The 140053-nt window shown below is 44.7% G+C and overlaps 2 protein-coding genes across 2 annotated transcripts; both read right to left on the bottom strand.

The window, feature by feature from the left end:
• Window positions 1-28494: 28494 nt before the first annotated feature.
• LOC142078811 (BTB/POZ domain-containing protein KCTD1) lies at window positions 28495-132314 on the bottom strand. The gene is made up of 5 exons (XM_075141934.1): window positions 132144-132314; window positions 62965-63143; window positions 35123-35267; window positions 32527-32832; window positions 28495-28704 (listed from the first exon to the last, which is right to left on the bottom strand). Exons 1-5 carry the CDS (start codon window positions 132150-132152, stop codon window positions 28546-28548), a joined length of 798 nt encoding a protein of 265 aa, XP_074998035.1. The 5' UTR covers window positions 132153-132314; the 3' UTR covers window positions 28495-28545.
• LOC142079761 (uncharacterized) lies at window positions 95891-98423 on the bottom strand. The gene is made up of 2 exons (XM_075144508.1): window positions 98412-98423; window positions 95891-97459 (listed from the first exon to the last, which is right to left on the bottom strand). The coding sequence occupies exons 1-2, from the start codon at window positions 98421-98423 to the stop codon at window positions 96038-96040; spliced, it is 1434 nt and encodes a 477-aa protein (XP_075000609.1). The 3' UTR covers window positions 95891-96037.
• Window positions 132315-140053: the final 7739 nt, after the last annotated feature.

Below are 140053 nucleotides of genomic sequence, written 5' to 3'. Positions count from 1 at the left end.
AAGCCATTGCACTCTCTTGGACACTTTGACATGAGTAGCTTAAGGCTACTGTTTGCATCAAGTTGTTCTAGGCCCGCTCTCTTGTAGGCACCTGTGTCCTGCCATGTGAGTGCACTGCTCGGCAAAAAATGCCGTCAGCTGTTCTGCAGGTTCATCTCTTTGCTCTGTTCTTTGCTTTCCTCTTCATTTGTGATCACTGGGGTGAAGAAGGAAAGACTAAGGCAAACGAGGATGTCCTGAAGGGGCAGACAGTCCAAGAGATTGGGCTTGATGAAATGGGCCTGCTCCCAGCAACTTTTCAAATGAGGGCTGCTGGGTTTCTGAGGCCACGTGCTGCATACGCTCCCTCTGCACGTAGCACACGTGATGTCTGCACGTCCTCTGAGAGCTGGATCCAGCTCTTGTTATCCAAAGTCCCATAGCTGGAGCCTGCAGCTCTGGAGATGACTGCAATCTGCAGTGAAGGCTTTACTCCTTTGATGAGTGCAAAATTGAGTACCAAAACTGAAGAACGTAGCACACCGGACCTCTCTGTTGTGCCACTTTTGGCACTGGCCTTGTTGCTGCCTGTCAGTGGTTTGTCCTGCCCTCATCTAGTAGGAAGGCTACCTGTCTGCAGGCCACCATGCCAGCGTTTCACTTGGTACAGGCCTTTTGGCTTTGTAACACTTTGAAGGAATAGGCAAGAAACCTGGTCTTTTCCTTCCAGATACATCAGTCCTTGTTCCTACCACCTCTTCTTTCCTCTTCTACTATAGGCATGAGATGGTCACTCCTTGCCCGCTCTCTGTAGCTCTTCTGGCGTGTTAGCTGCTAACTTTGCTACCCAGTCTCTTCACAGTTCACAGGTTGCCTCCAGGCAGCCTGCTTTTGAAAGGGTTTTTGCTGTGAAGGAGGGAGGAAAGGAGGATCTCCATCCTGGACTTGAAAGTTGAATGGCTATTCTGGAGTGGAAGGAGGTGGTGGTGCAGGTCAGCTCACGTCAGCCCTGAGGCTGCTACTTTCTGTGCAGGGAGCAGATTCTCGCAGGAAGTTTGTATTTCATGGTGGCCAAGAATTCTACCATTAAGTCCTGCTTCGGTGAAGGGTTTTCTACAAGGTCCTTCCAGCAGTCGGTACTTTCTGCCTTCCAAGGGATATTTCCCTGGCAGGATTGTTTCTTCAGAGCCACCTAAGGTTCCTGCCAGAGACCCCATCAGAGCCGGTCGTCCATTCTCTTCCCCAACCCCTATCTTGCAGTCCCACAGCTCTTCCAGGTGTCTCCTCTTCAGGCTCTTTCTGTCTCAGAAGTAGGAAAGGGCATAGCTATGTCTTGCGTGATTCAGCTGGACGTTGGGTGGTATCAGGACCTGCGCTGAGGCACCAGGAGGTGACAGTACGTGTTTGTCCAGAGCTCTGCCCATCAGTAGTGTCACTGAAAGACCTCTTCCCCTGGGGCTCTGCCCTGGCAGGAGGGAGCAAAGGTGTGGGGGTCTTCTGCGTGGGTATTGCTAAGGCAAAAAAGTCGTCTTCATCTCACCAGCTTGGCATGCATGCTCCTGCTCCGCAGGCTTTCCCTGAAGAGCTGCAGTTATCGGTAAGCAGTTACTCTTTCTACCAGATCACAGGGAATATTATTTTTAAATGTATTTGGAATGAAAAATTATCTGACAGATCATCTGTATCTGTTTTTAAGAGCTAATTCATAATTATATGTAGTTCCCCAAGCTTCTTGAGATATTTGCACTTGCACTTTGAAGTGTTTAGCGTGACGGGTTTTATTATTTACAGTTATTTGAAGGTGTTTCTTAATTCTGTCCTTAGAAGCTGGAAGGAAGGAGGGGGAGTATTTTTTTCAAGTAATTATGTGTGAATATACATGTACTCTCTGTGTATAAGGATGGCTAAGTAACTTTTAAAAAGAAATACCCTACTTCTTGTAAGGGCTAAGTTATAACAGCTCCCAGGTGTGAAACTCCAGCAACAAGGCGAGAGGGAGGAAGGAGACAAATTCTTGAAGAGGTTGCAAGTTTTAATATGTTAAAATCCTTTGATACCTTTGTGCAAAATTGGGCAGAGAATAAAGACTCCCTTGAAGAGCTGATCAGAAGGACTTCTCAAGAAGGGAGCGTAGGAAAAGGAGAAGGCACTCCGAGGATCGAAAACAGAGCTCGCTCCTCTCTCCAGGAGCTTCAGTGATACCTTTATGTGCGTTCTGGCAGAGGCTTGCATTTACAGAAATGACAGAAAAGCGCCTTTCTAGAAAAAAACAACTCCATCAAAGTAGGAAGGTATGTGTATGCAGGCTATGTATTTAATGAAGCAGTTTTTGAATAATTTCTATTTGGGAAGAAATCCTTAAATCATTGCTTCCCGTTCAAGGCAGTTTTCATTCTTAACTTCATGTTTCCTAAAATTTGGAGAAACCCTCTGTAATCATCTCGCCTCTCTTTGAAGGAGTGGCAAGAAGGATTATCGCCAGCTGCAGCCCGGTGCTGCGGTCCAGCCACATTGCTGAAGCCCTGCGGGATGCGGGACGGGGGGACATGTGCTGTCCGCAGGAGTCAGTGGCCTGACTGATGCTGAAAGAGAGAAGCTTGGAATGAGCAGAAGCTGCGTAGATACAGCACGGGCTATTCAACATCTCAGAGCCGAAGCGATTTTCCTCTACTGATGTGAATAAACCACGGATGGAGACTTACAGCCCGTGTGAGCATCTGTCTTGCGTCGAGCTGACATGGTAATCGGGGTTGCGCTACCTCTTGTCAAGGCCGGGGCTGTAATTTTCTGCACCCTGCCTTTCACCAGCCGATTCATTAGCCCTTTGCAGCACGGCTGACGGGTGGTGCGAACTCAAACAGGCCTCATCTCACACAGCTCTCAGAGCCTTTGCTTCTAATTTGAAAGCTTTAGCCTTCTTTATTACAGGGGAAAAAAATTGAAAGTGACCCAAACTTCAGGTACAGAGGGCAAATATTAAAAGTAAGGTTGGTTTTTGCCTTTGAAATTCCTCGCTTCTTAGAGACTGTTGGTGAGCGATGCCCCAGAGCTGGGGAGGATGGCTCCAGAAAGAGATCCCCTCGAGTGGGTAATCAGCCCTTCACAGCAGTCTGCTGGGGATGCTGAAACAGAAATCGGTGTTTCGAGTTTTTTTTCCCATGCCATAAAGAAGAACCTGTGGGAAGGTTCTGCCTGTGTCCTTTCACAAAACCAGGATATCCAGTAATTAGTGAGAGATACCTCCAGGGCAAGCTCAGATTTTGCAACACTTCCCAAGGCAGGGAAAATGCCCTGGGCTAGGGCAGTCTTGGGAAGAGAGTGAGTCAGGAGGCTTTTTTTTTGCTCTTTTTTTTTTCTCTATACTCTTGATCATGTCAAAACTTAAGAAAACTGCAGGGACCCGACTCTTCCAGACATCCCTATGTGAGGCTCCTCCACCTCCTGGGGTAGATGGCTGCCTTTTCGGGCTTTTTCTCTGTAACAGGCTAAACTTTTTGCAGTCCCGAGCCGCAGCTGAGTTTCCGATGATGACTGGGGGTGGGAAGCCGAGGTGATCCCAGAGGCAGTATCCCCCAAAGGAGAAAGCCAGGGAGGCGCAGCCCAGCCCTTGCAGGGTGGCAGGGGCAGGGTGCTGCCTCTTTCGGTGATTTTTTTCCCTCCAGAAACACAGGTTTCTGCTCGAGAAGGGATTTAAAACCCTGTATAGCTGTCACCTGCCTTGGGCGGCGCTTTGGCACGTAGAAGCAGTGGAAGCAGCGTAGGGTTCGGGCAGGGTGGGTGGCACAGGGGCAATGGGTGGCGGGGGCCAGCGGCGACTCGCCCGCAGCTCCTGCGCGGGGACCCAGCGCCGGGAGGGGTGGTGGGGCTGCGCTGGCGAAGGCGCCCTTGGGAAAGCCGCCCGCTTGGCGGAGGGCCCGGAGGAGCCAGCACCACCCCGCCGCCCCGGGGCCGCTGGGCATGCCCGGCCCGGCCCAGCCTGCCGGGGGCCCGCGGAGCTGCCGCGGGACTGCCCTGCCGCTTAGCTGCGCCGGGCTGGGGTCCGGTGGCTCTCGGCCAGAGGATGAGCTTAGGTAGGTGGGTGGGTGGGAGGCCTGGCTGTGGGGGCTTTGAGCCTGTGTTGGGCCAACCGATCCCCCTGGGCGCTCCTTGATCCGTCACAGCACCGTATGCTCAGCCTCCTCAGACATGTCCCACATTGAGGAGGTCTCCTTGCCAAGCCAGTCTCCATCATGGGCAGTAAGCCATACGTAAGGGGCTTGAGCTCCTGACATCGGGATGCAGCACAAATACTCCCTGGCTCTTTGAACGAAAACCCCCAGACGCGCCTGGCTGAGATGCAGGTGCAGTGGCCCAGCTCGTCTTTCCCAGTCTTGCCTTTCATCCCCTCCATCTGGTTTCTGTGGTGTTGGATGTCTTTCTCACCTCCCCTCTCCCCCCGCAGCTGCCTTAGTTTTGCGTTTTGCCCCCATGCTCGTGCCTTGCAGCACAAACACGCTGTAGCCCTGCCTGCCTTCCCTTGCTGGTCACCCTGGCCGCTGCCCTTTCTCAGTGTTTTAAGCCCTAGGAATGAGTTGTAAACATGGAGTGAACTGGCTGCTTCATCCAGGCACCCTCCGGCACGGCTTTGACTTCTGTGCTCAAGTGAAATCTGAGTGAAATTCTCACAGCAAAGCAACGTCCAGACCAGGTGCTCCCACCCTCATCTTGCACAGCTTGTTGGGCGCTTCTGCTCTTCGCAAAAGCTTGCCTTCCTCTTCAGCTTCCATGGTTGCTCTGGTTCTCCTCCCCATCCCTCAGATAATCTGCTTCCCTTGGATGACTACCGTCCCTTCCCAGCCTTTTTCAGGCTCACTGCTTTGATTGCCTTCCATAGGAGACACCTCCTGCACAAACAGCTCCTCAGCTGCCACTTGTCTGGACTAACGGGTCACAGATCTTGATCGCAAACCTGTTGTCCTCTGCACAGGCAGAAATTGTGAGACCTGGAGACCCTCTGGGCATGCTGAGACATTAAATCATATTCAACAGGGCTGAAATAGGGCTCAGTTACTTTCTCTTCCCATGATCTTTGTTAATGACTAGGCAATGTCGCTCCCATTGCACTTGCCCTCTCAAGAGCTTCCAAATCTTGGACGTGACTTCTGGAGAGCCTTGAGGAGTGCTGGGTTCCAAAGGTCTCCACCGTCATGTCCAGCCTCCAGGTGTTGGGGATGCAGGTTCCCTTTTCCCCAGGGGAGGACAGCTGGTGTGGAGCAGTTTTCCTTTCCTAGACCCCTGTGTGTGCCTACTGCAGAAAGGAGGCGGGCTGTCCCAGGCAGCTGCAGTGCTTTTAGGCTATTAAACTGTTCTCTCTCAGATGTCTCCTTCAAGTTGTGCTTTGCTGCGATGCCAACAAAAACTTGCTGTTGTTAGGCTTCTGCGGCATCGTAGCGAATACGAGAAGGAAGCGCTCGCCTCTCGGCAGCTAAAGCCCTGCATTGGGCCTTTCCCTCCATCTACTTTTGGTAGCTCCCCTTCCCAATGTGCCATCCTCTGAGGATCTCTGCGGCATGTTCCTTGAGGCAGTGGGGTCCCAGGGTGGCAGGGGCGATTTATACCTCCCTAATATTTACCACGATGAAGCCCTTTCTGGAATTAGCTGCAAGTCCCAAACCCACCAACAAGGCCACATCTCATAGCACCTCCCGAGCCTTGCCCCACGTGCTCAGAGCCTGCTGCCGCCCAATTCGGGGCTGGCACCCCGCAAACCCTCTCCCTCGCAGCGGGGCTCCCTTTTGCTCCCTGACTGCTGCTTTGCCTTCAAGCGGGCAGGGATCCCTCACAGGGAATGGAAAACAGTCTCCACTCCCATGGGTGTGGGGTTTTGCCTGCTATCGTGCCAGCAGCAGGCTCTCTACGGGAGTACAAATGGTGCTCAGCACAGGCTTCAGATAATTAATACTGTTTCTTTGAGCTAAGGTAGCATTTATGCCCCTGATTGATATCTTCAGTGATAAAGACACAGTCCCTGCCATGACTGGATAAAAAAAATATTTGAAAGGAAAAAACAGGATTTTTTGCTATCTGACTGAATACAGGGCCAAAATTCTCACACTTAATGTCCCAAAACAAAAGCATCCTCTTTTCGTGACCCCAGGAGAGGCCCTTAGATGCTCTCCTAGGGGCTTACATACCTGTGTGCACCCCAGACCTCCCTCCCCAGAGCAGCTGATGGGGGCAGGAGCTCAGCTTTCCCACAGAAACACATGGGGACAGACAGGTCACGTCCACCACGGTGGTCCAGGGCTTGTCCGCCACCCTCAGCATGGCTGTGGTGGGGGGACAGCATTTTCCTGGTGCTCCCTGAGGAGAGAAGCCCTCGCCCGGTCTATCCCATCCCAAGGCAAAGCAAGAGCGGGGAGGAGTCGCTCCAACCCACCGTGGTTATTTTAGACTATAAAGTTGTGGGGGATTTTTTTGTTGTTGTTGTTTAGTAGCGCACTGTGAATTTAATGGATGAGTTTTGCTATCGGTAACAACTCCCCTAACCCCCAAGGAGTTTATTTCATGTATACAAGAGTAAAAAAGGGAAAAGTAAGAACACCTCTGGGGAAAATAAGGGGTTGGGAAATGGCTGTAAGTGCAAGCACAGGATTGCCAAACCCACACGTTCAAAAAGCATGAATCAGATCTCCAGGAATCACAAGACTGGTGGTCTGAATTTCAAATACGAAATCTGGGCAGTTTCTGAAGGGTATTTCCCTCCATGTGTGCAATGCTCTAGGGGAAGCTGCATGCCCTCTGTTTGGGAGAGAGCGCTGACGGGCTGGAGTCAAGGCTTACACACACCTATAGGAACCCATCCTCCCTATGCTGGAGCCCGAGACGGTCACCCCACCCTCCCAGCCCCCTAAGCTTGCCTCGTTGCTCTACTCTCCCCTGCCGTGGGGCATCGCTGCTGCTCCCTTGCATCCCTGCTGAGCTGCCTGGAGGGACGGCCGAGCCCCGGCACCCATCTTGCCACGGTGGGGAACAACCGCTGCTTTCACCAGGTCTTCACCCCATGGATAGGTGGTGAGGAAGCGGCATTTCTATTTTTGTCCCACGGGCTTTAATGAGCGAGAGCCACCGCTTTGAATAGTTCAAATATGTAGTTCAAAATACATAGTTCAAAAATGTACGCAGCCTGGGCCATAAACCCAAAGCGGCACTGCCTGAGGTAGGCACTGCCTGTGACGCCTGTTTTGGGGGGACATGTTTGCTGTACACATTATGCAACAGCTTGTTATTAAGACAGAGCTGAAGATATTTTATCTGAGGGTACAAATTAATATCTCCTCCCCCAAAGTCACCCAAAACCCCGCAAAACCTGAGAAGGAGAGCACTGTGGCAAACTTCCCCAGTGCTAGACTAAGTCGCCCAATTTGTTGGCGCCTGAGCCCCTAGGCAGTGAGCAGCTTTCACCCACAGCTCCAAATATGGATGTTCTGGCAGGAGAGGGAAGCTTCTTCCGTCTCCCGCCTCACTTGAGGGCCTCTAGATCTATAGCTGATCTAAACTGCTGTTGCCCAACTCAGCCTTGCAAAGTCAGCTTTGCTGCATGTCTGTTCTTGTCTATCCTTCTGGAGTCCCTCAGCCACTGCCAGCGCCACGATGTTGGTCCTTGCAAGCTCTTCGGTCGTGCTACAGCGGCTCAGCTACAGCTGTCCACACCGGAGGACCAGCGGGGTGACCTCCGTGGGAGAGGACTCCCAAGGATGATTGCCTACACAGCACAATGAGGTGGTCTTCCCATGCCCACGCATGTTAGCGTTGCCTCCCTGTGCTGGGCCAACATCTCTCCTGCTTCAGCAGAAGCCACTCTCATCCTTGTGCATTGCCTTCTTGTCATTCTTATGTCCCAGCTCACAGTTACAGGAACGTACCCATCAGGACTCACTGGTGTGAAACGTGGGGAAATCCCAGGCTGCATGGCTCTTCCCGAGCTCCTGTCAGGTAGGCAAATTACCTGTCGCAGGGAGAGGATTCAGGAGTTAGAGGGAATTGCATGCAAATGGGAAGAGCAACCAAAGTGCCCCAGTTCTCCCAGGCCTGCTGAGGCTGAAGCCTGCAGTTGGCAGTGCACCTGCTTCAGTGAAGGGTGGAGCTGCAGCCGTGCAATGGGTAAAAGGCTGTCATCTTCAAAGCTGAGCACGGTGTTTTGCTCCGAAGCACTTGTACCACCCACCCGTGGCAGAGGAATCCAGATGACTTCCAGCCCGGTGGGCAGGAACAGCAACCAGCAGGCAGTCGAACCACTCATGTCTAACAGGAGCAGTAGCTCTTGCAACGGTAGCTCATGAGCAGGAGCTGGTCGGATTCCAGGGCAGGAATGACTCACAGCCAGTTTATGGTTACCTGTGAGCCGTCATGCCCAGCTCCAGGCTCCCCAGGGCCTGGTGCAGCAATGTCTGCTGCCTGAGTTTGGTGGAAGGGAAAAGGTGCCTTGCTCCCTATTGATGAGTCTGAATTAATCCGCTCTTGCCCTAGGTTGGAGGTAATACCAATAGCACCACGCGCTCCCTCCTGCTGCATAACAAGCAAGTGTGGGAGTATCCTGGCCTGAAGGACCAGGCCTATTAGCCTGACCCGTAAGTGAAGTGTCTACATCAAAGAAGAGGTGCGAATAACGCGTACATGCACAGCCAGCGGCATCGGCACCTCGTAAACGTGCCTGCTTGCCTCGTTAGAGGCTCTTTATCTGGTAGATGGTCTCATTTGCCAATATAAATACACACTTGCTTGTGGGAGACAAACATGGCGCGTAGTGCAGGAGAAGCTGAAGGAGCAAAGTGAGCCCAGCACATGGGGATATCCCAAGAAAAGAGCACCGTCAGAGCCCAGCAGGACGGATCCAGCCATACCCCAGTGTAGTTCTTGTTTCGATTCCTCTTCTCCCAATCTCTCTTCAACCACAGCTGCCCGAGGGAGAGAGAGAAGACCCTCAATGTTCACTGGGGTTACACACGGTACATCACCCTACGCTGTTGGTTGGAGCAAGGTGATGAGACCTTTGGCTGCTCCCAGGCCGATTCTCTGCGGTGTAGTGTCTCCAGAGGAGGAAAGTTAGCTCTCTCTTCACTCTCAATCCACAGTTGGCCCTCACAACCCTCTCTTGCTTGCAACAACAGACCAGCCCATGTGGACCATGCTTCCTAGGAGATCTGCCAATGCAACATGTGGGCCTCCTGATCTCACAGCGCTGGCTCCAGGGATAGAGGACGTGGAGCTCCACAGCAAAGCCCTCTCCAGCTGCTCCCTGCCAGCAAGAGCTGTGATACAGCTGGGTTTCCATCTGAATGCTGCTCTAGGTCAACACAGTGAGCACCCTCCAGATCTGTATGGGGTTCCCACTCTTCCTCAGGACCGGGAGTGCACAGTGCAGGGTGCAAGGCTTAGCCTCCCAAGCCTCTTGTCCACCTTGCAAGCCTGATGAGTGAATCCTACTTGCTCAGTTTCTTGATAGGACTTTCCATGCCAAGATGCTGCCTGCACCCCAGTTGGTGAGCTGCTCCCCACAGCCCCCTTGCACACTTCTGCCAGCTGCCTCTCCCCTGAGAGACTCATGCAGTGGTTATTTTGGGACTCGGAACATCAGCCCACGAGCGGCAAGTGAGCGCTTTTACTCATCCCATCAAGTTCTTCAACGTGTGCAGGCTCTGGAAGAGCTCTCAGGCTGTTTCTATGAAGCAATACCTGTCTGGTTTTAGCTACGTGTGCCATCGGCCTGCTGAACTCTCCTTCCCCTTGGAAGGGGAGGGATTTCCCACCCTTTGCTGTGAACTTTCACTGCTCACAAGGGTACTTTGGTCCGGGCAAGATGGCCTCGAAGGGGATGGCTCCGTTCTTGATTTCTGAATACCGCTGACTCGTCGAAAGACTGGGTTTGCTGCTGGGTCTTTGCCCTCGGAGCAGCAGCCCTTACCCAGCTAAATTCAGCTGGGGGAATTCCACCTGTAAGACGTGCAAGTAAGGGCAAAGACATCCTTTGCCTTGTCCCTGTTAAGTTTCTGCTCCCCAAGGCCTTGCTTTCTCTGTTGGTAGTTCCTGCATGCAGCAGCAAGTCTGCTCCCCATGTGTTTCACTAAAACCGAGATGCCCACACATTTTTTCCATTGTGAACCTGGCTACATCCCTGCCAGCTCACACAACCAGCTATTGTTAAGTAATTGTTTGAGTCATCCACTGAGCCCACGCCCAAGCAGGCTTTTCAGATTTGACACATGGGAGATTCACTACTGTTGGCGTGGCTTTGGGGTACTCTGCCTCCTGCCTCCGCCCGGGAGGGTGACAGCAGCAGAGACACTCCAGATGGGCTGAATGTGGCCATTTTCATGCCCATCCTTGTGTTCCCGGCTCCCAGCCACCGTTGACCCTTTTCTCCCTGTAACAGAAACTTAACGCGAATCAGAAGGTCCACCAGCTTGCCCCCATGCAGGAGTTTGCGTTTGCCTCCTGATGCTGCTAGAGATCAGAGGTCTCTGTTTCTCTCCCTATCCCCACTGTCATTACCAGGCAATGCAGAGCAAATATCAGAGCTGCTTCCCCCACTGGTGATGATGCCTCCTCCTGATCCCTACTTGACATGTGGGATTTATAGTTCAATTTAAGTTTGGCACGGTTGCTACTCTCCAACTCCAGCAATTAGAGGATTTGAGAAATGCATTATGGGGCCCTGATTTTTCATATGGTCATTCTGGCTGACACCACCCTTTATACCGCCTTTTTACATACACAGCCAAAATGCTCGGCACATTTTCAGAAGAGGGAAGATTAAAAACCCAACCAAAAAAGCCCAGAAAAAAACCCAAAGTGAATTACTGAAGTTTATAAGGCTAATACTTTATAGGGCTAGTATGCACAGGCCTGGGGCCTTCAAGATAATATAATCTAATACTCGGAGATCCCCTGATGAAAGGCACTATATATGCAAAGTGCTTTATAAACATTAATTAGTTAATGTTGAAAATTTTGCCCAGGGCAAAAAAAAAGAAAAAAAACTACCAAAAAATCCCCCTTCCCTCCCTCCCTCTAGTCCCTAACTATACAAAGTTAATGACTCTGTGTGTGCAAACTTAGAGCGTATTTTAATTTCTGTTTACTTCTAGGGAGATGGAAGCACTGGAAATACTTTCATATACATTATGCTTCTGCAAGCATTGGTAACATGGCTGCTTCTCCTGTTGTGTGATTTAAGCTTCAACACACCTCAACACCTTGGCCACATAATCTTGGCCACAGTATTTGCAATAAAACTGCCCAAGCTCTACTAGCTCATCCTTCCATACTCTGTAATCACCAACCAACCCACCCATGTGTGAAGGTCTTTGCAACGATAGCTTTCATTCCAGGTCGCCTTTCCAAACCTTGGGGAATCTTGAGCACAGGGCAGCTGGTTTCACTGTCATCACCACACCGTATGTCACCATGTAACGTATGCACAGAGAGCAATGGACAAAAACTAACACTTGTTAGTTATCGCAAAAGGAGGGAAACTGGGCAGTCTGAAGGATAAAGTAAACCTTGCTTTTGTAGCTGGTTGCATGCAGGATGAGGTTGTGTTTCAAAGTAGCTGGTGTGAAAGGCAACAAGTTGTGCATTCAATGATATTTCCAGCAAGAAACGTATTTCATCTCTCCTTCGTGATCCTTGATGGGGAAGCATTCAGCTTCTAGATAACACTACAGGGGCTGCTTTCCCTTGAAGCCCACATCTGCTGGATGCTGTGCAGACCCCCTGGCAGAGTGAGCAGAGCCCACTTTCAGAGCTGCTTTCAGAGCACCGTGCTCACCTCCACTCTTTGCAAAGCTTAGGGGCCCTCGTAGGCAATATTTTCCCCCAAAAAAACCCTTTACATCCCCAATAAGGCCCTTTCAGACTCTACTCAGTCCAAACAAGTCTACACCACACGTACTCCTACTATGCCACGAACCACCACACTGGCTTGCCTGGCTCTGACTTCTCCATACCATCAGCAGAAGACCAGCAGGCCCCTTGATCCACGGCCAGGATGGGTCACCACCTCCCACCGCTATCCTCTCCAGCTGCGAGGGTAGCAGACACCCTGAGGTAAGCAGAGGCGCAGGCAAACCGCCTCCCTGAAAAGCTGGTGGTGTCTTTGGGAGCCCCTTTCCCCCATCCATCCTATTTAAACCCCAAACTCAAACTCATGACTGTCAGCCTGGACACTGGAGTAACTGTGTTTGATGGGGCAGGAGAAACTTGAATGATGGAGTGGCAGAATGCAACCTGCTTGCAGCAGCATGGGCTGGCCCAGCAGTGTTTTTCAGGGCTGGGTCACCTGGGCCCCGTGGCAGTGCCTGGACTTGGGGAGCCCCTTTGCTCTGCATCTGCTATCTTCCCTGCCATTGGGTTTCTGCATGTGCCGGCTCCTTCCCCCAGCACCCAAAGCAGCCAGTGGCGTCTCCTCAACAGTGAACCTTTGGTGCGGGACGCTTTCCCTTCCCTATCCTGGGTCCTGTGTGCTTCCAGGGCTGCTCTCAGCATTTTGGCTCCCCACGGTGCCACCCTGTGAGATGTCACTGTGCACCGACAGCAGGACACCCAGCTAGACATTTTCCGTCTGCCTGGACTGTCTCTGGTAGGGATGAGACCACCAAGGGATGAGACCACTGTAAGGTACCACCATTGCCCTTAGCCTGAGACTTGGCAACTGCTATGAGCAAAGTCTTAATACGAAGTAGAGTCAGCCCAAATGACCGCTGGCCATGCTGCCAATGGCTGCCTTGTGCCTCCATCACAACCTTCCCCGGCCCTCCCTTGCTTCCCCATGTTGCCATGCAAAATCTGCACCTGCTGAAGCGCCGTCCCTGGCTCAGCACACCTCTGACGGGTCTTTGAATGCAAACCCCACTCGCTGCCAACACATGAAGTTTTGCTTCGGTGCTCCTACAACTTAAAAACCCCCACCGTGCCGCAGTCGCTCATGGAGGTGCCTCTCGCCTGGCCAGACTCCTTCAGCTCTGGTGTCCCCGGGACCTCTCGCACCACTGGAGAGCAGTGCTCAGTGGCCAGGCAGGTGCGTGACCCGAGAACGCATCTCCTTTTCACCAACTCGAGAGGAGGTGAGTTATCGAGCTTTGATGCTTGTTGGCGCAGCACTGTGCTCAGCAGGTGAAATGACGGGGCCACGGATCTGATGCATTCCCAAGGACCTCAGCCTTAATGACTGCCCCCCTTAGTATCGATGACAGCTATTGGTGGGGTCTTCAGAGAATCAAAGGCTGCAAAGGTTTGCCCTGGCCTAGTCCAATCGCTGCCACCTCCGGGCATAGTTACGGTTCATCTGAACATCAGACTCGGGCGAGCCGTCGCGGGGGAGTTTTGCCTGTACACGAATGCAAGATCAAGGTAGCGGAGAGCAATCGCTTACACACGTATCTAATACAGATGTACCTGAATGAACTAAGCTATACTTTCATCTCGCGCAGTCAAGGATGTTTAATTTTAATCCTGTGTCAATGGGGAGAAAAAAAAAATGGTATGAAGTTCTAATAAATAAATCATGCTGCCGAGTGCTCAGATCAGCACATCCTTGCTAGAAGCAGTACAGAAAAAGCCGCCTTCCAGCACTGCAGACTGCTTTAAAACATCCCTTCAAATAGATGCTGTTGCAAGCCACTGATACACCAGTGCTGTTGTGTTGGCTTCAGATCACGAAGCATTTGCCATTCTGAGGGCGTGCAACACTGAGGAAGAAGAAAAATGTGAAATATTTAGTAGTTTTTGATGGTCGACTTGAGAACTCCTGAAGACCTTGGATTTTCTGAAACCATTGTACATCCGCTCTCAGCCAGCCTGGCTGCTCTCAGGTGCATCACGCTGGGCACCTGCCAAGGCAGCCGCTGAAATCACGAGTCTGCTCGGAACATCTAGATGGGAGATTGCGATGGAGGAAACTGTCTACACTGCTATTGCTGAAGATACTGATTTTTACTTCCTCTGTTTTTAAATTACTTTGCGGCATTGTTTGCTCTCAAGGAGACAACTGGAAATTTAAAACGCAAGAGACGTCTTTTGTAGTGCAACAGGCAATAGACTTGATTTCCCTGGGATTTCTTGAGTGCTCAGACCCTGGTTAGGCTCCCACGATAGCAACTAGCACGGGGAACTGTTGCGTCTCAGTCAGATGCTACCAATTTCACCAAAGCCGTCAGTCTGTGCCGCAGCAGAATATTTGCAATATGTATTAGGACGAAAGCTGTTTACCACCCACTGATGAGCTTTTATGTGTAAAACGTCCCTTTCACTCTGTGCTGAAGCAGACACTTGCTTTGATAGTTATATGAAAAAAACCTTAACTTTGCTTCGGGATATTTATAACCAAAACATGCAGAATTATTGCAACATAAAGTCTGCCTCACTGGGTCTTGCTGATATAAAAAGGAAGAAAAAGAAGGTTAATATAATAAAGAAAAAAAGACAGACGACTACACGGAACACGGTTCAGATCTACAGCACTATATTGTCCCAGCAATGCCACCAATTTAATTTAAATCCTAAGGAAAAAGCTAATGCTATTGAAGCACTGCAAATTAACAACAGCCCTGGCCTTGTACATCACCCCTCCACGACAACCGGCACATCAAACACCTTCGCTGCTCTGCGCGGAGACAGAGCGGAGGAAAAGTAGTATGAAAGCGAAATGGTTTCTCGTCCTCTGCCCTGCCAGAGGCAAATGCCAGCTCTCACTGTTGTAAACTGTAAGGCAAGGCAATCTGCAGTGTTATGGAAAGAAAACGAATACCACACTAGCAGGCAGGCAGGCAGGAAGGCAGAGACAGAGATATTTTTAATTGATGCTAGACGAACATAAATAGATGAAGCTGGCATTAAGCAGCACAGCCCTTTTTCTCTCTCTGCCAGGTACCCATTTACCCGGGCTCATAACCAAAGGCCAACATGACATCAGAAGCCCTATGGTGTTTTGCCTTTGGGCAACAGCCGGTAAAACTGGTTTCATCTGGCAGATGAGCGTGTGAGCTGAGGTAATTGGTGTGTTCTTTTCTGCCTCAGATTCCTTATCTCATCCTGAATATTCCCATAACCTCCCTTTTTCCAGCCCTTTTGTTTCTCAACAAAAAAAATATTTACATTGAAATAAACAGTGGGAGCCTCTAGATCGCATCGCGGGGAGACACAGGTGCCGGTAACTTCACGAACAATGAGCAGCGCAATGACAGCTGCAGAAAAGCTAAGCTGGAAATGGGGGACGTTTTTTAGTGGGACGTTTCCTACTGAATGGTTTGAAGAGACACCATTTGATAAAGGAGCCTCACTCAAAAACAGCTGCCGCTCCATTTTTCTTTCACTCCTGAGATCCGTTTGGATTGTTTTTCTGCTGTGTTTTGTAACTGAAGAATAAAAAACATCTGAATGTGATGGGAGCACAATGTGGGAGTCTTTCTTTCTACACACCAAGTCTGGAAACAACCAGGGCTGCCTATTTCCAGGGCTGCGTTAGCAGTGCTCTGCCAGCGCAGCCATCCCAGGTTATGCAGAGGTTGAGCGGGCTTCCTGCGGGCAACCCTCGCATCAGTCCCTGCTTTGCTGGCTGAGGGGAGCAGGGTCACGGAATAAATCCTGCCAGCAAAAAACATATTTTCTAGCCTATCACTGAATGTACATTATGGGTTTTTTTTTTGTTAGATTAGCTATGTGGATGAGTGGCTTCACCCATCATAGCTGTTTGTTTGGGATGGCCACAGCCTGTCTACAGGATACGCATGCTCAGAAAACTACCGTGGGGCAGCACCACGGTCAGGTAAGGAGTGAGTGTGCAAGCTGCCAGACATTTCTGGCTTGTCTGAAACATGTGAACCTCTACGATCTGCCCCTGGAAAGAAGTTGGAAGGCAAAAAAGATTTTCTCCTTCCTTCCAAATGTACTACTGATAAATGTAAATGTAGCAGAAGGACTGGGCATGACGCCTAGCAGAGACTCGCTGGAGATAAGATCCCTGCTCTGACACGTTGGATCAAACCAAGTTAGGATGCTGCCTCCATCATCTGTAACCTAAGGAAACATGGCCTGCTTTTCAGAAATGTTGTTCTTTCTACTTACAGGTCCTTCTGGAGCTGGGGGTGCTGGAATTGTGGAGTAACTTGAGAAATCTGGCCATAGACAAACCCAGATACTTAGTTTTAGCTTCTCACACTGGAGCATTTTGAATGTTTCCCCCTGCTTCCAGAAAAATGACTGGTGAAGCTTCTCACTGAAGTTGAGCTGGATCCCAAGTCTGTCAACCCTGGCCTATATTAAGAGGGAGAAGAAAATGCAGAACTTAACTTAAGATATAGAAAAAGGAGCCTTCAACCTGCCGAACAAGGCTAAAACACAAATCTAGTGGTTATGTTAAACAGTCCAAATGAAAATCATCCAAATGTACAGGATTATAGGAGAAGAAAGAAAACAGACGACTGGAAAGAGACACTGAAAAATGGGCTAAGGGAGGAGGAAGATATAAAAGGTGGGAAAATGAATGAGAAAATCCACTCTGGGATGAGGGAGAGGCCAAAGAGGAGTGAAAGCAGGCAACAAGTGGAGGAACGTCAGTGTGAAACACAGGAGGTGCTGGGTGCAGGGACAGACACAGAGGCTTTGACATCAGGGTCTGAGCCCCATTAGTGACATGAAGAGACTCCCCCGAGGAGTACTGACACCTCCAGAGAGGCTGGAAAATGTCTGAGCTGTTTGTGGTCTCTATGGAAAAAGACATAGGCGTAATGGGGCAGGGAAGGAACGGAGCAGGGTCCCCTTGTCGTGCCCACCCTGCCCCAGGGACTGAGCCTGGGAAGGTGCTGCAGGAGCCCCTGCTTTTTCCTGAGGGTCTTCAGGGCTTCCTGCAGGACCGAGGAGCACAGGGCAGGGCTGTGCGGCACGACGGGCAGGGCAGACGCAGGTCTCTCCTCCACCATGTCCCCCCTGCCCCTCCACACATGTGCACCCCTCTTTGCAGCACCCTGCTGCTCCCAGCAGCGGGGGGGTACTTATGGCCCACTGGGGATACCTCAAGCACCAGGGGGTACAGCGGGTGGCCGAGGGGCTGCTGTGGTGTGCCACTGCTACACCCCTACGTGGCACATACATAGATATTTGGGAGCCAGGGGGCTTGAGAGCCTGCAGAGCTGACCTGGGAGGGCGGCTCTCCCCACAGACCCAGCCCCGTAACTGCTGACAGCTCAGTGAGGGCAGGCAATGCTCCTTGGCCACCAGGTTTTAAATCAGATCCATGAATATGAAGTTGGGAGCGCAGTTTTGACCTCTTCTCCTATTCCTGTCCTCTCTCCTGCGCTCAGAAATTTCTGGCCACAATTTGGCCAGGGTCCTGGCAGCAAAGCAACATGCTCCCCCCCTGCTTCCCCCTCCCTTCGGTGAAATACTCGCCAGCACACCGCTTCGGCAAGGAGACAAATACCTCAGGTTCAGAAAACACATTTTGGACTTTTAAGAACAACGAAATGAGGCAGCTGCCCATTGTGGGCAATTTAGCTTAATGTGATACTGAATTCAGCTGTTTAATACACCCAGATGCTCCAGCAGTGAGTGTATTAAAAAAATTCTTCAACAAATAATGGAGATGTGAATGGGGTTTTTTTGTTTGTTTCCTTTTTTTAATGAAAATGGTAAAACCAGTAATTTGCTACCGTACATCTGCATCAGTTATTTAACGTGACATCTTTCTGCAGTAATAATCCATCAACATTCAGTATTACATATGGATTCATGAAAAGGTTTATGTTTGTGCTGGTGCATTTGCTGTCTGCCACACCAATTATGTACATTTTACAATAAATTATACATACTGAACTGAGAACCTGCTGTGTTAATTGCTCACATTTTTACAGGGGAAAAACGTGGTCATGGAGTGATTTTTCTTTTTAAGCATATTGAGAACATGGCAGCAGAAGATGCTATGTCGTCAGTTTTTTAGAGCTGAAAAATCAATATTTAGCCCTACAATCAGTAAAACAAACAAAAAAATCAGGACGAGCGAACTTTGGGGAAACTTTCTCTGGTGTTTTCTCACCCCTCTTTCCTTTAGGCATCTGTGTCTTAGCTTGGTGAGGTATGGAAATACACGCACAATTTCAGTACTGTGAGTGTCCCATTAAAATGAAGACTAAACTTCTACCGTACTGATGGCTAAGGACACCCTGAAATGCCTTCCCAAATCAGGGCCCCACAGGGGGAGGAGCCCTGGGTCTACCTTTCTTGAAGCTCTGCTGTTCGTTTGTTCGTTCTTCAGCAACAATGTCATGTAATTATGAGCTGCAGCTTCACTGTTCACAGACTTTCTATGAGTAATACTTTAAATATAGTTTATTACATCAAGCTCAGCACTGGCACCCGATGGCTTTCAACCCCCATTAGGACTGAATCCCCATTCCATTCCCTACTGAAAAAAATGTTGTAAAAGATCTCTCTCGACTGAAAAAACGAGAGGACAGAATTAAGACCCTAGATAATATGACAAGGGGAGGAAAGCAGAAGAAGCGATGTCTTACTTTTAAGAAGATGCAAGACAGTTGTGATGCTCCAGAAATAAACAGCGTAACTTAAGAGAGACACATGGAGGAAGAAATGCATTTGTGGCCTCTTTGGATCTCTGAGAAGTGCAAGGAAGCATGAAAGCCCTTTCCCTGCTGTTCTTTATTTTTGAGGCAACACATGCAGAGTATTCTGTTGCCGACGCTGCTCGAAAGGCTCTGTTTTTATTTATGCTTGTTTCATGAGAGTTCCTAGTTGTCACTTGGGAGAAGAGCTCTTCCTGCAAGCGAGTATCAACTTTATCCTGCCGCGTGGAGCGGAATAGTTCTCCTTCCCTGCGCTTCCCAAAGCGAAGCTTTACTCAGGCTCTGCCCTACCCAGGTTCTCTCAAAACACAGTTAAAGGCCAAGGTGGGGGAACAGACAGACACAGATCGCATATTCATTATTAAGAAAAACAGTCATGTGTTAGTGTAAATAATGATTGTTTCTGAAAAAAATCTCTGTATTGTTGCTATTTCTTTTGATGAACTTTCTTACAGTCCATAGCACATGTTGAGCAAGACAGAATGAAGTGATGGCCAGCAGAAGATTGACTTTGTAATTAACGTACAGATGGTGGCAGGAGAAAGTAATAAGAACATCATCTGTAACAAAACGGGCTTTTGCAGGATGTCTCTTCTTTTTTGCCCAGCATAAAATGGCTGGCCTGTTACAGGTGTGTAACAGTTAAGTTTTTCTTCTTTAAAGAATGAAAGTAATCAAGATAATTTTCTCCTCCACGTGCTTTCACTCAAATTACTGTCCTTCTCTCACTCTGGCATGCTAAGGAAAAAGTATATGCTCATCACTTCCTCGCATGCATGTTTTACTTGCCTTAATCGTTTATCATTCCCACATTTTGCCATGGCTAACCTAAATTGACAAGTGGCATACAAAATACAGACCTAATACCAGAGTTGCCAGTGATCCTAAATGCTTCACCTGTGACGTTGCTGTTAACCATTTTCGATGACCTATAGCTTCGTTTTCCCACATGAAGACCCTTTCTTGTTTACACAGTGTTCCTCCTTACGTACGCTACTTCCACCCCTGCAGAGCTGAGCTTGCACCGCAGAGCGGCAGGACTGGGACCCAGGGCGCTGAGCCCTCCATCCAGCTAACTCCTCAAGCATGCACTAATTGTCACTCGGGGATACAGCCAGCCCCATCCCAGTAATGCCCTGCTCACACCCCTACGTGCTTCGCCAGCACCCTCGGCCCGTGGGAGGCCCCAGTGCCTTTCCACCGCAGACTTGGATGCCCTTCTCCAGCCTGCTTTCCCCGGTGTAATTTTTTTTAAACAAGTCTTGCTGGTTTATTCAAGGTGCTGGGAGCTGTAACGCTGCTTCACGCAGATAGTGCTTTTCCTGGCCTGGCCACACACTTCTGTAGCCAGCACTATTGCCTCTCTGGAAACTTTTTGCACTACTGGTGCATCGTTCTGCAGAAAGAAGAGGACCTGGACAGCAACAAGTAGGGGAGTAGGGCCACATTTCTCTCCCTGGCAAACCTTTCACTTCTCGATCAGTCCAATCCTCCTGGGAAATACAGAGAGCTTGAGGTTGGAAGGGACCTCTGGAGATCATCTTGTCCATCCCCCCTGCTCAAGCAGGGCCACCTCGAGCCGGTTGCCCAGGACTGTGTCCAGAGGGCTTTTGAGTATTTCCAGGGGATCCGGAGGATTTGCCTGCGGGTGGAGCAGGGACCTGGGCATCCGGGACACTCTGCTGCCAGCAGCACCCCTCCCACCCCTGCAGCCTGGGCAGTTCCCGACAGCGGGTACAGGAGCTGCCCTGGCCTGCAGCCCTTCCTCGCTGATGGACGGTTACAGCCACGGCAACTTTTGGGTGGTTTCTCCTCTCTTGCAGCACTTGCTCATGCAGCAAGGCCCAGCGAGCTGGGGAGGGCACTGTTACAAGGGGGCCCTTGGTCACCCATGCCAATCGGCCACCACACCTGCTGCACGGAGGGCCAGATGAGACTGGACCAGCTGAGACTGCTGCAACAAAAATAAAGCCAAGCCAAATACTGAGGACAAGTAAATGCCCTAATTTTTAGTGACATGCATCGAAAGAGGAGGTTCATCTTGTATTGCAGCTGTTATCAGGCCAGTGAGAAAGACAACAAAAAAAGCAACATCCAAGGATGTGGTAATCTCTCAAGTTAAAAAATAGATGATGTTTTAAATGAAGGCATACTAGCTGAAAGATGCTAGAAAAAGACTAAAATAAAGAGTAACATTTACTACCAATATATGCAGAAACATCTTGCTTCTCAGCTCCTCATCACAATACAGCCCCATATCGTGTCTTTGATAGCACTCATGGAAGAGATTAGAAAAAGAAAGACCCATACTATACACAAGAGGAAACAGGAAAGAAGCATTTCCTAAACACTTTGAGAAATGCACTTTTTTCCCCTACCAAAACAAACTATATCCTACTCTGACTGATTTATTATCTCAGCAGTGGCCTTTGGGCTCAGTGGATATATTAACATTAAGCAGGTAAAGACTTAAGAATAATTTAAAATAGAGCTTACAGCAGAGTTGCAGATCAGACTGATTTCTGCTGTTGTGTGGTGAAAAAAACAGAAATACTCTACTAAATTAGGGAAAAAGACAGTTGTGTTTAAAGGTGTCAATGAGAAGGTGGTGAGACTACATGTGGCAGCAAATTCACTGCCAAACTGGTGCATGAACAACGTGGTGCCATCGGTTCGGTCTCACAGAGAAGGTCCTCCTCCGAGCCTGACATTCATTCACCCTCCAAAGAGCAACTGGAGGATTTTTCCCTTCCAGAAAGTGACAGATGAATCAGGAATGAACTTGAATGCATGAAACATGTTAAACCACCAAGTTACATGCACCGTATTTGATTTTTCTTAAACATTGTTTCTTTGTACTTCCTCGCTAGCCTTCAAAGTACTCCAAGTACTCTGCTCATGCAATATCTGGTTTCAGGCAAACAGCATGGCAGTTTGCCTGAGCTGAGAAAATATGCTTGAAGTCTGCATTCACAGGCGGCTTCAACATCCTAAGGAAAATGCTTTGTTTTTGTAGCCTGAAAGTATGTCACAAACATGAATAGAATTATACGCTCGTTCTCCCTCGCCCTCAATCCTCTTTACCTTAGGAAAAAATTATACACTTCCAATTACAGGGCCAGTTAAAATCAATACAAAGGTGGGAGAAAACAGATCATTTTTCTTATGGAAGTAACTGTTTTCATTAATTTTTCATTAGTCCTGCTTTTGTTGTGCTATCCATCACTGAAGGAGCTGGTATGCAGTAGATTACATTTAGGTTATCTTACATGCTTCCAGGATTTAGTAGATATTGCCTGATAAAGCTGCGAGCTTTATGGCTTTAACTTACATCTATCAATAATGCATCAGAAGAGAATTTTTCTGCAGAACAGCTGTCCCTGAGCCAAGCAGCTTTCTCCTGGAATAGCTGCACTGGTTACAGCTGAGACGATAGCACAGCTTTTAAACTACTCATCTAAAGGCTACAACTGTGAGAAAGAGGAGCAGATGCTTAAGGAAGAAGATAATCCATGAGGGTTTGAGCCCTAGTTTCCCATTATTGTCATTTTTATTTTGGAGCATTTGAAGCCGGCAGCCAGCCATGCCTTGCCCCACCTCAGCAACCACACCTGAAAAACGTTCCTGCCATCAACCATCCCGGCATGTGTCAGGATTTTGTTGTGACCACTATATGAAAGACCAAGGCTCTTTCCCAAATTGCACTGGAGCTTTTTGTTGCTATTCCCCCCTCCCCCTGTAATGCCTGACTTCTGGGGTAAGGAACTGAAACATCATAAAACAGAAAATTATAGTCACTACTCAAGAGCTGAGCCAGAGGAAGGAGATGAAGACGTCAATAGACCCTACTTAAAACATGAAAGGTGAAGGAAATTTTATTTCATTTTTTCCTCTCACTTGGGAAAGAATTAGAAAAAAATCCTGAAGCCTAACATGGCTGTAGTGTTACTTTTTAAGCTTATTCAGATATCTCAGGGTCTGAAGTATTTGCTTGAATAGCCTGCAGCTCTCAGCTTTAAAAACCATGTGTCATAGCACCTCACTGATTCCAGCCTCTTTCTGTACTGCAAGGGGGGTTGTGAAAGAGGGTGGCAGCTGAGCGTGGCTCTTGAAGTTCGGCTTGCCACCCCGCTGGTTGGAAGTCAAGCCTCTTCAGCCTCCCCAGCTGCAAGATGAGCTTATTGCTACCTTCTTCCCTTACAGGTAGAGAGATCTTAATTGAAGGTTTGTACAATGCTTTGAAGAGACCAAGCACTGCATTAAGGCCAAAACTATTACTCTTGAGCTGCCCAGGCACAGCCCTAAGCAGAAGGAAAACAAGCCTCCTGAACTGGAGAGAGCGAGGGAAAGAAATGTTATTTATCTGGTAATAAATGTTTTTAATGTGAGCCACCCAGAGCTGAAGTATTTATTCAGCAGCGGCAGTGATTAGTGAAATCACAGCTACAGATCTTCAGAACTTGTGTTCATACTCTGGTTGTTTTGTCTTTTGTTTTTGCATTGAGTGTAATTGCTTGGAAGTTAATCAAATGAAGTATCAACCAGTCAATGGTGATCCCCGCTAAGCCTCCTGGTTTGAACTAAAGCCAGAATGAGTGCACTACATGAGTTTTGGGGACTTTGGCGTGTGTCGTTTTTGTTTTAAGTCAATGCCGAAAGCGAGGTGCACCCTTGACAGGTCGCTGCCCTGCCCTGTAGACTGCATCCTAATGGTGAGCAGGCAAGGCCAGGCACCCCACGCTACACGCTTTCCTCGGGAAAAATAATAACACCACTGACAAGCTACAGAAGCTAAATTGGAGTTGTAGATGAGATAGATAATTTATCAGTCTAAACTCTGGATTGCAGAGAAAAATCTCTCCCCGGACCAGCAAGCCAGAGCTGTGCTCCGAGGACCAGGGGACAGGGCTCGCCGGGCTGGGCAAGGGCACCAACGTCCCACGCTCCCCAAAGGGCACAAACCCAGCCTCTTCACACCAGCGACAGCCTCTCTGGAGAGAAGAGCCCATGGACATACAGTTTCAATGGGGCTGGGAGGGAAAAGTCTGATTGAACCACGCTTCCTCTGACCTGCAGTGGAAAATACTGTATTTTTTAGAAGCAACATGTAACAGAGACGACGTACAATTGCTGTCGATGCAACAGTACCAACAGCCGATCACCACGCCATGCCTCTTCTCATAATCCCTAAATTACATTAATCTGTAATTCAGGTCGTAACTTGGGTGTGGGCAAGTTCACAATGAATATGGAGGGCAGAAGATGGGATCTGGCCCATAATATCTGACATCAGTTGAAAAATTATATACTCTTCCTTATTTTAGGTGCACAGGACTCAATAATGTATTAAGTCCCTAGTAAATAGACATGTGAAAAAAATCACAGACTCGAAGACTTGAGACTTTTCCCCATCTGTCATAGGACACCTGCATTTCTGGAGCTCACACCCTTGTACGAACAGAGGATGCTTCAGCAGGTTGGCACTAGGGTTTCCCCCCAGCACGGACATCAGCATCCTGGTTACCAGGATGCTTCCAAGGGGATGAATCTTTCTTTGGAAGAGGGGTAGGTATACAATTTTAGCAGTTACAATCTCAAATAGAGGATCCCAAATGCTAAGTCAGTTTTGGGGTCTTCAATAACCAGATCAATGAGGTAGCAGCCAAAGCCAACACAGGGACCTGATGCAATGTATTGATTTTTGGTGGTGGCGATCCCTCCAGACCTTCAAGAAATAATAAACCACTCAAACTGAAGTCTGAGAAAAAGCAACTGGTCTACAGGCCCTGAGGATGTCTTGGTTTCATTTCCACTGTAAATAAACCTCAGGCAGCAGGAATGCCTACATACAAATACCAGTTGTCCCTAGAAATAATTTATAATATAGAATCCCATAGTGAAGAAATGACAGATGGAAGTAAATGTTTTTATTTCTCTGAAAAACTGACCATTGGTCAATAAAAATTCTTTTCTCAGCCCCAAAATCAAACCCCTCCAAAAATCAAATCCTTCCCCAAAAATGTAAACATTAAAGAAAAACACACTTGACAAATCATTTGGGTGACAGGAAAAGCCCTGTAATTAGTATAGCAATCAATTTTTAAAGGTTGCTGCAAAAAGTTATGCTCATGAACAAAATGTTTCTCTTCAAATTGAAATCAGTGCCTGTTTAGCATAAAGAAAAATAATTGAATGGGTGGCTCAACTTTCATGTTTTCAGAGGGTAGTAGGTTGTCCCCACTGGATTTTGTTATGGATTCTATTGGGCATCAAAAAACAATGCGTCAACTATACCTGCTTGTGCCAATCAAGCACTGAAATGATCACCTTGCTTCTAGACGCGTGGCAATGGAGAGGAAAAATATTCGCCGGGCCAGACTACCTGGCCAATAAATACCTGGAGATAGAAGGACTTAGCAGCACCTGTTTACAAGTAGTGCTTCTGGAAAGAGAGATTAACCTAGTGACTAAGTGGGACTTCACTTTCTCTGGAGCAGGGTAAATTAACTCAGTCTTCAATGGGACACTCACAGTTTAAATGTTCATCCAAGCATGCCAGGATCCATACTTACGTTACGTAGCTGTTTGGTACATTAAGGAGGCAATAGGGGAAGAATTAAACCCTGGGTCAATGGTTATTGCAGAAATCCAGCGTTCATGTTACCAAAACCAAGGGTGAAGACCCAGTTCCTTTGCCTGTGTCTCATTGTGGGAAGGGGTGGTAGGTGGCATCTGCAATCTCTGCGTGTCCGCAGCAGTTCTCCTGGCAGCTGCTTAACCGAGTTGCTGAAGTACAATGTGGGCAGCTACTGTTCACTGCAGCTCTTCCTCTTGTTATTAAATACAGCACCACTGATAGCATAAAATGGAGTCATACTTTTTAATAAAAAATTAGATAAATTTAAACTATTGTACATGTCAAAATTACTGACCTCCAGAAAAGAGCTGACCATAATCTGGTTGTCCTTGGTTCCCCCCACTCCCCTCTTCCTGGATATATTGCTCATTTGTCTGTTGATCAGTTTTTCTAAAGAACATTTTAAAAACACATGGTTACACGCCTCAATTGCTCTCATCTGCTCTCTAAAATCTACATCTAGTTTATATTCCTGCATACATTTTTCATCAGCCACCGCCTGCTTTATTCATGACCTCTTACTCCATGACCACACCGTAATTGCAGCGACATTTACATTCAGGGTCTCAGAGTGATTTCTGACTCCACCAACAACGAACGCGGGCCCGGTGGGAGGGCGACCAGCCAGTTGGGGATTTGGGAGGGGTATCCTCGGTGTCATCGAGTCGGACGGGTACGCGCTGAGCACACAAAACCGCCGACTGAGCACAACCTGCCGGCTTTGGGAGCAACGCAACGAAAAGCATTAGTGGCAGAGCTCCTCACCCTCCAAACCCAGCCTGTGCAAAGGCTGCGGGCGGTGTGGGTGCTGCCAGCACCAGGGCAGGCGCCGCGGAGCCAACTTCGGGGCCGCTGATGCTCCTGGCCAGGCAGGCTTGGGGTACCTGCTGGCCAAGCGGTGGGGAGCAGGGAAAGGAGCCGCAGCCCTCTTGGCTCCAGCCCGCACGGGAGCACATGCCCGTACGTAAACATGGCGGCTACCAGGGCAGGTCTGGATTTGAGAGTACCTTTGGGCTGAACAGCCAGTGTAAACATATCCCCGGGTACACTGCGGGGGCCCCAGCAAGTGAGGCCCCACCTGGAAAGGCAGGGAGGGTTTCTGCAGCAAAGAGCCTCCGAAACATCACGTCGCCTTGCACTGGTAACCCCTGTACTCTCAACCCATGGGGATCGGCATTTTTTTCAACATCACAAATTTCATACCACTTCCAACAGCTTGAAGATCTGCTAAAAATATTTATTTCCCAGGATTTTAGTTTTCTGACTTCTATGCAAACTAACAACCAAATTGTGGGCAGTAAGAGCAAGCATTTGTTTATTTTGTAAGAGGACTACTTGCTGCTAATTGAAAACAAGCATTTTCAATGAGGCAGCTGTTTCAGTACTGTGAACAGACAGATCAGCATCACATTGAAGATCTAATAACCCGCTAATGAACCTCAGTTTTTGGAGCCCCCTCCCTCACCCATCTCCACGTTTCAGTAATTTCAAAACCGTTGATATGTGCTGCCAGAGAGTTAAGTATGCCCCCTGACATCTTTTAATAAAAACCAGAAAAATGGTAGCTTTTTTTTTGAGTTATCAGACTATATTAAAAACCTTGTTACATGTATTTAACAATTTCTTTTTTTTCTTTTCTTAAATAAATAGCAAAGTGTCACCAAAATTAATGGAACGCCGGCACCATTGCGTCGATAGAAACTTCCATACTAGGGATGAATACACAGTCATATTCTGGAATATTGCATAAAAAGATACTTTGGAGGAAAGGTGATGGTTGCTGGTGCATCTTAGGTGGTGAAAGCATCAACCCGTGAACGGTCCGTGCAGCGGTATCGTGACGTGGCGCCTTTGCAAAATCTCACCGGCCCGAAGCAGGCAGCTGCAGAGGTGGCCTCGGTGAGACTCTGCAAGAGAACAACTCGCAGGACATCTACGCAGGACATCGACTTACCGCCTGCTACCAAGAGCAACGCAGCCGATGGCGTAACACGAGGGGCTGACCGTCTCACTCTCTAGGCAGGAGAACACTAGCTTTAAACGAGGAAAATGAACAACATTAAAAACAGACGGGCTGGCTAACACTCAGCAGGGCAAGGGCTTGGAGAGTTGAAGCTGCCAACTCCTTAGTCAAGAGGGAAGGATGCAACTATTCACGGTTACATTGAAGGTTACAGAACCAGGCGTCAGTTTTGACGGGTTTCCCCGGGCTGAGCTGGTGTTATTTTTAAGCCTGACCAACTGCCTCTCTTCAAACCGGGATAAAGCTTAAAAAGGACAGCGCCGAAGGAAGACCAGCAACGTGCGGCACGCCAGACAGATCCCGCAACGGCGTCTGCTGCCTTTAACTCACTCCAGGGTGCGCGGGCAGCGCTGCCCGCCCGCCGCCGGCCGGAGCGGCCGCCCCTCCACGCGCTGGAGTGCAGAGAGCTAAATCCCACCTCTCTGCTTCTGTTGGCTTAAATCAGACCCTCGTTATTTTAAACAGAGTTTATTGTATTTAATACATTATAAAATTTGAAAAAATTGTAGGAAAGCAGCAGATTCAAACCAGAGCATCTCTACCAAATATTAATTATTCTGGCCCCCTTTGAAAAAACACAAACAAAACAAAAACAACAAAAAACTCATTCAAAAGAAAAGTTAACCTTTCACATCTGTGAGGGCAGACAAAAAGTGTGCGACTTCTGTACAAACTACATTTAAAATTTCAGTTGACTAGCTTTCCAATGCAATGGATGGTCATCTCCTGAACACCTGCCCATCCACCTCTAAAAAAGACAGACATAAACCTCCATATGCAAATAAAGTTGAGTCAAGGTGTGCACACGTTAAAAAGTGGATGGCTGTTTGGCAATGGAAAATGGGTGAAGAGTAGTCTATGTATCCCCCAATGGTAATGGCTTGTACACCGTTAAGTGGGCCCGAGTAAGGCCTAGGACACTTAATGGCCATCACAGCACCAACCTCCTCTACCACTTTTCTGTTGGTTGCATTTCCTACCCTTTGACATATACATACATATATATATGTACATACATACATATACATACATATTTTTTTTATATGTGTGTGTGTGTGTGTGTGTTTTCTTTTACACCTTGAGGTTATTATTATTATTACTACTATTCCAAATGTTCCCATATGAATTCAGGTGTGGTCTCTATATTTGATATAAATGTGTCTTTTATTCAATTTTAGTTCCAGGACTTGTTTGGAGTCCAAACTGCACATGAAACGTCCCCCTTTTTTTTCCTCTCTCTTTTCTTTTTTTTTTTTTTTTTTTTTTTTTTTGCATAAAGAAACATGTCCATTTTAGTCCAGAGGCTCTTGCTTTATTCGAATGACGGAGGGTGCACGAGATGTCCTTCTGAGTTCTCGTCTCAGTACGTATTCACTGAATTGGGAAGAGTCCACCCCACCTCCACATGAGCCAACAATCTCAAACCCTCTTTGCTGTAACCTCTCAAGTACCTGCAAAAAAGAGGAAACAAACACCGATGTATAAGAAAATAAACAGACTATTTGCTGTCCTAGGATGATAACTGCTGTTTTCAAATGGATCCAGCTAGGAAACAAAAGTGGTTACACAGATACACTAACTGGTTCCCTCAGCTTCATTGTATTGGACTGATTTCTGCTGACTTTGGCCACTGAGAAATAAGAAGAAAAATGAAGAAAAATATTTTTTTTTTTAGTACTGTCAACAAATCCAGCATTCTTCTAGCCACAGAAACATGCTTGGAAAAACGCATTCTCTGCTTCACAAAATTTGCAATACAAAAGCGCAAATACAGGATTGCGCAGCAGGTACCGGAGGATGCTGAGCAAACACCTCAACTAAATGGTGACAATGCAGATACTGCAGTCATAATTTCAGAAAAGTTACCATCATACTTTCTAGAGACTTAAAAACCAACCGTGACTACGAAGGTTTGTGGCTACAGTTACCTGTGGTAAAACCTGGGACCTTTTAACTCTAATTATGGGACGAACGAGTTCTGCCCTATTCACCTTTTTTCCTCCCTTTTCACAACTTAAGCATTGCTTCCACGGGAAATACAATGGCAAAAAGAAAAAAAAGAAGAAAAAAAAACACAAGGAAAAAAAAGGCAGGGCAGGCCTCTCGGAGAGGCAGAGGGATGTGCCCAACAAACGATGGTGCAAAGACTTCAGCTCCCAGCACCAGCTCCAGGCTGCTAAGAACATGGTCTCTTTCCACACCACTATTCCACTTTTTTCTTTTTTTTCGCAATTACCCATGTTCATGCTGGTCTACTGTAACTGCCGGGCTGAGGTATTCTTTCCCTGGTTTATACTCTTTGCTACTTGTATCATCGCCTTCATCTGTTCTGCTGCCTGGGCTTCCTTCGCCTCACCTGTGAAGGAAACTCTTCCAGGGCTTCACCAGGGTCAGCTGTGATGGCCACCAGCCCCAAGGGGAGGCTGATGCTCCCGCACCCCTCAGGACACGGGACCCTCGCATGACCAGACCTCACTGGGGCTGTGCTGGGAGCGGGTGGCTACCAAGCCCTTCCCAGCTATTTCACCAAATTGGCTTGCATGTGTGCTGGGACAGCAAGGGCAAGCAGAGCGGCAGAAGGCTGCAGAGGATTGGGGTGAGGAGAGAAGCGAGCTGTGGTTTAAAAACGCTTAAAACATGACATGTCACGTCTTTACATGCATTGCTTCAGGTCGGCAAATGTCTTTCCAAAATACCTGAGCATGGCTAATTGCACAGCAGACAAATCTGAAAAAGGAGGAGTGGGAAAAGAGCAACCATCAAACCATCTGTACAATTTTTGTTTACCTGGATCTCTAGCTTTTAACAATATAAGCCAAAATCCCCCCAAAATGTCTCAGTGCAAGCCACTGAAAAATAAAGCAGGAGGACTTAGGTCCTGAGAAAAAATGCGGTGGAAGCAACTGGTCAGGAAACTAGCCAGCCTTGGACAAACCATTTGGTCTGTACCTAACTCTCCAGGTCTATGGTAGTACCTGTCCCACCCCACATTGTTATTAGGACTGGGAGATGCTTACGTCCCCCAAAAACGGAAGACGCAGCATTATCAACGTGGGATCATCATCCCTTGTGAAGCCTGTGCATATTTTGCCACTCTGACTTGGGTTTTTCACATCAGTAAATGTGCTTGGCAATTCTTATTTGTGTGACAAAAATGTAAGCATCAGAGTAAGTGATAAACAGCTAAAGGATACAACTGCTTTGAGAACTATCACATGACATGTGGCTAAATAACCCTCCTTGAAAGTCCTATCCCTTTTCAGTCGTAATCTTACATCTAAGGCTGTTCTAAATTTGCATTAGTCACTACGACAAAACAACTTTGATGTTTCAGCATGACAGTAAAGGCCACTGTCCAAACATAACATGGGTTAACCATATCTCGATGATAGGTCTATCCAGACGCCTGTGTTAAGTGCTTGCACAGATGCAGTGCCTGGCGAGCCTTCAGCGCGTACTGCTGGGGAGGGAGCAGAGCAGACCTTCTCTACCTGGACAGCAGGACCTGGCAGATGGAAAGACGCCAAGCTCAGCTTGCAAGTCTCTTCTGTGTAAGAACTCCCTCATGAGTCCGCAGCATTTAGGAGGTGTATCTAAACCAAACAGCATCAACAGCGCTAGTGACAATTCCAGATGTGAAGAAGTGTTCTCACTCCAAAGTGCTGGCTGTGCAGGATGTGCTAACTCAGTGGAGACAGGTGTGTAGGTTGGTTGTTTTTAACCAACAAAGGATAAAACAGATGAACTTAAAAGTTTATTATAATTATTCCAGAAATTACCTGCATTTGTCTCCCAGATTTTTTCTTATCCATTTCATACCAGCTACTGATTTTAGATATACATAGAATCATAGAATAGTTTAGGTTGGAAGTGACTTTAAAGGTCATCTAGTCCAACCCCCCCTGCAATGAGCAGGGACATCTCCAAATAGACCAGGTTGCTCAGAGCCTGATGATCCAACCTGACCTTGAATGTTTCCAGGGATGGGGCATCTACTGCCTCTCTGGGCAACCTGTGCCAGTGTTTCACCACCCTCATTGTAAAAAATTTCTTCCTTCTACCTAGTCTAAATCTACCCTCTTTTAGTTTAAAACCATTCCCCCTTGTCCTATTGCAACAGACCTCTACTATGCCATAAAAAATTAGGAGAAACTGCTGAAAGTGAAAGAGGAGGGTCTTCCCCGAGACCACAGAAATGGATGGGTCCCTATTTGCAATAAGCAGACGTGCCTTTATTTTTGTTACCACAGCAAGGAGGAAGACTGAACATGTTTTCTTCGTCCAAAGTAAAAAGTATATGGTGATTTATTCAAGAAGTATTAGAGAGGTCTTTATCAAATGCAAAAGACCTGGGTAACAATGGAAAAAGGACACACTAGTTTTTAACCACAGTTGTGGTAACTTCCCCCTGCTGTACCCTTCACATTACACGCCTTGCCTGACAGTCTTATTGAAGGGTCAAAGTCCTCCTAGGACATCCCAGTTGGAAATATAGCCAAGGGGGCTGAGGCAAAGTCCCCTCTACGAGGGTAAGACTCAACAGATGCCGCCTTCTGTGGCTGCAGGCTGCTCCCTTCTCCAGAAACACTGGGTCCTGTTTCAGGAGGAAGGAGGAGGAGGGAGGAGGATGCTGGTTGTGTTCTCCCTCTGTGGAAGTGTGGCTCTCCTTTCAGTAGCTGGCCAACACTACTGTCCCGACATCTCTTTCTCACATTAATTCCCCTTTCCCCTCACTTCTTTCTTGTTACACCCAGAATAAGAGACTTTTTTGCTCCTCTGTTCTTCCTATTTGGTTTCAGAGCATCTCCACTACCTTTCTCAGGTGAAGGGACAGCTCCCGATGCCCTCACAACAGGCTCTGTGGGGACGTGGCATCTTCCCTCCCTGGCTTGAGATGTTCCTGTGCCCTCTATCAAGCCAGAAAACAATTTATAACAAGCAGAGCAAGGGACTGGAAGCAGGCTTGAATGGTCGCCCTATATTCAAATGTCAAAAAACTGTTTCTCCAAATATGCAATGTCTTTATATTGAGGCAAAGGTGTATCTCCTAAAGCAGGTTTTTAACACTACCGTAGTTTGCTTGTAAAAAGATTTGGTGACGATATGTGTGAATTAAGTCGAGAAAGCAGCCCTGACCCATAGAAGTAAATAACTAGCTCAAAGCCTCCAGCTGATGTTGTTCACCAAAACACTCCAGCGACAGGGACGAGGGTCAACCCACTGGTACCTGGCCAGCAGGCTCCCTTCCAAAAAGTGCATGCGTGACTTCCTACCTGAACTGAGTTGAGGTGACAGTATCCGTTCAGTGGAAATCGGATGACGTGCGTTGAGTCGTGATTCCAGCCGGCGTTGACAGAATTACACATCACATCACCGATTTCTGGAAACACTTCTTCTATCAATGACTTATCGCCACTCAGTGTAATCCTCTCTCCAAGATCTGGGGCAACTCGCACCACCAGGCACTCACAAGACTTTGAGAAGCGACCACTCTCCCGGTCCTGTTTCCACCTTTCCATCTCTCCTAGCATGGGCTGAAGCTGGAAATACTTTGCTTCTTCATATAACAAACTGTAGTCCTGAAAGACACATATATTACTCTGCACAGTTAAGAAAGAGGCATTGCTAATGTACCGCTTAATGTATATGGTTATTCAGGCTAACGCCGCTCTAGATCTGGAAGCCTTCAGACATAGTTCATAATTACTGTGTAGAAAGGTGTAATAAAATAACAGTGCAAGCAAAAAAAACCATCAGCCACTTGAAACAGACTGGGCATAATAGCACTCGTGAGGGGAGGGGGAGGCTATGCTTGCTCAACTCCCTCTTGCTATGGAATAATCCAGGCAAAAATGCCACTTTTCCCCGTATTTTAGCCCCATAGTGATGTCATAGAATAATGACCTCATTGAACAGATGGAACAGAATTCAGTCAGGATTCAGAAAATTCATCACTAGGATCCATCGTGTCTTACAGCAATACCAGCAGGCATTGTAACAGGTATAAGAATGTAAATGAGGGAGCCTGCAATGGTTCTTAGTATAAAATGATTCAGATATTTGCATAATGGATTGCACATATTACTGCATTTTAAAAATTAAGTATTTTTTAATACCTCCCCATTTTGCCAACAGTATTGTTTACTACATCGTCTCAAACGCCAGAGCAGAGAGAACACATTTCTAAGCATAGCCAGTACAGAAGTAATTTAGAACTGATGATCTGGAGTCTGTCTACTGCCATTTTTTAAATAAAAAAACCCCAAACTTGTTTTTCTAGGTTTAAGAGCATAAGACCATGTGGAAAATATTTATACAGAGAAAAGCAATACATGAGAATTAGGGAAGACAGAGGAACAGGATGACAACAAGAGAAGACTGCTAACAGTCAATACGGCCCTGAATTTGAGCTAGAAACCAAACACTTGATGAGAATGGGACACCTAAATCATGCTCAAAATACTGCTTACATTTAATGTGTAACAAAAAAGTCACCTAATCTATATATTTCTAAGAAACAAGGACCGCTGTTCATTTTAAGCACCGATCTTTTGGACACCTTAAAGCATATCTGGGAAGGGCACCCCTTTGAACATCATGTTGGCTGGATGAACTTGCCAGAAGTTACATTTTTAATTTCAGCACAGCTACAGTATGTTTATGTGTCTAAAAGGCTCTGCATATACAACTTCTTAATATTGCATGGAAGGTGGCTTTTCCTTTTTCTGTATTTCTGATTATCTTCAGGACAAATGCCGAGAGCAGCACAAAGCCATGCTAAGGCTTCAAAAGAGGAATATGATGCTTATCGGTTAGTTCCAAACTCCCACATTTTTCAGGTAGGTCTACCCTTGTCACGCTTGGGAGAAGTATTGCCGTTGCTGCAATACGGCTCTTGAACTCAACCTCACACCTATTATGCCCCAAACACCTGAAAATCTGTCTCAGATGTGAGGGATAAAAGACTGCACACCAGTGTGAACTGCTCTAACCCTTCCCCATCACCTCTCCTGTTCAATCTGAATTGCTATATTTCCTACGGTGAACTAATGGCACAGCCAGCTATGCTGATATGCATTAATTAAGTAATGATAAAGATCTGTTCTGATTGCAACCGCGGTCTCCAGCACTCTCTTCGCTGACACCACACATACACCCACATACCTACAAGCAGATAAACACAGAACATCACATGGAGTCTGAAACTCTACCTCTGTAGGCTAATGTCTAATGTGGTGAACTACCACAAATTTAATTTGTTATTAAAAAGAAAAAAAGCAGGCTCTTCAATAAAGTTCAAATAATAAACGTGGAACTGTTCACCCCTGACTTCTCTAAAACTCCAAAATTAAACTTGCAGTATGCATTCAAGAGTCTGAGGGAGAAAACATTCTATGACTTAATGCTCAAATATTACCATGTGTGCAGTTTATTTTGTCAATACTGTGATTCCTACACCATTCTCTGAATTTCAGCGTGGGAGTGGAAGCTGGAGCTGCTGCAATCAGAAGGGAAGCATAAAAGCGGATGAGAGGACAAGTAATCAGCAAAGCTCACGAGCAGTCGGTTCCAGATTGTAACATCCTTTCTGTCTCCATCAGCATCCTACGATATTTAATTTCCCCAGGTCAAACATGGCAAGGTTGCTCCATTACGCTATAGCCAGGAGGGGAAAATTTAATATTGATGCCACTCTAGGAAAGGCTGACAGATGCCACTTTAGCAACCCCACGCTTACTTTTGCCACGTACCTGAAATCAAACACCATACCCTACAAGTCCCCCCCGTCTAGGGCTCTGTTTTGACTACACGCCAGATACTTGCTTTACCAAGGTACATGCAAAACACCCAAGTCCCTTGAAATCTCACCTTGAAATCATCAGGAATGAGGAGTTTCGATGTCCTTAAAAAATTCAAGATATATCTGAACATCTGCCCATCTCTGTCGATGAAATAATGCTGCTTGAGACTGTCGAGGACAATGGGCTCCGTGCCATCGAAAAGCCGGCCGATTCTGGAGAGGAAACAAGAGGCGAGCGGCAGGGTCAGACCAAGCTCGGCTCAGCCGCCGCTCAAACAGCCCGATGCTGCAAAACCCCCTTGCGCCGACTTCACCGAAGCAGCTCTGCGGCTCCGCTTTGTAGGAAAAGGGTTGGTTTCAAACCATGATTTAAGCTGGGTGTTTTCCAGCGTGGTCTCAGAAACTTTTAAGCAGCACAGCTCTGCTGGGGAGGCAGAGGGGGAAGCAGCTGGGGCAGGAGCCTCTCGCACCAGCCCCGTTGCCCAAATGCGTGTCTCATGATATGACACCCCTCGGATGATTTTGGATATCTCTCTCAATAGCCCCCATCAGCAGACCCTGTCCTCCCAGGTGGCACCAACCCCCTTGATTGACTTCATTCTGCTTTCCAGGAGACTGCACGGTGAACCTGATTTAGTTTGGAAATTGCACTTGGGAAATGGGTATTTTTGGGTCGTTTGCTTGGGTTTTGTTTGGTTCTAAATCCAGCTCATTTTTTGGATGCCATTTACTGCAACCAACACTTGGACAGGCACAACTGAGGGGGCAGCACATTGTGGGAATAAGAAGCTGGGGATACAAAGGTTATAACATTTCAATGTGAGGTAACGATTTCACAGTGAAAATTAACTGTTTGTGGCAGGTATCAATTAGCACACACTAAAATAATCAGGAAAAACCCCTCAGTTTTGACAGAGGCCACCCACCGACCACCAGGACCACACAGCCACCTAGAGAGCCTTCATCTGCCAACAGTTCTTGCAGCATCAACCGCTGGGCGCACACACGTTTTCTAGACGCGTGCCCCACAAACCTGCTTTTGCTAGAGCAGCAGGAAGGGCTGAAAACTCTGAAGAACCCCTTTCCCAAAGTAACATGAAATACATGTTGTGTTTCTGCACCAGGGCGTTTGCAAAACGCTCCTGAGTCACTCGCAGTTTCCCAGTGAAATCGGCAGAAGTAACTGGTAGGTTTGATTTTGTGCACCTGTTTATACATCTGCATGTGCAATGTGGAAGTACTTTTTGACTCTTTCCAACACCAGAACTGTAAACAAAACGGTCTCGAAATAGCTCCCTTGCGATACGTCACACGGACACTCTGCGTGAAATACTGCCGACAATCCGGGATGTGATTTCAGAGCCTTGTCACAACCTGTTACATTCTGCAATATTCTGCAGATTCTGCGTTTTCATTATTTTAATGAAAAGGCTCATTTGTATGTGGTTTTTGTACCAATATAACCAGTCTGTTTCAGGAACCAGCACAGTAAAAATCTCTGCAGGTTACTAAAGAGCATACCACAGCATCACGGTACACCAGCATGGAGCTAGGGAACCAACAGGCACTTCTGTTCCCTGATCGCACTCAGTTTGTGGCGTAGGTAAGGTACAAAACTGTCTTCTCACGAAAAGGGTACCGCAAGCAAAACGAACAGTCATGGCACACTATTTTTGTTATAAAAGAACTGAAGAAACAACCGTTCCCCACCACCAGTAGAAAAAAAACCTGCCAAAACCTCAAGAGGTGATCAGCCCTCCTGGCTGCACGAAGTGTCCCAGGCCGAGAGACACCTCCATCCATCAGCCAGCAGAAGGGGATCTCCAGGAAAAGTTCAAGAGGCAAAAGACAGAAGCGGTTCCCAAAGAGGGGGAGACGGCAGGGCTTGCAGCGGGGTCTCGGGGGACTGCAGAGGGATGGGGCTCCACACGCCACTTCACACCCACAGCCATACACCTTCCCTTTGAAAATGGCACAGCCAACCCAAACGGAGTCTGAAGCGATGTCTGTGCCCGCAGCAGGGCCCTCGGTAGCACACCCGGTAACAAGCTGTGAACAGAATACAAGTCACATCTATTCTTTCTCACCAGCTGGGAGAGATGAAGACCAGGAAAGAAATAAAACCTCATTAACCTCAACTGGCCACTTACAATTCTGTAGGAAATGCCTGAATCAATTCAAGTCGCATGAAACCTGTAACATATAAGGAATTAAATATTTTGCAGAATGATCAGGTACAAAATATTTTTTTCAAAGTCATCCCTTCGAACAATTCAAGCTTTCTTCCTCGGGTACTTGTTACTGCCTGCCTTACTGCTCAAAATTTAAGCTGCGACAGGCCATATAATACAGGTTCCTGCTCACTAGGTGGATGAGCAACATTTATGTCTAATATGGATGCACTCGGCATTTAGAATTCATTTTCCCCTATACTCATGCATATTGTCTTGGAATCTATCATGGAATTCACACACCAAACATATATATTTGGCTAAGTCAGTCATTACTGAAATGTATAATGGTAATTGGTTTCTACAGCATTTCCCTAGTTCTAAATTACTACTATAATTACATATTTACCGCATTCAGCTCTGGGGCCCCCAACGTAAGAAGGACATGGACCTGTTGGAGCAGGTCCAGAGGAGGGCCACGAAAATGATCAGGGAAATGGAACACCTCTCCTATGAGGAAAGCCCGTGAGAGTTGGGGTTGTTCAGCCCAGAGAAGAGAAGGCTCTGGGGAGACCTTATAGCAGCCTTCCAGTACTTGGAGGGGGCCTACGGGAAAGCTGGAGAGGGACTTTTTACAAGGGCATGTAGTGATAGCCCAAGGGGTAATGGCTTTAAACTGAAAGAAGGTAGATTTAGATTAGAAATAAGGAAGAAATTCTTCACTATGAGAGTGGTGAGACAGATTGTCCAGAGAAGTTGTGGATGCCCCATCCCTGGAACTGTTCAAGGCCAGGTTGGATGGGACTTTGAGCAACCTGGTCTAGTGGAAAGTGTCCTGGCCCATGGCAGGGGGGTTGGAACGAGATGATCTTTAAGATCCCTTCCAACCCAAACCATTCTATGATTTTAAACCTCTAGGCTTTTTGTCTTCATTTTATTAATTGTTTAGGAGAAGAACAAGATAGTATCAGAGGATGGAGCCTTCTGACAAAATCATAATGCTGACAAGAGCGCGCAACCATCAGGAGAGCTACCTGGGATCTGAAAGCCATTGGGTCTGGGCTGGAGGAGTTGACAGAAAGCACTGCCTTAGTGCACTGCTGCTTTGCAGCAGCAGCAAAGCCCAAGGAATTGCAAAGTTCCAATTCCCCTCACATCCCCCCCAGGATCACTTTGCAATACACAACTGCACTTTCACATGTTAAAACAGCTTTGGAAGGGTAGATCCCCAGCAGAGAGACTTCTGTAAACAAAATAAAAGCCTTTTTCCTTTTCAGATGGAAAAATGTAGATTCCAGCTTCCTACACATGGCCTCCAGGGAGAGACTTGAGATAACACAAGACCCAAATCTGGTGGCATGGTCCTTCTCCTAAGCTGCATTTGCTACACCCATCAGGAGAGGAGGCTGCGCTATGCCAGGATCTGGGGAATGACCAACGCCTTCACCCTCCAGCCTCCCCCTGTACTCTTGGGTTCCCAGAAGCACAGCACAGCGGCAAGCTCTCTGCTGTGCCTCGCTTGGCAACTTTTCTATACAATAATATTTGAGTAACCATCCTCCCTGTCACCCATAGCTCTGCTGTTTACCCTGCTTGGTCTCACACTGCAGTTATAAATGCTTAAGAGATATCAATCCGCTGGCACGAGAAGGGACTGTTAAGTTACGTTTATTATAATTTCATTTCCCAAGAAAACCTGAAAGATGTTTTTCCCCACCTCCTTCCTGACAACATTGGCCAATGATTGGCAAAGATAACTTTTTTTTTTTAAAAAATAACAAATATGTAACAGCCGAATGGATTTCCAAACAGGAAAGTGCTTTGAAGGAGGCTTGCAAAATACGCTGATAATTATATGCAGAATTAGCCAAATATCATGGGTAAAGGATAAAAAAACCTGTAGTCCATTTACAAGAAAATGTACTTCTGAAATATTTAATTAAAACTAACAGGCTCGAATTTTCTGTATATCAGGAAAATTAATGTCCCATGGGTTGAAAGTGCAGCCTCCAATGGGTAATAATTAATGTCTGTGGCTTTAAGTATCATATTCCACTGCCAGAAATCAAATGCTTCAAGGGTTGAAAATAACCAGTGGAAACTCTGCTTCCGTCAGAGAATTTGGTTTTACTTTAAGGACACAAAACAGGTACAGCCGCAAGCCTAGTTTTAGTGGGGAGAAAACAACAGGGCACAGAAGAGATCAGTGTTTTAATTCCAAAAAATACTACAGGGATGGACTCATCTCCCCACAGACCAGCACTTCCATAGCAGCATTTCTAGACCAAAGAGCTAGCACGGGAAGATGACGTTGCTTACAGGGTTTCTCAAATTCTTCAGAAAGAAGTCCTGTTTGTCAAGTATAAAAATACACTCAGTCTGCAGCAAAACTGTGTAAGTGTTCATAACCTTGCTCTCTCAGTGTATAAATATTTATATATATTATTATATACATAAAGAGAAAGACTTCCCTTTAGTATATTCTGCCTCAGCTGAGAATTTGGGAAAGCAGCAATAATTAGGAACAAGATGCCCAAGATTAATTAAACAAGTCAACTATTGCACAACTTTCTTAACACTAAGAAAAATGAGACAGTTCTGCAGATTGTTTTAGTGGCTTCAGTGGACAGAGCTAAAATTCATCCCTTTTGTAATCAAGGGGATACAAGAAACATGGAAAAGATGCAAACTTTGATGTCTGCAAGCATGCAGAATATTGCATTACTTTTAATCTAAGGTAGAAATAAACCGTTTTTTTTTTTTTCTCTGAGAAAACACAGATTCCTTATTATTGAATATATTCAGCATATTATTTTTAACACTCTTGTCGTTATCAGAGGACACGACGAACCCGAAACTAACTGAAAATCTTTTGCAATAAACTATTTTCAAGAGTTCTAAGCCATCAACTTTCCCTGCTCTCTGTGTCTTTCGCAGAACAACAAAAAAGGGAGGAAAACTCCTGGTGTGAAGCCCTTTCAATAACCCGGCAGAGGGAACTGTGCAGCAGCAGGAGCACGGGCGATGCCCTGGCGCCCGCAACCCCGTGCTAGCAGCAGGGTGAGGCTGGGACTCCGCCGAGGTCGGATGATCAGTAGCTGGCAAAGGGCGAAGTACTCGTGAAACACGTCTCTCTCCCTCCAATAATGAATGACACGGCAAAGAAAAAGCATTTTAGTTGAAATCTTACTCACCTGGTTGGAGCCACTGTGGCAAAGTGAGTAGGGGTTTGGCCCTTACAAGGATAAGTGAATGCAAGTTTTATTATCACATCATTATATTTATGTGGCTAATGGGAATGCTTATTTAACACTCTGGGGTGTGCGGAGAGCGAGCTGGAATAGGCTTTGACTTTTTTTTCTCTGAGACTTTTTAGTCCACGTTGTCCTTATTAATTTCTTTTCATTTTCTTTTACTGAGTGCTCAAAGGCAATTTGCATAAGAGCCCATTATAAATTAGATCTGTTTAATGGTATGCTCATCTCATGGCTATTTAATTTTACTTCCTCGTATGTCTAAATTATATAATTTTGCACTGTCCCCTAGAAGCTAGTACATTTGAAGAGGTATCCACGCCAGGGACAAATGCTGTTCTACCCAAATAGAGAATGACAAGGTTTCTATTCTTTTTTCAGAGGACCACTATGACAGTAACAACCCGCTCTCCTTTGTTGAATACCTCACATCATTTGGATCCACAGTAACTGAATACCTAGCAATCTTTATAACTCTGCATAACAAAAGTTGGCTCATAAACATGATATAACAGAATACATTTGCAATTTTCAGGAACATCTATTATGAAAACCGCATTTTAACCAAATACCCTGTTGTAATCTCTTGCTCTCAGTGCTATTATAATTTGTTCTTATCTCTTCCTCCTTACATTTAATTTAAGGTTTCATGTCCATGAGTCTCAGGAATTCTTTGGCACAGACAGTTCCCACATTATCAGAAGAGGCATGAATACAATGATTATAAAGCAAAGGTAACAGGGGAAAAATGTATTAAAACCTAAAATCTCATTAAACCTTCTATAGAAAAGATATTTATATAGGAGCCAAAATGACAGAGCAAGAAGGATGTACGGAAGAAGGTATTAAAACACCAGTTCTTACGAGATTTAAAAGAAAATGTTACATGGCATTTTAAAGAACAGATAAATCCCAAATACTGAGTAGAAGGATGTTAAACCTTTGTGGAAATATTTGCTAAAGATTAAAGAACTGAATCATTTACATGGAGATCATTTCAAACATCTTAAGATCGTTACTCGAGCATGGAAGCAAAAGAAAAGGTAAGGGCAAGCTCAAGAGGGCTAATAAAACATTTCGAAGAAATTGAGACAGACAAGAAGTTGTGAATAGTCTTAAATGCAGAGTAAAGCACGTGAGGAGCAGGTGGGAAGGATCTGAAATGATGAGTGAGGTGGTATCGTCAGGGAACGCATCAGAGACCAGAAAGAAAAAAAAAAACGAAACATGGGATTTGCTACAACCTGCCTGATCAGAGGCAGCACCAGGAGCAGAGATGAAAGCAAATCAGACATATTACAAAATGAACTAATAGTCATTGGATCTAACCCACATGGACAAACTGACACATTAACTGAAAAAGAATAAATTGCACAACACCCTGTAGTCATGTTGCAGGAATGCTACTTACACGAGAGCAAACGACGGCTTTCTACGCCGCAGATGAGCGTAGAGATGATGAGACGTGTAACTAAATGACAGCCGAACAAAAGAGGATATGTGGGTCACAGGAAATATTGGGGTGAACTAAAAAATGGATGGCTAAGGCTCCAGAAGTCAATAGCAACGCCCTAATCTGTTTGCCTGAAAAGGAAGTTTTTCCAAGAAAAATTAGAACCTGTATTTTCCCTGCTAAATAGGTGATCTAGCTACCTAGGAGATTCACCAGAAGTAATAATTACACTATGAAATACAGCTAATACAGGAACTCCCCCAAGGTACATAACATACTGGTTGACAGCCTTATGGTGGGTACAGCGTGCCCAAATGTCCAACAGGGTAGGCCAAAAAACGTAGGCTCTGTCACAGACTTCTCCCGGGATGCTCAAACCCGCATTCCCAAACTCAGGACCGTCATCCACCCAGACCCAAATGGCACTTGTAGAAACGCTGACATTTTAGAAAAGAAAGGAATAAATAGTTGAGATGGGATGTCAAGAGCTGGTGAGTCATGGCCAGAAAAGTATATATGTGGGCAGATGGAAACCATCTCCCACATCGCACGATGGCAGCAGGGGTGAGGCCAGGAGAGCACTATCCCCAGACTGTGGATGATGGGCCAGGGAGTTTCTGTTTACCATATACCTTCTCTCTCTGCGCTGGTATACCAGAGAGATACAGACAGATAAGAGGAACAGGCTGCAACCCAAATCTGCATCTTTTCACACAAGGCTGGGCAGATAAGTGTTTTAAAAGCAATTTCAATACCGTGGCAGCCAAACCTCCTGAACCTCTAAGTTGCATTATAGGCTTCAGATGTGGCTGAGAGGGGTCTGTCCTCTGCCCTCCAGGGCAAACCAGGATCCCCATCCCCACAATCCCCATCACACTTGACAAAGCGAGGTTCCTCCATCTGACAGACACTGAAGTTGCTGACACTTCCCAAGACATCCCGTCTATCCCTGATCCTCAGTTTTGCTTGTCTCAGATACCAAGCACTCCCTCAAGCCCTTTTGCCACCATACAGACCTGTCTCCAGAAAACTTAAGTCTTGCAATCCCAAAATAGGCTGATCCTTCTGCCAAAGCACTACCTACAGAGTGGTACCACAGCCCCTCTCTTCCTCTAGGACCCTGAGACACCTCTCCGACCGGTCGGCTCTCCGATCGACCCACCCCGCATGCCAAGACAAGGAGACTCGGAGCAGGGGAGGAAGCTGCAGTACCTGCTGCCATCCCTCTCATCACGAGAGGCGTTTTGCTTCAGCCATTTGTGAGGACATCAGGCAATGAGCAGCTACACACAACGGCTCACCTGCAGCCCGCTGCTCCATAGCCGCGGCTTGATCTCCGGTATTTTATGCTTTACGACGCCATCTCTCCTTGCTCTTTTTTCAGGCTCGCTCACACACTGGATATTCTGAAGAGCGGACTGCAAGCCTTAAAGCCCCACATCTCCTACAGTGTTTGGTATCTTGCAAATAAGCCCTTTAAAACTTCTTAGTTTTCCAGAGCATATCAAAACCACTTTTCCTAAAATCATTTAAACCAATGAAATGTTAAATTAATTATTCATGCAAATACTTTTTCCATCTCTGTTTTTTGTAACCAAGTTTTCTTGGCAATGATAACATTTCACAGAAAAATTAAGAAATATTCTCTTTCCTTGCCAAGATAATTTTACTAAGCTTGAATCCGATTTCATTGAGGTATGTTATTTATGTTTTATCTTGAGGGAAGCTGCCTATTAAGTTAGTAGCAACCGTGTCCTTTTGCTTATGATACGGTTATTACCAAGTTATCAGGAGTACCTTTAAGTTATTAGGGTGCAATGGCAAATTAAGTACTTTGCGTCATAATTAGCTAATAACTTTTGAATTATATTTTAATCATGTTTAAGATGGTCAGGTTTGCTGTGAGTACAGATAATGGAGGACAGGAGCAGAACCAGAGTGTTTATCGTTCAATACCAAAAGCCAGAAAGTAGCTAAACCGGTGGATGCACAACATCCCAAAGGCCATGATAATCTATTATTCAGAACACTGAACCCCTTCGTAGGCAGCAATGTAAAAAAGTACAACTTGTGTCTCGGGATCACATTTAAGTAAAAACCAAAAATATATTAGCTTCAACCCACTCTCCTTTGAGCCTGTCAATTTTTCTTAAGAGAGACAATAGCAATAGTCATCTTCAAATCCCTAACGATAAACCTGTAAATGCAGATTCCACAAAGAGAGAACACTGTTAAAGCAACTTAGAAAAAGCTACCAGAGCCCTTTCCCTTTCAAAAATCTGGATGTTGAAAAAACCCCAACCAACCAACAAAAAAACCTTCTCAGAATGGGGGAAATTCTTTGATGTATTCCTTCGTACATCAAGTTTGCCCCTCAGCTTTCATGAATTTTATTCAAACCACTATTAGCTCTCAGTATTTCCTCTGTACCCTCGAGAAGACTCAGCATCAAAATTCCACGTACAAATCACTGGAAATTGGGAAACACTCAGATTCTCCATGAAATCCCTTAGAAAAGTAGCAGCAAAATGAATTCTGGATCCAAAACCAACAGATACCCCAGTTAAGCACGTATATGCCACGCAAGAAGCGCTATGATATCGCTAACTCTGCCCCTTTCCAGGATGTCACTTTGGGAACCAGGCATCACACTTCATATATCTGGAGCCTGTGCCCCTGTAAGCGACAATCATTGCAATGAAACCATAACAAATCAAGCTTTCCAAGATCTTCAGAACTCTGACTACTTAGCCAGAAATCCTGTCTATGTTGTTTTGTTAACTGCTGCCTCCTCTAAGAGAAAGGACAACACGTTTCCTTAGACAGGACAAGAATACACTTGCCCTTCCCTTTGCAGGAGTTGCACAAACTCCTCCCGCATTGCAGCCCATAAAGGCAAGAGATTGTACAACTAACCTCTGCGTGCTGTACGGGGGATCCTACGGGGACTGCTTTTCAAGAGAGAAAGGGGCCACTTCTACATTAAAGCCTAAGAGCTTCTCATTAACGAATAAAATTCAGAGAGAGAAAGTATTTCTAAAACCTTTAGCTGTTAACTATGGCCAGCCTGTATGCCCAGAAAACACCCTCCTCCAGAGCCTAGAATGGACTAAAGTATTCCCAAACATCCTTGCTCCTCTGCTCTCAATAAATACCCGTGAAAGTCACTTGCAAAGGTCCTAACATCCTTCTCAAGTGCAGTTCACGCAGAGGACAACAATTTGCTACTGCTAGCTTGTGCAGCAGAAGCCTGTAAAACAGATTAACAGGTTTCAGCCCTGCTGCTGAACTCGGGCTCAGACTGTCACAAGACAAATTTGTGGAAAGGATGTTCAGCCTGTTTTTTTAAAGCCCTACAAGAATAGACTAAGGAAAAAAATACACATATAAAGAACGTTATTAAGGTAGTCAAAACAAGCTTCACAAGTTAAGATACGTCAGATACTAGAGATGCTCTGCAACTTTCGTTTGCAAACTTCCCTCTGCACTTTAGACTTGGTCTTTAATGACCTACTGTTTTCCCTCAGCACCCTCAATCCAGGCAGCACGCAATCTGCTGGGAGCAGCCAGGGTTGTAGAGCATAGCAGACTGTTGCCCATGAGACCCCTGCTTCATCTGTTGGAGGAGTAGGAGAAGGTCTAACGGATGAAAAAGGAGTTTCAGGAAGGGAACGCAGGTAAGGCAGGTGGGGGCTGCCCTGCAGAAATGAACTCTGTCCAAGCGTGTGTCAGATTTCCTGCGTGATATTACCACTAAGCATGCCTGCCTTATTTTTTTGAGCTCCTTTGAGTTAAGCAAGCAGGTACTAGACTAAAGAATTCTGCAAAGAAGGCATGCAAGAATGAATCTTCAGAACAGGACTCAAATAATATGCAGAAAATACAGCCCAAGGACACATGCTGAACTGTAAGGAGGAACAGGAGCTGCTGATGACCTGTTTATTAAGCACCACATTTCTCTGTGCACAGCAGCAGGTAATCACGTATTGGAGATGGTATTACTACACGTACACCATGAAGACAACAAACTAAGGTCGTCCTGGCTGCCCTAATAACGTTTTCCTATAAAGCTGACTTTAATTGCAACGAGAAAAGCTGCAAGGCCAGCTACACAATAACGCATTTATTATACTTCTCTCAGACATTTGTGTTTTTCTTTACTATTTAGCTCACCTGCTCACAGATTCCTCCACCTAGACTGAAAATGGTACTTCCAGGCTAACATCCTAGATTATAAATTCTTTGAGAAAGGCAATCCAGATAGCATGAGAGCATACACCACAGAGGCAACGAAGATGTGGGTGTTATGAGCACAGAATTTAGTATGAGAAACACAGGACCGTGCACTGCTCTTGTTTTGAATAACTCTAACTTATATACATTACAATTACATTGCTGTGATTCCTAGTGTGGACACACACATGTGCCTACACAGAAAGACGTGTTTATACCCGTATAACTCATTCCCATACATTTACATGTTTAACTGCTTCCATGCTAGAGGTTGACATTTCAGTAACTAGGAAAATCACACCATTAACCAAATCAGTTAATAAAAAACCTGTGTGCTAATCAGTTAAGAGGACAGGAAAGTCCACCTAAAACAGCTTAGACAGTGGCTCTGAGCAATAAATAATTCTTAATGCATAGGTTAGAAATGCCAGAGCCACACCTGCACATTCTGCTGGTGGTGGGGGTGATAAAAAGCACACAGATAACATTATTTCCATTGACAAACTTTACATATACAAAACAGCGGCTTTATTGTTTATTAAATTAGATGCTGTCACGGTGTAATCATCCCTGCAGCCATACCAAACCCAACAGTACGTCAGATGTATTTCTGTGGAGGAGGTAAAGAAAGAAGAAACGAAGACACCCGAGTTACAGTACAGAAGCAATATAGCAAAACAGTGGCATAAGGAATAATTAATCCACGTATGTGAAAAAAAACATTATAATTGCAGCCAGTGAAATCCTCAAAAATACCACATGACAAAACTAAATGTTACATCATGATGCCTTTAATACATGACAGCCAGGATGTCATTCAGCTGCCTAAACACAGGTGTCTGGTGCCCCTCGAGATGCTCTAGGGCATCTCCGGGACTCCCCAAGGGCTGGGGGATGGCACAGGGACACTACTGCAGACTCATGCCCTCCTGGAGCAGCCACAGGAGTCCAGGCAGGAACCGTGCACGGGCGCTAGCTGCCATGTTAAGGCAAGCATATCCCACTCACAAAATGACCAGAAACTAACTGTACTGAAATCCGTATATTAAACACAGTCTAACACTATTCTTCCTAGATACTAATTTCAATAGAAAACCAGGCTTTATTAAATAAAAAAAACCAAATTTATATGATGTGAAGTTGTGAGCAATAGTTTGCACCGCTCCTAAAATGTGTAGGAATTTGTAATGTTTTTAACCTAAGTGCTATTCTACCCTGCAGTTCAGGTTACCCTCACACAGAGGAGCTGACTGTTCTTAGCTGCTTCCCGAGATGCAGCTTTACAGTAGAAAATACAGAGGAGGGCCATCCGAAGTCGTATTATACTGCAAGTGTATTAGGATCTCTATCTCCTAAATGTAGGCGGTTGGCCTCAAGTATTTTAGCAGGGTGTTGAAGTGAACTGACTCTGGGATTGAGCTACAGCCAATGGACAAGACACAGCCAGCTATGGAGGGCCGCCCAGCCCAGCCCACCCCACCCCACCTCCACGGGGCTGGATCTCATTCCACATACGCCTCGTGCGCCGCTGCACTGGTGATCACCCAGCTGAAAAATTACGACAACTCTAATGTAATAACTAATAAATTCTGAATACAGGCACGATCTGTGGAGAAACAGTCAAAGAAGCATAACTCCATCAGTCTGGAGGATTTACAGTCGAGAGGATACAGATCTTACATCTGTTGCGATCTTCCTGGTAGAAACCAGCACAACCCAACAAGCCAAAATTTCCCTGTGGCAATTCCAGGCTGCTAATAAACAAGAAGTTGCCTACCAAGCTAAGCACTGCTTTTAAGTTAGCAAAAAGATGTTGATCACGGAGCAGCCTACTGCTTGAATTTGTACGTTTTCATTATTGCATTCACTTAACTTTGAAGCCTTTCTCTAAAAAGACAGAACCAAATTTAACTACACTTGCATTAAAAAAAGGAAAAAAAAAAGGCATTGCGTCAGGGTCTTTCTATACTGCATCTGCCCTTGACCCCAGATATTGGTACCACTGCACAACTCTCATATCGCTAGATTAAGTTGCAGCTTGCACTAATGACTGACTAAAATAACTGATCAACAACCAACACAGGTACGTATGCCAAAAGGCTATGACTCCCTTACCAACAGGAAGAAAAAAAGCTAAATACTTCGGTGAGAAAAATCCTGAATTCCAAAACTACAGTACTTTAGAATAATGCAACTTCCAATACAGGCATTTTCAGGGACAGAAAACTGTTTCAAAAAGTTCTCTTCCTCTCTGGGCTTGCTGAAAATAAAATGTTACAACAATCTTGCGTTACCCCCTCCACTTGTATAGACACTTCATACCAATACTTTTTGCCCTATATCTGAATGTAATAAAATTTTAATTTAGCAGAAATCCAGGTGTTTTGGTAGATTTCTGAATTTTTTTCTCTTGCATCACCACAAGGTACAGGTATAATTGTTTTCTACTATCTTTACAGAAGATCTATAGAACCACATTATCAAGAGGTGCAGAAGCCTGAAAATAGTTTGGGGTAATCATGAGCTGCACTGTTTCATCAAAGCTCTCCACCCCCACTTCTCCAGAAGCCGCTAGTGCTACAATAAACAGTTTGGGGATGATGCTGATTATTTTCCATTACCTTCCTAAAAACCTACTTTTTTTTAGTGTTTAGAGGCAGGCAGAAGCCAGTTAGCACAATGAAAGGAAGGGATCTGGGGAAAGATAATATCTTAAAACAACCAACTTTGACTATGAAGCCAGACCATCAAACTATATGCTCTTGCTAACCATTGCATGCACAAAAGTCTGTATTTATTTGCATTAACCAAGCAGTCCCCTGTGAGGGAAACCTACGGTGCAGTCCTTAGCCATTCACTTTTGCACAGCTTTTCTTCCCTCAGAAGGGAAGATTGCAAGATGCCTACCAAGAAAAATCACAAGAGGCGACATGGACCCGGGTGCCCAGTTGTGAAGCAGAAGGCAGATCCTGCTGCTGAGCACCAGCTTTGCAGAGGGTTTTAACAGGAGGGAGAAGGCACCTGAGGTCAGATCGGGCTCTGTGACATTACCACTGATATTGCAGCAATACAGTCAATAGAAAAGCAGCAAAAGGACCAAGCAGCTGCCCCTGTCAGATCCTTGCCCCAAGCCCTACTGGGCCGATAAGCCCCACTCCATCCCTGCACCCAGCAGCCCACCCAGAGCTCCGGCCGCAGTGGCCAGCAGCAGCGCAAGCACACAAGTGATCTCTGCCACCTCTAACTGCCACCAGCCGATACCTACCCTGCTTTGGTGTTAAAAGACCTCTGGCAGGGATATGCCCCGGGGATTTACACCGCTGTAAGGACGGAAGGAGTCTGCCACATCTACGCCGGTGGTACGAAGGCAGTTAGTGACGGCTTTGCAGGGATCAGTGAGAAGTGTTGACTAAGACTTGAGCCGCGTAACAGACTGTCAAAAGGAAGGGGTATTTCTCCACTACGCTTCAAGGGCTGGTTGATCTTCATGGAAAATCCTCTGCTAAACAATACTGAGGGGTAGGGAAACAGCCACTGTATGATGGCAGAGAGCAGGATCAAAGTCAGACAAGACATTGCTGGCTTATTATTTATTATCATCGGACGCTTAGACGAGACAAAGAAGGGGTTTCACCTCAGTCTCTGAAGCAGGGAAAGCTGACAGGAACGCATCCCTGCTGGCTGAACCGAGCGGAGCCACTTCTTACCGCGGGGACCGGCTCTCCCCTGCACCACCCGCCCTCCCAGCCCGCTCCCTCACCGCCCTGCCATGCGGCCACAAGTGTTTTGTTACTACAGCAGAATAGCATTAGGACAGCGATGAGGAAAATAAACTCTCTCTGCTATGATGGATGTGCCCTCATTTCAGACTCATTTCAGTCAGCAATGTGCTACAACAAACTTGACCTTTATCGGGACTAGATTTCACTGACCCTGTTTTTTTTGGGACCTCACCCCATTTATTTTGTTCTGTCTGCAGCCTCTGCAATTTCCAGCTGACAAAGCTTTCATCACCGCTCACCCTTCCCAGCGGAAGCACGCTGCAAAGAAAAACATTCAGGCATGCAAGGCCAAGACACAGAGTCCTTCCCGCAGTTCTTCACAGCAATAGAAAGGGCCCTTGGAAGAAATGCTCCCGGAGGAGCCGCGGCCAAGCTGTCCCAATCGGGAACAGCCCGGCACGCCCCGGCAGAGCTTCTGCAGGCTCGAGGACAGGTCTGGAGAACAACATGACTAATTTTTCTTCTTTGAATAACAACTGTGCTACCAGCTTTATGCTTTTTGCATGGTACAGGAGCCTGTTACATGTTCTTCATCACTCCTAGGGCCCTTCATATTTGTTATGTTTTCAGGACTTCATGAATAAAGAGAATGACGAAGGACTCACACCTCTGATTTAACTACTTAGAATTTTAATAGGAAATAAAGGCACCCACATGGAAGCTAAACGCAACTGAAAGTCGCAGCCATACCAGCTGTTTCTATTTTCAAACCAATAGTTTGTGCCTTGTAATCATACCAGACAAGCAGTGACTTCCAAGAGCATCCTTTTCACCCTTCCTTTTGTTGAGCCTACCGACGAGAGAAGCATGAAACATAGCTGATTAGGGCTTTTATTTCTACTTCCCAAGCAGGGAATTAAACACTCACCCAGAACCAGACCTCTGCGGTCCAGAGAGCAGCATCCATTCAGTTTCGGAGAGCTACACCATTAATCCAAAGCGGAAGCGGGAAAGTGCAATTGTAGCTCTGCTGATGAGTTTATCGGGGTTAGCTACTAAGCAGGAAAGAGCTGGTATGAAAGGCATGGCCCAAGGCCCAGCTTTATGAGACAATATTAGAAGCTGGGAAAATGAGAATGCCTGATAAAAAGCGGAGCCTCCAAATACGCTTTAGCTACAGAAAAGCAGCAGTTTTTCCTCCTATTACTTTCCTGTGAGTTAGGTCTTCCACGGGGGAAATACAAGCAGGGAGGCAACTTTCCTGCCACTGTTCCCCCAGCTTACATGTTCCTAGAATTGCATTTATCACCACTTCCCTACTCGTGCACCTCAGTCACACCAAAAAGATGGACATTGTCACAGGGTTTTCCTCCATGGCAGCATGCTGGAGCCAGCGTGACTCCCTACAGCATTACTGCAGCGGGGCTGGAAACTGCCATGAGCAGGGGTATGGCACAACACCTTCGTCAGATTTCGGAAGGCCAGAGGGAAGATTAACATTCAGGGGAGCTTATTCACAGGAGAAGCTAGTAAAGTAAAATTAAACCTTAATATTCTGCAAAGGATGAGGACATTGTTTTTGATAACGTTAGCAAGACACGAGAAAAATCCATGTAGAAGTCAGACACTAGCATATCAGGAGACAATCATGGTGGGCAGCAAAATGTTTTGAAAAATTAGCAGAGGAAAATAAATACAGTCTACATGTTTGAAAAGTATACATGCTAACGGTCTGCTTTTCATATGCTTGATTGTGACTTCCGTCATATGCAGCTGTATCCACAGCACTTGGAGAACAAGCAAATCATCTTACTGTTTCAAACAGAACATGAGCAGTTTCACGTGACAAGCTCCAAGTACAAAATTAAAAAAAAAAAAATTTCTAAAAGTCTGAAATGATACTGCTAGTAAACTAGAATTTAATAGCAAAAGTGCATAAACAATAGCTTTTGAGGCTGGAGAAATTACCATCATGGTGTTATCTAATCTCTCCCCAGAAGTCAAGAATTATGACTAAACCCTTCCAACACAGATATAGCCTGAAATTCTATGTCAGAAGTATGTCCAATTGCATTTGGCAACCCTTAGTCAAGAGAGAGGCTGACTGTAATTGGATGAACATTTGAAGTGCTTCATTATTCATGTAGGAAGGCTAGGTAAAAAGTGTTTTGTAGTCCCAAGACACTGGAGGGTGTGCGTTATTGGGTAATAACCAATTAGGAATGTTGACAGCGCTCTGCCTTTAGGATCACCCTGGCCAACAAAGCACCTGGGTGTATGTTGTTGTGCAAAGGCACACACCCACTGCCTACTGCTCAGTTTATTTAAGCAAACCTTTCACCAGAGGAAATGGAGGACACCCCAAAGGATGCGTGTTTGACAACTCAGCTGCATTCAAAAATACTGCTTCTTCATTCTTCCCTTTGCCCTCCAAAAACACATTTTTTCAATAGCGCTTCTGAATTATTGATATTACTGGTTATTGGAAACAATCTTCTCTGCTTTACTGCATATAACCAAAGAGCAACATCCTTATTATTTGCAGTAAGGAAACACCAACAGCAAAAGATCAGCTCCTAACCACATAATCCAGTAAAAACCACCACTATGCCATTAAGTAAATAGTGCAAACTCAGAACAACAGAAATTAAAGACCTTCCTTTCATGCTAGTCTAAGGAAAACATACGAATCATTAGTCCAGGCATGCAAAGGATTTAAAAAACTTCAGTGTTTAAAAACTAACAGTTCTGACACTTGCTCACAAGAACCAGAAATTCAACACCAATTCAGCTCATGATAGAGCAGTCCAATACTTTCACTACCTCCCAAAACAAGGCTAGAATGCATTGATGGTACAAACACTGATTTTTCTTTCCTCCTTTATTTTCTTTATCATTGTAATGCAAAAAAAAAAAATCTGAAAGCCTGTAGTCCGATCGAAAGCAAAGCAATTTTGTATGAGATGCCCAACAGGGCTTTCATACCTACAAAAGAAACATCCAAAACTTTCCTGAATGATTTGCTTATTTCAAACATGTAAAATATGAATTCAATTTGTAATAAGGAGGAACACATCAGTATTTCTGCAGCTCTCATTTTCTGGCTTGTATCGTATTTAGCCTGTCCTGTGGCACTGAGAGTACTTGCAGCATTTTCTCTGAATTCCCCCGACTGCCACCTCACCCTCTCCCCCATGTATCACAGACGATGATGTTTTGATGAAGCATCATGCACAAGCCCTCAAGATAATGGATTCAATGGGATACACTTAAAAGTTCATTTTTCTCTTTTGTATTGACTGCTTGCGCTGCTCTGAGACAGGAAGGGCTTTCATTTTTTATGTAAGCTGTAAGACCCTGAGGGCCCTCTAAACTGTTTAAGAGGGATCAATTTTCAGATGGGTAGAAGGGGCCCGGCAGACCTTCACGGTTTGGAACGCCTTCTTCCCCTCGGATCGCCGACAAGTTTGGGCGAACCTAAAACCAGCTCCCAGCGGAGCCGCTCTCTGGCAGGGCAGCGCTTCCTACTGTTTAGGATTTGTGGTTAGCATTCGCACAGAACTGTAATTTATAGTATGCATACAGGGAACAAAATAAGAAAAAAAAGTTTCACAGGAGCAAAATAATCACTACTGCTGATGGAGAAACAGCAAGAGAGCTGCTAAGCAAAGCAGTCCTTGGCACTGATGTAGCGGCAGGAAACCATTACCCCGTGACAAGGGTTTAATACACTGACATTGTTGCAATTACATCCAGGCAACCTAACAAAACAAATTCATTGTACGGCAGAAAATATTTCCAATTTAACATTGCAACATTTATTTTTTAATTACAGCACAAAGACGACTTTTGGGGTGTGGAAGGACATAATCCATCATATGCTCTGAAGTGACACACTTATGGCAAATGCTGTGTATTATAACTTTCTATGCCACAATAAGTAACTACAAGCAACTTCTTAGGCAAGGAATGCAAAGGGTTTGGGTGTGGTCCTGGGAGATGCTGCTTATCCCTCCATCTCCCCCCGTGTCAGCGGGAGCCGAAGGCAAGCCACATGTTGCTGCACTGGGACTTCAATCGCTCCTGTTTCACGCGTGTGTCACACAGATCATGACAGCTCTCTACCTGCAACGCGCCTCATTTGAAAAGAGTTTTTACTGTTCAAATATAGCCTGTGCGAGAACACAAATACAATTTTTAATTAAAAGGAATGATATTTTAATAGGTCACTTAAAGAACAATTATGTCTACCATTTGACTGACAGGCACGTCACATTTTAACATGAAAACCCCACTGGGGTTTAAGAGGTAGAATTAATCTTTATAAATTGATGAACTACTGAGGTATACCCCATCGCGTTTAATACTGCTATGCTCAACCACCTCATCTTATGAGCAAAACCCCCGTAATCTTTCCATTACTTTCCCCTTCCACCTTTTTAATCCGTCACAAACAGAAAGTTAATTCATGGAAACTGAATTGCCAGTGTTGCTCTCCTTCACCGAGTGCCTGTTCTGCAAAATGCAGCGGTGTGTAGAAATATAAAAGATAGGTCTTCAGTAATTAGCTTGGGTACCAGACGCGGCACAGCTGACTTAGCTGGAAGCAGGATAAACGAGTCCAGGTGGAGCATTGCGCTATATTGCTTTGAGCATCTGAGCTAGCCCAAGTGTCTACGCTCACGGCACTGCACAGTGGAAGGGCTGGGTGGGAAGGTGACCGTGAGACCACTGCTTTCCTAAAGGTGTGCCCCTACAAAGCATGCCAGAAGAAGTAGTTACAAACTCAGCTTGATTGCTTTCAAACTGTTGCAGGAGCCCCTCGGTTCTCTGAAGCAGGCAGAAAGTGCCTTGAAAGTGCCAAGAAAATTGTCCAAATGAGGTGTAGAGACAACTGTGCTGGAAGAGTCCTACAGATCCAAGCTAACGTACACATCACAGTTGGAAATAGTTTATTTTTATTACCGATTCAAAGACTCAATGAAAGAGATCAATATCAATGAGTCTCAGAGCATCCTTCCAACTGATGTCACTAAGTGTGAAAGCATCATCTGCAATATCTATAAAATACGCTGGCTGCTCAACTACTCAAAGAAAGTTCACCATTAACAGGAGCCAGAAAACCAAGGGTATGTGGGGAGAAAGGGACAAGCAAGCAAGCAATGTGCCTTGATGTGGTCAGGTCAGCCTTTGTGAGCTCCGACTGCTTCCAACAGAGATAGAAAAGTGTAGATGAAAAAGAAATTAAGACAAAGCAATGAGGGAATTCAGATGACAGAAGTAGGGTCAATGCTCAGAGCAGAATGGGGACAGAAAAAAAGATATTGAAGGGCAGGAGTCAGAGACAGCAATATCCTGAGAGCTGTAGACTAAGGAGAAAGAAAGATTGAGAACAAATGACAAAGAAGAAATAAAACTTGCCAGATGACAGTTGTCTGGTTAAGACATGACGACATTTGAATAAACAGCAAACCAGTTAAGTTAGAGGACACGTCCACATAACAGGAACGTTCTCCTGGCCAACATAGCATTTATGCGTTATTTGCATTAAAACAAGTGCAGATAACCATTGGGTCCTAAGCAGTTTTCACCATTCCCTGTGCAACCTTTGCAAATACATCCCCAAATGGCAAACAGACTTGTATACGTGAAACCCAGCCAGAAGGTTGATCATTACCAGAAAGAAGTAAGCCAGAAATTGGAATCTATATCCTAAAGCTCCAAACACACCCAAGAGGTGGCCGGGTGTTGACGGTAAAACTGGAAGCCAAATGTTTACTTCTGCAATTATGTACGTACTAGATGCCAATTTGCTTAGCAACTACATTGCAATTTATGAAAGACCAATGAAGTACAAACAGTTCATGTGGGAGCAGGATGAGAACCTAGTGCTAACATACAGAGGTTCCTGAGTGCAAGGACTGAGTACAGCAAAACGCAAACCAAACCACTAAACCTGAAGACTACGGTTCAAACCTGGACCCTATCAGAAATGACCGATAAGCAGAATACTTCAGTGCCACCTCAGTTTCTAATGGGCTTTTCCTTATCAGACCAGCAAGACCTATAGACTCAGCACTCCTTTTTTCCTTCCTGAGTATCTTCTTGATCAGTCAGAATGAGAAATACTGCTTGGGTGCCTGCAGCCTGGTTTATGAAGCCATGCTACAGGGTAGAAAAGTGCAAATACTACAACAACAAACTCTTCCTCACTGACAAATTTCCATCTACGGAGCTGATATCAAGCAGCCTTTGCAATGGAAGGATTCCTTAGAGCACAGACCCTTCAAACTAGTTATTGACAACCTCCCCTCTCCCTGACTTACAGGTTGATCCAACCCATACAACCTCACACAAGCCTATTGGGAAAGGGATCTATGAGCCATAGTGACAACACGGATACAGATTTTCTTCCTTCCCCTCAAGAAAAATGTTTGTTACTTCAGAGGACTACTAGCCTCAGAAATAAGGAGCTGAAGCCTTTAGCTTTATAACACTCCCGAGTGTACAGATTTATTCCCCTGAATATTTCCATCCACACTGTCATAGCCATGCCGCCATAGTTAACCATGGCATGAACCCCTGCGATACAAAGCCTGCACATCTACTTTCTCTGGATCTGTGTATGTGCAAAGAGTACTCTAACAATCCACTATCACGATTTTGCTGTCATTTTACACATTTGAGTGCAAAAGCATTGAACAAGTAGAAAACACTTCTTTTCATCCTCCAAATAAATAACAGACAAAACCACTTTTACCGACACTTAGAACAGGAAGACATCAGCTCCGAGGCCCCTTTCAGTGATGACTCACCGCCAGTTGCTGACCACACGATGCGAGAACCTGCTAATCTGATCGTGCTATTTCTTTCACCTAGTCACCAGCCACAAGCAACAGCAACGATTTGCTGATCTTGCAAGTTAAACATATTACAGGACTAAGCTTCGGAAAATATTCACTTCTACTGAGGCGACAGTGATGACTGACCTGTGGTGATCATTAATTGAGGCAAAATGAGGTCAATATATACCCTGAGTTCAATATACACACCTAGAAATAAAATTAATCTTGGTTCAGCCGGCACCAGAAAATACCCCTCTGAGCTCTTTATTGACAGATGTGTGTTACAAAAGATTTCTCTTTACAATATCAGTTGTGTAAATTCTCTGAATTTCTTGAAATAGGCATAAAGTATACTATCATTCACAGTTTTGTTTCTATTTTTCCCCCAAGTTTGTATATGTGGTTACACCAACAAAAACAACTGTACTGCCTAACTGTATTGAGTCTGGTCCTCACGAATCAACATTTCATTTTTTACTAATACATGTTACAGAGGATACCAACACCATCAACTGTTTCTATCTCAGTTACTGGCATCTATAAATATTTATGCTTAGAGATAGTAATCTTTTACACTTTCAATCATCATCCCAAAGCATTTTACAAATTGTTTTTTTGTTAACCTTGGTAGGAAGCAACCAAAGCTCAAAGTTAAATCAGTTATCTTGGGTCACAGAACGGGTCAGTGAAGGAGCCAATGTATTTCCCTATCCCAAGCCCTCCCTTTCCCTTGCCACAAGACCATGCTGCAATCAAATGATGAAATATAAAAGGTGAATAACTAGATGAGCAAGCCAGGATAGGTAATGAAGATTAAACTGAGCCTCTGCCAACTTCTTCTGCCTATTCCCCCCTGCCAGGAATGTTACAAAATACTAAAACTCTGCGACCTGGCCCATTCACGCTAACACAGCTGAGCTAGTATATAGCAATATTGAAAACTCTCAAGGAAGCTTACTCTTTACAACTTGCAACACAATGTTTGTTCTCAAAAAGCACAAGCCTACTGTAGTCTTTAGCTACTGTAGTGTGATTTAAGAACTACCACCTCATCGGGCGATCACCAAATACCTCCACAGATAGGGATGTGCCTTTCAGGAAGACGAATCCAAATAAGGAGAGTGGAAATAAAGATGTAATAACACCCATTCTGTTAGTATTTCCTTAAAAAAAAACCAAACCCAAATTCTCATTAGTTAGAAAACTTTGGATTTCTTTCTTTAGCCAATTAGCATCACATGACAGCAGTTTGAGAGGTACTATCCGAGGTGAGTAGGAAACGTGCAACAGGGCTGCTCTCGTGGAGACATTGCAGAGGGAGTCCTACGCAAAGTAGAGAACACCCCCACCACAACAGACCTCCTACCGAACCACAAGTCTCCAGCATGATGTTGCAACCTGCAGAAGTTTGAACTAAGGGCCACGTTGGTGTCTTATTTTGGAATGGGGGACAGTCTACAGACAACAGAAACTGCCAAAGCTCTGAAACAGGTAAACAGTGCTAACATGCCTAATTCATAGCATGTCCTTGGAGGTCCACCTACGTAACCTATGAAGGGTAAGTCTTGCTCGCAAACTGTCAAAAAAGGCCAAGGACAGTTTGGGCATTCTCCTAAGTAATTCTGTGCTCCTGATGCAAAAGAAACCCTTAGCAACAAAAAAAAAATGCCAGTGTCCTAACTGTATCCAAGTGTGTGAAATTTAATTTCCCTGAGGGCTGAGAGTGAAGATTGGGTAAGAAAACTGGGACACGAATGGATTGGTTCACATGAAAACCTGAAACAGCCCTGGGCAGAAATTTGGAAGTATTGTGAAATACCATTTAAGAAGAATCCATCTTCATATGCAGGGAGTAACTCAAGATGGGAGATGTAGCAATGCAAACAGATACTCCGAAAGGTTCTACAAAGAAATATAGACATGGTTTTTAATGAAATCTTCCCATTCTGTGCTGGGAATACAGGATGTGGCAATCCAATGCCATGGTGTTATGGAAATATTTGTACCAGATGACTTGGACAGAACTAATTAAAAGTCCAGATGCTTTGAACCTATGAGATAGACAACTCTGCTGATATTGCTGATATCAGAGATATCAGACAGCTGGCGCTCATATGATCGAAGTTAAACATCTTCCCATTTAGTTCTGATAGTCAGTTGAGGTTGTCTTAGCCTGGTGCACAATAGTTTTTGGTAGATACCATACAGACAGCATTAAGGCTAAGAGATGTAGGAATGCCAACTCCAAGCAAAAGTTTGATCCTACTGAAGGATGATAATGCACTGGAAGAAGGAGAGTAGGCTGCTCAGGTTCAAATATCAGAACTAACAGGCCTGTGCTTCCTCTACTCATAATCATAAATCCTAAAACCTCAACCCATTTTCCTCAGACTCTCTGGTGACCATAGGGAACAATGGGACAGCATGCATGTGCCTCAGCTCTCAGGGGAGAAAGGCTCCTTTAGCAGACCTTCATCTTGTATCCATCTTCCCTGGAATAAAAAATTTTAGTTTTTTTCTGGGCAGTGGAAAGCAGACCTATTTTTTAAAATCTTCACTTGCAAAACCAAAATAATAAAAAAATTTAGTGCACCCAGATCTTTAACAGATAACTTTGGGTTGCCAAATATCATCCTGCAGATCTGGTAACTTCGAATAAACCAAAGGTTGTTGAGAAGAAGACGGCATGATCTAGTTCAAAACAGAACAAAGTCCAAAACCGTAAGACTCCTCACAGAATAGAAACAATGTCTTTGGTCCATTCACATGGACATATGAATAACCATCAGTTGACAACTCAAAAAAAACGAGGAACAATCTGTATACAGGTGAATGCATCAAGGTCTACAGTCTTGGTGGAGAGAGCTGCACAAAAGGACACCTGCCCCCTCCTCAGGCATTTAAAGAAAATTACTATTTCTTTCAGCAGACTAACCTTACGTTAGGTCATCTTGGTAGATAGCTTCAAGAAGAGGCAATTTGAATCAGTGTAAGTCTGGCAAATTGTATTATTCAGCTGCATGAGATCATGTCTGAGGCATGGTCTCACTGGTGGCTTGGGAGAACCTGAAGCCTGTTGATGAGATAAAATAATCATATGGGATCTTCCTTGTGAAAACAGCAGGTTCTCCCTGGTCTGGAATATAACTGGGCTCCTTTGAATTCTATGCTACTGGATTTTTAAATGAATTTTGGTTTTGTTTTTGGTTTTTTTTTTTTTTAGCATTATTTCAGCGTCAGGATTTAAAATTCTAGGATTACTCAATTCAAACCATCTGTTAGATAAGCTGCTTGTCTGTTGGATTGCTTCACTGTGTCAGTCTTTGGCCAAAACACAGATAGGCTCCGATTCCTTGGGTTCTTCAATCACAAAAGCATTTGAGAGAAGCCCTCAATGGTCTTTCCACAGCAAAGGGCAGGGACCCAGCATCAGCAGCAAGGTGTTTTTATAGTCTCACCTGGGTTTCTTTGGAGGAATTAATGGATACCTGTCAGTAAGCTTTTTACATATCAAGTCACAGACCAGTTTGGGGGATCTAACAAAAGAATTACGGAAAATGAGCCCTGCGAGCTACAAGTCTTTACCTGTATCATTTAAGGAACCCTTTTTAAAGTACTCTTTCCAGTTCTTACTCTATTGTCCAAGAAGGAGAAAATAGAGAGGCACACGATGAGATGCTACTGAACCCAAAAGGAGAAGGAAGAGTACACTTGCTCCAAAGCAGAGACTGCTCTATCAGGATAGGTCTCCTTCACACCAGCAAGTCACAGTGACTCCAAAGCTGCTGGTTTGGATATCACCCTTTCAATCTCTCAAAGAAAGATGACTCTGGTACCTGGCCCACAGATGAAAGGTTCATTTTAGGCTTCTGGCCCTTAGACTACATGTAATACGAGTCAGAAGCCTAATGACTTTCATGTCTCAACCTGTTAGATGCTGGAGCCTGCAACCTATGCCTTGACTCATCCCTGGAGCAGTGCTCTTTCAGGCAAGATAATCAAGACCTTATTTTTCATAGACAATACTTCATATGACAGTAAGCCTCGCAAGGCTTCAACTGGCCCAAAGATATCTGTGAGGTCTGCCTTAGTTTTGATCTCGTTCACACATGTGATATTGGTAGAAAAAGAAAACATACAAGCAATGTTGGCCAAAACCTTGGATTAACTAACACTAACAAAGTTAGACTGTAGATATAGACTGACCAGGTCAGGCTCCAATGAACATTTGTATTAAGGTCCAAATATTACTGGATAATTCGTACCCAGCACTCACCATATCCATATATATATGTGTAGAGAGAGATACATAATCACACACACACCCCCATTGACAAAAAACATTAAGGTAAAATCTCACAGACAAAACCCAAACGACTATATCGTGATTGCCAGCTTATTGCTTCATGCCATTGTCTTGATATCCAAACGAGTTTAGTAATTGCTCTTTTGAAGCTGCTAATGTTAAAGAAAAATCTCAAGTTCTGGAAGTGGCTGGGAATTCCGGGTTCTAACAGCTACACTGGAAATATTCACTCGTCAAGGGGTTCAAAAGACACTTACTGTCAAAAATTAAACACAAAAGCATGTCAGAACGACCTGAAACAGAATGACTATAACTCAGAGTTTGGGTTTTCTTTAAATTATGCTTGAAGAGCTTTAAAAAATGTTTAATTTATTATACCGGCTTTGATACTACAGTTATAGCTTCCACTTTCAAGTGCTACAATGGCTCAATTGAACACAGAATACATTAAGCTTAAATTCCACTGCCACCATACACACTTATGAAAGACATTTTAGTGTTTCTTCACTTAAAGTGCTGTCCTGGTGAATTTGACATGGAAACAGAAGCTGCATGTATTAATAGCAGCAGCTTCTCATACTGCACACACAACAGTTTCAGACACCATCACTACTCCCACTACTGAAAAAACGTTAAGTAATCACAACTCCTAGTAGTTGAGCACAAGCAGGTCCTAAAAAAAGTTCCCCAAAACGATAGATTTGGTTTTCGAAGAACAGTTCAAGTTTTTCCAGACATTGCTTCAATCTCTCCTGGCAGGCCTGTGCTTTGGCATGGCTTCTATTACTTCCCTCTGCCCGGCTTTCCTTGAGGAGGTTGTCATAAGACAGGCCATGTGCCCAGCTGTTTCTCTTTCATACGCCTTTATTTACTGTTCTCTTCCTCTAGCGCTGTCAGCTCTTAGTGTTAGAAGCACTACTCCAGTCCCACCTAAACCTATGCAGGCAAGGCTGCAGAGGCAGTAGCACCTCGCTTAGAACAAAATCACATCCCATGAAGTGTGCCTTGTGCCCTTTGGAAAGGCAAGTCAGAGTTGCGGGATTGAGAAACTCAGAAACTTCCCCCTGAAATGCTGGAAAGACCACGAAGGTAACGCCGCCTTCCTCCCTCGAGAGCAGGACCGGGCAGTGAAGGGCAAGGTATAGACTAATACTGTGGACACAATCAATGCCTGCTAACCGATAACCAACTCTTAGAATTACAGTATCACTACAGTGTTTATCTGCCATCACCACCATGTAATATCCACTGTTGCGCTGTTGTTTTCTTAAAGCTGCACTCTTATTTCATCTACTCTACATACACCACTTGCTCATGCATGCAGAAGTTTTCTAACTGCTTAATACCAGTAAGCTACCAGAGTCACAAATGTTTCATTTAGAAGTTACGTGAGAGTTAAGAGTCTAATTATTTGAAAAGTCCTAAGATTCTATAAAAAGTATTCAGTTAATGCTGTCCTATATTTTGTTACATACAACCTTGCCTTTACCTCAAGTGACACATCTGAGATTACATGTTGATACTACAGGAGAGTGGTTACTGCTCCAAAAGAAACAAAACAAATACCCCAGCACCCCCACCTTTGGACTTAAATGCAGTATCGCTACTGTTTTGAATGTAATAAACCACAGAACGGGTGCCCTGGCATAAAACCAGAATTCTAGGAGGTAGAAAGCAAGTGCTTTTTACCATTGACTTCGTTTTAGTACGTACACACAGGGATTTGCAGTAGTGCCATTTGCCTGAAACATAGTGGAGCAGGGAAAGAAAAGTCAGTCTCAAATCTCCTACGAACAAAGAAACCTAATTTAATTTTGAAAGAAAAGCAGCTAAATTTGTCATTCTAAGACAGCCCCAGGACGTCCAAGCATGAAATGGAAGAAAAGGAGTTGCCAAAGACATGCAGAACAAGCTTTTTAAAGTTACCTGGAATCGGGATATTTTGTAAGCGTGGCCAAGCTGCTGGTATACATGTGCCCACCCACATCAATGTGAACTGGTGCGTTGGATTTTGTGAGCTGTGCTGGAGTGGGAATGCCTTGATTGTTCAATGGAGATGCAGGGGATCTAGTGATCAGAGGTCTTGACATATTGGGCCGACTGTCCTGTGAAGAGATAGACCTGGGTTAATGATCTCCTTAAAAATCTCACAGAAACCCACAGTCTCTAGCCAATACCACTGTCTCATAGTCTCAGCTTATGATTTTAATCTTATTAAAGCACAGACAAATATTTGGCAGTTTTTAAAATCAAGCCAGCTCTAAGAGTCTTAACTGGCTATGCTTTAAATAGGTAAAGTGGGGCAAAATGCAGCAATAAAACCCACAAAGTAGAAATCATGTTCAATAAAACAAGTTCTTCCTGAACACTGCTCGTGACAGACAACCCATACAAAAAAAAAAAGCTCGTTCTCGTATTTAGGAGCTGCTAAAGGCTCTGAAAGAAAGAGCTGCGGACAGAAAGACCAAGAACAAGTACTATTTTCCTTAATCAAGATGACCCCAGGTAGACTTTCTGCTCCTTCCCAAGCCCTCCGTCACTGCCGTACAGTCAGAACAGAAATACAAACCCTCAACTCCTCCATCCTGCACACTCTTCTCTCGAATTCCCAATTCACATAGCACGGAAACAGAAGCAGAAACACCTGGACTAGTCAACTGCTCATGGACTGCAGACCACTGGACATCGACAGCCTTTGAGAAAGACATTTTCCATTTAAAAGTTATACGTATGGCGACAGATGCCCCCGCGTGCCCCGCATAGGCTGCAGGTCTGAGCGACTTCCCGAGGCAGGCGAGCTCCGAGAGCGGAGCGGGAGCCGATGCTTTGCTGATGAAACCAACTTTTAGTCACAAAGGAAGAGATGTAACGCCAGCAAACAGCAGACACAGCCTGCGCGCGCGGCGGGTGGGGCAGGGCAGGGCGATTTGCTGGAGCCAGTAAGGCAGGCTGCATTCAAAGTTGGGGATTAAAATAGAAATGCATTCGAGAGCGGTTTTGAGACAACCCCGCTTGCGACTGAAGGAAAGCTCCATACGGGGTGGAATCTTACAGGGATGCCTTGAGAACTAAAAGCCCTTGCAAATTACCAAGTTTTACATTTAAAAGGTAAGCAAAGCAGCGAGAAGTCAGATACACTTCATCACAAAACTCTCTTTGTTCTTTCGACACGTCTTTCAGCCGGGAAAGGTAATGGATTCCTTGTAAACATCTCTGCAGAGCCGGGCAGCAAACCTCGCAGAAGCAGAGCACAGCCGTGAGAGAGAGTTACGGGGTATTCGGACTAGCAAAGCCCTTCGCCGCCGAAAACATCATTTCTCCATTTTTCATGGCTGTTAAAAGATTCAAACCATAAAGGCAACACGAGCCAGGTAAATGTCTAACTGAAATGATTTACAGGCCAGTGTTGCACAATAAATCCAAGTAATATGTAACAAAAGGCATCTATAAACCACAAGGTACTTAACTAATTTTCTTTCATACGCAAAAGCAAGCTTAGGTCAAGTACTGATAAAAACGAAGGGGATGAAGAAAAACATCTAGTTTAGATGTTGGGGGGGAGGGTTGGGTTTTCTTCTGTTTCTTTATAAGCAGAAGTTAATATAAATCTGCAGAAATACCACGCTTAATCACTACAATTGCTTGAGGAGGTGCCTGCAGCACAATGAAGACAAGTCCAGACAAAATAAGGTACACACGCTATGCAAAACTAATGTCTGCTATAAATGCCATGTGGTACAACCACCACCCAAGATGCTACTGATCTGCAGTATGATATTCAGTAAAATAATGAAGAAAAAATTAAAAACAACTGGAAAGGTGAAAGTAAGAAGGCAAGGAGTGATACCAACCAGGGAGGAAAAAAACCAAAAGCACACATTGGACGATTAGCAGGAGGAAAGCAGCAGGTGTGAAGAAGGGAACACATTTCAGTACTTAAAATCAGACAAACAGTTTAAAAAAAAAAAAAAGTCATCAACGAAGGCCGAGACTAAAACGAAAACCAAATTCTGTAACTTGTATGAGACAGACATCACCACCTCCCTTAGCAGGATCCTCTTTGGCAGAAAAACACAGCCCTGTTGCAATTTAGCACACTGCAGCACCACCGAGTCTGTAATAGTTTTTCAATTGGACACATTCTCCTGTATACCCTGCCTGGGGCTGCTCGGGAGAAAATGAACAGATTTGCAGGGTTAATATTGTAGTTAGGCTGGGACCTCATTCAGCATAGCTGCGATAGCACCGGCTGCATGAAACGGTAGAAGAATGTGTAGTATAAACATTACTGCCAGGATAGGAGATAGGTCAAAGGATTGTGGGCATTTTACAAGGAGAAAGAAAAAAAAAACCAAAAAAAAAACCCCCAACAAACCATAAGAAAAGGGAATCGGGTTCCAAAAACAAAAGGTAACCAAGCAGCCATTTACACAGTTCACCTACTAAAACTCCCAAGAAATAAAAACACTTTATAATAAAACCTTTGCTGTCTTATTTCACCCTCCTCCTTTTCAACATTCCCCCTTCAAGTTACCTGCATTTATTGTGCCCCAAGAAACAACGCCCATCTGCTCAGTGGTTAGATATTAAATACAATAATGCTAGCCTTTCTCCAGCCTTAGTTCATGAAGCACATTTCCCTAGATAAAACCAGTTCACTACTGTTTTGGCGACCACTTTGAAATTAGGCAATGGTATTTCTACTGCAGTTGCCCCAGAGAAATTAAAGCAGAAACGGTATTCAGAGAACCGGGTGCTTAAAAAACAGTTTCTTTTATGTAGCAGAACCCACTAGTGCAGCCACCGCACAGATGATCACCATCTAATGGGTATTAAGATGCCATCCAATACAGCATTAAGACCGTTGACATTTGTTGAACAGATCAGTTTAAAGTTTAGTTAAATCACTGTATTGGTTCAGCTATGGAAAGGATAACACGGGGCAAACAGTCTCTGAAGAAACACACTGCTTGCATTGGATTATTGCAAACAAGGAAGTCAACAAGCTTAAGTAAGAAGTGGTTAGAACAAGGCACTGCTGGTAAATTAAGCTTCTACTATCTAAAGTGATTACAAATATAATTCCTTAGAAACAATTACAGGAGGAGAGACGCTGGTGAAGGGTTTAAAGCAAAGTCTTATAAGGAGCAGCTGAGGGAACTGGGACTGTTTAGTCTGGAGAAGAGGAGGCTGAGGGGAGACCTCATTGCGCTCTACAACTACCTGAAAGGAGGTTGTAGTGAGGTGGGTGTTGGTCTCTTCTGCCAAGTAACTAGTGATAGGACAAGAGGAAATGGCCTCAAGTTGCACCAAGGGAGGTTTAGATTGGACATTAGGAAAAATTTCTTCACCGAAAGGGTTGTCAAGCCTTGGATCAGGCTGCCCAGCAAAGTGGTTGAGTCACCATCCCTGGAGGTATTTAAAAGATGTGTAGATGTGGCACTTAGGGACATGGTTTAGTGGTGGACTTGGCAGTGCTAGGTTAACAGTTGGACTTGATGGTCTTAAAGGTTTTTTCCAACCTAAATGATTCTATGATTCTATAAGGGAGTTGTAGAAACTAAACTCAATGGGATCCAGCAAGCTATCTAGAAAGCTGACAACAAAAAGGATCAAAAAGCTCTTCAGAAGTCTTCCATGGTATGCTTGATGTCAGGCAGGTGAGACCTGCACCCAGGAAGGGTTTATAGCTCAGCCATGGCTGTTCCCACATGGGAGATCACAGAGGTTGTCATCTGCCTCGGGAACCGCACCAACGTTATTTACGAGTGGGACACAAAGCAGAGCTAGAGCCTGCGCGGGCTGGATGGGCAGCAACCTTCTTGATCTGACAACAGCCCGTTTTTCACTTGGTACCTTTTCTTCTCAAACATTTTAATGTTTACCCTACCAAAAAATTAAATAAGAACAGGAAATCCCAGGTTTTACAATGCTTCCTGTGCACCAAAACACTTGAAATACCCTGTAAAACATTTATCATTGTTAGTACTCAAAGACTTTTTTCCAACAACTTTTCAAAATAATGAGTTTGGATTTCCAATCAGAATGAATTTATTACTGCAACTACATACTCAAAAGTGCTAAAAGCTATGTGCTAGGGAGGTTAAAAGCATTTAGGTCATATAAAACTTTTCAGTTTTGGCTGAGCATACAAAACCTCTGCTCTATGAGAGCAGTCTGGGGCTCCTCCACTTTCTTGCTGATATTTGAAGGAGTCTTTCAACAACAAGCAGTTGGTAGGCCCAGGTCTTTTGAGTATATCTGAACCTGCTTCTCATTTTCTGCCCTAGGCAAGCCCTCCCGTAGGCTCAACAGAAGCAAAAGCAGCCCTGCCTGAACTCCTCCTCCCTGGGATTTACAAAAATCCTCAGGATTTAGAAGTCTTTCTACCAAAGGGGATTGAGGATCATGAGGAGAGCTTTCAGATCTCTTCTCCTTCCTGCCTTTTACTTCTATACCACCTTGTCCCCAACTCCATTCAAGAATATAGTTAAAGAATAAGCCTTTACATATGGGGTGAAAAAACACAGTAGCTGTAGGGCTGAGATGTGCACCCATGCAACTGGTCTACCAAAGAACAACACAGGAACCATGTCAATCTTCTGGTAGCAAGTGGAAGAAATAAGAGATAATTGAAGAACGTGAGTTATTACAACATGCTGCTAAATGTACAAAAATCAAAGAGGCAGGAGGCTTCCTCCTCCCCTCAAAATACTCGCTCACGTTAGACTGCTACGATTAGCAGTAGTTTCAGAAGTGTTATTTACACTCTGTGGTCTTGAGTAAAGTCATTCCAGTCCCCTTCTTAAGCCAGAAACGTTGACAAAAACCATGCTACTACAAGACAACCCGAGCTCACTCACAGGAGGACCAACAACATTCAAGTACAAAACATCTACTTGACTCACCAGACTGTGGGGATCATTTTAGGTTGCAGGTCAAGGCGTTGCTGGCTAGGGTTATTATAGCCAACATCTCCCCCATGAGCCAGCCCAGCTCAAGCAGGAGTGTATATATGCTACTCAATATACTGTAGCTTTAGCCTTTGTATCAAATTCTAAAATTATCGGATGCTCCCTGTCACAGCCCAAGCAATTCTCACTGCTGAAAAACTCAAAGTTACGTATTTAAAACTCTCTTGGATTTTTTGGGGAGAGGTGAGGACAAGCTTGTCTCATCTAGTCTGGACATTAGAAATGATAATCATGCAGTAGTTTATTCTAAAGCATCAAGTCTGCCTGTATTCACTGTCTTTTTTTCACAACAGAAAGCCAGGAGACAGATGTTTCTTCTCACAAAAGCTTGGTGCCCAGGAACAGCTGGCGACACCAGTCAGCACACCTACATCAGCCACCTCCAGCAGAAAAGTCTCCCTTGAACACATACATCCCATGTATGGATACATACATCACATACATGTATGGAGAATCAATCCAAACAGTGAACAAACTTCAGAAGTTGGAGACAAATCCCTTTTCCTTCAGTACAAAGCAGAAATCACTCAAGTGTCACGGACAGCTATGCACCCAACTCTGAAATAAACAGCAGGCTGATGCTTAGGGATGCTTGTGGGATGCGGGAAAGCCCAGTCCAAGTCCCTCATCCAAACCAGGAACATTAGGACTACTCTCAGATTCAGCTCCCACACAAGTGTCCCCATTTTGAGGATGCACTTTTTCAAAACAAACATTTCATTAAAGATTAAAAAAAAAAAATAATCATGATCATGTCTCACCACAATGCTTAAACAAGTACCCCCCACTTTTTTTCAATTCAGCAAAAACAGTCACCACAACAAAGAGGCTGGAGAAAGCATTTATTCAATGTAAACAATATCAGTACAGTACAAACAGCACTTCTGGAAGGTGTAGCAAGCAGGCAGAGATACAGAGCTATGTGTCCGGGAAGCCCAGGTGCTTGTCCTGCTGGAAGGGGAAAGCCCCACCCTGGGCACCTCTGTGGGCTGGCGATGTCCTCACATTGAATTCTCTGGCTATGGCCATGGTACGCTGCCTCCACAGATGACACCAGGTTGTGCTGGTTCCTCAGACAGAGCCCTGCAAGGTGGTCAAAGAGGACCACGTGCACAGCGTGCAGCACGCAAGCTGCATTTCGGTCTCTTAAGGCACGCGTGCCATTGCGGTGCCTTCTCTTCACCTTCACTCTGAAGAGTGCAGAAGCACAAAGAATTTGCCCAGATCTTTGGCAAAAAGTCTTTACACGTGAGAACATCCAAGCCCTTTCTGCTTCTTCACCCTTACACTGATGGCCGGTAGCTCTCTGAGGAGGTGGTTGGGCTGTACTGGTGTCACCGGGTCTGCAAAACAAAGAAACAGTGCATCATTTCCCCCAGCAAAAATATGCCGATTACACTGTCATGTTTTGCCTTTCATCAATATAATCTGACTGCTCTTTCCCTCACAGCTGCGAGCTTTAGGATTGCCGACTCTGAACATTACAAATTATGTTTATAAAGCAAAACTCCAAAACAATTGTGTTTGAGTGCTGCGTGAGAAACAGGCCCAGAACACTATCAGTTGCAATTTAGAGCCACGGTAAGCAGAGATATCAGGTCCCCTTGAGACTCAGCGGTAATACCAGAATTATTATTTTAGACCTCTGGAGGAAAAACCTCACTTTAAATCCTGAATGTCTGTCAACATGTATAGGATAATTTGACCCTCTGTCACAAGACAGTCAAATACAATGGAGAGCTTGAGAAGTTAGGAAGGTTTTCTTGAGATCCTGAAGCACCCAAACGCAGCAGAAGACCTACTATGATACCAAGCAGCTGCTCACTTCTCCCACCGCCAGTGCCATGTTTGCAGCACTCGGTACTATTTGCAGAAATACATGCAGCAATGCATTTTAGGAAGATGGAGGATGCTACAAGGCTGCCTGACAGAGAGGACAGAGATACCCAGAGGGGTCCATCAGAGCCCAGGTGTGGGGTCCATCAGAGCCCGGGTGTAAGATACAGGCCATCATGAAACAAAGCCTTGGCTGAAACCCTTTCCTGGAGGTGGCAGGAACTGTGTTAGGCTGTCTTCTGTATCCTGCAATAGCCCAAATGCAGATCAAGCCTATAAAGGCAATGATAGACCTCTTGTCACACCAGAATGGCTATAGCAGTGGTGACTGGAACACTTACCTGACAGGGCAATTTTAACTGCTACATCCTCCTTGTCCCAGAGGCACTGGCCCCAGGGTGGAGCACCGATCCGGCCCCTCGAGACGGGAGTCCCTTGCTCCACATCCCGCACGCTGGCTGCTCACAGCCTCCTCCTCCTCCTCGAGATGCAGGCGCTGCAGAGCACGTACACCCGCTCAGTGCTGCGAGTGCTGGAGAGATTGTGGTTGCATTTCCTTGGTAAAACGAGCCTCGCTGGGATTTCATCAGAGCTGATCAGGACCTAGAATAAATGCCACAGGTGCAGAAAACCAAATGCAAGGCAAGGGGCTGAGGGAAGCGAGGTATTTGTGCTGGATGGAGAGAGCTGCCTACCTGGAGAGGCAGGACAGTTAAAAATGCCCTTGGACAAGAGCTTGAAGGCACTCTGAGAATCCCAGCGCCCAATAGCCGAGTCTGCAGCACGCAACTAACTTCAGCAGAACAGCTCCAACCACACCTTCCTCAGAAACTGGCCACGGAGAGTTTAAGAAAAAAATCTCTAACTGGAGAAAAGGGATTTAGGGATAAGAGCAGGAATCAAACAAGGATCTGTGCTTATACCAGTACAGCAGTAAAGGCGAGGCTAAAATCCGGAAAAGGTCACGTTTGCAGAGACAAGATGTATCTTCTCAAGTGCTTATAAACTTCTCTGAAGATTCCGCTAAGCCTTGAAACTGCAGACAAAAGTTTAATACCTTCCTCAAGATATTCTATAAGTTTGTACTCTTTATGGAAGATTAACTCAGCCCCTTGCTTGTTTGGGTAAGCAGCGCTAAGGCCAGCCCAAATGTTTTCATTACATTCAGGCCCCGCAAGTAAAGCTCTGTTCTTCTGACGTTTCTTGCTGTGCACACCCTCTATGCTTTGGTCAAGCAAGTGGTAGATGTGGCTGACAGGACTCGACTTAAGCCCATAATAGAAGCAGGATCTTTGGCATATATCCAAACCTATTAAAAAAAAAAATCCACATATAACTTGGGGGTCCAGCCCAGATTCACTACTCCCAAAACACACACACTTCCACTAGCCACTTTGGCTTTCATAATGGAAGTAGATGACTTCTACGGTCTTTAGACGTGCTGCTGATTCGATTCTCTCTCAGTAAAAGCGGCCATTTAATTTACAAGCAAAACCGGATTTGAAAGCTGCTCTCAATTACTGCACAGCACAGCACTGCCCACCCGACACCGTATAATCACAGGGTGTTTACCCCAGGATGCAGCAGGCAAAAACATCCCCTAACCATGCTGGAAGACGCAGTGTTTAGACGCAGGAGGACATCAGACCAAAGGTCAACAGACCTGCTGTGCTGCTTCTAATGGCATCCTATGATAGCGGCGGACTGGATACCTGGCATTTCAGGCCACTTGCTCCACCAGGAGCTTGTCTGTTTTGCACCGGCTTCTACTCAAACTAGCAATAAAATTGATTTAGGAGCGACCCAAAGGAAGCGTAATTCCCCAGCCTGAGCCTTCTCTAACTAGATGTGCCCAGCTCAAAATATTTCATGAGGCGCATAGCGAGGCACCTCAGTGACCTTCACTCAGCCTTCTTTATTCTCACAGGCAAAAGGGGGATCCTGCCAGGTACTGCAGAAACGATTACAAGCCAGAAAGTGCAAACAGATCCCTCAGTCTCAGCGGAGAAAGGCTACAGTCATTGTGGACACTTTTTGGAAAAAAAAAAAAAAAAAAAAAGGAAACGCTATTAAAAAGATGAGCAGTCCCTGGGAAAGAGGCTGCCAAGTCTGAAGAGCCTTTAGCAGCCTGGCAGCCCTGCCCACAACACTACAGCAAAGACAAAAGTCTTTGCTTCTGCTGCCCCGAGGACAGTTTCATTTACTTTCCTTTAAACCTGGAAAATAGGTCGCTTTTCTTCTCTTACCTCTATCAAACCTCAGGTAGCAGAGACAACGTGAATTTACCTGTACCTCACAGGAAAGCAAGCACGCAAAGGGAGTTTCACCTTTTGGCAAAGGACAGAGACGACAGACCAGTTCTCCTCCGTACAAGTCTTCATGCGTTCTGGCGAGCAGCGGCATCGATCCAAACCCCTTGGACCACTTCATCCCGGCTGCAGGAGCCGCGGCCTGCCAGCGCCTTTGCAGATAACATACCTCCGTTCTCCGGGGCTCCATCCAGAGTCCACACCTCCTCCCTGAAAGAGGCAGCCGCTCGGGCAGCCCTCCCCAGCCGCTGGGAATAGCCCAGCGCAGAGCAGCCAACAGCTCCTGCTGCCTCCGTGAGGGATGGAGGGTCTCCCAGCCCATCTCCTGCACCTGACTGGCATTCGACGCATGTATGTGGGATTCGGAGCAGGAACGGACACGGGAAGGGACAGGGGAGCTCTGAACACTGGAATCCATCTTCCAACTGTTCCCAGGTGGACGCCTCACAGGTTGAGATATATTAATAATGTAACTTTTGGTCAGACTTCTCACTCAAGTGTTGCCTTTTATCCACTTCTAGCAGGCACTCTGCGCATATTTTGTAAGAGTCTTTACATAAGAAAAGGACAAGAAAAAAAAAAAACCAACACTCCCTCCTGGGTTTAAAAGGAAAAGACTTCTGTTTGCCAGAATCACGCTGGTACATTTGAATACAAAGTTAAACAAATCCTTAAAGATGGTGTCAAAATTTGAGTGGGAAAGAAACCAACTGGTTACATTCTTCTCGGACTGAGTTTGCAATTTGTCCGATAATCTTCTGGTGAGAAGCAACACTAAAACACAAGCATTGCTAAAATCTGTCTGTTTTGTTTGCGAGTTAAGATCCTATCAGTAGTACATGAATAAAGATTAACATCTTGAATTGCAGACCTATCTGAAGATTTTAAAGACCCATAAAAATGCAGACTGCAGTGGGATAACTGGAAGATCGTCATAAACTGTCAGAATTTGAGAAATGGGTTTTTCTTCTTTAAATTTGACTCTCAAACTGAACAAAAATAGGCCCGTACTGCCTTATTTGAAGTTAATTTACACTCCAGTTTGAATAGCACCTGCCCTTGGGTATGTTCCAGAAGAACGTCTACCTTTCCACAAAGGGAGGCTAACACCCATTGTAAAACTTCCAGAGGCACATTAGATGTCTGTTCCCCCCCCAGCAATTTCACCCTTAGAAGTAGAAGGAACGCTGCCAGTTACAGCCTGTGCTGAGGAAACATGAGTTATAATTTTACCCTGGGAAAATTGCTGAACTGGGAGCTTCTGGTGTGGCATAGGTCTTGCCTTCGCAATCCAATGGTTCTTTTGATTCAGAGAGGCTTTGAAAGGGTGGTGATGAAAAACATAGCCTCTCCCTTTGAATCAGCCAGCCGCCTGCTTTCCTTTGCACTTTTTAAATTTGGCTTATTAATTTGCCTAGGAGCAGAAAGAGATAATACTGACCCATCTAGAGAAGATGCGTTTTTGGACATATCAACAGAACATTATCTACTTCAGATTGAACACGCAAACAACAAAATAATCCACCTTCAGACTATGTGAAGAATTTTATATCTGGAGTCACCTCACTGGACTTAAAAACACAAGAAAGCCTCTATTAGCTCTTCTTGCCATATGAAGAGGAAAAAGGAAAGGGACAAATTATAAAGATGCAATAAAACTGTGCCTCTGAAATGCTGTAACACAAGAGCTCTAGGCACTCTCCAGATGTTTCTTGCAGCAACCAATAATAAAATATTCTCAGACTGAATCGTAATTTTGAAGACATTGCGTCCACTTAGTAATTACGAGACTAGACAATAAACCAGATAGCTTCATCTATAACCTAACTGCAGAAAAAAAGGCACAAAAGGGCTAGAAAGCCATACATTCATAATTATCTAATTTATGACGAAGATGTAAACAGAACTGCAATTTTGACACTTACAGTTCAGGCTGGTAGAGAATTAGAAATACGGTGTGAAATTGTAATCCTAAATTATACATCCCTCACTCTAGTATTGATGCAATGCAACATTATGGGCAAAAAAGACTGACTTTTAGGAGCCCTGGATCATTGCTGGGTTCTCCTCCTCCCTCCCATCCACCTCCCCTCCCTGCAGGTCTCTGAAGCTGAACTTAGTAAAGCAACGACCCTATCTCTCGAAAATGATAATCTACCGAAACCCCACCAGAGACTGCCAAGAGGGAGGACAGTGCGAGGAAAGGATAAAAGCTGAACTTACTGAAACGACAGGCTTTTTGGAAGTCCTTGTTAAGACGGACTGCAAGAGGGAGTGTTTACTCGGCTCTACCACGATCCCATGCATTTCCAGGGCTGGCTAGGACTTTCTCCTCTCCTCTTGTAACTCCCATTAAAATTATCAGCCTACAGATTTCATAACAAGCAGGAGAATGAAAAGAGTCCGAACACGAGAGAAATTGTATTATCATTAGCTATTTCAAAACGCACGTGGGTTACTTAACACCTGGGGACAGGCGGCATGACACCACACAGGTGCTCCCAGTGCGGGGACAGGAAACAGGCTCCTGCTAAAAATAGGTGTACGAGGCAGCACGCAACAACCGGGGCCTCCCCAGAGCTCCCAAAATGGGCTATGCATGCAGTACGTGGGACCCGAACCCAAAACCGTCAGTGACCCAGATACCTCCCTACCCCCCTCTCCCCCCCATACTAAAATCGGACCATCTTTGGATTTTAAATCCCTTGGAGGAGTAGGTAGGCTTTTTGGTGGCTGGTAGGAAGGGGCTAAAGTCCTGAATTAAGCTAAATGCAGCCGTGGTTAAGTTCAAAAGGCTTCTTCAATGCAGCAGTGCATGAAGGTTTTTAGTTCAGTTTACTTCCTTTCTGGTGTTTGAGGTTTTCTTAGATGCTGGGAAAACATTTAGGGACGAAGGGAGAAAAGGAATGGTAGGTGTATGGGGTCAAGCAGCAATTTTTTTGGGTAGCGTGAAGGGCAGGATTTGAGGAGAGGAGAACACAGGAGTCTGCTCTGGAAGGCAGGAAGAGTGCTTGGCAAGATGACAACCATATGGCATATGAACAAAGCATATTTTAGATTTGGTTCATTTGATTCCATTATGTGTAAAAGATACCTTAGGATCTAAGGCTAAGAAATACAATTTTGATTATTATTGTTTTCAGACCTGTAGGGATTTCTCCCTACAAGTAGTCATTGTAGCTCGTATGATAAAAACATCCATTTGGCAGCTAATTTTAGCCCACAAGGGTAGAACCCCGAATCTATATAACCATGTGCTACATGCTAACAGAAGCCATCATTGCCACTGCCAACCTCATGAAGCAGCAATGTACTATCTAGGTGTAGACAGAATGACCTCTGCTAACTAGCTGAGCAACTGTTAGTTTTTGTATTAAAAGGCTTTTACTTGACCCGACACCACAGCAGTCCGTACACATCACCTTAGAATAGTGGATGAAATCTAATACATTTCTTTGGATGGCATGGTCTGCTTCTAAGTCTGCGTTTGTGCTTCTCTGGTCATTACTAACACAGAAAGCACCAGTGCTTGGACAACAAAAGGACCGGAAAATGTTTAAAGAAGCAGAAAAGACTATGCCTGTCAATCAACAAGAAATGCTTATCGCACTTTCTCTAGCTATTGGCTTTTATTGCCTCCAATGTACAACACATTTCAATAACATTGAAAAACAAGAAATAAAGACACATTAACATAAACTGATAGTACATATAGCTGTGTTATGACATAGAAGCCAACACCAGGGAAGAATCACATCATTAGATGATTCTGAGGACAGCTCGATATTAAAAAGGCAACCGGCAGCTTCACCAAGAAAATGAAACCTAAACAAAATACACAGTTATTTTATTTTTAAAACGTATAGAAGTTAAGTGAGACAACCCAGAACACACATTGTCACTTGCCGCAGCTGGACCAACCACCATGGGGTAAGCATTTAGGTATGAAATTTCTCTTTTGGTAGGATGTTCTGTAACAGGGCTCTTGGAGAGGCTGGCCCTTGCCAAGAGGCTCAGCTCGGCTAATTTAACTACTGATGAGGCAGTAAGCTTTATGTGAAATTATCCTCATTCAAAATAATACTTGAAGAAATCTTTTGTTGGGATAGGGGGGAAGACTTCCTCTAACTAAAGCTAAAGAAAACAAACCCACTGAATATCTTGAGTGGTAATAACCAGTAAGACATGCCAATAAGGGGAAACATCCTCTACAGGTCCAAACTGACAACTCTGAACTACACCTGGCTTCTGCAATAGAGAAAAAACAACTTTAAAGAAGGATCAAGACTATGAGATTTGGAAGTATCTAAAAAAAAAAAGTATCTTTAAAAGAGCAGTTTATCAAAAGCTGGAGAAGGTGTCAGGTAGAGACAACCACCAACTTCAATGAAATAATAATTTTTAAAATCACATGCAAAAAACCCACTACATTCTAATAGAGACCTGAAAAGTGGAAGAAACCATCACAGGAGGAGGACTTGACAGGCAAAGGAGCAGATAAAGGGACAGTCGCACACAGCGACACATCCGGAGTCTTTAAAAGACCAATTCCAGATAAAGCCTGGGAGTCGACGTCTGCAAAGGATTTTATCTGGAACCAGGTAAGTTTGAGGGAAACACCAGGAAGGCCTTACAGCTTGTGTCCTAACTGATGCTTGTCTGCTGCCCAGAGGAGCAGTGCAGGACACCATCAGCTCCCTCCCCGGCACGGCAGGGGAGGGAAGCAGAGAGGCTGAAGCACGGCTGTTCCTGCAAGAGGCAAGGAAAGGAGGCAACAGAGACTCAAAGCGTGTGTTGGGAATGGGAAACCGAAGCATCCCCCGCTGGAACAACAAAGCCCTGCAAGAAAAAGAAAAGGGCAGGCAGAAGCAGGAGGAGGCATTCAGTCAGTAAGAGTGTGGAGAAGGGTGGTGAAATAAAAAAAATCAAAAACATTTGACAGGCTTTGGTCTCCCCTCTGGAATAAATACTCGAAAAGCTTGCCTTCAGGAACAGATGGATTGTAACGTCAGAAATAAAAGAGCATTTGAAACAAACAGGAAAGGTTTCCGGGGTCTCGTGGTGATCATCTAGTAGAGAGCAGCAGAAATTAACTTCAGCAACAATTCTTAAATTATGGATTTGTCTCATGACAGCCATCTTCCGTCCCAGTACAGACACACTCGACTGAGCGCTTGATTTCTGCTGAACACCACCCTGGAGTTGAAGAACTGAAGGGAATTAGTTTGGGGAGAGGTTTTTCTGGGGGGAGAGGAAGGATGTGTGGTGAGATTGTTTTGTTTTTCAGCAGAAACACTAAACCTCATGATTTCCACCTGCGCTGCCTTGCACAGCAAACAGAGCTTCAATCCAGAAGACAACAACGGGTGAGGGTATGCGTGCGCCTTATTCCACATATTTGACAAGCAGTGTGGAATGAGGTGTGGCGAGTGGAATTCGTAACTCCAGCCCTGGCTGGGAACAGTGGCTGGATGCCAACCACACCACAAAGGTCCCGTCATCTAAACTTCAAGTAAGGTCCTGAGGATCTTGACATTTTCTCATATTGAGATGTGCCACAGATATAGAAAGAAATTACGTTGCAGTCATAGGGTTGGATAGCCACAGGAGTCTTACCTGCCACACACCTGCTTTTACAAAACCTTTTAACCCATCTAACAGTGACGAGCCTTACGAAGTGCTCAGCAGCGAGTAGCTTCACTGAGAATACTACACTCCTGCCAACAGCAACTTCACTTGACCACAAGCAAGTCTGGAAGTTTCTAGGAGGCTGAAGCCGTAGAAACTGGTGGAAGGCATCTAGCAATAAGGATGGGGGTTCACCTAATGGGGGTAAAGCAAAGCAAACCAGGAGATTCATCCCCAGGACTATGAAACCCAGAAGAAATCTGAACGCGCGGCTGAGCTTAAGCAGTAGCATTTACATTAGAAATTATTTTAAACAAAAAGGGAACTGAAGACAACCAGATAAACTTTTAATACTCACGTGCAAATTAGAATCGATGATGACAATAGATTTTTATAAAGGGTCTAATGATACAGTGCAAACTAATTCCTCCCATCTGAAGCCTGGCCCCATTTGGTATTTTTAATTCAGAAATTTTTTCTTCCTCTCCCTCTTCTGGCTCCTTTGCCATGCTGACGCTTGTTTGCATTACATCTATTTTGAGTTAAATTGAATAGGAGAAGCAGAGTTTTGATTCAGTAGTAGCAATAAATGGGGTTAGCCTGGCATTGATCTGTGTAAAGGGGCCAAAGCTAGGACTGCCAGAAGCAAAATGTGGTCAGTGAACTCTACAGCACCAAGAGTGACCCTGCAGCTGAATTCCTAGCCCTGATTACAACAGAAAGAGACTTGCTTTCCTGAACAAAGAGTATTTCAGGCAACAGATTAGCAAGAGAAAGTCTACTTTGCAACGGCAGACTGAGGAAACAGACCAAAAATAAGAACCACAGCACACTTCAGAGGATTTTGGAAAGCTTCTGAACAGTGCAGAACAAATGCCTTTCTTGCTCTATGTTTCTTGTAAGCCAACATTAGGTCCAAATGCTGAAGAAACAGTATTTTTCTTTTGCATCTCAGTTAAATAGCTGCAGTAAGTAAGTGTGCAGCAGGAAAGATGAGCCAAAACCACGTTAAGGATAAGCACACTGAAAAAGTTACCTTGCAGACTAAGAACATTTGTCTTACAGCCCTGCAGAAAGGGAAATCATGTTTACTGTAAGAGGAAAGGACCCTTTTATAAATCATGCTTAAAATTCAGCCAGCAAATTTATACAGAAGGAGAGTTTCACAATCCTTAGGAAACATGGATCAAATTTGCTCGCTCTCTGGATGTTTGTGCTATTGTGCAATGCAAAACAGCGAGAGCACAGCAGTAAATCTAGCCTCATGACTACCGAGTTTAATCGCAGCGTATCTACGATGGAGAACAAAGTGCCTCTTATTCCCGCTGCACCGTGATCCCACCGGATCACAAGCCAAGCGGGGTTGGTTCAGGCCAGCATTTGGATAGAGTCCGGCACAGCGCCGCAATTGGCCGCTCCAAGGCTGAAGGGAGCTCGCAGCTCGCTCCCAGCGAGGCCGCTTCAGGCAGTAGGGGCACACGAGGTGTTGGGCGCTTGCAGACATCCCTATCAGCACCTACAACCACTGCTCCCATCGTTTTGGCAGGTCCGCTGGCTATTTGCAAGTCCTGTACGCAGCGAGAAGCTGTCGAGAAGCGCAGCCCTGCCAAGTGATCCAAGGCTGCTGAGCAGCGCTGCTTCCTACCCTCGTTTTTCAATCAGGGACATTTGGGTGGCACCAGGCTGCGTGTCCAGAGCTCACCCTTGCTGGAAGCCCTGAGACGGGCCAGTCGCCCAGCAGTGTGGCCTCGCCTCTCATGCTGGCTTCACCAGGAGCAGTGGGGTCCTCAACCCCCCAGAGCAGCAAGAGAAAAAACTGAGAATCACTCATCGTCACTACCTTGACTTTCTACCTATTTCTTTTCCATATTTTACAATAAATGCTCATTAACACAAGTGTTTCCTTAAAAACAAGGATCACAAAATATTGAGCCATGTCAAATGCTTACAATTGAGCCATTAAAGGTCTTCAGCTCCTTTTTCCCCCCACGAAGTCCCATAATTGCTGCTTTACCAAGCAGCAAGGAGCAAGGTGAGGGCCCACAGAGAAAAGGGAGGGCGATTTAAAGAGTCTGTCAGTGTACTGACAGCCTGCAAAAAATTAAGCGAGAAGTCTGCAAGACAGCACCCTGTTTTTTTAATGCCACTCATTTGACTTGCCACTCTTATTACGGGTTGATTGCACCCTTCACTAGAGTTTTGTGGTGGCTGCAATGTCAGAGCATGGGACGTGGTTGTCATGACTGGGAACTTGCTGACTGATTTATGGGAACTTACAAACCCACAAAACCAAAAGATATTTGTTATTCACTTACATTCTGAATGTTGCTTTCACCTCTCATTGAGTAATTCTCAGGCAAGTGAAAGCTTATTTCTAGTTCAAAATTCGGTTTCCCTTCTGTAGAAGGGAGCCTAAGCGTAATATACTTTTGCTATGGAAATCACCCCACAGCATCCCCCCCTGAACAGCTCGAGGTCAATATACCTACATCGGTAACAGCATCCTGAAATTAAGTTGTCATTTTAACTGTTTAGCGGGCATTGAGACATGTCAAATAGATAGGTTCATTATTAAAAGCGGCAATTATTGTAAATTACACTCTTCACAAGAAGAGCAGCCTAAACTTTAAATACGTTATGATACCTGCCTGACCATTCTTTTTAAATGAGGATAGCTGAGGGCTCAGACTCACCATCCTGCAGCAAACAGCTGTGCAATTTAGGACTGCTCTTTTTTTAACCACTCCTCTCCCCAAGGCTACCACCCCCATAGCAGAGTTGGCAAAACAGACCGTATGCCCATGCCTCCCGTGTTCCAGTTCAGACTAAACACGGCAACTCGAACTGCTGGTGGCAATGACAGCACCCAAAAAATAACAACCCCTTGACCGAGGTTTGCTGTAGCCGCTGAAGCACCGGCACATGGTACCTTTTGCTGACTCTGCAAGGGAGCACAAGCCTTCCGCAAAGGAGGAGGGGAGCCGAGGGCAGTAACATCAAGCTAAGATTTGCCAGGGCTTGTCTCTCAGAGGACGAAGTCTTGCATTTTAACCATTTTTGGCACATTCCACATTCGGTATTTTCAGGAGCTTTCTAGGATGTTTATGAAACAACCGCAAGGTAGGCAACTAAATTGATGGCGGCACAAAGAATGCCTTCCCACATTCCTCTCCCATGCTCTACTGCCGAAATAAATGAAGATGTAGTTTATGTTTCTGTAATTACAGTTTGTTAAAAGGAGAACAGGTTGTTAAGTTATGGTAAGGAGTCAGTGAGCCTGTACCCTGCTTTGAATACCACAGCAATGTAGATTTTACCGAATAAAAAGATCGGTCAAAACATTACTCAGAAGAAATCCACGCTCTGATATTCTCCAGCATAAAACAATCTACCTTTAAACTAGTCACGTTAATCAAACCAATCAATTGGAAATTGTTCTTATGAGAGCTCTTTTAACGTGGGTGACATTCAGAACACTGTCAAGTTTCAGTCATTTAATATTAAATACCAAAAGGCTAATATTACACATTTGGTTTATGACATTTTTGTACCATACATCATCTGCTGTTTGCTTTTAATCCTGCATTTCCCCCATTAAATACTTACAGTATTTATATAGCCTTGTAAAACTCCAGTACAAAAGAATAAGCAACAAGAACTTTTCCCCATACATTACTTACCAACTTAATTATGTAATGTAATGTGAAAGGTTTATGCACACCAGCTGGATCTCATTACGGCTAAGTTTCTGTCTTTTTAAAGTGTAGTTTATCTGGAATATGGAAGTCACTAAGAATTCCACTTAAAAATACGTTGAGCTGGCATACACACAAGTTTATACTGCAAGACACTAACTCATTAGATAGGTTCACAACAAGTCAAGTTTCCGGACACTTATTTCTGAAATTTAAAATGCATCAGCTAAGTTTAAATATTTGAAGCCAAGTATGGATTACGAACTGAACGACAGCCTATTTCAGTCTTCCCCTCCTAACTATCGCTGTAACCAGCGAGATGCTACCCCCTGTACAATAAGAAAACTAGCAAGAAAAGCAAGAAAGGAAAAGTTTCAAGAGACCATTGGTATCACCTCCCTACTGATCAGTGCTAAGACTCAGAGGTGCGCCAGCTCTATATACTGACTGAGATGCATCTAAAAAGTAGGAGTTTCAGAGCTGTGAAGAATTCATCAGTAAGACCTTTAAAGAGGTTACTGAATACCCAACTGAACTGCAGCAAACTTGTCGCACACTTTGGTATCACCAATTGAGAGATTCCTGTTCAATCGTGAGGCAAGAATTGTGGTTTAATAAATGTAGAGAACAAAACCAAGCATAAAAAAAATCATGTGCAGTGATTTTATTTTTGTTGTATATTTGACTGCAATTACTGTCTTAAGTACTTTAATTGCCTGGCATCTCCTCAAGTGCCTTGCCTGTGGGGAGGGGAGGCAGGGCAGTTTATAGTTTGTTATTAATGAATAAAGTACAAACAAGTTTACCTTGTCTGTAATCAACATTCCCATCCAAACTGTTCGAAAGGAAAATGCAAAGGGGTCTGTTCATCCCACAGACCCAACGTGATTGTGTTAATATCTGCTTTTTAATGATTAACATCCTTCTGCCACGTCACTTACACCTCAGAGAGGGACCTGGCAAACATCTTTATAAGACCCGCATGAGAAGCATCACCTACTCGCCCATTCCTGTTCTCTTCTACAGACATCTGCTCTTGGCCACTGCGCTGGGGATGGGGTACCGGGACAGACATCCCTCGGGTCTGACCCCGTATGACCTTTCTTCCATGCATTCCAGGTGAGAAAAGGGGGTGTGCACCGAGGGGGAATATGTTCTGCTTTTTGCAAGCAAATCTGTAGGGTCATTTACAATTGCTCTGGAATGACATGCATCCAGCCCCTCTCAGCTGGAAATAATTTTTGCCTGGAGTGGAAATGGAGTGGAGGGAAAAAAGAATGAGTGACAAAAAGAAGCCCATGCAGGATAAAATAAAATATACTTGCCTGCTTCATTAAGAAATGATTAGACACAAGAAGCCATCAGTAAAAGTCAGCGTAGTTATATGAAGAAGATGGTAAAGCCAGGAGGATGGAGAAGCAAACTGCTATTTTTCACGATTAGTGAAAAACACGGAGAGTACAAATTTGGCCATTAGTCTTGTTTTTCCACTTAAATTGGTACAGGAGTCTGCTACTTTTAGATAACCTCGCATTCACAGCCCAGCAGACATCCAGACAGCAAGTGCAGCACCAGCAGAGCAAGCTTTCTCAGGCGGCCGTCAGCCTGTCCTGACGGTCAGGAGCTCACCTCTGGGGCGAGGGACTTCTCCCCCCACCACCACTCAGGCTGCCAACAGGAGTGACAATTAGTGTCAGTTCTGGTGGCCGCATCTGCTGTGAGGACACTTGTCCACTAGAATCCCACTGAGACCACTAATTTTCACATAAGTCACAAAAAAACCTGCTTTAAGAACAGCTAATGACTTTCCGTTACTACAGATGAGGACTTTCTTCCCCCACCTTTTGGGCTAGATTGCTGGTGCAACCAGATTAACATCTCTTACCAGCTTTCTCAGCCACGTAGCCTGTCTCCTCCTTATAGCCTTTAATCAGCGGGTACGCCATCTCCAACACTGCCATCCCCTATCTCTTGAAGCACAACTTCTTACTCTCATGGTACCGTCCCACCAGCACGCAGGCGGCACGCTTCTCGCTCCAGGGAGGCTTTCTGTTGTGGTGGCCGCTTCTCATACTTTTCTCCACAGTAAAACACAAAGCTTTAATTTTCAAGTCACAACAAAACCAGCATATTTCACAGTGTCTCCAACACACAATACTACTGCTTTTACAACAGTGCTCAAAGCATCCCCCTACTATTGCCAACCAGTTGACATTGCTGATCAGATTAATACTTCTCCTTGAATAAGTTTCTTATAAAGTGCGTAACGATGTATCTTGATATAGCTGCATATATAAAGTACAGAGGCAGATGCTGTAAATACTGATCTGAGGTCTCCCACTCATTAAGATGCATAGGCAGAAACTTGATAGAAGAGAGATCTGAAAAGAGCCTGTATAGAAGTTTAAAATATATTTATGAAAAAAGTGGAATACCGTATGATAGCAGTTTAACTTCTTCTCAGGAATGGGTTGCTGAAAGCTAGCATCCAGCCATCCAGCACCAGGACCAATGAGAAATTCCTGACTTCTCAGAGCTATGACCCTACATTTGTTTCATTTGGGAAAAAAAATGTGTGATGATCAAGCACACCACTGAGGCATTTAAGGCTGTCATATATAACATGAACTGACTACACAACAAAAATACAGGCATTAACATACACAGAAGAGACCTAGCATACACAAGTCATTTTGGATGCAGACAGCTATTCATGGAAATAATTCAACTATCCTAGTATTCCACTAGGAAACTGCGAGTCAGGTAAATATGGGGAAAAAAAAAACACTCTCCAACCATCTCTTCTTTAGATCCCATAAACCTCCCGCGCGTCCTCCCATCACGCAGTGGAGCTGCTCTCTCTCCATTTGGCATCCAGGTGGGATGAAGCTGTCTTTGAAAGCAGGAACCCACCGGGGTTCTTCTCAGGAATTTTATGAAGTAGCTTAAAGATTAATGGAGTAGATGACTAGTTTATACAGCCCTTTGATCAAAAACATGTTTTCCCAACTTCCTCAGTGAGTTTTAATAAGATGCGAATGAGAAATTGATCTGGACACTTTAGTTTACAAGGAGTATTTCAAGTAGCTTGAGGAAACTAGTTGGTTGTCCATTAGGCATAAAAAACAAACACAATGCTTATAGGCTATTTTACCACAGCACTGACAGTGGATTTCTTTTGGGATACATACTCAAGAACCAGCACTTACTCTGACACAAAACTCTATAGGAAACCACTGGTTTAAATGTCACATTTTTTAAGGTTAAGGAAAAAAATCTTTAGATTTTAGTTTCCATACGAAACAATAATACAATGTACTTAAGTCATACCCATTTTCTTCTCACTAACTTTAAAGTTGAAGAAAACCAAAACTTCCCCCCTGCCTTTACTGTTCTTTTACATTTTCCTCTAGCATTTTTACTTTAAAGAAAAAAATGCACAATTCTTCTTTGCCATTCCTCTGGGTCTATCTTTTCCTTGATCAAATCTTGCTTCAGTGCGCCTACTACATTTGTTATTTAGCATTAGGAGAGAGGGATTTTTTTTTAATCCTAATTTCTTCCTCCAATTTTAGCCCCTCTCCAGATAGAAGCATTATTTCACACCCCTTGAATCCATTAAACTAATCCAGCAGAAGCACACTGGTATACAGAAATGAATCTTGTTTCCAAACTGACATGCTGCAACAAGATAGTTGGTAATGTTTTCTCACCCTGCTTTCCCTCTCCTCCTTATTTTCCATTTCAACTCATTTTCAGATCTTTTTCTTCTCATAAAATTCTTATGTTCTGCCTTCAAAATCCTGCTAGCACAATTATTTAACCCCTGCTTTCTGACTTCCAGATAGGTCAGTAAGCTCATCTCTGCTCTCCTCCCCTCCTAAAAATCTAGGTAACCTTCAGGTAAATGAGGTAACAGTTATTTCAGACCACTGTCATTAATGTTAAAGAGAATAAAAGGTTTTCAGATTGGGGCTTGTTTTGCACCTTTTCGATTTTATACAGAATTGGGGGAAAAAGAAAAAAAAAAAGAAAAAAAGAAGACATTTTAATTTTTCCTTACAGTATTAGTTTCCTTTTTCGGGAGAAAGCCTGAGAAGACCCAAGGAGCCCAGAGCCGCCGGCTGTCAGCAGGGTGCCCAGCATCCCTGCGGGGGGGCTGCACGGCCGCTGCTCAAGCGGCAGCGTTTGTTTGTGCTGGAGCCCGAAGCGACCGGCGCAGGAAGGACGGGGCCACGCAGGACTTGGCCACCCCACGTGCCAAGCAAGGGGCCGCTGCCGTGAAGGCGAAGGTAGCTGGGCAGTCGTTGCGGCTCCGTCACTGGAAGCCTTCACAGAAGAATGCCAGAAAAGCACCACACCTGAGTATTTTACAGCAACTAATGTCGGTAAGATCACAACCCTGTAGCAAAAAAAAGTGTCCAGTGGAATCAATCCAGCACTTTACAGAAACAGAAATGCCTTAATGAGTTCGAATATTCATCAGCTAAGTTAACAAGCACAAAAGTAGGGGGGTGGTGTTTTGCTTTTTTAGGAAAAATTTGGACATGGCCCTTGTGAAATCTAAAAAAAAAAAATAAAATTATCAGCTATTATATCTTTTCCTGGGAAGATATGGATTTGACCTGGTATCTCTCTGGCTTTGGTACCTCTCAACAATTAAAACAACACACATAAGCTTCTGAAAGCATCTGCCACATGTTTTACATGACTGCAACAATTACTACCATATCATTATCCTGTACTGCAAATCTAGCGTACTATTATATTCATGATCCTGAATATATCTATTAGGAGTTTGGAAGTGGATATACCACACTGAGGAAAACTGACTCGTTAAAATTACACTTTAGCACAGGCATGAGGAATCCTTTCCCAATGAATTACCATAGTGAACTTTTTTTTAAAGTGTTGAATTATCCTCCTCTGTACCATGGGGATACTTTTGCCATTTACATAGTAGTCTAGTGCTACTGCCATGCACCAATGCATTAGCATTTCAATTAATGCTCTGTTTAGTATTATTTGAGTCACTGTACATTTTAAACTCGATACCCATTTTGACACATTTGTACTTGCTAGTTACAGTGAACTTGGCTTTTCCTTAGCTTTTTTCTTTTTTTGGCATTCCTTACTTTTGGTACTTTTCAATGCCTAAAAGCGAAGGGAACAGCTTATATCTAAAATTACTTTCAGTGGAAACATTTGTATCCAGGCCCTACTTAAGAGATATCAAAAAGGCTCACAATGTTTTATTTGAAACCAGCTGGCAAACGCAGGTGCATTTCAAAACTAATGCATTTAAAAATAAAAAAAAAAGGTAACTTGCAGAGACTTCTAAAGAGATAAAACCCGAAATAAGGCTGCTAGGGAAGGGTGTCAAATACCCCCAAAAGGAAGGCAAAACTACAAAGTTCTGACAGGACATTGAAGTTGTTTCTGCTTTTTAAAAATCAAGCCACAACTGTGTTACACATACTGCTTTGGATTGGCAGCAGTTTCAGAAAGCCGATTTTGAAGCAGTTGAAGTCTGACACTGAAACCATGTTAGTCCCACCCTGCCTGTTTTATTTTCAAACAGTACTTGGGCAAAAGAAGCAGAGTCAAAGGCTGGGGGATTTGCACTGCCATCCCTGCTAAGGAATATAAATTTTCCAAGTGTTTGCGCTGGAAAGAAATCATATTCCTACCAACATCAGTCAGTTCTACAAAACTTAGTTCTCCTCACGTGGCTTCGTGGACCACAGAGCTTTGCATTATCCCTTTTGCCTCCAAGAACAGTTACTTTTCCACTCCCAAGTTCACCAGTCACTGATTAGTGTGCATTTTCAGAGAGAGTGTGGGTTTTTTTCCCAGAGAAACTGTATTTTCAGAGGCAGATAATCAGCAAGATACGTACTTCAGCATTACCAAATCAAAAGACAAGAGAAAGTGTAAAATATACTAAAAGGCTACACAGTTCTTTCTGAACTGGTTATTTGCCAAAACCCACAGGCTTAGAGCATTTCATTATTTTCCCCCCCCTCTAAAAAGCATTTTAAAGAATTGAGCAGAAATGTGAACCTGGTCTTGCAAGGGTCTAGGGAGAGCGTCCAGAAACTAGTGATACAATGACAAGAAAAAGACAACATGTTTTCTAAACCCAAGATGGAAACTAGCACTGATAAACTTGATAAAAGCCTACACAAAGCATCATTTCCCAATTACCACAAACGTGGTCTGTAATAACTTTCTAGCTAACTCCTGTGATAAACAACCGCAGCCAGTATGGCTGTCGTATCTGAGATGAGGAGGAAGAGCACACAAGTATCCTTTATGTGAGCACTGCTCACATAAAGGTTATTAGAAACACTGGGAAACCCTCAAAAAGGCAACCAACTCAAGCAGGTTCCCTTTTTATCTGACATTCACACGCCATTTGCACTACAGCTGTAGGTTTGTCTGTCACGGCATCTGTGCTCCCATTTATACTTTCCAACTTGTCAACCTAACTCTCACAGTTAGGTCCTCTTAATTTGGCATCAAAACTATATGGGTTAATTACAGCACTTCGCATACTTCTGAACAGAGCGATCTCAGTACGAGGGAAGGAATTTATCAGGCGTGTCACAGGTAACAGCCAGCCCTTGTAAGAAGGGAGGAAGGAAGCAAGCTATTTCAGCCCACTTGACCTTCCTCGCTCCTCCTCTTCGCCACATTTCAGGCACAAGGAGAAAACGGTCTCAACCCACCCCAAGCAGAACTGGGGTGAACAGGGCAACGCAAGCGGATTTCCCCTTCTCTTTCGTGCTAAACCCACATACCCCGTGTTCCCACCCCCGCATCGGCCAGACACACCACATGCTTCCGCTGCTGCTGCTTCTCCAGGGGAGCTTTAAGCCAGAGGACTCGGTAATTAACCACTGATGATTTCCCATTGCGCCCGAGAGTTTCAGTGCTGTTCCTTCGGGTGCACTGCAGACACCTCACCCGTCAAACGAGAGCTCACGCCGGCAAGGTGAGCCAGGCTTCGCAGCCAGTAACCCTGGATCAGAGTAAGAGCTCAGGACGACTACAGTGGACCTTAATAACTCAAGGCATCAGACACAGTATGCTCTCCTTACTCCAGATCAACCTCTCCCTGCCACTTTTGAAGCCTGCTAGAAACATATGGAGAAAAGTCAACAGCAGCAAAAGAAGCAGCTATATATATCGCTGTGGTGAGTAAAAGCTCAGGATTCAACTGAAGGGTGTTGAGAAATCGCTTTTGAAATTTCTCCAGCAATCCTTAATTTTAAACATACATAAACGGACACATACAAAAGAGGAGCTTAAAATATAGTGGTGTTTTTAGGGAAGTCATTCATTTATGCATTACATTTCTGACAGACATGCAAAAGTAGTAACAGCGTACACAGGTACCAGTTTGCAGGGAAGCCCAAGAGCTGTGGCTCCTTCATTAGAGCTACCAAGCACAAGAGTCCCAATTACACAGCCTCCTCTTCCTCCCACCCATATCGAAAAACCAACTAAGCCAAATGACAGCATCATCAGACCTGGTTCCCGAGCACTTTAAGGAGGAGAAAGTGAAATGAAGCACTGTGCTAGAGATAAGCCCCAGCTCAGAAATCACCCCAGCACCTCCACAAGATCTTTGGGATAAGAAAACGGAAGGAAAGCCAAACTTCATCCTCGCACCTCGCCTCCCATAAAGAGATTTCTGCCTTCCTCCCTGTGCGAGGACAAGTGCTCCAGTCTGTGTTACCTGAAGAGCACTTGCCAAACAAACTACCTACCCCCATGAGCTATCCCCACTCCCGAAAAAGCTACACTCATACCTCCTCTCCTAACCCCACCTTGGGGAAGCATCACCAAAGGATTTGTAGTCCATTCCTCCTCGCAGATCACACCAGCTTTGTCTTCCTGGACTCCTGTTGTTCCACAATGGAAAACCATGAGAGTATTAGAGGAAAAGCATCATTTTCACACTGCTGGTGCCACTGTTTTAAGAGAAGTGATTACCCCTTGCCAGAAGTTACACGATAACGCATTATCCAGGCTACACTACCCAGTTTAAGTGCCTGAAACACTGCAAACCGCATCAGCACCTTGCACCTCTCAGGCCAGCAGAAGCAGCGAGTCAGAAGTCGCGAGGAGGTGCTAGCTTAAGCATCTACGCACAGGACTGTGTTATACGGAGCAGATGTGCCCTAAGCATACAGTGAAAAAAGTGTTTTCATACATTGGTAAAGTGAATAGGGCTTAAAAGTGTCACTCCATTTCAATTAAAATGATCTGTCCTAGCTACAGCAGCGTACAGATGCATACAATAGGTATGCATATCAATTAACTAAGAATTTACTGTAAATGTATATACTGCATCTGTGCACTACAACTTTTATTATTTCCCAAACAAAAAATGGCATTAAGAACACATCAAAGCACTTGTCCTCATTAGAGATTAAGTCCTTAGCAAGTTTGAAGGTTTTCAGATCAACTAACTAAAACTGGCTGAGTGCAAAAGAACGTGAATTTCTAAAAGCCCGGAAGAGCCATTTTTCCTTGTGGATAATCCCCCAAAACCAACCAGAACAGAATTAAGTTGTACGTCTTCCAATGTTACTTTTAGATCAAGGTATTATGAGAAGTTCCAATCCCTTCCTTACTCCCCCCCCTCAAATGCCTGGAAGAGCATTCCCTGGGAACATGATTATATATTTTTACTATCACAACACTAATAAATCTTTTCCACATCAGATAAAATGCAGTTACCAACACTTGTCCCTTGAATCCAAAATATGATAAAAAAAATTATCTCGCACGTATATATTTGGCTACATGCCCTTAACGATTTCCTTCTGAAAAGAAGGGTGCATTTATTGCTTCAGAAACAGAAAAGCAAAATAATAGGAAAGAAAGGACACGGGGAAAGAGATGAACAGAAGGGCTTCGAAAGTGTCTGAAAATCTACAACATCGCTAATTAGGTTCCAGCTTCTAACACAATAGTGGGTGTACCATGGTCTGTTATCAAGTTTATAGCCAAGGGCACAAGACAATACAACCCCACATTCAATTTAATTACAGCCTATGGCTTTTGCAGTAGTGGTGTGTTTCAAAGGGTTTAAGCACTCATTTATTTCTACACCATACATGAAATAAGGCAGCTCACTGTCATACAGACTCACCAATTAGACTGAACAGTTTCTGATCTCTTGCTCTCTAAAAAGAGAGCAGTGGGCAATGGGAAATCTTTTACAGGATAATCACAGAAGACTTTTTGTTAAAAAAAAAAAGCTCTCTGCTGCCTTTAAGTTTGTGCATTTTTGATGTGCACAGAGGAAGAATACCAACATAGTCATTTCAGATTCTACAGAATTTTAAAAAGTGTCAAAATACAGCAGTGCTTCAATGATGCTGTTTTTTCCTCCTAATTGTACTAAAAAGGTCATCTTCATGTGAGTTATACAAAATGGATCACCTCTTGCATTCTTACCATCACTGAAGGCTGGACCAAGCAAGTTCTCTGACTAGCTCACATGATGCAACTAAATAAAAGGAGTCTAATTTCTAAAAAGTAAAAATATTTTGAAAATTAAAGTGATAGGGGAAGAAATCACCATCTGAAATAGTTACAAAATTTAATACCTCCAATATATTGTGCCAATGCAACTAAGAGGACCTACAAAGACAGTGTTGCACTTTAAACTCCACAACCACAATTCTAAATGCGTGTATCGAAACACCATTCTCACATTTTCTGTGAAATACACTCCTGAGTCACCTTAAATCAACTCCCTTCCCAATAGCTGATCCAAAATGGACCAACTTCCATCTAGGAAAGGAAAAACAGTTCCCTTCATTCCTTTCAGTGCATACATAGCCCCCAAGCTGTATACGAGATCACTAAGCCTAATCTCTATTCCGCTTTTCTTGCGCTCATCTTGGGAAACATTCACATGCCTACCAAACCTCATGTTAGTTATAAGGAACATAGTCTGCGATATCCTACTGTCTTCAAAAAAAACCCATCTCTGTTCAACGATCTTTAGAAGCATTCAGTTACAAACAACTGACTTCCACTGAAGAAAGTAATAGCCAGGATTCATGTGTTTTCGCTAACGAAATTGGTAAGAAAGCTGTCTTTGGGGACCATATTTGACACCCCTGCTACCCTATCCCCCGCCTCCCGAGGATTTCAGAGCAATTTTGATGACTATCAGGTATAATAGGTCCCTTCTACGGTTAATCACTTTCCACATCTGTAACTGAGTAGAAGATTAAAATCTTCCCCATTAAAAAAACCACAACCACCAAGAAACAGTAGCCTCTGAAGTAGGCACAGTTTTTACAGTTCCTTTAATCCTCACACTTTTAAGATTTTAACCTCAGTGTTTCTTTTTAAAAAGACACCAAGCAAATCCTAGATTTTCTTGCAACCTGGCATAATCCATTAACCAAAGAGGATGGCACTAACTAGGCAGTAGGGCAGCCAGTACTAACCTCTGAAACCAGAACAACAGAAGTACTGCCACAAGAACTAACAAGGTATTTAGCAGTCATCAGTCTTAATAGCTGCCGTACTTTAAGCCTTTAAGATAGGGATATTGCCCCATCTATTATCTGTATAGAAATAAAGCCTAGCATCCTGACACCGCCATCCTAAGCATCCTTCCCTGAAGCTGTCTGATGAGTTCTCCTACCCTGTATGCTCAGAAAGCACCTAGCAATGATTCTAGTTAGAGTACTACAAACATTTGTAGAGAACAGAAGCCTTTTTTGTGGCCATTTTATGAAAACGTAGGCTGTTTCCAGACCCAAGATCAAGTAAAAAGATTCTTACCCACCTCCAAAAAAGCCCCAAAGACTAAAAAGAGCTAACTAACTTATTAGTGACTTTGATTTGTTCCCAGTTGTGCCTGCTGTCTACTTATATTCGTCACATACTACTGTTTTCCCTTCTTTGCGAAACCCGCAGTCAGAACCAGATCTCTGGTTCTGGCCAAAGTAAGCCCTTCAAAGAGAGCATAAGGCAATGAAAAGATGTGCCAGATCAAAATAAGACAAGAACCCAGCTCTGGATTTAAAGCAGGAGGAAAAATGGTTAAGGATTCTCCAGAACAGCCAAGACAAACACACGTGGGTCATGTTTTAAGACTGCGTGTTTGGTAGATATCTTAATAGCTGATGAAACTCTTCACAAGCAGCCCAGAGAAACCTGACTGGGTTAGAGAACTGACGTAACAGAAGCTTTTAAGTGACACACAACTCTCCTCACCCATAGCAGAAGCCAATCTATTTTCTTAGACCTATTTTTGGGTATTACTACTATAGTCAGTTCAGTGTGTACCAGGTCTATAAATCTCAACAGCTACCACCACATTGTAGCATCAAAAGTTTAAACTTCAGCTATTGTTCATCTTTCAGTAACACACAAGATGAACAACAGCCAAATTACATCCCTCTGTCATCAACTTGAACTGAAGTACTGCTGTCAGTGGCAGGAAAATTGCTACACTTAGAGCAAATAAGGACTGAAAAGAAAGTTGTGCCATGATGGCACGGTGCTGCCTGCTTAAAATACACTCTATAAATGCTGCTCTCAAGGCTGCAACCTAAAGCAATAGTTGGACCAAGACGAACATTTAACGTACCTTTCCCTAGCTCTGGAGGACACTCCTACAAACCCAGCGTTGAAAAGACATCTTGGGGCTAAAACAAAAGATGGGAGCAACCACAATAGAAAAGCATAAAATTAACATCCTTGCTCAGATTCTTACTCTTAAAGTTTGTAGTCAGTGCAAATTGAAGACATCCCATTTAGTGCCTTCGTTTAACCTTTTCCATACCTTGCTTGATGCTATCGATGCTATAAAAAAGAGCAGACGTGCATACTAAGAAACTCGCTCATCACGCCACCATTTACTCACCAGAGTATTGCACAAGTCTACAAGGGCAGCAGAATCTGTTCCCTGGAAGAATAATTACAAAGACGACCAATAAACCACAAACTTATGACCTTCATGTTTTCAAGGAATCAGTAATATTTGTCAACAGCGGAATTTAGTGTCACGTTACTTGATGAGATGTATTCAGTAAAAAGGCCTGGAAAGTCTTTGTTTATAATTAAGCAGTAACGATTGAGGGCCAGGGCATTTCCTGGGGATTAATGACCGGCTGGGAGAGTCGATGGCTTGAGGCAATGCCGTGGGCCATTAACCCCAGCCAGTCATTAATTTCCCCAGGAAATGCCCTGGACCTCGATTAGTGTAACTATTATAAAAGGTAGCTAGGGAGAAAAACTTTAGCATTAACAAGGAGATCTATTCCACAGCCAATATTTTTTCATTTTGTCACATCCCAGAAGTGCATAAGTTAAAACTGACACAAGAAGAATCAGTGATTAAAAAGAAAAAAAAAAAAAAAAGACACTTTTCCTTCTCCTAAAGACTTAAATTAACGAGTTTTGTAGCAAAGGCAAGATTCAGCTACAAAAGTGGCTGGGCAGCTTGTTTAGCTCATTAAATTGTGAATGGAGATGAACATTTCCACATAATTACTGAAAAAAACCCCACACTGTCTAGTATCCTTGCCGATTGCTCATTTTCTTTCTTGATACACTTAAGAAAACAGCACATGCCTATGTACTCTATCACCTATTTTAGATATTTCTCCCTTTCCCCCCAGAACCCGCGACTAATGAGAATTACAGCTCCGAGTGCTTCACGTAGGAAGCGCAGCTCTGTGACAAGCAGTACAGCGGCTGGATTTCTCCTCACCTAAGCTTTCTGCAAGTGTGAAGAGATTTGTGGGCCGGGGTGGAGATCCAGCTCTCCAGCCTGATGACTTGAAGGCACAAAGACACCTCATTTAACAGGTTAAAGACACGCATACTCCGTTACCGCTAACTGGATCATAACTGCTCTGCCCGGTTCCCTCTTCCCTTTCCCGTACTCACGTGTGCTCCTGCTCTAAAAAAGCTAAACTGTGCCTGAAGTTTCAAAATTACTTTCAAGGTCATTAAAAGCGAGGGAAAAGAGGAGTCTAGGGTTAAATACAGCAAAGAGCATTAGCTTATACCTGAAATAATGAGCTAGAACAAAAACATTATCTGCACATAATCAAGCCTCTAAGCCATTCAGAGACACCAGATACACACAGCAGGAGATCAAACTACAGTACTCCACTGAAGTGGTCAAAAAAAAAAAACCCTGCTAGAAAGGAGAGGTCACAGGTATTTTAAAGAACATCGATGCTTATGCAGGCATTCACTGGAAGCCCCCCTCTTCCTCCCTCTCTCCCCCCCTCCCCCCCAATTAGCCTTCGGGTTGGTTGATTAGCTGGCAAACTCTTTGAAAGGGTCAGTCTGTCCAGAACTGGTATTTCCACTTGGGAAACAGCTCAGGCATGTCATATACCTGTGCTCACCCAGCGCCGCGCTCTCCGGCCGACGGCTGCGAGCCCTGTTGTTACTTGACACAAGAATGTCAAAGGGGTTTTGTAATCGTGTAGGGCAGCCAGCAATAAAGTTCTTGCCTGAAACATGGTATTTTACGGGGCACAACATAACTGCATACACTTTATAGATTTAGCTAGAATGATTCCAAACTTCAAGCCAATTGCAGAAGTGCAGCGCGTCTTTAATTGAAGTAATTTAGCTCCAGAGGTCAAACACCCGAAAGGAAAGTACTTTTGGAGGGGACGGGGAGCAGGCACCAGCACGTGCCGGCACACAGCAGAGGGGGTTCGCAAGGCACGCATTAAGGCACAGCTCAACAGCGTTTTTGACAAGACCGCTTTACCTCAACGAAACACATCTAATGAACTTGGGCTTGTTCCACAGTTAAGCTGCACCTAAACCCGTTTAATTGTGCTCTTACTGTGTATTTCACCACTATGGCAACTAACACAACTAAAGCCAATTTGCCTTATTAAAAAAAAAAAAAAAAAAAAAGGAAAAAAAGAAGAGGATCACTGCCAGGAAACAGAGCTATTTTAAATAAACAAATACAAGATGAATGCAATTGCCGTATTAACCCTCTTGTTAACTTCTGAAGTTTAAAATTACACCCTCATTACTAGTGTGTAATTGAGTATTCTCCTGGCTGTTTCCTGCATTTGAGGTTATTCAAATAGTTCATTAGCACATCAAGAACACCACACACACTAATGATACCTGACGCCCTTATCTACTATTTTGGCCCGACTTTCATAACTCACATCTCCCGCAAAAAGAGAAAGAAAAAAGGGGGAAAAAGAAAGAAAAAGGAGGGAAAAGGGGAGCCCACAGGGCTGAGCCGTCAGTGTTGCTGCCGATGGGGAGCACGGCAGCACCCAGGCACCTCTCGCATCTGACCCGCAGGCACGCAGCGAGCAGCCACTGGACCAGTGGCGGGGGGTGAGGAACTTGGGGGGCGAAGAAGTTGGATAATTCGCGTCCGGGCTCGTTGGGTGCCTGAACAGTGAGAGTTGCCCCAGGAGCCACCCCGGGGCTGGCAGTGTGTATCGGTGCCCAGCCTTGGGGGAGATGGCAAAGAAAGGAGGGGTGCAGTGGGGGCTATGTGGGATGGGGTGCAGGGTCACCACCTTGCTTTTTTTTTTTTCCCCCCTTTCTTTTTTCTTTTTCCGGTTACCTGTGTGGGGGAAACAATAGCAGGTGAAACTACTGTGGGTGAGGTGGTGCTTCTGTGCCCATTGGCTTCGGGGAGGAGGTGAGGCAGGGGGTCATGTTTCACTGAGACCACCACCACGGCAGGCGCGGCAGCGTCCAGGGGCTCGGCGGGGCGGCGGCAGAGTCTTTTGGGGGAGGCGGAGGGCCCGCACGCGTCGCCACCGGCTGCGGCCCCCGCCGGGAACACTGCCTCGTAGAGTGCCCGCTTGGCCGGGGCCACCGCTTCTGCCTTCACTGGCACAGCGTCACCGTCTTTGGGCAGCACGTAGGGGTTGGCGGCAGGCGGCCGGGGCCGCGGTCCACCGTTGAGGGCAGCAGGGGTGTAGCAGCCCCCGCCAGCGGGGTGGTGGAGGAGGTGGTGGTGGGGAGGGGGGTGGTGGTGGGGCGGCTGCGGTCCCCCCAGCTTGGTGCCAATGCCGGCGATGCTGTTGAGGGTGGCAATGGAGACAGCGCCGATGCAGTGGTTGGTGTAGGTCTTGGAGAGCTTGGCCGCCTTGGAGAGCATCTGCATGCGGGTGCCCAGGAGGTTCTTGCCGATGGCCTTGTTCTCGTACCAGGTGATGTCACCCTCACTGCAGTGGTCCCGCGGGCGCTGGAAGAAGGCCTTGCAGAGGGGGTTGCGCTTGGAGAGGTACTTGACGAAGCTGGCGTAGGGGCAGAACTCGGTGCCAGTCTCATACATGCGGGGCAGGTTCTCCTCGTCACTGCTCTCCGCCCGCTTCTTGCTCCAGGAGGACGAGCGCGACTTGTGGTAGGGCCCCAGTGCCTTAAAGTAGACGAACTTGCGTCCGTCCTCATCCACGGCCAGCCCAAAGGAGTCCTCCTCCAGCTCCCGCTGGTTCTCCCGGCCCCGGGTGCAGAAGTACATGCAGGTCTCGAACCAGACCTTGTTGAGGAGCCCGAAGGGGCTCTGGGTGCTGAAGACGCTGCAGGTGTAGAGCTTGCGGAGGTCGGCGCGGGTGATGGCCTGCTTCTGCACCACCGGCCCGGCGCCCTGCTCCTCCAGCTTGCGGATGACGGCGGCCAGGGTGAGGTTGGCGGCGCGGAGCTCGGGGTCCTTGGTGAGGTCGAGGGTGCGGCAGTAGGGCGGCTCGTTGAGGTAGCGGTTGAGGGAGCTGCGGATGCTGATGAGGGAGGACTTGGAGTAGAGCTGCCCGCTCTTGGAGCGCGCCTCGGCGTAGAAGGAGCGCAGGACCCGGCAGAGCGCCCCCTTGTCCATCGTCTCGAAGTCGGGGCTCTGCGCCTTCTCGCTCAGGTACTCGCGGAAGATGCGCACGGCGTAGCGGGTGGCCAGCCGCGTGTTCTCGCTCAGCCGCGCCCGCTCCGGTCGCTGCAGCAGCAGGGCCGCCTCCAGCTCCGCGTCCTCCGCCGCCCCCCCGGGGCCACCGCCGCCGCCGCCCCCCGGGGCAGCCGCCGCGGCGCCCCCCGGGGCAGCCCCGACGCCGCTGCCGCCGCCGCCGCCGCCCGGCGTACGGCCCGGGGCGGGCGGCAGCGGCTCCGTCTCCTCCTCGCCGTCCCACTCCAGACCCATCTCCTCTTCCTCCTCCTCCTCCTCCTCGTCCAGCAGCAGCCCCCCATCGGCTCCGTCCTCCTCCTCCTCGTCCCCCGTTATCTGCACCTCCTGGATCTCATCCTCCTCCTCGCCCTCCTCCTCCTCGCCGGCGCTGCAGTAGCGGTGCGGGCGGGGGGCGACGCCGCGGCCGCGGCCGGGCGGCCGGTCCCCCGCATTGTTCCCGCCGCCGCCGCCGCCGCCGCCGCCGCCGCCGCCTCCCCCTCCGCCGCCGCTCCACTCTCCGCCGCCGCTGCCAGGCATTCTCGCCATATTGCCGTCTCCCTGCCAGTCCTCGGGCAGGGCGCATGCGCTATATTGGACCGCAGAGCTGGAGCGCTTTTGTGTTTTAATGACCTTCAGCTACCGGGAGGCAAAGCCGGGCTCTTAAAGGGGCCGCGCTCCCAGTGGCGGCGACGGGGAAGGGGCGGGAGGGGTTGGGATGGATGGGGAGGAGGCTGAGCCGCGCTAAGGGGGTACCGCGGGGAAGGGAGCGGTACTTACCGCGCCCGCCGCTCACCTCGGGTCCGTCCCGTCGAGCCACGGAGATGGGCGCCGGGGGTGGGGGGGAACCGCCGGGCCGGGGCGCCCCGGCCCGGCGGTTCCCCCCCACCCCCAGCGCCCGTCCCGCCTCTCCATCCCCGAAAAAAACCCACTCCGTGTGTGGAGCAGCTCTTTCGGTAGCGACAGACCGCCACCAAGCAGCTGGGACGGAGGTCGGCGCGCCTCGCACCTCCTCAACCATCGCACGTCCTCATTTCACAGTAACTTAAAAACAAACATAGGGGAAAAAAAACCCAAAACAACCAACCCAAAACGGAAAAAGAACCACCCAAAAAACTCGGGCTGTGCTTGCCCAGTAGAACGGTTCTGCCCTCGACTGGATGCTGCTGGGGTGCGGGTGGACCCGGCCCCGGCCCGCGCCTGCGAGACCGCCGCGGCATCACCCGCCGCCGGCCTCGCACCTTAAGCCGGGCGCCTGGATTTCGGTCGAGGGGCTCGGGAGGAGACGGACGCTCGGGGCTTTGCATCCGTGCGGCTCGGAGTCCGCCCGGGAAAAGTCGGTTGGTAGCCGCGGCGTTCGCTTGGATTGCGGGAGCCCCAGCGAGGTCGGTTGCGGAGAGGGAGAAATAAGGACTCGGGGGCTGACGGGCGCCCGCCCCGGGCCGCCCTATAGCTCGCTGGGGCTGCAGACTTTAGGGCAGCCGGAGGGCCCTCGGCCCCCTGTGCCACAGCTGCCTCCCAGGGGGTCCGGCTCCTTCCTCAGCCGCCCCCCGCAGCGACGGGGCAAAAACCGAGGGGAGTCCCGCAACCCACGCCAGAGAGCACGGGCGTACGGAGCCGCCGGACCCAGCGAGGCCGCTCTGCGGGAGCATTCGCAGAGGGGAGCCCGCGGGCAGCTCAGCGCGGGCGGGGAGCGGAGCCTCGGCCCTGCCCTCCGCCGGCTCCGCGCCCCCCTCTCCGTGCGCGCCGACAGGGAGCTCCTGCCCGCCGCCCGGCCCTTCCCGGGGTAAGCCGTACCTAGCGGCGCTGCAGCCAGCCGCCTCGCTGCACACTGCCTTACCCTTCCTTCCCCGGGAAGGGTCCTTTGCCGGGCTGGGCAGGGGGGGCACAAGCCCTGCGGCCGCGCACCGCGGGCGAGGGAGCCCGTCCCGCCCAGGGACGGGAAGGGACGAGGTGGCCGTGCTTCACCAGCTCCCCGCCGGTAGCACCCGCACTACACACGCCAAGAGACCCCACAAACCGCCCCCTGTACCGCCTGGCCGGGCGATTTCTTTTATTTGGTGCGTTGAAATAAATATTCATTACGACTGCTGGCTACACCTGAAATTATAGCCTTAATTGCAGAGCTGCTGGCCTGAGTTACCACATTTGGTGCTTACTCATCCGTAGGCAATTGCTCAGCGCCGGGCCCCGGCCGTGGTAGTCACATGTGGGGGGGGCTCGGTGCCGGTGCCGGAGGCGGGCAGCGCCGACCCCCGCGGCCGCCCCCCGGGGCGGAGGCCGGCGGCCACGGGCGTCCGGGGCAGTCCCAGCCCTCGCCGTCCAGGCAAACGTGGGATCCCAAAGAAGGGATGCGCAAATTGTTGCGCAAATTAGGCCAATTCGAAACAAATAAGCACTCCGGGAAGAGAGCCTGGCACTCCCAGAAAATAATTGAAAAGAAACCCAGCACTGTTATATTGATGTAAGCCTGGAGTCATTACACGGAGGTCAAAGTTGTTGCCTGCGCTAAAGAAGTTTACTAGCTCCGTAGTTTGAGAGCGGATTATGTTCCCTCTTACGTTGATGGCATATATATATATTCTAGAGATTTTTTTCCTATACACATAAAGAGGATATAAATAACTTTTTTTTTCCTTGTCATATGCTATCTGCAACCCAATCCTGAACCAAAGTCTCAAAGACCTTCCAATGATGGACCAGGTACTGAACCTAAAGGCTACAAGCAGCAAGACCATGTTGTGGTTAAAACCTAAATGCCCCATTCAAGCTCCTTTCAGGAGCTCTAACAACCCACCTTAGAAGATGGAGAACTGCAGGGCTTGTGGCATATACCTTTTCTATGGGGATCTTTTTTTTTCCTTTATTGTTCTCATAAATGCTAAAAATGACACGGTTGACATTGACCTTTGAACTTGATTGCGTCTTAAGATCATAGAAGAGACGAAGCCACTTCCTTTTTTTAAGAAGAGCTTTTTAGAGCCACATGAGTGCAAAAGGTAATTGAACATTTGGGTTTTTTAACTTTAAAAAAGATGAACACCAGGTTGACAGCTTCTGTACTTGGATGTTCATTTAATCACCATTTCCTGATTAGAGGAGGTGAACTATGTTGACAGACTTGGAGATGAATATGGAGCCCAGTATGCTAATAGTAAGTATAAAGGACATGAAGAACTTGCAGTGAGGTTGGAGGGGAAAAATATATACGGAGCATCCATATTACACACATCAATTGGAAGCTCCGCAGCAACCAGGGGGAATTCAGAGAGTAGCAAGTGAGGTGTTTGGAGTGCTGCAGGCGCCCATAATTGGGAAGACACCTGCACAAGGTATATACCTGCATAACCTATATGTATATATATGTGTACATGTGTATATATACATGTGTAAGTTAATCACATATATATGTTAACTTATCTATCTGTCTACATTCCTGAAGATAAGATTTAGCCTAGTCAGTTGTATTCCAGAAGTTTAAATCCTATTGTTCAAGCTCTCAAGTTAGATGAGGTAATTGAACTGCATTCCAAAACTGCCCGAGTTGCACAAGGCTGTCTAATGGAAGTTGGCATAATAACATTAAACTTACATCCACTCCACCCTCCACGTCACTAATCAGAGTTTTATCCTGCTGAGAGCTCTGCACAGGCATAGACAGCATTCTCCCCTAGGACACAAGGTTTGAGGCTGATTCTAATATAGGTCCTGTCCACACTTGGAGAACGTGTTTTATTACTGCTGTCAGTAAAGAAGATGTAATACCCACAGAACAGTAATAATGCACCTGCCCCACTCAGGTTGCAACCCTAGACCGGATTATCCTTCCTTTTGCATACTTGGAGATCAGTCCATATGCCACGGAATTAGCATGCCAGGTTAAAAACCAAACCCAAAAAACCTTCTCCGTGAGTCAGTTGGTTTACAATAAAGGTAATGCTTGTAACCACGTTACCAAATAGTTTGAGGCTTTTCATCACTTCCTTTTTAAGCTACTCTTCCCCCTGCTCCTGGTCTCGCCCCTGGCAAGCAGAGAGCTTGCTAGAGCCACGCTCTTTGACAATCCCACTGTTGTGCTAAAGCTCTCCGCAGCCTTACTCTCCTTCAGACTAACACAGGCTACTTCTCCTGTAGCCTCCGTAAGTGGTTATTTCACTTACGGCCACTGAAGCCTTCCTGGTTTGGTGTTTCTTGTTAGATGTTTCATCATGAAGCTTCACTAGGAACTAAACTGGAATATCCCCCAAAAGCCAAGAAGCAAAGAAAATCCATTGGGCTTGTTTGCTCCCCAGGATCCAGTCTAGGCATCTAGAAAAGATTTTAAAAAACCGTGCTTAAAACAAGCTTGTTGGTTAACCCTAAAGCTGACCACATGGCACCTTTTTAAGAAAATAGCTTTTTCTCCATGTAGACTTTTACTGTTAGCTTAAATGCAATAAACATGTTCTTAAAATGTGTTAATATGTTTTCTAAACACAAGGTATTTTTGCTGTAGAGGCAGGCTATGCGGAAATTGGTATGAGAAATCCATATTGACACTACAGAACTAGAAGGCAAATAACACTTGGGACTCTTGGAAAACTCACTTAGGGAAAAAGCATATCCTAGAAATCCTTCTCCCACCCAGAAACATGCAGTTTTGAGATAAGCTTTTTTAGCATTTCAGAACTGTCACTTCAAAATGCTAATTCCATTTTTATTTTACTCTTTTACTTCTGTATATGATATTTCTAGTTGTTTCATTACTTCTTGATACTAGGGACAGCTGATGCTGACATATAATGTGCTATAATAGATTTTAAATCTCCTTTATTTTAAATTTTTCTTTTTTAGATTAGCGTCTCCTGTCTGCGTGGCAATGGAACGGTTTTATATAACTCAACAAAGGAGACACTGATTTAGGAAAGTAATGATGTATCCATCAGCACTAAGTTGCAGCTGTTCTTAATGAATTTTAAAATACAAAAGCTATTTCACCTCTTAGATTGTCATATTATGAAATGTTAGTGGTAGTTGTGCATATCAAAGCACCAGCTACTACCGACACGTTGTGAAACGTGAAGGCAGCATCAAACCAGCCCCCTCACGAAGCTCCATGGTGCCAATCGAAAGCGTATTTCTGAAGGACGCTCATATTTTTTTCCCACAGGTATTTGCCATTATTCACTTGCTTTTTTTTTCTTTTACAAAAACAGTATTTTTGTTGCTGAGGCCACGATTTGTTTCCCTATTGCTCCTTTTTCAAAAAAAAAACCAGAGAGAACCTGAGTCATCATCTTTGTAAGAAAGCACGCGTTTAGTGCTTGGCAAATTAAAAGTCAAGACTTCGTGAATCATCGTTATTTCAGTGACAAGCAGCTGGAGCATTTTTGCTTCCAAAAATATAGAAGAGCTATGTTGTCAAGCTTGGAGAGAGGCAGGTAATAAATTGCATTGCACTGCATAAAGGTTTTAAGGGTCTTTTAAAATGTGCTGGAGGTAAGTTGCCAGGAGATATATTAATGTTTCATTTAGCTGTGTTTCGGTTTATGTTAGTCTTTGCTTCTGTGGTAATGAGGGCACTTGAAACAAACTGGCTGGTCCGTGAGGCACAGCAGTAGCTGGTTATAGTTGCTCTAGCAGTTGTCCGGTCATTTCTATGAACTACTGACACCGAGCAACCTGGCGTGTTAGTGGCGTAACGTTTATCCTCCGCAGAGGGAAAGAGCTCTTTCCATCCAGGCTGATAATTTTAAGTTAGTTTTTAGTTCTTCTCAGCTGGGTCCGTAAGTTCTATGTGGAGGTGAGGGAAATTTAGAAGGACCGAGCCAGTAACTCAAGAAAGGAACCTCCAAAAAGAGATCCCTGTGAAACCACAAAGCCTTGTTTATAGGTGTTGTAGGTCTGTGGAAGTACAAGTTTTCACTTTATACAGTGTTTTTAGTACTAGAGCATAAATTAGTAATAATTTAATAATAGAGCATAAATTAATGCTGTATTGGATATGGAGTTCTTGAAATCCTATCTTCCGTTCATAATCTTCCAATAAAAATTTATTTTGAACTAAAAGTTCAGGCTGGAAGTCACACTGGGCTGGATGAAGTCTAGAAATGCAGGGAGGGATGACTGGGTATATGACAACAGGGTCTGGCTGAGAAGGCTCCTTAAACATTCCTTTAAGAAAAAAGGAAGAAAAAAACTGAGTCCTTACAATTTAACAAACAAAAATGTAATGATGAAATGCACTTTCCACCTTGTTTCTCTACTGTATGGATTCTATCTTGTTTACTTTTTCCATCCCCATTGCATGACCCGAAGTTTCTGTGTTGCCACGAGGTGTGCTGAGTGCCGATTCCCACGCAGGGCCAGAGGTAGGGCTTTACACCCCACAAAACTTATTCACACCAGGCTTTTCTCAGAGCTGGGGGTCCTTGAGGGACAGGGCAACAGCTGGCCTTCAGCACAGCCTGGAAAAGGGAATCTTCCTCTGACCGTCGGCTAGTGGCTTTAACGCCTCTTTATACCACGAATTCACTGTCAATATACTTTTGTTTTGACTTAGTGACTGAAATAAACTGATTATTCCCCTTTTCCACCAGTATTATGTCTGTGTCATAGTGAATTTGGAAATTCCTTTTCAGGTATTTATGTAGCAAAAACCCCAGCACCAATGACCTGTCTACTTGGATTTTCTTTTCTCAATTGAGTTATCTCAGCTGGGTTGACACAAACCCAGTTTAAGCAACTTTAAAACTGGGTGAGTTCAAACGAAGCCCAGAGAGGGTGTAACCATACTGTTGAACAGTGTCAGAGCCCCGCTCAGGCTGTCACCCAGACCCACCTTTCTATTGCTGAAACAGTAACTTACAATTAAACACAACTCTCTAATTTTTGTACGCCTCCCCTTCATTCTCCCCCATTTTATTTGATATGATGTTTGCAAATCTGACCTGTGCAAATTTTGCATCTATTTTCTTTTAAACCATTATCTGGTCATGATGTTTTCTGGCCCTAATAATGGAATGCCACATTCCCTTCTCTATGTGTGAGATGCTAAAGCATGTCTCGTTATCCTGTGAGATCCAAACACACAGAAACTGTTTTAAATAAGGTTTGCATCACAGATTACACTAACTTGTAAAGCAGCATTTGAGTAGAAGTGAATAAATTCATAGGTCATATGGAAGAAGAGTACAGGGATAAAAAAGTATAGCATGTTTACTGCCAGCCTGCATCACGTCCTTTATCAGAGCATGACTCGATTCATATCGAGAAAAAAGTGGCAGAATATTAATAGATGAGGAAAATTTGCGTGCTGATTTTGATTTGACTGGTCCTTTATGCAAAAGCACTTTCACAAACTACATGTTGCTAGTGTGTGTGATTTCAGGTAAAAACTGGGGGAAAATCTTCAGGATATTGTCAGGACTTTCATTTGAGGTTTAAAGCCAGAGGCCATGAAGTAAAAGAGACTGAAAGGTCTCTGCAGTTTGCACCTGTATTTTAAGTTATAGAGGGTAAAGCCTGGAAAAGTAGAAAAACTGAAATGATTCAGAGATAAGATAAAGAAAGCTTACAAAGTTTAGTGAAAAAGACCGGATACATTGGATGTACCTCTCTCGTTTTTTCAGTATCAGATAATAGTAAAACAGATGAAAAATACCTTCTAACAGCTGGTAAGCATCAGCGTTTTGTTAGAGTACTACACTTAAAAAAAAAACCACACTTCTGCAACTGATGAGAATGCTTAAGTGCAAAACTTTTTTGTCCATCCCTGAGTTGTAACTTGCTTTGAATAGCCTTGCCTTTTTCTATCCGTGAAAGATTAAGCTGGGCTTGATTCAAAGTTTCGCTATTTGAAGATCAAGGCTAAAATTCAGTTTCTTTTCACAAAACTAAAGGTGTCATCAAATAAATAAAAAAAATTTTAAAAACCTTCAGAGTCAACACTTTGCACATTGGACTGAATTATTTAATTACAAGCAGGTAGTTATTTGCTAGTAAAGACCCTGGTTTTTAGGATCAATGAGCATTGTTAAAATAAGGAAGAAAAAAATTGTAAGCTCTTCTTTTGCCTTGGACAAAACAAGGTCACATTTGCAATTTGCAGTGCACGATCTCTCCATTAGCAATCTTGGCAAAGGTTTATCAAGTTATTCTGAATAATTTTCTCCAAGTTATGAGTGTGTCACTTGGCCTGTTACAGACCTGTCCCTACAGTTTACTCTGCTGTTTACCTGTGTATTGTCAGATTCATTCTTGCTGATTGGTGTCAAAGGAAAAAAAGCAGTTTTAAAAATCAAAGCTTCAGTGTGGAAGGGTATAAAGTGTGAAATCCAGACCCATTGCTTTCATTCTGGCTTTAGTGATCATAGAAACCTGCTGTAGGGCAGGACTAATCTGCCAGAAAATTATTATTGAGCCCTGGTAACTCAGATATATGTGCAGACTTGAAAATGTTGTTCTTTGTGCCAACTCCAGGTCCTACAAGAACCTCACATGGTATCCTCCACCTGGCTCTGAAATATGCTGCATTCCACCGTAAAGAGGAGGAAGTTTGTTAATTCCCAGGCAGCTGTGAACAATTTAATCTCTCTCCAAACAGCCCGGCATCCTATTCCAATTGTGAAGTTTCTTGGGGGATGGATAGTTTGAAGAGCTGGTGAGAGATAATAGGGCCTTTATTTCAAGGTCATTCCTACAGATTTGGCCTTGACACTAACATCTTGATAACAGGGTTGCCAAATCTCACAACCTCATGATACTTAGTGGGTTTGGAGTTTCCTCCTCCATATGCTGGAATGGAGGGGTTGAAAATTAGTGTTTGGAAGACAAGTTTGAAGCCTTGAATTACTGCTCTGGAAAAACTTGGAAATCAAGTGGAGAACCACAGTTTTGTAATTTTAGGAAGAAGAAATCCCTGTGATTTTTAAGATAGATTTCTTATTCTGAAGACGGGCGGTTGGCACTCCTGGGATTTCCCAGATAAACTTGCTTATGAGAACTGAGCTGGTAACTTGACTTGGTTTTCTGGACAAGTCTCTAAATTACTGACTTCTTTTCTTCTCAAGATTTCTTTATCAAAAAATCTCCATCCAAATCCTACACAAGCCATTTTTGCCACCTCTTTGGCAATATGTTTAGAAGAGTCAAAGAATCACAAGGAACTCCTTCAAGAAATTCATATCCAGATTTCTTCGAGTTTTCAGAACCAATAAGTTTGTTCTGATTATTGGAAGTTCTCTGCATTCAAAAACTGTTGTATAGGTATTTAAGCCAGCTGTACTTTTAAACAGGCTTGCACCTGATATGGTTTCCATGGGAGCTGCTTGGTGCTTAGCCATTTGCAAACATGGCTGCTTATGTAGATAATTAAATTAGAGTTAGTGAACACAGTGTTCTTCTGAAAACCTGACCTTCGGTCTTTCTGGCGCACTGGTAGAAGACTGAAGGAAAATACATCCTTTCTGTGCTTTACATATTCTGTACCCCAATTTTTTTTCCTCTAAAACTAGCTAGATGTGACTTTCGGGATACTTCTATCAAAAGCTCCTGCTATTTCACTGCATTTTCAGCAATTACAGTTGGATTGTTCTGCCTAACTCTAGATACAGCATTTAATCAGCTTAGTTCTTCTATTTGCACTGGAGTTCCCAAATTTTAAAGATTTTCTTTTGTTCAGCAAGATATATTGGGCTTTGTTTACACTAAAATGTTTAGTAATATTCTCTAAGAGCTAGATTTATTCCATCAGAAAGTATTTCTGTTTAAGTACTTTGGAATCTCAGTCATACATAAAGTGGACAGGCAGAATTACAGGAGCTTTGTTTGTGAAGCTAAAGGGATCAAAGTATCTGGATTAATTTGTAATGTTTTGGGGATGGGCACTTTATTTGAAAGGAAGTTCTAGATTCAATTTGTTAACCCATCACTTCAAATAAGCTTCTCAGATCCCAAACAGGGAGGAACAGGATTTTGTCTTCTGAATTCCAGTTTGACCACTCGTGCATGGGCTAATTAGGGCCAGGTAGAGAGAAGCCCACACGCTGCTGAATAAACTAGAAAAATCCTGATGTCCCACTGAGGTCAGCAGCACTAATTAGCACCCACAGACAGGAAATCTGCTTGAACCTGCCTGTTGTGCTTCCTGGCTTTGGCCGCATCCAAAATCTTCTGGGAAAATAATTCTGATGCTATATCATGGCAGAAACACGTGGTGGGTTGCTCATGGGCTAACCTGTCCACCTAGGATTTTTATAATCATTCTCACCTACTGGGGTTGCTGAAATATTGTATGGAGGGCACAAGCCAGAGGATTTTTTTGGCTGCCCAACGGAACAAGAAGTTTGCCCCTTGCCGGAGTACCTCTCTGCCCGGCTCTTAAGCTCTGTGAGGTCCAAGAAGCCTGGTACTATTTTGGGAAGTCATGTTGAGAGTTTCAGCTCTCGGCAGTAGTACCAGTAACACACAGAAGCCACACAACTACTTCCATGTTGGGGAAGTCATGTCAGGTCTTCATTTCTTCATGCTTTCTGGCCACAAACTCTGAGCTTTCATGAAGGTTCTCCCTAACGCCATGGACAAATGCCACTACCCCCCTTCGCTGTCCCACTCAGAAGCCCACCCAAGGGACAGCTGCTGAATTCTGGTTTTGCGCACGCTCTCTGAAGGGCTGTCCCGTCTCTTAGGTTTTATCTAGAGCTGGGTGACCGTTGTTAAAACAACAAATGTACCTAAACTCAATACTTTTTCAGTATTTTTGGATATGTTAGTGGAGTAATACCTGCAAGGTTATAGTATTTTTACTTTTTTATCTGCTGGTCAACAGGAGAATTTTGAAATAAAAAGTAAGAAGAGTTTTCACGCTCTGAAAGCTTCTGAAAAGTCAAACAACATTTTTCATCATAATTTGAACATAAGCACTGTGATATTTGTATTAGTTAAGTCTCCTCCACATAGTACATCATTAATAACACATCTTTTAATGAAAGGTGGTAAATACTGGCCCTAGAGTAGTTTCTCAAAGTACTATGCATAAACGATTATTTTAATAGGCAGTAGGCAAGTTAGCACTTGCCTATATGAAAGGTTTACCCTTCATTTTAACCTCAGAGAGAGAACCATTCCTCTCAATTTCTTCTGCTTTGCAGAAAGGACATGAAACAACCAAAAAATGTTGTGAATATTCTACAACTTTGGATATGTTTTAAACTGTAATAAAAAAACCCAAACCAAAACAAAAACTCACCTAAGCTGAAAATAGACTAATGTGAATAAGGAAACAAACAAAAACAGTTAATAAAACTTCTGGCTTGGATGACACAAGAGTTTTACACAGTGCTAAAAGAGGATCTTTTCCCTCAAGCGTATCTAAAATGTTACTGAGTCAACAGAACAGTACACAGAAATGGGAAGTAATTGTATTGCATTGGCATAACCAGTTTGAAGATGTTTGGCTGGATAATGAAGAGGACACATTTGTCATGTGGAAATTACCTATTACTATAAATCACCTGTTACCTAATACCGCAAAGTACTTCAAGAAGCACCCCAAAAGCAAGAAAAGAGAAAATCCTGAATCTAAGACGACGGGTTCCACCTCTTCTTTTGCATCCTACCATGAAGACTATCCTCGTGTTCTGGGCTGACGCAGTCTGGGTTGACCCTGTTGAATCTGCCAACAGAGTATGGCTTAGCAAATAGACTGGGGAAAGGACAATTCAGTCTCAGCAGTTTGCAGTCATCTGAGAGCTTGTGGTGATCCATGCCGCGCTGTTTGTGCTTGCTGGAAAATGTATACACCTTGGGGGAAAATGTTAGCAATCTGGGCACAAGAGCTAAAGACTTTCCAGTAGAATAATCTGCATCACATATTTGGCTTAGTTTCCTCATGGAAGAAATAGGAAGCCCCCTTGCTCTGTGTAGTCATCTGTCATTCAACTTACTATTATATTTTTAAAGGACATTCTCACTAAACAGCAAGGATACCAAGACTGCTGCTGTGCCCTAATGATACATGTGAGACCTTAATGTTCCCCTGTCAATACAGAGCTCAGAGTCATGAAGATTTTCTAGGAGAGAGCAGGAACTCTAGAAAATCTCCCACCACGTTTGCAAAACCAGCAGTATCAGGGGAGCTCATCTTGGACTCATGACAACCTGTCTGACACATGATGACTTGCAAAGTCACAACAGACAAAAGTAGAATTTCACCACGGGCATTCATCTTGAATAAAGACCCCCCAAAAAGCCCCCAGAAATCCAGAACCAAACAGATGGCTATTTCCTCCATTAGCATCCTGCCTTGCTCCTTTTGAACCACTGCCACAGCTGTATCAGAGAAGATCTGATACCAGGATGTCAGGGCTGGGCTGGGTTAACCAAGGAAAATAAGCTGGAACAACGGTGAATGACAGGAAAAGGTGGGGGGCTGGAGTTGTACTACAAAAGAATATGAAATAGTTCTGAAATTACTCCCACTCAGGTTGCGCTTTCCTCCAACAATCCCTGCGTGCCCCCTAAGTCTGTTGGCAATTATCTGAACCTTTACCGCCCTAAAGCCATTCTGTTGTCAAACTGTGTGCAATTCATCCTATACTTCTCTGAGAGGAACATTTAATAGAAGAAGATGTGGTCTGGCTGCCTGCAGTTTCTTCCAATCCGCAGTCCCACTGGATAGAAAGAGTCACCGTGGGAGGATTCCTATAGCCCTGATCCATCTATGATCCTTGGGCACGTACAGGCATATTCGTGAGCTCTATACCCAGAAGAGGTGAATGCTTCTCAGTAGCACAACTAAATTTGAACCCTGCTGTCCCAGTGAAAGGGCAGTGGTGGACAGGGTTCAGGGCCAGAGCACATTTGACACAGAAAAGGGAGGGGACAGATGTGGCAGAGCCAGAAGAAGGGTGCTGTAGAGCCAGACTTCCTTCATCCCACAGCTGACAGGAGGTGGGATCTGACTCTTTTCCCTCCCAGCCGTGACTGTCCCTTGGTGAAGGCAGCAGCAGGAGCAAGTCTCATTTGCTAAGTCTCTGGCACAGGTGACATAGAATTGGGGCCAGAGCTGGTTTGATCCTCAAGGTAATCTGCTGCCCTCAGCAGCTTCTCCGTTGCTAGAGCCTCAAGTTAGCTCTGCTCAAAATCTCCAGCAACCTTGTCTCAAGTCAAACTGCTGGTGTCACAACCAAAGCCTAAGTAAATTTGCTATGCCTGCAGAGGCAAGAGAAGATTTCTGCTGGGACACTGATAAGGACTCCAGACAGTGGTGCCAAGCAGCACACATCTTGCAGAGGTCATACAAGTGTTGCCGTTGGCACACAGGGTCACTTTGCCCTGACAGTGGCTGAAAGTGAACAAGAAGCCTGGTTTTAAGACACATCAAGGCTTCTTGCATTTGCCTTTCTTGCAACCTCCAAAAGGGTACAAAACCTACTGGTTTCTCACTGTTCACTAAAAGCAACTGTGGAGAAATTTATCTTAGACCCTTTCTCCTGCTTTTTCTCCTTTGACGCCACTCTCAGCAGTCCGGTCTCATGCTGGTAAAATTGGCTGATAAATGTCCTGGGCCTGGCGCTCTTCTTTCTGCTGTTATTCTTCTATAAGAAACGCCCTAGTTTTTCCCCTCTGCGTTGTGCATCACACCCAGGTAACGGAAATGCAGCACATCAGTCCCAGCTTGGACAATGCTTCCTCTCCTCATCCGTCCTCCACTCTCTCCAAATCACCTTGTTCTTTCTCCCATACCCTCTCCTTCACCACCTATTCTTCCTTCAGGAATGAGCAGAGGTATGTGCCCAGCTGCGTGAACTGTTTCCTAGATTTCTGTTGGTGGGGATCAGGAAGATGAAAGATGGGGAAAGGTGGGACAGAAAATACGCTAAGCTGATAAGAAAACTTGAACATCTCTTCTACTATCTCCTCCTTCTGCTTTATCTCTTCTCCTTTGCAATTCCCTGAAAACTGGCAGGAAAAAACTGCATGCCTGTCAGCTTCAAAGTAGAAGAAGAGAAAAAACCGTTCCTCTCTGAGCTGTGATTGTATCTCAGGATGGACAACTTCCCACACTTCTCCGGGAGAATCCCCAGCTGCTCCGTTGCTCCTATGGAGGCATACAAACAGCTGAACAGACAGTGCTAATATCTGTAGGAAAGACAGGATGATCCTCCCCCTCCTTCTCCAAGTTCCTCCATTTTTGTATAACTCTGCTTACCTCCTCAAGAGGTTCCAACCCCTCACCTTGGCACATGGCACAAAACAACTGTGATGCTCTACTCAAGGTGGCACCAAGCGCGGCAGCAGTCTGCCAGTACTGATCTCCCTCACCACGCGTAGGGGGATCTCTGTGCTTTCAGCCATGTGTCCTTGCAAGTGTTTGGGTACAACAGTGCCCAGCCTTTGCCAATCTCAAGTATTCATGGCTACAAGATGTTCCCAAACAAAGCACGAAGAAAGAGAAAAAGCCTTGATTATTTTTTAAACAGTGTATTTGAGAATATTCACTTAACTTCTGGTTTGAGTTTTCCGATTGCGTTTGTTTTCAAGTCCTATTCTGCCTTTCTCTTTTCCCACTGCCCTATCCATTCACCCTCCACCCCAAACACAAGGGCTAAGGATGTTTTTTTCTCCCTTTGAAAACCGAGAATCTATTCATTCCTGGATATGAGGCACTGGGAGGTATACTGGGAGGTGAGGTAGGGAAGAGACTTGGCAACCCAAGAAAGAATGCAATAAACCAGTCATTTCCTTCCAAAGCATTAAACCCCACACCCTGGAGTTAGTGGTCTTTATGACAGCCTAGTCAAATAGAAAAAGACGCAGAAAAGCAGAGGAGAAAGGTCCTATGTTTCCAAACTGATGCATGGACGAGGTGCCAAATGATTGCATTTCTTTCATTTGCCACAAACTGGGTTAGTTTGAGCTTGAAGGAGAGAGAATAGCAGGTTTTTAAGTACTGCTTCTGGGCCTGGCATCAACACTTCTGTTGCCATAATGAGTCAGACATCAGAGGCAATACACACGAAAGGATGCAGGCCAATGCCTAGGCAAATAGAAGTGGCAAAGAAGGACTGAAAAATAAGTGCACATGGCAGGGAAGAAGAACTCCATCCGCACAAACGTTTTGAAATTATAACCTCAATTTCCTGCTTTTCAGCAAATAAAGTCACTTCAAAACAAAACCAATGAAAAAAAACCCTCTAGAATTCTGTGCAAGATTAATTTGCCAGAGGCAGATTTTGTTCTGTTAATTGCCATTTGCCATGTACCAAAGCCACAGTCCCCAAATGCTCTTGCACGTTTCCCATCAGGCAAGCACACACACGATTAAGAACATTTGAGCAGTCATCCTTAGAACTGTGAAAAAGATAAATCCTTAAATGAAGGGAAATTAGTCTTCTCAGCCACAGAAACCACGGCCTCAGATGCCTTGCACCTTGCACCTACCAGGGTTCCTGAAGGGCTGTTAGATGACTGGGGGTAGATAACTGGCTCTGGGGACAGACTATGGGATGGAAAGTGCATTGATGGAAAACATTTGAAACTTTGATTTGCACCCTTACTTGGGGGTTCCACTGGGAGCTCGGGGCAGTCTACGGACAGGTATTTGGCACTTCTCACCTACCTCAGCTGTCAAGTAACTCCCTGATTTGTTCTCTTCTGCCTCATACTTCCACTGTTTTTCTTCCTCCTGTTTATTTTCAGACCATCCCTTCTTCTCTGCCCCCTCTTTCAACTTTTATCACCATGACCTGGAGAAATGATATGCATTGCCTGGTGTTCTTCTTTACTTTCCCTTGTTCTCTCCAACACTTCACCAAACATAATTGTCACAAAGAAAATACTTGCTACAAGAAATTACAGTGATCTGCTAATCAACTAGTAGAATGACCAACTACAGATCTCCAAAAGACCTCTCAATCCCTTCCATTCTCTGTTACTAGGCTTCCTGTACCATTTCAGGGCTTGTCCACCCTTGACAGTGTTACTAATGTGACAGATTAATGGAAGAGTTTTCATTTTATTTTGACCAACAGTTGTACTGATAGAGTCTCACCGCTGTTATCACAGCTGCATTGTTGTGAAGATGACCTACACAAGCCACCTTTCTGATGAGACCACCAGCCCCCGAGTGCTATGGGTATCACTTTTTTGATCTTGGATACATCACAGAACCTGCCTTCCATCTTACGAATTAGAGCGACACACCACAAACTTCTGTCTTACAAAATTGTGTGACATAAAAAACCTCTACTAAAGCACACAGAATTCAATAACCATGTTTAAAAACCTCTGGTACCTCCACTTCCACAGTGTTAAACAGCGCTAACACAATACAAGCCAAAATGGTGAGGTCACTGCTCCAATGGGAACACAGTAATGAGGTCCAATATCCACAAAGAATTTGCATTCACATGCCATTGTTCTGGAGTCAGTTAATGATTAACACGGATTAACTCCTGTGCCTTATGGACATAATATCAGGGTTTCTCTAAAATGCAGGAATATATAGGTATACTATAAGGATTTTGAAATAGATTATATTCTTTAAGACTGCACAATGGTAAAAAGCAAAAATCTTATAGAATATTAAAAATGTGTACAATTCCTGACTTTGCTGCCAAAGACCAGCGATTATTTTACATGTAGTGCCTTGGTATTTCAGGACATGCTCGCCTTGTGTGGTCCACGCGCATGCTGCAAATAAAGAGTGATAAGGCAGCAGGAACATGATTTAGCTTTGATCTGAGGATGGATCCTGACTCTATTATGTTGCTGAGAGTTTGTGGGCACCAAAGAGAATATGGTAAGTTTGCTCAGCAAACTAAGGGTTGACATTAATGCAAGTCACCCAACACTGGTGTCTTCCATACAGCCACATCTGTAAGAAAACCGTTTCCCCGCTAGTTAGATTAAAGCCAGCATGGCTATGCTGCTCCTCCTACTGCTACATTTTCTTTTGCACTTAATGATCTAATCACATCCTCTTTTTTTCTACAGGGCCTTTGCCTCATTCAGTGCCCAGGGTGGATGGGACTCACTGAATAGGCTTTTGTAGTCTGACAGTTTGTCTGCAGATTTGCCTGGAGCTGAAGATACATCCTTTGATTCTATCCCCGGCTCTGCCACAAAGTTCCTATGTTAAAATACTGGACTAGTCATTTAAACCAAACCAAGCCTCTTTTTGATGCTGTGGGTGCCTGACTCGAATCACTTGAGATGTCATTTGTGAAAGAGCTGAGCACTCATTGCATGCAACTGGAGCAGAATGCTATAAAAATGCTAAATATTCCGAAAAAAGATAGCTCAAACTTAAAATTAGGAGGCACTTTTAGCCATGATCTCCCTGGACTTCCTTTCCTTTATGCAAAATGCTTCTTGCAGCATGGGGACAGTGCGACAGTTACAACTATGTCTTTGGGAAATGGTATTTCCTTTCCGTAAGACGTTGAGGTTTCAAATCCCCATTAGGACAAAAAGAAAACCACTCACAGTTCTGAGAGGAGAACCTCTCATACAGCTTCCAGGTGTTCAGGTGGTTGCTCAAATCAGCAGACTTTTGGCATTTCTAGGTCATTTGTATGCTCAGTTTAACTGAGAAACCTTTCCTGATTAGGATTTCATCAAAACGAATACATTCCAGCAAAAAGCATCAGTTTTGACAGAACTTTTCTTGTCAGACAACTGCTTTGTACACGTTTTCTGTCTGGACCGCTGAGACTCTCTGGGAAGAGCGTACCAGTCCCACCGACAAGTTTCTGTTTCCAAAGGTTGTTGTTTTGGGTGAAGTCAAACTAGGCTTGCAAAGGCACCTCTTTCATCTGAACTCTGTGGTACCAACTACAGATGCTCCAGAGCTCCAGGGGAGCTCACCTGGCTCAGGTCATTGTCCCACACTATCAAGGGTGACCAATCTCCTTGGAAAGCCCAGTAACCCTGGGCCATCTATCCAACCTGCAAGGCCTTCAGATTTGCTCAGAAGGGTACCCTGCCTCAGACTTAAAGTAGTCAATTTGGTACAACATTATATAAACTATGTGAAGGAAGCTGCAACCTATGTTAATGTCAAAGGTTTATACCTTCTTCACATAACATATGTCCCGGTCCATGCTACATCTGAATCTCTTCATTTTTCAGGAACAATCTGTCAGAAGAGACATCACCTGTCCTTCAAGGCCAGTGTCCAAAGGCGGCAAGGAGCACCTTGAGTGGCCCTATTTACGAGGCACTACAAAAGCAGGTGTAATCCAAGCGGTCCCAAGGAGAGGAGACAGTCATTCCATCCCTCTTGGACTCCAGCCAGGCACTTCTATATCCTTTTTCACTAAAGCTTCCCACCCTTGGAAAATGACAAAATTTAGGCAAGACTATTAAAAGAGATGGAAAGATTTCAGGAGGTTGTGGCAGCAACTGCAGGCTTTGCTGTTTGGGTTCTGTGCACATCACTTCTAACAGGGATCAGTGCAATCTGGCATTTAAATAATGTTACTGTGGGAGCGGTTCTTTTCCGCAGCACGCTACACTTTCTTGTGCAGTGTCAAATTTGGTATCATTTTGACATCTGGTCTGTGGCACTCATCCATCTGTTGTAACTGAGTAGGTGTTGGGTGGGGTTGGCAGGAGAGGCTTGTTTAAGTGTTTGTTTTCATCCTGTAGAGGAACTGCAGAGCCAACTCAGTAATTAATTAAATACTCATCTTTAAAAAAAAATGTGCGTACTAATATTCTAAAGAAATGGTGAATAAAGCAGCTAGTGCTTCTCACTGCTGAAATGTGGAGACTTTGTTCCCATTTCTCCCTGGTTCCATGTTGTTTTAGGAAGCCTTCCCCATTGGGCTGGCACTCTGGTTCCTATTCCTGACTCAGCCAAATGCCTCCTGGCTGAATTTGGATAGGTCACTCCATCTTCTGTGCAGCAGTCTCCTTCTCTGTAAAATGCATCCAAGTTAAACACCTCTTTTGTTATAAACTTTGAAATCTGCTGATAAAAAATGCAACGGAAAAAAATGCAATGGCCATTATCGTTACTATCATTATCTTGCTTTGTGGTTATTCTATTCAAATAATCATCATTTTAAATTAACCTTTGGTGTCATCTGCTCATAGCAAAAGAGAGATTGTCCTGAGCACAGAGGAAACACGTCCACAATTTCCATGGCTGCCTCTCCAGGTAAATCTGTGTCCTTTGGGAACTTGTTTCTCTCATTTGTCTCAGAACAGAGCACAAAAGCACTTCTCTCTGTTTAACTGCCTACCCATAACCTTTCATAAATGCATGGTGCACCAAGCAACCCTTTCCTCCTCCATGTGTGACTAGGGAATTGTCCACCTGCTCAGTTTTAACTTCTGGACAGACCCTGGTATTCATTTCTTTGCCTTGGGACAGTGACTTCTGCTGTTCTGTTTGCCAGTCCACCGGGACAGAGTTGCACTTTCTATCTAGCAATCAGTTTGACTCTGCTCTCTGATCACTTCATGCATTGAAGAAGTTATTGATGGCACCTATTAACGCCTTCAGCAGAACATTTATTTGCAAATGTAATGGATAACCAAGGAAATGGGGGAACTCCCTATGCAGAGCTAAATATAGCAGGTTTTGTCCAGTGTTTCTAATCCTGTGAGTTTCTGACCACCTCCACAGAAACCCTGGCACAGCGAGGGATGCTCGGAGCAGCTTCCAGATTGCTATTTTGTGGCTGGCAGACATGAGTGCCAAATTCATTAATACTCAGAATATATTTAAAGATGTGCACCCACCTATGGAGATTACACAATCTGCCCTTGAGAACAGAAAAGAAAACTCTGATCTGGCTGTTCTCTTTCCTTCCTTCCCCTTCTCCGGTACACACAGCAATAGGTGTTACCCTAGGAGTCTCTGTGAAAGAGTTTGTGGGAAGTTCATCACATATTGAATGCTTCCTATTTTCTGATGGCCCCTGTACGGCCTGGCATCGCAGCACTCTCACAGGTTAGTGATTTTGCACCTGAGATTATCAGTCCTGTTGGACAAAAACAGAAGTCAAATACTGAGCTTTCAAATGCAGTTTTGTATAAAATACTCTGTAAGAGCAAGAACAGAAGCATCCACAGGGGACACTGATTAAAAAGGACAAAATGTGACCTTCCTTTTTTTTTTTTTTTAGCTAAGTAACAAAAAAATTCAGTGTTGGCAATATCACTCTGAAGTCACCTACATTTTACCTATACTGTCACAAATTACTGACAGGGAAAGGTGGAGGAATTCAACTGATTTTATTTGTAGATCAGGTTAGGCAGAGAGGTTTTGTATTATTACTTCTTAGCTTGCAGACTAAAGTATGTACTGTATGTGGGAACAAAATTCATCTTCCGTTTCTCCACTGTGATTTGTGTCATAATAAACTTTTAGTTTCTTCTCTAAATTATTTCCCTGTCTGTAATTTCCTCTGGTGACTCTTGGACCCTGAAGTGCCACTAGCTGCAAAATTACAAAAACTCTAGTCATTCACAAGACACTCGTAATCCTGACATCCCACAAATACTGTATTTGCTGTGAGATGAAAGGAGCTTACTCTGTGCTTTAATCATGTCTTATTCATTTCCATAAACTAGAATTTCTTCTCATTCAAGTATCTCCCCATTTCTTTCTTGCCCACCCCAGGACTGACAAAATTTCAAATAACCCATATGAAACGGAACATTTTTTGCTAGTAATTTTGCAACAGAACATGACCGCTGCAGGAGTAAGGGAAGGAAAATGCACAAAAGCACTGAAAGGAACCTTTGAATTACAAAATTTAGTAATTTTTATGGACAAAAAATATGAAAGGACCAGTACAGTTCTCCTTAAAAATGGATCACAGCTTTGTTGTAGGGCACTAAGTCCAGTCTTTGCACAGCCTTCTCTCCTATCTCTCTCCTGAGGACCAGCCCGGGTGAATCTCGCTGTGCCAGCCCATGCTGAGCAAAATGGTATTTGCTGTCAGTTATGTCCTGCATCAGGGGGCTTCTATTTGGTATCAAAATATAATTCCTCTTATCAGCTTTAGACTTGCTGGCTTTATGTTTTATTGTATTTTGTGAGAACATTGCCCTGGCTGTTTCAGTCTGCAAAGGTAGGGAAACACACGGAAACAGGCAGGAGTGATGCTGCAGCCAGTTCTGGGCAGAAATTTAGAAAAGCTGAGTCTTCCAGGAATAACACCAGTTTCTTTGTTACAAACTAACACTGCCACAGAAACCTTTTCCTAATATTATGAAAGAGTAAAATGAAACATATAATTTCTTTTCTCGACTGTAATCTTTATATTGTCTCCCTTTATCATAGTCTCAGTCTTCTCTCTAAACAAACCAGCTCGCACACAGCCAGGTGGTGACTTTCCTTCCCTCTGCGTTTTTGTGCGTTTTCAGTCCCTTCTGTGTTTACTCCAACAACAGGGTGACCAGACCTGCTCACTCAGGTCAAAGGCTTTCTCCTTGAGGCCCAGGCTTTGTACCCCCCTGGTCCTGGGCAGCCCCCCAGCACAGGGCGAGGAGCCTGGCTGCGTTACGGGAGCCCCCTCTCACTGCCCTCCAGGTCCCAGTGCTGCTTGGAGTCTCTGCAGCTCTGCCTTCAGCAGCCAGGCACCACAGTCTGCCCCTTCCACCGCTGCTCTGCTCTCACGTGACATATATAAAATAAGGCTTTAAGAGGTTTTTCATAACCTGATGGTGTACCCAGAGAACTCAAAATATTTATTCTCACATTTGCCACTGTCTGTGTTATCAAAGTAAAAAATGAATGTCATCTTCCTCTTCACATAACTGTATTTGGGTCCCCAATTTTTTCAGTCTTGTCTCGCCCAATTTTGACAATGTTGTTACCTCCAAATGTCCCAGCTTACTGTTCTGATAATTCATCAAAGTTTTAAAGATCACCCCTAGGGTCTATCTGTGGGTATTCTACTGCCTTCCTTGCTAACCCTTCAGTCTTTGTTCCTGCAACACTTGCTTTCTTCTGCAAAACAGACGCTAGGGCAGAATTTTGTATCTCACCTCATGACTGCTAGATTTTCTTAACAGCATCTTGTGAGAAAAGTTATCAAAGACTTTCTGAAATTTCCTCTAAAATTTATATTAAATGTTTCTGCATAATCCATGGCTTCATTGAGATACTTCAAGGTTTTCTTAGGAAGTTAAAAAAGGCATGCTTTTCTGTTACTGGATCAGTCATGCTTAGCATTAAGCTCATGTGCAGAGTTTATAACTCACTAACTTATATTTCAACCTTTCTTTCTTTTTCATGTGGATGATCTTGATTTTAAAGTAAAATACATGCCATGTCCCATTGATTTGGTATAGCAGAATAGTCTATTTTTAAGGGAAACTTGCATGATTTTGTTAACAGCTATCAGCCTTGATTGATGCCATCTGCTCTGGGGGGTTTGTTACTTCAGCATGTCAATCCTGCAGTTTCTCTTCTGATACCTCAATGTTTGACAGGCCCCCATCTTTAGTAATTAAATAAAATATGTAGAGAGTGAATGTAGTTCCAATCAGTAAAGACTGATGGGAGGATATAATGTAGTCTCTGCAATACCTTGTCATTTTTAACTGCCCCTTTGATCCAGCAAATCCATTAATTCTCTTTCAGATATTTATATTTCTCATTTGTTTGCAGAAACGTGTCTGTCTGCACTTGAAATTTCCTCTCAGTCCTCCTGTATCCCATCTTTCATTTTTCCTTGCCAGTTTATGATCCTTTCTTTCAGGTTAGCCAGGGCTAGATTTCCTTTTCCCGAAGGTTACCTGTTTGGTTCATCATACTGTGTTTGTTTTTTCTTGCCTTCCTGCTTCCTTTTTGGTTTCGGGGTATGCATACCTTCTGTGATGCAATTATGGTATGCTTAAGTAGTTCCATGTTGAGGCTAAGGATTGTAATGTCTTCACTTCTGACTCATTTCCTTCTCTGTACCTCTTTCCAACCCTCTCTTCCCTCCAAATCCAAGAAATTTAAAGAATTATGTTTTAATTGCAGTGCAGTTTAAGTGTTAGCTAGCTATTAGATTTCTATCTCCACCTTAGAAGGCTTTGTATGATGTTTTGTGTTCCTTGTGTTTTACTGGGGTGGGGGGTATTTGTATTAGCTTCTTTATCTAAGGCTGGCCCAGACCCAAGTCTCTACACTTCTAGATCCTGCATGAAATGCAGTTGTGACACAAACAAGCGGCAAATGCAATTTCAAATATAGGTCCTGCCAAGGCACTTTGAAGGGAAATGACAAATTCAGATTGGTCAGACCATTTGATGCTGGAGCATGCTTCAGTAAGTTCAAGGGCACTAGCAGGGTTTTGGAAAAAAGCTGGATGCGTTATCAGGCTGGCGCTCTCCAGGAAGGGAGGAGTTGCTTTGCTTTTTTTACACCATGATCCTGTTTAACCATGTTTGCTAAACAAGAAACTGGGAAAAGAGTAAGAAAAATCCTGGTTTAAAACCAAGAGACACACATGCTTTGTTTTAGCATCTCCCTGCCGTGGTAGGACCAACTGCTTTAATCAGTTTCGAAAACCATGCACAGCTCTGGAACTAGAGGAAGAGAAGAGGCGTTTAAAGGAAAATGCCAGGAGCACTGAGAAGGGGGGAAACGAGAGGATCAGGGAGGAAAGAAGTGACATCTTGCCTTCTGCTCACACACTGAAAGCAGGAGTATGATCCATACAGGAGGTGAAAAGGGGGAAAAACGAGGAAGGAGTCAGGCAAGGCTCTGAATACGAACAAATGATTTGCATATATAGGCTGGCCATAAATGACACCAAATCACGGGACTGCAAAGCTGCAACCAAATCCACACAGGTCCAGCTTAGAGCGGGGGACCTGGGAGTGTTTCAAATCTGGATGCCTGATCCAGTCCCATCCCAGCTCTGCTCTGGGCAAGAACTTGCTTCCCTTCCCTGTGAGCCGGTGTGGCAGCCAGGTGGGAGCTGGTGCACCCTTCAAGCCATGTCCCCGGTTTGGACAGCTGGGGAACACAGCAGGCACGAGTGCCACCGCACACAGTGGAGGTCGCTTCGGAAAGAGTGTCATTGATGTCGGCACAGTGGTATGGGGCCTATTTGGCTGTGGCTAACTGAAGTCAATGGGAAAAGTGTCCTTCCTGATGTAAGTGCAGGACTGAGACCTGCATGGGAGAGGAAGAAGCAACCTCCAGTTTTGTATTAAGTTCTCTGCGGCCTTGGCAGTAAGGCAACATTATGTTCACTTGATTTTGACTTTAAAAGGAGATGTATAAAAGAAGAATAGCACCAACATATTTTTAGGACCCAGAAAATTAAAAAAATATATATATTTTGAAACTGACCCTTGGCAGCCTGTTTAAAAGAGCTTGAAACTATCCGAACTACACAAGGAAAAACAAAAAAGAAAAACATGCCCACGAGGGCTGAAAAATCACTTCAGTAATACACGGCTTTTAACTTTATATCAGAAAATGTTTGGCAGGCATAATTTTAAAGTGTTAGGGAAACGTGTGTGATAACTGCTTGGGTGAAAGAGCAAATGCAGTCCACAGTGAGATTTATCAAATGTTCACATAAGCAATCAGAATCTGGAAGGGCCAGCTGCCTGTGGAGAGGGGCAAAGAGGATCACAGCTCTAAACTTTGAAAATGTAATAAAGCCCTCTGATTTCTCACAGGAAATTTTTCTTTGAGCATGTTCATGTGTCATGGGAATGCTAGTGAGCAGAAGGCTCTGTCAAAATGCCAGCTATAAGGCATGAGGGAAACAAAACCCTCCAAGCCCCACCAAAGGGCAAACCACCCTTTTCCTCTTTTAAAGCTGCTAAGATTCTTGATGCACCAAAACCCTGAGCATCCTTATGTGTTATCCTTAATCACATAAACAGGCCTATTGACATGATTGGGGTTATCAGGAGAGCCTTGTAGGATTGGCCACTTTTCAAAGAGACCAGAAGAGCACCGAACTTCCCGGGGCTTGGGCGGCAATGTGTGCAGAGGCTTGAGCCAGCCGGCAAAAGGAGCAGGCGGTGCCATCTGGGGTATTCATGGGAGCAGCAAGCTATCTGCTTACAAAAGGAAAGAGGGACATCAAGACAAAAAAGGAGGTACAGGGCTAAGAGGATAATAAGCAGACAAAAAAATGCAGTTTAAACCAGAATTTAGTTATCCTTCGTTTTATGCTACAAATATCTAAGCAGCTTGCTTTTGCTATTCTGCTGGAGTAGCATCCTATCAAAATGTATTCTTTTAGCACCTTTTGTGGCACAAGATGTTTTAAAAAAAGTAGGTTTTACAGTTCAGACACCTCAAAGATCTCCTATCCTAATGCTTGAGACATGACCGTTTTGCAGCAAGCAATGACATTCGGGAACGCGTTTGCTTGGGGGAGAGCTTATTGCGCTCTACAACTACCTGAAAGGAGGTTGTAGCGAGGTGGGTGTTGGTCTTTTCTCCCAAGTAACTAGCGATAGGACGAGAGGAAATGGCCTCAAGTTGCGCCAAGGGAGGTTTAGGCTGGACATTAGGAGAAATTCCTTTACTGAAAGAGTGGTCAGGCCTTGGAACAGGCTGCCCAGGGAAGTGGTTGAGTCAGCATCCCTGGAGGTATTTAAAAGACGTGTAGATGAGGCGCTTAGGGACATGGTTTAGTGGGCGTTGGGTTGACGGTTGGACTCGATGATCTTAGAGGTCTTTTCCAACCTTAATGATTTTATGATTCTATGCTTGTGAGATCCCTTGGAGCATGGGGCCGCGACAGCAGCGCACACCCAGCTGCAGTGTTGCAGTCTCCTCTGTGCCAGAGACGACGAGGCACTGAATGACACACCAAGGCAGTGAGGTGCCCCAGACCTGAAGTGGGCTTCTGGAGAGCAATAGAGGAGCTAGAAATATGTAACAGCCAGGCCTAGCTGCAAACGTCAGAGGAGGGAACCAGATGGGCGAGTCTTATGTTCCTTGTGAGATTCTTGACAGGTTGTGCATAATTAGTTCATTAGACTGGAGACAAGCCAGCAATACCTTAGTCTTGATCCCACATGTGCAAAGTATGAGTGGGAGTGAGGGATACCCAGCGCCTCCCAGGAATGGGCCATGTCCTACATGTAAAAGGTCGGAATTTGATTGTTTTTCACTTTCAGCAGGACTGTGCTAGCTTTCCAAGTCCCCAAGGACGCATGAAAGCCATGTGTCTGTTTCACCCAAATAATTTGTAACTCATACTTTCCATATGAAGTTCACCATAAAATAACAAAGAGAAATTACTTAATTGAATTTGTTTGGAACCCAATATCAGAGCCGTGTAACAAATACAAAACAGTCAAGCGCCATACAATCAAACAGTTAGGGAGAAGTTACAAATTTCAACACACATGCAGCTGCCTTGTGGAAAAACAATCGAAACTACTACACTTAATATGGCTGTGCTTCTATAATAATTTCAATCCTGAAGTGGAGAAACACTTAACATATTTTGCTTGAAATTTCCCCATACCATTTCCTGGGACTAAAAGGGAAACTGTGGATCTCTGCAGCTGAGTGATTAGGCCAAGGTCATAGGGCAGGAGATCTGCAAAACTTCGGACTCTTGGTGATGTACTTTAACCACAAGACCATCCTTCAGTCTCCTTCACGCTGATGACTTTGGAACTAGCTTTAAAAGATCCAGTGAGACGCAATGATGGGAGTGCTAGATAGCTACACTAGATAGCCAGAGGCAACAAAAATGATTAGAGACATGTGGGGGTATTTCTAAACAAAAAGATTAAGACCAGAACTATTTCATTTAGAAAGGAAAACAGTAAAAGATGATAGAATTGAGGTATATAAAATAATGAATGGTGTGAAAGAGAAATCAGATGCCCTTCATAAAACAAGAGGGCACTTAATGGAATTTAAAAAGGCATTAGCTTATAAATGGATAAGGGTATCACTCTCCAGCTTATCTCTTAAGCAACCCGTGGAACTCTTAGTTGCAGGACATTGATGTAAATTGTTCAAGAAGATTAGAGAAAAAAGGAAAGATTGTATGTAGCCAGTAATAAATACAGTATATTTTTGAGCTAAAGAAAACACTTCTTCAGAGTAGTTTTCCCCTAAAAAAACTTCCTCTTTCCCTGAGAAAGAGCTAACTCTGTTTATTCCTGATTGAGTCTCACCTGCCCAAGTGCAGAAGGCCCAGCAAAAACTGCAGCTGCTCTCTCGTATGTCCCCAAAACCAGGAACACTCCTGCCTACATGTTTTTCAGGGAGCCTCTTCCTCAGAACAGCATCAACAGCCTTAGAAATTCAGTTTTCTGCTAATAGCAAAAATCACGTCCTCATTTTGCCTCCAGGAATCCCAAGCTGTCTTTGTACCACAGAGGCCACTGTAAGGAAAAGCTGGGGGGTAAGGAAGGTTGCACCATCAGGTCGTCTTCCCCTCAGCTCACATCTGCAGCCACCTCCAAACTCCACTGCTGCTTTCCCTCCCTTTCCCTCTTTCTCCAGAGCCAAGCTGCAGATCCATGTAAGATCCCACCTGGATCTCATCAATGACCGTCTCTGGGATGTCTAGGGTAAATCCTTCAGCCTTTTGTTTGTCCTCACAGAACGGAGCCCTAACTGTCCAGCTCTCCCTTTTGACTCTCTTTGAATCCCTCCATTGGTGCTGCATCTGCCAATTTTCACCAGTCTTCAAGGCTCTCCCTAACTTCCCCACATCTTTGAGCTCCCTTTGATAATCAGGGTGTTAATTGTCCTCTGTCGATCTAGTCTGCCCTTTCCTCATTTTCTCCTATAATGGTCTTCATGCCTTCACCTGCAGTCACCAGCTGGTACAGCTGCCTTGACTTCACCCATAGGGCCCCCCTCCGATACAGGTGGTGAGCCCGTCTAGCCCCTTTCCCCTTTTGCCATAGCACTTACAGCGAAACAGGCTGCTGTAGATAAATGGTGTCAAATTTGCCTGTTACTGGCAAGCTAGGAAGGTCTGTTTACATTATGTGAGTGGTCCTTAGTGCATGGATTATCTTTTTTCAGTGTTTAGAAAAGTGTTTGGTATCATAGGTACATAATGGGCTACAAAAATGATAATGATCCTCTGAATTATTCAGCACTGGTCCCCGGTGCTGAATGGATGGACCATCAATCTCGCTCAGGACATCTTAACTAAACCTCTAAGTGAGTCTTGGCTTATTTAAAAGCAGTACACCTTGGGGAGACCGGCATCGGTGTTTTAGTCAGAGACGCCCATTTCATTCCTTCCTCCGGGTCTGGGTGACCACGGCACTCCTCCCTCCCTCCCTTGACGGCTGTGTGATCACGCTGATGGGCCTGTACTCCCTTTGTCAGACGTGATATGCACAGCACCTCTTCCATATAATGCCGCTGCCAAGTTCAGTTCACACAGGGAAATAAAGCTGGTTTTATTTCATAAGAGCACTTTGCCTTAACTTTGAGCTACTTTAGCAGCCCCTGGATACTTTGGTTTCCAACAGTTATTTATATGTTCTCAACGTCTGCCACTCCTCTCCTCTCTTCCCCTGCTCCTCTGGCAACACCGGTAGCAGGAGCTATTATTAATTACTTGTTGAATACCTGCAGTGCTCTGCTGCAGCAGGAGAGACGGTCCTTCCTCACCAGGATTTATAAGCTGGGTATACAAGTAAACTAGAGCACAGAAAGTTTGCCAGGTGATTGGATGATGAAGAGGATGTTTTTAAGTTAACGTTTGTAAGAAGGTGAGAAAAAGCAAAAAGGGCTCTGTGTTCATCTTTCTTTGTTAAATCTCTCCTCTCCTTGTTAATAGAATATGATGAAAATAAAGTGAATGCCACTAAATAAATCAGAAGAAAACAGTAAGCATTAAAGGTCCAACTTGGAAAAAATGAAGAACTATAGAAAAAGAAATAGTTTTGCAGCTGGAACCGAGGAGAAATGATGGAGTCTACCTAAAGGGCAAATCAGAAATTCCTCCCACTGACAAACATTACACAAAATTTTACTGATCATAAAAACAGACATTGAGGATTTTTTTCTGTAAAAAATTCAGTTTTTTTTTCTTTTTTTTCTGTCAGATGGTCTTTTGCAAATTTCTATCTAATGAAAATTCAAAATAAATTGTGGTTTTCAGGTATGAGAAAGGTCTGGCTTCAGTTTTGTAAAAGAATCTCAAATTGCTTTTTGACAGATTTTTTTTAATCTATATTAAAATTAAATTCTTTAAAAAAACTAAGCCTTTTCTCCACTGACAGAAATGTTGATGAAAAAACTTAGTCAACCATAGCCTATTGGGACTGTGCAGGTAAGGTCACTGAGGTAAAGGGTTGGCACTGCTTTTTTGGTAAATATTCTCCAAGTAGCCCAGGTTTTAAAGACATGCCCAAAGCAGAGCATTACCAAATTCAAGGTCTCACTTTCAATGCTGATCTTCTAGATATTGTATCAGAAAGTGTTCTCGGAAACTATTGCCCCATCAGGGCCAGTTTATATACATGTTTATTGTCCTTTAGTTTGAACAGTTACTTCTCTTCTCTCTGGGATTTACTACCTGTGTGTATATAGAATAGTCATATCTCTTTCTAGACTACACTTTGCTAACATGAACATTCCAGCTTCTTAGAATCTCCTTTCACAAGACAAATACTCCATTCCCCGATCACCCTTCTAGCTGCGGTTCCAGCTTAAGTTCACCTTTCTCAAAGACAGATGCTCAGAGCTGCACACTGTGCTCTAGATTAAGTTTCACCTGTGACTTACACAGAATTATTAACATTTCCTCATGTCTGCTGGAAATACCTCGCCTGAGACAACCTCCCATCATTTCTGCCCGACCAAATCACAACATACCTTCACAGTCCTTGGGTGAGAACCAAAGGCTATGACCGGTGAGGTCTGGCAAAACCTACTACAGCAGTAGGAGGCAGTTTTGTCCCCACACCAGCTGCCTGGTTGATAGAGGCAACCACACTCAGACAGAGTCAGGAGTGGGATGCGCACACCTGAGTCTACATACTACCCGTTACACTCCTGCATGTTAGCTATCCTGCAAATCATCTGGAATTATGCCAGTGAAAATTAAGGAAAACACATAGACGCCTATACCGATCCTGAGGTTTGGGGCAGAACTGCGTCACCAATGCTGGCTGAGGGGGAATGGCCATAATTGAGAATCAGAAGCAGGAAGAGCCATTAACCTGGGTGAGGCGGAACTCGTTTCCCTATCATCTTGGGGCAACCCTGCTGTGCAGTGTTACTTTTTGTTTTTTTAAAGGCTGTTCCTTATTCATGAGTGTGTTGGGCAAGGAAAACCAGTTGAGTAAAAGCCACTAAATAATTTGACAGGATGAGTTGTCCTTTGCCCCAACAGGCACTTCTAAGGTTTGTATCCCTCACCCGTAGTCTTCGGCTACATACAAACCACCTGCAAAGCCGCATTTGCGCTAACCTGCCAACCACATCAAACCAGTAACTTCCATTGCCAGTGGGGGCAGCCGGCCAGATGAAGAGCTATCAGGAAAAGGTTATCAGGTGAGCCATTCATTTCATAAACATGGGCTTACAACAACTGAACATGCAACAGCATCAACTTTGGTTCAGTTGGGCAGGGGATGTTGTTTATTTGACTTCTGGATCAAAAGCATGATTAAAATACACATTAGAGAACCCAAGATTATTAAAGCTACAACATACATCATCAATATGGAATGTGCTAATGGTTTTCACATAGATTAAATTTTTTTTGAAGGTATTATCAGCTAGGAAGATAGTAGTTATTCCCTCCTCCCACCTATAGACATTCTCTAACTGCATATATATATTCAACTTAATTTACCAGAGAAGTAGCGAAAAAAGAGGAACCTCTGCCTGCACAAATAATGACATTGGACAAAATAAAAATGAAGATGTGCATTTTATATTTTTCTCCTTTAAACTGAAAAAAATTAAATTGTATTCTGTGGAAAGTAGGACAACAGAAATCTATGTTCTAACACATGAAGGCAAATTAATTCTTTGTGAAACAACACAGAAGTCAATGGCACTATACCAGAGACGAATTTTACCCAGGCTGTAAAAAGAAAACATAAGTGCAATGCAGACCAACAGAAGAGATTCCATTTAAAGTAAGAATTATGTTTCTGTCAGAAAAAAACAACAACTAACTAAATTTGTTTCCTGGAAGGAGATCCAACTTGGCTCCGCTGCAGCAGTGTAAAAGGATCCAAAATAAGTAACAGCAGGCATCTCCTCTAAAATTTGCTTCTGATCGACATTATTTTTCCTCTGGTACCAGAGAAGAGTTGAACACATATTGCAAGTGAGGCACAGCAGTTTACTGCACAGCACATGAGAAAGGGGGCTAAAGCTCCGGCATTTAAAACTTGGCTCAGCCAGTGAGTCAATACATGGGCTTAAACAAACCACATACATTCTGTGGGGCTAATTCTCTCCTAAATGCTTTCTGTTTCAGAGACATATAAGCTCAAACTGGGAGGGGGATGGTGGAATATTCTTAATTATACCCATGTCCTATGTCTTCTTCCCTACACGTTAAGATGTGGGGTCAGACACTCATCGCAGGAGTGTTAGCAACACTGAGGGACTACCAGCTCCCTGAAGTACCAGCATCTTACTCAATCCAGCTGATGACTAGTTACACGAAAGCAGGAACTTTACATCATGCTTTAGCGGTGGCAGTTCGTATATAGCAGCACACATTAATAAATGAACAGTAAAGCACCATAATCACAATCTGTGCATCTGTGTCTGTTTTATGGTATCCTGAAAATGTTTCTAAAGTAGTTGGAATAGAGAAAGCAGAAATTATCATTCCTTCCCAGCTGGGCTCATGTGAAATGCTGTCTGACTGTGACTGGCAGATTTGATATTTTGTTAATTGTGAGAGATCCCACTTTGAGTAATGTACTCACGTTTGTTATGATCAGTGAATATTTCCTTTCACATCGCATTTTCTCCATACATAAACTTATCATAATCCAATAAAGAGCGTATGTGCGCAAGTCTTCTACATGCCGCCTTCCCTCTATGCAGGGGAAAGGCTGGCTTTTTTGTATACGCAAAATTGGGGCCGGTAGTCACGCAATTTTTCATTTCTGCCTGAGTGAGATCCACAATGAATGGAAGTCTTCCTCATGCAAAATCATTTGTTCTCAGGTTGTTTCGACCTAAAACTGAAGGCTTCATTCAGAGACGTCTAGTAAGAAGCGCTTCTCGGAAACCAGTAACAAAAGCTGCACTAGACATGAGGAAATTGTTCATTAAAAAAAAAAACTTACCAAAAACCAACTAGGGAACTACGCTGATGTGACAGATGAAATTGTAGGGGGGGGGGGGGGGGGAGGGAAGAAAAAGAAGAATCAAGAGGCAACATAGTCCTAAAGTTTCACAGTAATTTGTCTTTTAAAAATTAGATGTACACCAAATATTCCCCCCAAAATCTTGCATCTAATTCAGTCATGTTCAAAATGGAATTTAGATGAAGGCAGTATTTCTAAGGGACAGAGCAACACCTAAGGTCCAAATCTGACTTAAATCCAGAAGAATTCCACTGAAATCAATGGTTGCAGCAGTGCAAATCAGCAAGAGATCTAAATCTGTCCTAGCTGATTCCAGATCTATCTTTTATTTGCTATATGGCTTTAGGCAAGTCAGTGACCTTCTTTTTATTTCTCAGTTTCTCCATCCGTAAAATGGTGATAATACTGCTTGTAATACATGAAGGCTGGGGGGACTAGTTAGTTCCGTAACATGGTCTGGATATGAAAATTGCTGGGGATCAATCATTTTTAGTCGCCTCCACCACCTTTATTGACTCTTTATAATCCTAATACTCGGCTTTTTGCTTGCTTGCATATTTCTTTTTTAAAAACCATGAGCCATAGCCTGGAATCCTTACTCAAGTTTTACACTGTTTACTTCCATGGCAGGATTCACACAAGAAAAGCGAGTACGAAATTTGGAACTTGGCCCCAACAACAACAAACTGCGAGGATATTTCAAACAAAACTCATAAATCACAGCATGAAATTAATCCCGTTTAGATTCGTTTTTTTAGAGCACAGAGCAACGTGCGTATTAACTGCCCCACTGATGCCCAAACAACAAGGGCACAAACAGAAACGTCGCAAATCCTTCTTCACCCTTCTTTGAATAATGTACGCTGCGCTGGTATTTGCAGCAATAGTCAATGTCGTTCAAACAGTGAAACCGGGGGAAAAAAAAAAATAAATAAAGAACAGCCCAACCTGAAAACACCCTAACGTCTGACAGCTCTGAGAGGGACCTCTAGTGTGTGCTACAACATTTTGTGTCGTGCTTCGGGCGTAATTAATACACCAAAATCACCGCAGTCATTTTGAATAGGCGAGGGGAAGTTTCGCCAAGTGCCTCCGACCTGCGGGGCGAGCATCCTCGCACGGGCGCTGCCGAACCCAGCCACCACCGATTAAACTGACACTTTTTGCCCCCCCGGACTCGGCGTGCTCAAGGCACCAACTTCCCCGGGTCGCCCCGCAGTTTCCCCGCTGCGCCCGCCCGCAGCCTCCGGCCGCCTCCCTCCAAGCCGCCCCCGGCGCTCGGGGGAAGATTCAGATGGAAAGTTGCGTTTCAGCCTTTCCACCGCGCTTGTGACAGAGAACAAATAACTCAAGCCACCGGCCCCAAAGCGCCCGCACCCGCCTGCTGCCGTCCCCCCCGCACCGAGCGATGCTTGAGGTGCGCCGGGCCGTTCTGCCCCTGCTTCCCTCCCCTCTCCCCCCGCCGCCAGCCGGCGGGAAGAGCCGGAGGTCTCTCGGCAGCCCCCGCCGCGCAGAAGGGAGCAGCGTTTCGCCCATTTTTAATTTGCCCGAACAATCCGAGCACGCTCGGTGCCCGCAGGGCACGCTCAAATAAACTTGTATCTCGCTGATTGGAAACAGGCGGCGAACGGCTTTTTTTCTTTTTTTTCTTTTTTTTTTTCCTTTTGGTTTTTGCGACGGCGGACGCGGCTCCCTCTCTTCCGGGACGGCGCCGGGAACCGGGGTACGGGGCAACCGCCGTCCCGCCGCCAACGGTCGCGGCGCCTCAGCCACCTCAGCCCCCGCGGCCGCGCGCGGCTGGCGGCAACGGTGGCGGCGCCTCAGCCGCCTCAGCCCCCGCGGCGGCGGGGGGCCAGCGGGCGGACAGGCGGCGCGGAGGAAGGGCGGCCGCTGCCCCGCGGCCCCGCCGCCTCGCCCCGCGGGCCGTGTGGGGGAAGGGCCGCGGGGCCGCCCTTCCCTGCGCCGCCCCGGCAACAAAGGACGCCGCAGGGGGCTCCGGAGGGGGTGCGCCGCGGAGGGACGGCGGCGCGGGGGTGGGTGGGGGGGGGGAAGGTGCCTCCCGCTCGCTCGCTCTCGCGCGCACACACACACACACACACACAATGGCGGCCCCCTCCTGCAGCCCGGCGGAGAACAATGCCAGCCGCGCGCCCCCCGCGCGAAAATACACAAATTTAAATTAAATAAATCCCCCCCCCCCCCCCGCATACACCACCCCCAAGTCCCCCCGTGGAGAGGCGGTGGGGAAAGGAGGAGCCCCCCCCCGCCCGCCGCGCGGCTCCCCTTCTTCCCTCCCCCGCTCTCTCCCTCCCTCCCTCCCCGCCTCCCCGCGGCGCTGCGCGGGGGCGCGGGTTGCGCGGGGGAGCGCGGCGGGTGAGGCGGCCGCGCCGCGTCCCCGCGCGGGGTGCGAGCGCCCGGCACATGCGTGGAAGCGAGAGGCGCCCGAGTCCCTCCGCACCCTCCGCTGCAAACAACAACAATCCCGAGCAGCCCTTACCTGGAACATCGGAGCCGCAAAAGTGTCCCTCTTTTTTTTTTTTTTTTTTCCTCCCTCCTTTTTTTTTTTTCTTTTTTCTTTCTCCCCTTTCCCCCCCCCCCAAACTCACACTTCCGATATTTCTCTCTCCCGGCAGCGGTCTGCTCTCCTCGCTACACCAGAGAGAAATGCAATAGCTTGGCTAAGGTAGACAGAGCAAAATACAGAGAATAGTTGCTCCAGGGCTTTGAAACCCCTCAAGGCAAGGATCAGGATACAATTAGCTCATGTCTCTACCTCCAGTCTGAATCAATCTCCGAAATAAAAGTTAAATTAAATTAACTGATCACACGGGCATAAAATTGATCTCCTTCGAAACGTGCATATAGATAGATATATATATATCGCATGTATTTTTTTTTTTTCGATTTTTTTTGGTGGAAAAAACAGTCTCATTCCAGCCTCCAACTTGCTTTTTACTCTCCTCTTGCACAGAAAAGCTGATTTTAATCGTTGTGATTAGTTTTGATGTAACGTTTCCGCGGGCGATTTCTGCAAATGGATGGAGTGTTTCTTTGCCAGAAGAGGGAAAAGCAGCAGATGATGATAATTATAAGGATTGTTGGTTGTTTCTTTCTTTCTTTCTGTCTCTCTCTTTCTTTTTATTTGTATTTAGATCTGTCTCTTCACTTTCCCGAGTTGACCTGACATTGCCATTGCACTAAGGTCGCACAACTTGTTGATTAGGATCACCTCCCGTTTTGATCGAGGGATATGTGATAATTTGGCAGTGGAGCAACACATTTTCTGTTCCCTTGGCTATATAACTTCCCAAATGACGTGTATAAAAATAAGCACATGGAGTCTGCTTTGCCCCAATCAAGTCTGAATCAATGCCTGGGGGTGATACACAAACTCATTTCAAATGTTCAACCATGCAGAATTGCAAAAAGATTGAAGGAGTTGCACTGCATTTTTTTTTTTAAAGCAGCAAAATTAAAAGAAAACAAATCCATGTAAGCAAATCCAGGAATTTACCACTTAGGTTCATGTGACATCGCTCGCAAATGCTACTAACTTTCCTTCTCCAATTATCCAATTGAAATGGAGTCTTGCCTTTCCCCTTCTTTTCAGCCGGGAGTTTGCAGCTCCCTTCTCCTGAAGAAAACAAAGCCGGGGATAACCAAATAATTTACAAATCTTATTCCTGATCAGCGTTTCATTTTTCCACCATTCTTCACCTCCCACTCCGCTGTATATTGCTTTGTTCAAAGCCATTGTGTAGAGAAGCTGTATTAATTTTTTGTTGTTGTTAGAGTGGGCTATTTTGTCAGAAACCCATGGGTCACCTCCCGGGAGTGTCACATCCTCGCAGTATACTTTTGTGAAACGGTATGTTTCTAAGCACTTCACAGTCCATTAATTCAGAGACTTTGCTGACATTTCTTATGAAAAAGACCAGGCTGTGAGGCCAAAACTGCCCAATAAAGCCCCTGAATACAACCGGGCGTGTCCAGCCAATACCTACAATTAGCTTTTTATGATATGGTTTTTAAGTATTTTAAAGAAAGTAATGCAAAATATAACAATCGCCTTTTTCTCCTAAGGCAGTTGCTGCAGCCTAAGGAATGACTAATTCTCTTGCTTAAAAACATGTCCAACCCAATACACTCATTTTGTCCTTCCTCTTCTCTTTAAATGATAAGCATAATAACGTGGTAGGACTTCTCACGTAGGAATCACACCATTTGCGAATGCTTTGTTATTGCGATATAACGAGCACAAATACTTTAGGTTGATTAAACAGGAATGGCTGACAGAAATTAAAAGGAAAAACTTTAAGTAACCACACACATGCCCCAAGAAACACTCAACATGGCTTAATCTTCAAATTTTATTTTTAATATTCTTCCAAAACTAGTAGCACAGAAGAGGAAAATCTCCCCAACCATTTATGCCTTCTCCAAGTGGGTTTGTGTGGAACAGGGTCATTATGACCCTTACTAATGTTATGCAGCTTTAGCAACAGAGTAATTTTTAAGTACTTAAAGCTGGTTTAATAAAAACTCTCATGGCTTGTCAATCAAAACACAGTAAAGAAAATTTTTGAAGTTGGCCATCCAGATGAAATGAACAGTTTACAAAGTTCAGTAGACCTGTGTCTTGACCTAACTTTATTTGTCTTACAGTGTGTCACCGCAAAAATTTTTATGGCTCTTTGTATGTGACTGTTTTAAATGCTTCACTGCTCTTCTCTTTCTAATAAATAAATAAAGCAATGCCAGCAGCCTGGCACTCATTAGCGACCTGCATAATGCAGAGAAAAAAAATCAGTAAAGGAACAAATTTTAATTTTAAGCTTGCAAGTGGCTATTATGGAGAAAGGTGAAGAAAAATAGCAATGTAGCATCCTTTAAAAATGTGAAAAACATCCTTGTGCTGTTATTTTACCTGCACTGAAGAGTTTATCAAATGATGTCAGCATTAGATAAGAAAAGGTGTATTTTCTTAAGAAGTAAGAAAATGTCTTTATTATCTCAAGAAGGCTCATTTGGTAAAACTTTCATCTCTGAGTCAGATAATCATGGGCTTAAGTCTCACATTACATTTGTGGGATAGGGCAAACACCCACTTGGGTAGCTGCGAACCATTTTGGATAGATATTGTTGCCTCCATTTGTCCACTGTCATATCATGACGGGACTGCAGCCTGGTCCTTCCCTCTACATGGTGGTCAAAAATATAAACGCGCATGAGTAAAATGGAGATATTCTCAAAGAAGTCGATGTTAACTGCTACGCTGAAGTACTATCTGCATCTCTTTTCGCATGCAAATTAAACATTTCCATGGTACTTTCCCAGGAGTGGAGAGGAAAGACCCTGGCTTTGCTTATTCTTCCTTCTCACAGCTTTCAGTACCCGCAGCCTTTTTACCTTAGCTCAGGCCTGAATTACTGCTGGTGTGGCCGTACTCTGATCTAGGCATGAATTTTTGTCATCGGGAGAGTTCACAAGGGATCAATATAACCCAAAAGGGCTGTCACATATATCTAAATAAGTTAGCAAGGTTTACCTTTGTTAACTGCTGGAGGTAATTTGCATACAGAGGAGACACATTAAACCAAATTCTGTTCTGTTTTACTTGGAGTTATCTTTTTTTAAACAGGTTTACATTAAACTACATTGTGTTTGCGCATTATGAATATTTTACTGATGCTGAATAACAAACTGAGCTCAATATTTGATTTCTGAATTTTTCCTCAAATCATCACCTGCTCATAATTAGCCTCTGGAAAACTGTAGTAGTTTTGCCGTACCATTGTCAATGTTAACGGTTTGGAAAATTGCAGCTTTTGAAGGGGCAGGTTTTCAAACGGCTGCAGATCGTATGTGTCCGCTTCCTAAAGGGCATTATTTCTGATTTAGCTGTAATCCTGTCTGGAAACCAGTACAGGGGCTCTTCCCGGGAAGGCCCCCATGTCAGCTTGACCTTCTTTTGAAAGTTCCCTCCTGCAGTTCCATAGGCTTTGTATGTGTTGCAATCTTGTTTCAAAAATATTAAGAAGAGCAGCTAAGTGTGGAAATAAAAGCTAGCAACAGTTGCCTGCATTAGGTATTTTATCAGTGGCTCTCTTTTCTTTTTAGAAAAATAGAAAGGATTTTGCATTGCATTTGAAGGGGGAGATCTATAAACACAGTTTCTCCAGATTTGTTTTCCCCAAGGAGTGTTAAAAATAATGTATTTTTTCTTTATTACCAGTAACATTTTGATGCAGTATTTGAAGAAATAGATTTTGTTATTTAACTGTGAAATGGATTGAACAGTGCAAACCATACTAAACAATGAAGTAGCCTAAACCATAGCATCCCTTCTGCATTTGTGGGAATAACAGGGAATCAAGCCACAGGCCTGCTATGGGAAGGTGGCAGAATTAATGCAGCAACAAGTACTTCTACCCTGTTTCTATGTAGCCCTTATGTACCACTTGCACTTACGCCACTTATGCCCTTTTGCTCTTAGTTAAAAAACAGAAGCCAAATAAAAGTATTTCCATATCCCACTACAGTTCCTGGTTGTGAGGTTGGCTCTGTGTTAGGTCATGCAAATGCACACAGAAACAGAAGTAGTGGCAGATTTCCATGTGGATCTCTTAGCTCTGCCTTCAGCTGCCCAGATATGACACCTCTGCCTGCCAGTCACTGTAAGAGGAGGTGATGTCTCTCTCTGCATCACAGCACCAAAATCTCTTGAACTCCAAGCTCACACAGTTATCATCTGCTTCAGAGAATAAGACTAGAGTCTGTGGGTAGCTGATTTAAGGAGAAGCAGCGTACCTGGAGTGGGAGATGAAGGTCATTTATGTAATTTTATCATTGGTATGAAAATTCCCAGATTGAGCTAGGTTCTTCTCCAGAAACATCAATTTTTGGTGTACTGAAATCTCCTGGGAGTTTCTGGGTCCCTTGTGAAGATATGGATAAGCTTACAGACTGTATGGGCAATTGAGGGACCACAGAGTAGTTTCACAGAAAGCCTTCCTTCAGGTTTTTGGGGCTCTTCCATGGGTGTCTTTTAGAAGCCTTCAGTGCCCCTAAATCCCTCTGCCAGCAACGGGAGCTGGAGATGTTAAGACCTCTAGCATATCATGACACTTGTGGAAAGGTAAAAATAAGAAGGGTTTAGAAGATTGTCTTTGAGCATGCCGGATTGAAAATGTGAATCCTGGTGTCATTGCCTCCTATGTGTATATGCATTTATAATGAACTTTGGGAGATTCTCTGCATTTTTCTGATGTTCTCTGCTTCCCTCTTCCCTCCCCAGTTATTCCTTCCCCTGAGAAGCAACACCTTTGCCTGCTCAGTGATTGCAGAGGCTTTCTGAGGGGCAGAACAGGATAGTACCACACTGGCTTTTTTTCCTGCCTTCAGATGTTTGTCGCACAGAAAAGTCTGTCTGCCTTGTCTGCAGCAAAGCAAGTGGGAAAGGACCAATTCTGTACAACCTGTGAAGGCAGAGAGCAAACCAGAGTTCACCTCTGCTCCTGCTATCTTTTACTTTGACTGGATTGCCTCTATGCACATTTGAAACCTCTCCTCCTGTTGCAAGGCAGATGTTTTATTTGGATTAGTCAGTACACTTTGCAAAATGACTAATGCACCCTTACGGCCGCCGTAAGCTTTTCTGGGCTGGATCATGTGAAATACCAGCATGGTTGAACATAGAAGAAACTTCCGTTGGTCTAACCGTTCAGATAAAGTGTGCAGAATTCAGGGCATAACTGATAATGTATCTCACGAGATTGTACAAATTGCTCTAAGATCGTTCCAATTTAACTGCTAACTCATTCTAATTAAAGATTACAGTGAGGAAAAGTGGCTAAAGTGTGCATGTACTTGTATGTGTGTATGGTGGGGGAGAAGGGAAATAGATAACGAGAAAAATAAGCATTTGATTAACTTGTTTTTGCTATTTTATACTCCAGTACCCTATAACAAAAAAACATGGTTTTTCTAGAGGTAGTATAATCTGCTTCATTCTCAGTTCATCTAGTCCAGAAGCACTCAGTTTTACTTCATGGCCCTATTGCCTGAGCCAAAACTGCTCACGAGAAGCCCTATCATACAATGGAAGTACCTTCAGGGCACCATAGAAATTTATGTTAGTGTATCTCTTTGTGCATCCTTTGGATGTCAGAATCTCTCTGCTTTCCTACCTATAAAAATTATTCCCTGAGCACACCTATATACGTAGAGTCAATAAGCAGAGGTATTTGATGTTGTTAAATAACAAAACACACCAACAACCTTCCCTCCTGGATTTTTAACATTAAACCCACCGTTCTCAGAAGCGTTACTCAACTGTACCATGAGTTTTCAGAGAGAAAATTGACATTGATGTTACAGTACCCTTTTTCAATATAGCTTTATTTCTAAACACACTATTCCAGAAAGTGTGAGATACCAGCGTAATACGGTAATACATCGAGATAGTTATTTGAAGTATGAATTTCTACCCAATAAACGATCCTATTCAACTGAGGAAGTATTACAGAGGGATACACAATACAACTGCAAGAGAAACTCAGGCTGTGAAATCTGGATTTGTGTCTGTGTTTTGAATAGCCCAAAGCCTGGGAGTGCTTATATTGGTCTGGGATTGTCAAGCAGCTGATCTGGATAAGGAAAGGAGCAGATCGGAGAATTTGGACAGGGCTGTTACTACATCCTCCCTTCAGAAACAGTCCGTTCCAAGGTTTTAGACCTACAAATACTGATTGTAATGAGTGATCCGCAGATTTTGGAACCAGACTAATTTTCTAGACTCATTCTGGAGCAAGTGTATCTTTTAAAAAGGATATTTGAAAGAGATACTCGCTACCCTTCTGCTAAAGAAGCAGCAACTGTCTGGAACATTCCCTTTCCAAGACAGAAGTGTATTACAGTTTGTGTTATGTTTCTGTGTGACAGAAATTACCCTATGCTTTCAATGCTATGCATGAGCTTTGAAAAACTGATGTTGCTAGCATCTCCTTGCTCTCTTTTTGTAGAAACAGGAATCCATGGAAAGCAGCTGTACTTTTCTGTTTGGAATAATTTGGAGAAATCCACTTTTAAATCAATGATGTTTTTCTCTTAGCCACTTCCTGAAAAGCAGCAGTTTTTCACCTCATACCGATTTTACATCACTGTCATTTCCCAGGTTTGCAAGGAATTATAGGAGCTGGGCTACTCTGGCCATACTTGATGGATGAGTTTATGCAAAGGAGGAAGGATGCATAAACGGTAAGCTACTATGTGCTTCGTTCTTGGTTCCATATGTAGCGTATATATCACAGGTGCAGTTATGTTTTAGTAATGTCCCAGTACCTTGTTTCATACAAGAAACTTGTAGACGCCGAGCAGTGATAGACAACAGTAGGTTTTTGGGTCGTGATAGCAGTCAGGGGTATGAACCTTGTGGCTTCATCACAATCCTTATTTGTTCATTTCCTGGTCAAAAATAGTGGCTTGCCAGAAGCTCATCGATATTTTAATCCATGCCCTGCTGGTCCTGTCACAGCTGCTAGGGGGACATGAAGAGACCTACACGTTTAAAGAGGATTTTAGTTGACTGCCTGTGAAAACAGACACAGTCATCTCCTAAGGCAGAGGCTGAAAATGTCTGCCAGGGAAAAACGCCCATCTGGCAAAACTCTCCCTCTCATGCCACAGTCACTGAAAATTGCTGTGCTAGTTCATGCAAAGGCAATGCTCCCATATATACCTCCAGGCAACCTTTCTCCATCCCGACCAGCATAAGACAGATGTTGAGAGAAGTCCTACCTTGTCAGCCAACCTCCTGCTAGCCTGCTTTGGGTTTTGTTGTTGTATTTCTTCCAGCCTTAAGTCTTCTTGTGAGCGACTGAACCATGGAGTGTACATGCTAAAGGGGAGCCCCTAGAAAAGAAAGGATGACGATCAGCAACTATAAACCCAAAGACAGTTCAAGGAAGGTGGCATGTCGGAGACCTCTCACAAGTACACATCGGCAAGCGAACGTTGCTGCCAAGGCCACGTCTATACTAGGAACACTCCCCCAACAGATATAATAGCAAACAGCGCTGGCAAAGAGTCAGTAGCTTGATGTAGCTGGCATACTTGCTGATGCAAAGAAAGGAATAGGGCTCTGTGTCAAGACAATTGACTGCTTTCTCCTCTCTCTGCCACTACACTACCTGAGCACACAAATAGCTACTCCAAAGTCAAAAATGACTACTGCGAATGCACTCAGACTGGCACAACTGGCTTATCCCTTGGCGTCCTGCACTTCTCTTCCCCAGCGGAAAATGCAGAGTTTCACTAATGCAGCAGCAGCCACCTTTGTTCTCCTGACACCAACCAAGAGAGAAAAGCAGTATCCAAAATGATCAGGAAAGGTCACAAATACTGAGA

This window comes from Calonectris borealis, chromosome 2 (assembly GCF_964195595.1).
Source record: "Calonectris borealis chromosome 2, bCalBor7.hap1.2, whole genome shotgun sequence".
NCBI lineage: Eukaryota > Metazoa > Chordata > Aves > Procellariiformes > Procellariidae > Calonectris > Calonectris borealis.
Note: the sequence above shows the minus strand (reverse complement) of the source record. Positions and strands in the feature narration are given on the sequence as shown.

Excerpts from the sequence above, each read along its gene's own strand:
- LOC142078811 (XM_075141934.1), bottom strand. Across the intron at positions 32,833-35,122 it reads TCATTCCTGATGATTTCAAG|GACTACAGTTTGTTATATGA; the intron begins GTGAGATTTCAA and ends TGTGTCTTTCAG. Across the intron at positions 28,705-32,526 it reads GTCACCTCAACTCAGTTCAG|GTACTTGAGAGGTTACAGCA; the intron begins GTAGGAAGTCAC and ends TCTTTTTTGCAG.